This window comes from Phallusia mammillata, chromosome 8 (assembly GCF_965637545.1).
Source record: "Phallusia mammillata chromosome 8, kaPhaMamm4.hap1.1, whole genome shotgun sequence".
In the NCBI taxonomy this organism is placed as follows: domain Eukaryota; kingdom Metazoa; phylum Chordata; class Ascidiacea; order Phlebobranchia; family Ascidiidae; genus Phallusia; species Phallusia mammillata.
The window spans coordinates 9,326,416-9,451,072 of record NC_137259.1 but is presented as its reverse complement, the minus strand read 5'-3'; the positions used below and the strand labels follow the sequence as shown (position 1 = coordinate 9,451,072).

The 124,657-nt window shown below is 37.5% G+C and overlaps 6 protein-coding genes and 5 long non-coding RNA genes across 15 annotated transcripts; 7 read left to right on the top strand and 4 right to left on the bottom strand.

Moving 5' to 3' along the window:
- Positions 1-13,876: 13,876 nt before the first annotated feature.
- Positions 13,877-20,559, top strand: LOC145204761 (sodium/hydrogen exchanger 9B2-like). The gene is made up of 19 exons (XM_080077358.1): positions 13,877-13,932; positions 14,476-14,504; positions 15,508-15,639; positions 15,915-16,031; positions 16,104-16,190; positions 16,313-16,408; positions 16,568-16,710; positions 17,298-17,425; positions 17,491-17,563; positions 17,957-18,059; positions 18,615-18,721; positions 18,781-18,933; positions 19,033-19,141; positions 19,251-19,387; positions 19,605-19,695; positions 19,777-19,916; positions 19,973-20,080; positions 20,157-20,217; positions 20,395-20,559. The coding sequence occupies exons 1-19, from the start codon at positions 13,877-13,879 to the stop codon at positions 20,484-20,486; spliced, it is 1,962 nt and encodes a 653-aa protein (XP_079933484.1). The 3' UTR covers positions 20,487-20,559.
- A 10,152-nt stretch (positions 20,560-30,711) lies between these two features.
- Positions 30,712-31,908, top strand: LOC145205380 (uncharacterized). Its single transcript, XR_013853645.1, has 2 exons — positions 30,712-31,290; positions 31,592-31,908. It is a non-coding gene; the product is annotated as an uncharacterized LOC145205380 (long non-coding RNA).
- A 1,927-nt stretch (positions 31,909-33,835) lies between these two features.
- On the top strand, positions 33,836-41,707 carry LOC145204474 (uncharacterized). Its single transcript, XM_080077042.1, has 5 exons — positions 33,836-34,294; positions 37,631-37,728; positions 37,951-38,022; positions 39,497-39,623; positions 40,689-41,707. The coding sequence occupies exons 1-5, from the start codon at positions 33,898-33,900 to the stop codon at positions 40,739-40,741; spliced, it is 747 nt and encodes a 248-aa protein (XP_079933168.1). The 5' UTR covers positions 33,836-33,897; the 3' UTR covers positions 40,742-41,707.
- LOC145204473 (voltage-gated potassium channel regulatory subunit KCNF1-like) lies at positions 40,754-46,998 on the bottom strand. Its single transcript, XM_080077041.1, has 10 exons — positions 46,831-46,998; positions 44,900-44,988; positions 44,723-44,832; positions 44,375-44,509; positions 43,407-43,598; positions 43,026-43,211; positions 41,959-42,093; positions 41,755-41,887; positions 41,536-41,678; positions 40,754-40,993 (listed from the first exon to the last, which is right to left on the bottom strand). The coding sequence occupies exons 1-10, from the start codon at positions 46,923-46,925 to the stop codon at positions 40,754-40,756; spliced, it is 1,458 nt and encodes a 485-aa protein (XP_079933167.1). The 5' UTR covers positions 46,926-46,998.
- Positions 46,999-55,162: 8,164 nt separating this feature from the next.
- On the bottom strand, positions 55,163-60,360 carry LOC145205665 (large ribosomal subunit protein uL29-like). Its single transcript, XM_080078400.1, has 4 exons — positions 60,279-60,360; positions 59,979-60,115; positions 55,656-55,737; positions 55,163-55,334 (listed from the first exon to the last, which is right to left on the bottom strand). The coding sequence occupies exons 1-4, from the start codon at positions 60,279-60,281 to the stop codon at positions 55,185-55,187; spliced, it is 372 nt and encodes a 123-aa protein (XP_079934526.1). The 5' UTR covers positions 60,282-60,360; the 3' UTR covers positions 55,163-55,184.
- Positions 60,361-65,563: 5,203 nt separating this feature from the next.
- Positions 65,564-66,942, top strand: LOC145205664 (uncharacterized). Its single transcript, XR_013853697.1, has 4 exons — positions 65,564-65,832; positions 66,168-66,337; positions 66,414-66,541; positions 66,781-66,942. It is a non-coding gene; the product is annotated as an uncharacterized LOC145205664 (long non-coding RNA).
- LOC145205663 (uncharacterized) lies at positions 66,344-67,804 on the bottom strand. Of its 3 annotated transcripts, none has more exons than XR_013853696.1 (4): positions 67,278-67,800; positions 67,080-67,192; positions 66,769-66,868; positions 66,344-66,495 (listed from the first exon to the last, which is right to left on the bottom strand). It is a non-coding gene; the product is annotated as an uncharacterized LOC145205663 (long non-coding RNA). The 3 variants fall into 3 exon arrangements; XR_013853695.1 differs by having other exon boundaries at positions 66,769-66,915; positions 67,278-67,795; XR_013853694.1 differs by lacking the exon at positions 67,080-67,192 and having other exon boundaries at positions 67,278-67,804.
- A 325-nt stretch (positions 67,805-68,129) lies between these two features.
- On the bottom strand, positions 68,130-84,656 carry LOC145205662 (testicular spindle-associated protein SHCBP1L-like). Of its 3 annotated transcripts, XM_080078397.1 has the most exons (14): positions 84,546-84,656; positions 84,271-84,414; positions 83,689-83,805; positions 79,332-79,585; positions 74,884-75,021; positions 74,525-74,582; positions 72,929-73,047; positions 71,181-71,318; positions 70,960-71,081; positions 70,774-70,880; positions 70,566-70,709; positions 70,293-70,421; positions 68,750-68,924; positions 68,130-68,507 (listed from the first exon to the last, which is right to left on the bottom strand). In XM_080078397.1, the coding sequence occupies exons 1-14, from the start codon at positions 84,633-84,635 to the stop codon at positions 68,440-68,442; spliced, it is 1,803 nt and encodes a 600-aa protein (XP_079934523.1). In that variant the 5' UTR covers positions 84,636-84,656; the 3' UTR covers positions 68,130-68,439. The 3 variants fall into 3 exon arrangements, with proteins under 3 accessions (XP_079934523.1, XP_079934524.1, XP_079934525.1); XM_080078398.1 differs by lacking the exon at positions 71,181-71,318; XM_080078399.1 differs by lacking the exons at positions 83,689-83,805; positions 84,271-84,414; positions 84,546-84,656 and adding an exon at positions 82,836-82,983.
- A 10,746-nt stretch (positions 84,657-95,402) lies between these two features.
- LOC145205654 (uncharacterized) lies at positions 95,403-95,792 on the top strand. The gene is made up of 3 exons (XR_013853693.1): positions 95,403-95,486; positions 95,569-95,627; positions 95,693-95,792. It is a non-coding gene; the product is annotated as an uncharacterized LOC145205654 (long non-coding RNA).
- Positions 95,793-99,556: 3,764 nt separating this feature from the next.
- LOC145205513 (uncharacterized) lies at positions 99,557-100,181 on the top strand. Its single transcript, XR_013853675.1, has 2 exons — positions 99,557-100,010; positions 100,093-100,181. It is a non-coding gene; the product is annotated as an uncharacterized LOC145205513 (long non-coding RNA).
- Positions 100,182-111,784: 11,603 nt separating this feature from the next.
- Positions 111,785-116,630, top strand: LOC145204985 (E3 ubiquitin-protein ligase PPP1R11-like). The gene is made up of 4 exons (XM_080077608.1): positions 111,785-112,029; positions 112,554-112,674; positions 115,580-115,705; positions 116,318-116,630. The coding sequence occupies exons 1-4, from the start codon at positions 111,994-111,996 to the stop codon at positions 116,359-116,361; spliced, it is 327 nt and encodes a 108-aa protein (XP_079933734.1). The 5' UTR covers positions 111,785-111,993; the 3' UTR covers positions 116,362-116,630.
- Positions 116,631-124,657: the final 8,027 nt, after the last annotated feature.

The following is a 124,657-nucleotide window of genomic DNA, read 5'->3' as shown; positions in this document are numbered from 1 at the left end:
TGTAAAACATATTTGTATGTTACTGGGCACCACAAACGAAAGAATTCTGTGGCGCAATAGTCTTACAAGGGCAACCAGTTGTATGTTACTCATTGGTGGGTTGCTTAGTGGACATTTTTGCGTCATGGGGGTTTGTTAAAGCCCTATGATGTCAGAAGCATTAACGGTTGTTGCTCAAAACACCTCTAATGGTCGATTTTTTAAACGTAGGCAGATTGGGCTGAAATTTTGCAGTACTATTGATCGAGTTATTGAGGTTTCATATTTTTTTAGTTTAGTGTCAAACCCCATTAGTAACCTTACTAGCCCCCTAAAATGGGTAAGTTTGTAAAACAGTGTCGGAATTGGCTAAAATTTGGGTAGCATGTGGACTATGGTTATCTCATGAAATGCACTATTTTTAACTTTACATGTGTGTGGACCCATGAGTTTCTTCCTGCAGAAACAACTAAGGTTATAAAAGATGGTGGCTAATATGGGACCTAATACAAAATAAGCATAGGAAATATATTAATGTTTTAAAATAGGTTAAAGTGTAAATGCAACAACAAAATGTGCTAAGCCACCCTTCTAGTTTGTTCCACGTGTTTGGTCAAGAAAGGTATTTAAATTTTCCCACATGTTAGGTATTTATCCAAATATGCTGTACCCAGTCCTTTAGGTCAAATACATGTCCTAAAGCAGGGCTACTCAAACTTTCTTGCTCTGCGACCCCATTTTAAAACAGAAATTTCTACGCGACCCCTTGATGGATATGTTGTAAAGAAATATAGTTATATTTTATATATGTATGTATATATATACCATCTAATAGTACCTAAAAAGCCGAAATTAATTCCTGACTTGATACACAGAATGACAGTATTAGTTCTTATGACGTAATAATCTATATTGTGACGCTTGTGGTATCTGCTTTTTCGCATTGTTTGCACACAATAGGCATAAAAAAGTCTGGCGCATATATGGCTACTAGGCTGGCAATACTCTTTGAAGTCCTACAAAATATGTTTAAAGCAGTTTGAATAGACGGGAATGATGTTTAAACAATAAATGTACGCACGTATACTATTTACTGTAACTGACATAATAACCCATAATGTTTCGCGACCCCAAAATTATACTACGCGAGCCCAATTGGGGTCGCGACCCACAGTTTGAGAAGCCCTGTCCTAAAGGGCTGAAAACTATTGTTTATAGTGGGTTACTCGTTTAGTATTTAAAATTTTGGCTCAATCGACCTAATGGTTACCTGCACAGCCCATAATATGACACTGGACAGTCCGTCAATCAGATAAAGTCCTAAAGGAGTACTTTACTGACTTACAATTGAGGCGGTTAAATGCAGAGTGGCTTGCCTCTGCTTGACGCATGGACAGACGTTTTACGAGGCAGCGTTTTCGGTGATTAGATATTAGCTTTTGACGCACCAATGCTATGCCGTTGTATTAAGTTATCGTGCGCAATTTCAGTTTTGGTGAAGGTTTCACACCTTATAGACGTGACTTCAACTCGATGAACGTACTTCAGTTTTTTTTTTCAAGGCAAAACGTTGTTGTTCAACATAAAGGTTAAAAAATGAACTTGCATCTCCGAAAACTGCGATAATTGGTCGTTGTCAGTTAGGCCACACACCACGAGAGATTACTAAAGGTCAACTTGTAGGTATTGCAAACACAGTTAAAGAACGATTTTTTGTCACAACGTAGCTTCTTTATTTGAAAATTAAATTCGAGAAATATTACTTAAGTCGTGTATAAATTAGACCCGGGGTGGGGAACCTTTTTGTTTGTGAAGGCCACCTAACGGTTTATCGACACTCGTTTAGGCCGCACAGACTATTTGCCACGCCAAGGACAGTGGTGGTAACTTCAAACTTTTTGACTTACAGAATGGTCGATGTGCTAGATTCTAGCAGCTAGAACTTACGGTCCAAGCTAAATAAAATTCCTCACTACATTTCCACCCTCAGTACAACATTCGGGATTTTATTAAAGCAGAAACGCGCTTGTTTACCAATATTAATCTAAGAGCAGCTTGTGACATCACAGACGAGTTTAAGACATTCGATTATGCGCAAACAATTGTTCTTTTGCAACACAAAAAGATTGTAGAACCTGGGTCTCTTGGCAGACCTACGGAAATCGCTTTGTGTTCCACGCAACCACTTGGCTCTAGTTTGAAAACAGCTGCCCTAGAACCAATCAAATAGTAATGTGGAATAAAGGTAAAAAATACGTTTCAGTCTAGTTTTTAGTGCCTGGTGCAGTATGTATTATCAACATCTTAAATTGTATTCTGACATCGAAGGCCGCACTTAGTGCCCTAAAAGGCCGTATGCGGCCTTTAGGCCGCAGGTTCCCCACCCCTGAATTAGACAAAACGGTATTGTTGAACACCAAGGACTGTGTGCTATTAAAAACCGTATCAAAAGGTAACTAAACGGTCGTTCGGCGTCTACCCGCGAGAGGTTACTACAAGTTAATGGTATTCGTTTTGCGAAACAAAGTTATGTGAAAAACATTTTTTTGTACCTTGTAGCAAATAGCCTCTTCATTTGTAGTGTTGTTAAAACAACTGTTAAGATTTTCTAATAAATTTTGTGTTTAAAACTGGCATAAACACGTGTGTGGAGACCCATTCGTTTTTGCGTGGAAAACAATCATATGTGTGGATCAAACAAATAGGATACAGAATATATGAAATGGAAGTATATAGGAAATCCACATTTCTAGTCTTAATGTGATTTTGTCATCTCGCTTGAAAAGGTCTCAAAGATGGTGTGTTATTTCACAGACAAGACTAAACCAGCCACAAAAATGGTGCGTGAATTGAACCTTCTTTTCTTACTTGCCATCATAATAAAGGACAAGTTTTTTTTCTCACAAGACATTCATTCAAAAGCATTGAGTTCTACAAATTTTGCCGTTGAAAAAGTTGTTGGCAGTTTGGCACCATGTGTTACATCTTGCGGTTGAGCAGATATTTTTGTAAAATTAGGCGGTTAATGAAACTGGTTGGCTCCCAATCACAGTACGCCAGGCCCATTGAAGGCGCTATACCGAATCAGCCGGTTGGCTCCCAAATGTTTTGTTTGAAGGTTTTGTATTTTCTGGAGGTTTGTGCTTTGTGTGTATAAAGTGTTATCTTTTGACTCAACAAAATCAAGATTTGATCCGCTAGCTGCGCAATTACAAGTTTTGGTTTGGAAGTGTTCCATTGATAGGCCGCCGACGTCACAAAGGCTCAGCGAACAATGTAACAATTGAATGATTGGACCTGAACTTGTTTGTGTTGATAGTGGATGTACAGCGAGTGGCTTTGAGGTTGAATAATTTTAAAAGATCAATATAATGTCATTTGAAAAGTGGAAACTAACTTACGACAGGAAGCGAAAGTACAACACAAGTGAACAGCGTCTTATTTGAAAACACTGGTTCGATGCATTTGTTTTGAAATAGTGACACTGAGCCGACATCGCTTTGGTTTCCAAGCAGTTGCTTTTGGCCATTTAATTGTGGAATCAGTTGATCAGTGCTCACTGCCCAGTTTATGGCATCGAATAGATTTAGTTAGGCATGTGTTTTCAGCCTATTACTCCCAACAAACTGGAATGCCGTGAGGTGGCCCAGGAGAGAAAAAAATAGGTGCTGGTGCAAACAATTTTCTGGGCCCCTAGTTGAACCAGATTGACCCAAATCGGTATGCAAAGAGCGCCAACACTCAACCAACAGAGCGTGTCACCGTACCAAAGCGTACCCTACCACCGTACTGATACGTAAAACAAATGTTGAATAAATGGTCTTTTCGGGATCGTTTCCATTTGCCAAAAATAATAAAATTGACCGAAACCTGCGTTTAAAAGCTGTTTATCACATAAATTCATCGCAGTGCCATTTTTCTAAACTAGGGGTCAAAAATATTGATGACGTCCCTGCTTTCAATTTTGTGTTTACGTGGGTGATCGCTCTGTAAGAGCAGGCTTGCACGCACTTGCAGAGCGCGCGTGAGCTAGAGAGACAGAGAGTAAGAGAGAAATTTAGTTGGCTATTGAGTATCAAAGTTATTATCGCATCACCACAAATTAAACAGGTACCACCGTCCTTAACCTCCCAAGCTCCTGAGCTTGTCAGGACAGAGGCCTCCACACAGGTGTCTTGCACTTCAGTTCATTTGTTTATTACATCTTGACAAAAGAGTGCGACACGCTGATGTAAGCGAGCACAAGTCCAATAGAAGGACTGCAACAGAAGCGAAAGAAGGGTTAAATGAACCATTGCGGTTTTATATTTAATATATCCCGGATAAATGGGGGTTTGCATGTGCTCTTGCACAAATTCCCACACACAAAAAAACATTCAATCACAACACAGAACGAACATTCGGGTAAAACTTGTAAACATCTACATCCAAATTAAGTGCTGCAGAAAAAAAATTCGAACATGATTTTTCAATGCAGTTGAACACGCCATGTTTGTACAAAGGCCTTTAAGTGGCTCATAAAATATATATCATGCACAACACAAAACATTACACAATTGCCAAATGATTGATTTCTGGAAGTTTCTGGATCAACTACAGAACGATAAACAAGCAACAGCACAAATATGACAATGTATTCATCAGGCATTTGAAACGTTTCAGCTTATACATTTAGAAGCCAACAACGTTTATACCACACCAATTATCGAATTTTACAATCGTATTTCGAACGTAACGTCATCCAAATTGTTGAAATTTGTAAGTGCCGTACCCCAGTGCGGAATGGTACGTTTCCGGTTTCGTTATTTGGTACGGTATGGTTGTACAGTACGGTTTTCCCAACGAGGCACGTAGTTCGGCCAACGCAATTGCGTTACCATATTGCCTTCCCAAAAGCTTCTAAAGATAACCAAAATGCTATATGACAACAACTAACTGTTGTTAGCTTTACAAAAACTGTAAAAGTTTACACGTAATTGAATGCATTTCAGTTTCGAAATCTCTTAGACCGACGCACCGGCTACAACCCCTCTCGTGGGGCCTGAGGTGGCCACATTAGCCCATACATATACAGCCAATTATGTCTTGTCGCCAGCTGCAATGATACACAGTTATGAATTTAAGTTTCGGTAAGGAACGAAGTTTTCGAGTTAGTTTAAATATTATTTTTCTGATAAAACTTCAACTCAATGCTGATAGCCCAATCCGTAAGCATTTTCACGGAATTGCGCTTTTGACTATATGCCAATACAAGTCACTCTCTACACACCTTTGACTCAGTTTGCTGTAGGTGTGTGTGTGAACAAAGTGTGATTTGCCGAGTCAGCAATTTTAACGACGATTCGGCTTTTAAAATTTGTTATGGTGGGGTAAAAAATGGACATTTGAAAGTTTTGTGGAAAATAAACCAACCTTACATTTCGAGTGGAAGAATTTTGTAACGGAGCTGCTTGTGTAGGCACCTAACTGCTTCGAATGATCTATGTCAGGGGTGTCAAACTCAAACAACTTCGAGGACCAAAAACAAACTTTTTAACTAAGTCGAGGGCCGCGCTATCGAGATATGTGTAACGTGAAAACAACAGTGTAACATGACAAAATAAAAATTGCATGATTAAAAAGTAAAATGTTCATTGATGCCATTAACTACATTAAAAAAACAGATATTAACATCTACACTTTACAGCAGGGCTTCCCAAACTGGGGTCGCTTAACAAACTTGAGGGATGAGAGAGCTGTATTATTTTTGCAGAAAGTACTCCATACACTGGCGTAGAGTACGGGGATGTGGGAGTGCCGCACACCCCCGGCCTTGACCTTTGTATAACGTCACAATGTTATCTTTGTTATAGTTACGTCGGTTTTATAACGTTTTCAGCTGAGAGCAAACGCGCTTGTAGTGACGCCATTGATCGAACAGACATCGGTTGAAACGCAACAATTGCAATTGTTTTGAAATACACAGGCATTTTAATGCAACATAAACATGACATATAGAGTTATAGACTAACGCAGGGTGCACAACCTGCGGCCGTACGGTCGCATGCGTCCGAAGAGATGAGTTTGTGCGGCCGTGAACACGTTTATTAAAATATATGTACTGGCGGCCGTGACGTAAATAAAACTTTTTTGCTAAATATTGTGACTTTAAACTACTCTAAACAGTTTTTGTGGAACTGAAAGATGTATTACCAGTTTAGTAGCCATGAGCATCAGCCTTTTCGTGCGCCTTTTGAATGCAAACAATGCGAGCAAAACAGATACCATAAGCATCACAATACTTATTAGGACATCATAAACACTTCTCAATCTGTGCACCAAGCTAGACACTAATCTGGGCTTTCTAGGCGTGTGTGTGTGTGTGTGTGTGTGTGTGTGTGTGTGTGTGTGTGTGTGTGTGTGTGTGTAAACGGGTAAATGGCGGCCGTTGGTCAAATAAGAATCTGCGATGCGGCCGTCGTAGCAAAAAGGTTGTGCACCCTATACTTATTATGACATCATAAACACTTCTCAATCTGTGCACCAAGCTAGACACTAATCTGGGCTTTCTAGGCGCGCGCGCGCGCGTGTGTGTGTGTGTGTGTAAACGGGTAAATGGCGGCCGTTGGTCAAATAAGAATCTGCGATGCGGCCGTCGTAGCAAAAAGGTTGTGCACCCTGGACTAAGTATTGTTTGGGGCAATAACTTTCTCTAATAAAAATAGGTAATAAATTTACGATTTTCAAGCAGTGTTGAATATCTGTTTGCAAAGCACGGGCCTAAACTTGGTCCAAGGTGACATCAGTTTAGGCGTCAACAAAACATGATTTGAAACATAAATTGCTTTTACTTTTATTTTCCGCCCTAACAAATTAGGCTACTTAAAACTTAAATCGTTGTTAAAATTGCCGATTCGGCAAAACGTTCTTTACGAACGTGCGTATGTTCTCGACGCACAGCAAACGTCCAAACGACACGAAGAAATTGTGACAATTGACTATTTGCGAAACAATGTGACAGAAACTAAAGGCTAAAATTAAGGTATCGGCAGTGGCGGCTCGTGCCTAAAATTTGTGGGGGTGCTGCTCCAAATTTTAGCCTTTATTGAACTGCAGCGAATGCAAAGCTGACTCCGGTTAATATGAGCATAGCACAGACTTAGGTATCTACTTCACGAGTTTTATTACAAGCAACATAACAAACAGGCGAACACAGATAACTTACTTTTACAAATTCAACGGGACATCAAGTTGACGAGCGCTTCATAGGTTGCGAGCGAATAATGGCAGAATATAATATTCGCACTTTGACCAGAATTTTAACGGTTGAAAGATAGAATGAATTTCAATGTTTGTGGCGTGGTATTTATACATGGAAAATTCTTGATTAAAAAACGGAAAAAGTACTGAATCAAGATTAAAATCGATGACGATCTCGAACGAACAACGAATAACGAAACTCGAGGGAAAAGAAATAGGACACACGGGGATTTGAAATCAATGTACCAAAGTCATTACGCTTGATTGATTCAGGGTTAATAGGGTCGTCCAAAAAGGGAAAAATATAAATTACAAAAAAGCAATCTCGAGAAAAGAACAGATGGTTGCTGATTAATCTCGGAAGACCACGTGATTTGAACACGTGATTTGATGCATAAAATTCCCCTTGTCGAACAATGTTTTCCGGAAAATTTGCCGGATGTGATGTGCGCCTGTTCTGTTTCAACTCCCGGTCGAAGCTCCGTTGTTCACCTTGTTTTTCCTGAAAAATCTTACAAACCGCTTCGTTGAAAGTCCCTAACTAGGCCCTAACAAAAACATCTAACATTTAAGGGATATAATGACAATTAATATATGCGGGACATAAAAACATATTGGAGATTTTTTTACGACCTTTAATCCCACATGACACAACATCTAGGATTTATATAACAATGATAATTGATTTGCATTTCGTCACGTGTCTCTAGTTTCGAATTCTGTAAGAGAAAATCAAACGAGTCTTAGTACTTTGCAGATTTAAGGTTTTTTTACGTTTTTTTTAGGCGTGGGCTCTTGTGATTGGCTTGTAAAAATTGGCAAATGGCTTGGACACTGCATTGGACACGCGACGCTGTTATAAGTGGTTGTGTATGCGTTTCACGGTCAAGTCGCTTGTTGTCTGTCGCCAATGCTAAAAGAACTCGGTAGGTAAACTCTTGACAAGTTTGTTTGGGATATTTTGCGCCTACCGTTCAAATGCTAGGTGTTTTATTTACAGCCTGTGATATGGCTGTTTTGCATTGAGGCGTTCGTAGCGCCTAGCGACTTATTGTTTGTTGGAACACGAGATGAAAACTCGTCCGCTCAAGGAGCGTGGTTGCGTTATTAGAACGCGGCCGCAATAAATTGCGGTGCCCAAAAGCGTCTGCTATCACCTGTTTACCGTTTTTTAAACTTCTGCTTTATTTCCGTTCGACACGTTGATTAATTAAACATGAAAAAGTGTATTATCGTTTTGGGACGATGGGCAATAAACAAATCGAAAATCATCTTTATAGTCTGTCCTCAATATTACGACATATAACATCAAAGGTGCATTGCCATGTCCGATAAATTTTCATGTCAAAGTTACTAGCCATATCCGTTATAATTAAAGACATATCTGTCATAATTCATGTCAGTTTAGGATATTCATATCAGTTATAATTCATGTCAGTCAATTTATTCGCGTCCGGCGAGATTTCAAAGTCAATAAATCAAATCTCTTACCTTTTGTTAGTATTTCGCTTTTCGTAGCCGTACTTAGCATAGGCCTGGGTATTTCGTATTACCAAAGTTCAACTCCAATCAGATTCTCATCCTGTAATTTTAAACGTTAAAGCTGCCACGACGTTGCGGCGCTAATGGTTAGTGAAGCAAACTGACCTGTCAATTATTGGAGAACGGGCCAAACTAGAAACTATGCTCGTGCAAGAATGAAAACGAATTATAAAATAATCTACACCCTATGTTGTCAAGGACCTTGTATCGTTCTGCGGGTTTGTAGAAATGATAAGATACGTGGTTGCCTTGTTTAAAATACAGCGCCCGCAAGCCATATACCTCAGTGAGTCGAGGATTTATACGTTAAATCAGACACGTAGATTATTCTACAATCGTATCAAACGTACCCTTTACATATTTCTTAGTAAAAGTTAGAGTTAATGACACGGTACAGTAGTTTTTCACCTTTAGATTAGCAAGTGCAAGGCAAGTGGCGTGAAATATATGCTGTAACATAACCCCATAAGTAAGTGATCAGGCGTTAAACTTAAATGTAAAAACATAACGTATCGTTAGGCGTGACTTAGTAACATAAAATGTACACAACAAAGTAAAACTTAAACTTACCGAATTAGCCGTTGAATTTGGTATTTTTCTTTGGCCTTCAAGCCATAATAGACTGAGATGCAGCCTTGTTGGCTAAAACACCTGGAAAACTTACTTGACATGATTAATAGAGTTAGAATTATGCTTGGTTGATACGCTAATGTTAGAACTGTATCTATTTTTCGCACTTATTTTCTCAGAAGGTTACTTTTGAAAAAGACTATGCGCAGTTATTTTTTCAGAAGGTTTAAAGTTGCGTGTTCGTTAAATCACGTCGGGGTCACCAATTTGCAGCGAATGCAAAGCTGACTCCGGTTAATAACTGAGCATAGCACAGACTTAGGTATCTACTTCACGAGTTTTATTACAAGCAACATAACAAACAGGCGAACACAGATAACTTACTTTTACAAATTCAACGGGACATCAAGTTGACGAGCGCTTCATAGGTTGCGAGCGAATAATGGCAGAATATAATATTCGCACTTTGACCAGAATTTTAACAGTTGAAAGATAGAATGAATTTCAATGTTTGTGGCGTGGTATTTGAAAAGAAATAGGACACACGGGGATTTGAAATCAATGTACCAAAGTCATTACGCTTGATTGATTCAAGGTTAATAGGGTCGTCCAAAAAAGGAAAAATATAAATTACAAAAAAGCAATCTCGAGAAAAGAACAGATGGTTGCTGATTAATCTCGGAAGACCACGTGATATGAACACGTGATTTGATGCAGAACAAATATTAGTTGGCAATATATAGAAAAGCCACATTTCTAATTTTCTAGCCATTGTTTTGTGTACAAAAACAAGTAATACAAATCTTAATCGGCAACTCCGTTGTGACGTAATGTTTGTTACGCAATAATGTACACGAGTGTAAACCGCAGACGGTATCATGGGGAAATTTTGTTTACTTGCACAGCGACGGACCAAACTTAATAACATGCACGAAAAAAGTGGCACAAAAACACACGTGACACAGACTCGAAACGAAGCGGTTATAAATACGGTAAAACACAACAACAGTACATGGAAAAAAATATTAATAAATGAGTCGAAAAAGATCGAAGTATTTCAGTTGGACAACATTAAAGTAAAACTGGTTATAACAATGACTACTAACTAACACACTTGTTATTCAGTCATTAATATGGTCATGTATCATTTAGGTAACTTATAGCCACAGTCAGCATCTTCAACATATTCTATGACACTTCACAGATTATAATTGCCACACAAAAAACTAGCCATAAAGCTTTTAATTTGTATCATAACTGATAAATTTAACGACCACATTACATTTGTGTCAGAACTTGTTTATTTTATTTAACATCTTTACTTAACTTTTGTGTACTACTATTAATTGTTTTTAAGGCTCTTAACTGCTATACTTGCTGCTTTATTTGGTGGCAAGTAGCTTATAATTCCTTTTTTTTGAAGTGCAAAACTCTCCAAGCTTTGAAAATTACAACACTTTTTTGGGTAGATACACTTTTTTTCACCCTTTTTAATTCAATGATCACTGCAAAAACTAAAGCCCACTTACAGTCATCTTAAAAAAACCACGACTAACCTTCAAAGAATAAATTAAAAGATGACAAAATAATTATTTAACTGTACTCACTGTCGAACTTAAGAATATAGCAAACGGGTTTGGTTTTGTAGCACAGTAAACCCGGAACAGACAACACTGAACTACAGGCCGGTTCACACGCTGCGTGATTGGTGGAGCTGCGCGAGCCGCAGCACCCTGTCGCCTATTTCGCCCGGCATGTAGCTTTCCCAAGTGCGCATGCGCACAAGTGCAAAACGTCATGAAACTGGAGCTGCAGTGCCACCATAGATAACATATTAATGCCATAATTTTTTTTTAAATGAAAAAAATGCCGATCAAGGCGGAAATTTTACTTATAAAAATTATACTTTAGAATAAAAAAAAAAGTATCATGAAAGTTATCTGTAATGTTGTGGTGGGAATTTTAAGTAAAAATATCTAGGGGGTGCTGCAGCTCCGCAGCACCCTAGCACGACCCAGGGTATCGGTGTTTGGACGTGTGAAGTAGTAGACTCCGAGTACCAGTAGGTTGTTTTTAGTTTTCGCTCGAATTAGGCGTTTCAATAAATACAACAAACGTATTTTTTGCATTGTCTATCACAGGGGTGGGGAACCTTTTTGTTTGTGAAGGCCGCCAAACGATTTATCGACACTCGTTTAGGCCGCACACATGGGCGTCCGCAGGAAAAAATACAGGGGAGGGCAATACTATCGTCACATCGCCGTTCGATAAACGGTATTTCAGAACAAAAATCATCTGACAGTGATGATTTTTCATTCTTGCCAATCCCAATGTAGCAAAGTAGTGCAAATAACACAATTTTAACTATCACTGAAGACTGAAGTATGTGGTAGGTTGGAAAATACTTTAACGGAAGTAGGATTTACATACACGAACCTTATCAGATGTAACAACAGGGCACGCGCCCCTCTTGCCCCCCGCTGCCGACGCCCATGGCCGCACAGACTCTTTCCCAGGCCAAGGACAGAGGTGTTTAAACTTTTTGACTTACAGACTGGTCGATGTGCTATTGGACTTACGGTCCAAGCTAAATAAAATTCCTCACTACACCATTCAGGATTTTATTAAAATAGAAACTCGCTTGTTTGCCAATATCAATCTAAGAGCAGCTTGTGACATCACAGACGAGTTCTAGACATTTGATTATGCGCAAACAATTGTTCTTTTGCAACACAAGTAAGATCGTAGAACCTTGGTCTCTTGGTAGTCCTACGGAAATCGCTGTGTACCAGTACACAACCATTTGGCTCTAGTTTGAAAACCGCTGCCCTAGAACCAATCAAATAGAAATGTTGAAAAAAGGTAAAAAAGTACATTTCTTAAAAACAATACGTTTTTAGTGCCTGGTGCAATGTGTATTATCAACATCCTAAATTGTATTCTGGCATCGAAGGCCGCAGGTTCCCCACCCCTGATCTATCATATTATCCGTGAAGGGTCGCGGAAAATTTAAAGAGATTAAAAGGGGTCGCGATCAAAAAAGCCCTGCTCTACAGCGTAGCAGAGTGAAGGAAATAACTGTGCTTTATCGCTCTTGTGAAAACAATGGCATACATGCAGTAACGCAACATCGTAATTGCTGATTCTAAACTCATTTCGATTATCTCATTAAAACGTTGCATATGCCACTAATGCAGTGGTTCTCAAACTTTTTTTGTTGCGACGCATCTGGAAAAGTTTTCTGGACTTGCGACGCACCAGCAAATAAAAGGTAATGAGGAAACTTCAATAAATCAATAAACAGTTAATTTAAATCTATTAAACAGCACTTAGAGAACAATTTTAGCCTAACTGTTTTTCGACAAAGTTATAAAACTGCACTCAACACTTTTAGTGCGACCGGCAATTGTCAATTGTTTCAATTATCGCGCACAATTGCATTGTCTTGTCTGCTGCAAGGTCTCAACAGCATCAATAACGAATTACAATGAAACTAATGTTTTAACTTACGAACAATATAAACTGATGCACAAAAATGTACTGCTGCAACTCATGCACAATAATCACTCAAAACTTTAGCTAACAATTATACGTTATAACTACCTCAAGCCTTTGCTAGAAAAGTCGCCTTTGTTACATTGTTATGAAGACTCCGTTCACATAATCAAGTTTAATGCCCGCCAAGCGTCGCCCCAGACACGCGCCTATCACGTACTTGCTGCTTGTACTGTTTGGTCTCGACGTACATTAACGGACAGCCGCGTTTTTTATCAAAAACTTTTGAGGTAAATTTACGCCAATCCGCACTCTACGCAAAAAGTATTTGGACGTAGATACGTTAACCGCACTGAAACCTCATTTTTATGAGATAAACTGAGTTCAGTCACGAAACGGAAATATTCTGCGACGCCCTTGGAAAATTGAAACGACGCACCAGGGCGTCGCGACGCACACTTTGAGAACCACTGCACTAATGGATAGTGATTGTAAACTCACTTTGACAGGGTATTCCGCATGAGTAAAACGCAGAAAGTTACTTCGCGGGCCGCATCCAAAAAGTCTTTCAGGGAAGTGTCGGATCAGGTCACAGTGCTTTTTCGTGGATTAAAAACCGGGTATCGGGCCAACCCTTATAACTTAGAGTAAACAACTACGAAACGTATAATGATACCACCTGTGGTCCAAATGGTACCAGGCATGAAGCATTAGTATTCTACAATACGGGAGTTTTATGGGATCGTTTTATTTGCACGTAATCTTTATTTACATTACATAACACGTAGGTCTACCGCCGTAGCCCGTATCGTAACTGCAACAACAAATATTTTCTAATAATTAAAAGCAGAACTCATCAACGTGACAACAGTTGGGAGCGGTTGCCTGTTTACTAACCAATATAGAGGTAACTTGGAAACATCTTATATCGCAGCAACTTAATGAACCCAAAATATCCTAAAGTCAATAGGACCATATAAAATGCACGGAAAGTCTTACATACAGGTGATAACAAACAACCAAGACAGCAGTTGTCAAACGAACAATCACAATGGCTAATATGGACAAGAGCAATTTTGGCGTAACGAACGAAGGTTTTGTTCACAGGTAACTATTGCTTTTTACTTAAATAGTAAATATAAGCTAGTTCACGGTCAACCTTTGTACGTTTTAATAATTTTAAAATGTATCTGTAAGAGAAATTTTAAAGAAAACAATTTTTAAAGAATACTTTCAAATATGAAAAACTGTTATCTTTGTTCTCGTGGTTTCCAAACTGAAGCCCTTATCGGGCGCTTACTTTAGTTGACAGGAGGAAATACAAAATCATAGAATCAGCATGAATTTTACCATTATGCTTGTGCCAAAGCTTCATTTTGTTTGTGTTGTTCACGTTCATGACGCAACAAAGAGCCCTGGTTTCACGACAAAACTGTTGTACCGCAGTTAATTTTCTGGATAGAAGTGTTGCGCGAACAGATTTTTTAAATACAGCTGGCATACAAACACTGTATCAAACCTTCAAGTGGTACACGAGGGAACAATTTGGGAATCACTGCCTTTTTCCTATCTATTTTTTAGTTCGGTAGTAATACTGACATGTTTGCAATCTAATTTTGTGATTAATTAAAACAAGAATTTTCATTACAGTGACAACTACTCAGATCTCGACAGTCAAAGTAAGTCATTTTATTGTTACTTTTGTAATTGTCAAACTCTAGACCAGTGATTTTCAAACTTTTTCATTTTTTTTCCAAAACGGTCCCTTTGCCTTTATTTCGAGGTCTCGCGTTCTTCAAGCCTGGATGTGTATTTCAGAAAAACGAAACTTGATTGCAGGATTAGTTAGTTATGCAAAATTGCGCATAACAATGATCCGAAGACTGCATCTGACATCACCAGGGTTTTTTTAAGGTTTGGTTTGGGTGACCGCTAAGTAGTTTTAAGAGACCGCAAGTGTTTCATTTAAATACCAAAAAATAGCCATTTCCAAATTTTGGGAAACCGCTGGAGAAACCAAAACACCTTAAAAAACACTGGACATCACAGACAAGACAAAAACATTATGATTGTGCGCGAACAATTGCATTTTTCTTAGTTGTCATGCAATAAAGGCTATTGTTTAGCAATGGAGACAGTAGATTCTTAATTCTACTTCGATTAATTTAAACTGATTCAGTGGCACAAACTGACGCCAAATAAGATTATAGAAGTACTTCAACCTTTTCGCAGTCCCCCCAAAATTGCCTAACGGACCACGGACCCCAGTTTGAGAACCACTGCTCTAGACGCAAACACTGTTTATTGTTTAAACTTTTCAGTTCTTCCACATTTTGTAGTTCGCTTTGGTATTGCAGTGCTGATGTGAAGGCCTAACCGTATTTATCGGTCCAGTTTTTTAATATTTTTAAAAATGTTCCTGGTGTTTTATTGTCCTTTCAGCAAAAAAAGAGCAATGCCGCTATTTAATACAAAGTTCCGACTTATCTCCCACTTCAGTGCAAAATTAGAAAGGCATTTCCGTTCTGATTTAGCTACATCGTAATATGAAAGATCCTCCGAGTTCTAAGTAAACTAAATGAGAAAATAACATTTCCAAATGTGTTTGTTCTAAATTATCTAAATCGGAAACAAGGGTCATACTGCACCTAGTAAAAGTGTCTTTTTACTTTTGTGGATAAGAACAAGAACTACCTGTGTTTTACCCTCCGAAGTCATCGGAAAATTCAGAAGGGGGCGAAGAGCACTTCTATCACATGCACAAAGGAAGTCAACATGAAACTAAAGATCCAATTGAAGGCGACAATGAACCGGGTAACGCAATCGAAATTTGCAGATGACGTTTTATGGGCCAATGTTTAGATTTTTGACATATTATTTAAAAAAAGTCTTTTGTAAAAACATTCCATATTTTTGTAAGTTATTATTATTACAATGTTTAGTCGGGGCTTTAAAATCAAATCACTTTTTAACTCAATGCAGTCAAACAGATGTGTATTTATAAATCCTTTAGAATTTGTTGTACCAACAATAACGGAGCAAAATTTGTTCAATATAATTTCTTCGGCTGACTATATTTTGTTTGTTAGGATGTGGACTGAACGGTGATAAACTACTCGGGAAATGCGCATTGTTTTGGGGAACACAATGTGGCTGTGAGTCCGAAGAGGAATTAATCATAGGTTTGAGGCGTGTAGGCAGCAGAGGTAAGAAAAAATATCTTGTAATATTTATTGAAACACCATTGTTAAATGCTTAAGCATCTTACTTTTTTTTAGTGTTAATGGCCATTTTGTTTTGGGCGTTTTTCTGGTCAATAACTGCCTTAGGAGGACGTTTCGCCCTTCCGGGTGGAAATCTGTTTGGTAAGTTGAAATCTGTTTATATCTGAAAATATAGCTTTATTATAAAAAGAAATAGTTCTATTTCTTGGCAGTTACTTTGTCTGTTTTGAGTAAAATGTAGTACAAGTTGTGTTTCTGTTTAGGAGTTTTAATGGTGTTTATTTTTGGAATTGTTACTGAAACATTGATTGTCCTCATTCCCTTGCCATTTGGATTACCGAATCTACCACCTCTGCTCGGTAATGTAGCCTACTGTGTCCAATCAGTTTTCGGCAGCAATTTTGTGCAATTATATCAGTAGTATACTAAAAAAACAATAAAAATTGCTTGCGTCGCCTTAACAACACAGCTACATTGTCCGCACTGGAGAAAAGCATGAACAACTTGTTTCATTTTAGCATCTCTTTTTATGGGCATAATTCTGAGAAATGTTCCGGGTATAAGTGTGGCAAAAGAAATAGATCCAGACTGGTCCTTTACATTAAGACAAATGGCACTTGGTATTATTTTGGGTGAAGCTGGAGTGGAAGTAGACAAAGAGGTATGTTTGTATTGGTAGTTTTGAATGTTTTTTACCGTGGAGTTCATATCCCCTTGGAACCTTCATGGTAATCAAACTATTTTTAAAATAAGCCAAAAACGTGAACCAAATTATCATCACTAGGCCTATAACCAATAGTTGCTATACCAAAATCACGCATTCGGGCTATAGTTTATCTTGATCACGCACCAAATACCAGCACGACAAAGAGCAAGACTCACGATTGTATAAGCCAGTGCTGTAATGCACTCTGCTTACTCTGGTGGTTGATGTAGTGACCCGTATTTTTAGCCGGTTTACAGCAGTGATATAGAAGCTGAAATGTGACTAAAATATATCAAAATGTGTGATCATGCATACAATGCAAATCTCTGCAACAAACTATTACAAGTTTTTGATTAACCCCTTCGTTCTCAGGTACCCATGTGACTCTTCTGTACCCCGTTTAATTGCTTTTGTTTATAAGTGATGCAATTATTATGCCTCTCTGTATAACTAATTTACGATGTTTAGCGCAATCTTACTTCATGACTAGATAAAGAACCGACCGATCCTGAAAAAGTTTATTCTTAAAAATATACTTATAGATGATGAGGAAACTAAAAACGGTTGTTCCCCGTCTCGCATTTTCTCCATGTTTAACCGAAGCCATCGCTTACGGAATCTTTTCTCATCTTATACTTGATCTACCGTGGTTGTGGTCATTTATGCTGGGGTATGATATTTATTTTGTCATTGCAACGCGTGCTAGGTACCAGCTATATTAATTGTATATTCTAGATTTGTATGCGGTGCAGTTGCCCCGGCTTGTGTCGTTCCATCGATGATAAGGTTTCAAGCCAAAGGTCTGGGTGTAAGTATCCGACAAGTCTACCGAACAAAAAGGGCGAGGGTACACGTAAATAACTCGCGCAAATTCCTAATTTCTAGTTAGTTTGCACTGGGTATCGTTGGTGATAGCTAAATATTTTTAGCACATTTTTACACGCTTGGGATAAATATATGGTACAGTAAAAAAAAACGGAAATATAACTTATAGGCTATTGCGCACAAGTGTTGTTCTGAAACATACCTTCAGTTGATCATATCAGTTCTGTAAGTTGTTTTCTTTTGCGTGAACTAAAACCGTAATTTTATTTATCTATTATGCGTACACTTGTGTTTGCAATAAGTTTAAGTAGTTAGTAGAAATAATTACGAAATGAAGTGTATGTAACAAAAAGTAAAATCCTTGTTTGTCAACAAGGTTGCACACGGAGTTCCTACGTTGTTAATGGCGGCTGCATCAATCGATGACATAATTGCAATCAACGGATTTAACATACTTCTTACCATCACGTTTTCAACAGGTAGTTTTTTGAACTTTTACGTATTTTTCTTGTAGTATTTTTGGACAAACAAACGAGAAACCCTCTGGACCCTAAATATAGGCCTACCACACAATGTACGAAGGCTTAATCATCTGCACTTCACGTAATAACAGAAAATAGTAAACTCGTGATGTACCGAACTTTCGGTTTGCCAAACATATATAGCCGAATCAGACATTTTTAGGATCATTTGGTTTCCGCCGAATTGTTTGATGCGAATCGTCCGAAATCGAATCTTTTACTTAAGCGCCGATACGGTGTTTATGCTTAAAAACGTATCACAGCATATTTCAAACTGAGCAAATCCTAACATTACTTTAAATAGTATCGTTTTGAAAACAATATTGTTTTCGTGATTTCAGAAGATCGGTTGAATCGACCCAACCTAATCGGTGCATCACTTTAGTTATTAGTAGAAACCCGTGTAAGAGGCCAATGCACGAGGAGAGAAAGTTTTGACTTAAGGCCTAACGGTCGAAAAATACATTTATGGATAATATTTCTGAGCAAGCAAACCTTGACTTTGCCACTCAGGTGGAATCGGCTTCGATTTATTGAATGCATTGTTTGAAATTGTGTTTGGATTCGCTTTCGGAATAGTAACCGGCCTGCTTATGTGGATTTTTCCTGATCCAAGACAGGTACACGACGCAGTATCATTTGTTACATGCTAACGGTAAACGAGATTTTCTATTGATAGCATAACATTGTGCGGGATAGAACTATCTTATTGGTTGGGACTTCTTGGTTACTTATTTTTGCCACCAACATTATTGAAGTTCCTGGAGCCGGTACACTGGGTACACTAACATGCTCTTTTGTTGGATCTATAGGATGGCCTGAGCAACAAATGGTGAGAGGACTTAAAACATAAAACTGACTTAAATTTGAATTATTAAAGTTATAGTGTACAGTGTACAAGCTGCATAATTTATGTGAGCTAATTTTGCAGGAAGCTGTCGGCCATAATTATAAGGCTCTTTGGTTCCTGTTCCAACCATTACTTTTTGGCCTTACTGGAGCTAATGTTGATCTTAGCCAGATGAAAGCACATACTGTAGGTGAGCAGCTTTATTTTATTTATATTTTATGTTTTTGAGATTTTTTTAAGTGCATCATTTGTTCTTTAAGTTTAAAGTCAACTGCCATAACGAAACACCATGTTTATAGGCCTTGCAGTTGCATGCATGATTATTTGTCTTGCAATACGACTTACTGTTGCTGGAAACGCGGTATCGTTTCTTGGGTGGACCCACAAAGAAAAGTTTTTGACATCTATAGCCTGGATTCCAAAAGCAACTGTGCAGGTACTGAAAATTGTAAATGTAATGTAAGACAAAAATCACGTAATAATCTTAAGCTTTTTGCCTTCTTTCCGGGATTTTTGTTTTTCCAATGGTATGTTTATTTTTCTGTATGCCTAAATGATACCTTAGTTTTATTAGCTTTCATTTGTCGATGAGTGTCAAGTTTTCTCTCATATCATTTATTTCATTCAGTTTAATTTACCATCACTTTTGACAGGCAGCCATTGGTGGGACAGCACTGGACTATTCGAAATCACTTTGTGATGACTTGACCTGGCCCCCTTTATGCAACGGCACAGACCCAATAGGTAGTTCATATAATTTAAATTTCAACGAAACTACTCTCCCTTTATGGTCAAAATCAATAACATTGTTGCGCATTGTTTCAGAGAATGCGACTACAACAGAATCCATGGAAACCACAACAACCTTTTTATTAAATACCACAACACCAGAACCTAAATGTGTGTATTCATACAAATACCCTTCGCCCACTACTTGTGCAAACTATCTAAACTGGGGAACAATTGTAAGGCATATTGTCTAATGTAAAAATGCCAAATTTAAATTTATTTTATGTCACAGATTTTGCAAGTTTCCGTTTTGGTCATTATCATTACAGCGCCTGTTGGGGTATTTTTAATTGGTTTGGCAGGACCAAGATTGTTGGATGTGTATGATCCGGAGGGTGAAGTAAGTTGAACATTCTTAACTTGACTTGAAAAAAAGGCAGACGTAAGTGTACTGAATTTCTGCGTTACCTTTTTAGGAGGCCAAAGGCATTGAAAATGGTAGTCCGAAGGTTGGGATATCTAAACACGCTAGCGATGGTATGCTTAGTTAAGTTGTAAAAATTTTATTTGATCCGATTTTTTGGTTGATGATGAAATATCCATTTCAACTGAAAGGTTTGGGCAAATTGTGTAAAAGTAGTAAAAACTTCAATCAACATTTTAAAATAATAACTTAAACCGATGCCCAATGAAATAATTTCCAATTAATTTTAGATGGAAGTGTACATATTTACGAGTCATCTCTTTCCTTTGAAGAAGAGGTTCCTGAAAACCTTGCATCAGAGGTGTTGCAAACCAAACTATAACTGGAAATAGTGTTAAACGAAGTTTAAAATTACTGTATTTAGTTTTTGCAATACAAGTTGTAAATAGGCAAAACGTGATTTTATTGTTGCACATGTGAAAAGCCTAATGGGGCCTGGGTAACTTTACGATATTGCCCAATGATAACAATGATTGATGTTGGGTCAAGATTAATCTGGTAAAAGTGTACAAATTTGTGACGTAATAATAAGTTTAAAGTTTGTTCAAAGCAGGGGTCTCCAACACGCGGCCCGCGGGCCACTTGTGGTTCGCGATGCAATTTTCCGTGTCCCGCGGCGTTATTAACAAATAAAAAAAAATGTTTTATTCACCCCAGAGTTGCAAGCGGGCCCGAAATCTGAGCCCGAACCAGGCCCGAACCCGAAAGTAGAAGCCCGAAGCCCGGTCCGAACCCGAAACGTTTTTGAGAAGCCCGTTTAGGCCCGAAATTTTGATTGACAGGCCTATCCACGAAAGCCTTGCAACAAAGGATGAGAAAGAAAAAAGAGAAAGACAACAAACACAATGAACAATAGTAGACAATGGGGTAAACAATACGTTTTAGAGGAGGGTGGGCATTAGGTCAAAGCCAGAGAATTGTTACTTAGCTGAGTGATTTTATTTAAAAAACAATGGCGGACAAGGAACGTAAAGTCAGGCCCGTTTTCTTACAAATGCCTAAGCCCGAACCCGGCCCGAAAAGCCCGGCCCGACTTGCAACTATGATTCACCCTCCAAGTGTTTAACCATAGATTACTTACCTATGGTTTAACAGTCAGTGCTGGATTAACCATTGGGCAAAGTAAGCACGTGCTTACAGGCCAGTCAAAAATCCAGGCCGCTTTAAAATCAGTAGAAATTTAGTCATGTTTTCAAAGAATTATTTTCTAAACTAATAAGTATTTATCTTAATAGCTCATTTTTTTTCCGATGAATTAAACGTTCCATCTTTGTGTCAATGATTTGGCAACACTGATAATTCTATTTTTTTAGTTGGCGACCCTGATTTTTTCGGGCCACTTACAAAATGTGCCTACAGGCTAGCAGACCGTTAATCCGGCACTGTTATACAGTTCAAAATTAATAAAACATTAACCTCCAAACTTACTAAGTTAATAATACCAAATTCAACCCTTGTGATAAACTACGATCAATCAATCAATCAATTTTATTTTGTTTACAGCGCACAGAACGAAGGTAATAATTAGGGCGATTATTTTTTGACCTAAAAAACAAAAAAATTTGACCTACAAATTGAAAATTTTAACAAATTTTGACTTTTAAAAAACTTTTTTTTACAAAAATTTTGACCTATGGCGAATTCAAGTAGGCCTAGATAAATTATGCATTTTGGTACAAAAAGTTAAAATGTGGCTGTAGGCTAATCTAACTAGAGCGAAAGAATGTGCAAAAGTCTAACGGGGTGTGCAACCTGCGGCCCGCGGGCCAAATGCGGCCCTTAAATAGGTTGTGCGGCCCGCAGAGACGCTTGGATTTTAAACGTACTGACAAACGAATCTAACTAATATATGTTTTTGAGCAGATTAATGCGTCCAATGCTATTTTTCTGCAACTAGAATCAAATGCGAATTTTACTTGTAGTTGAGCATATTTGGTTAGCAACAAATTGAAATCACCTTGTGTTATACACAGGTGCCGCCCGTGATCTAATTTTGGCAATTATATTTGGCCTTACAGCAACAAAGGTTGCACACCCCTGGTCTAACATAAGGGCAAAAATCTGAACACAGACCTAGCCTATTCTGAAAAGTGAAATGAGCTAATTAAAATTACTGCCAAAAAACAGCAGCACAGCGAAAATTAAATATGTGAAGCACAGTGGCGGCTCGTGCCTAAAATTTCTCGGGGTGCTGCTCCAATTTTTAGCCTTTATTGGACAAATATAAGTTGGCAATATATAGAAAAGCCACATTTCTAGTTTTCTAGTCATTGTTTTGTGTAGAAAAACAAGTAATACAAATCTTAATTAGCAACTCCATTGTGACGTAATGGTTGTTACGCAATAATGTACACGGGTGTAAACAGCAGACGGTATCATTGGGGAATTTGGTTTACTTGCACAGCGACGGCCAAACTCAATAACATGCAGTAAAAATGTGACACAAAAACACACGTAACACAGACTCGAAACAAAGCGGTTGTAAATGAGAGACTCATGGAAATTGCTGGCTAACTGGCTTTTCCTTTAAAAGTTTCAGTAACTTTTCTAACAACAGGATATGTTTGGTGGTCACTACTATCTCCCCTGTAGAATGTTCATTCTTAAGAAACATTTCCTGTGAAGCAATTTAGCAGCTACTGTTTAAAGAAACATAACATGTCCATTATATCAATACACAAGATTGCACTTGGTTGCAAATACTGTCCACATGGTTTGTTAAGAAACCAAAACTTGAAATTGTCATCACTAAGGTATTTCAAAATTCCTGTTGCTTGTGTTGTCATCACTAAGGTATTTCAAAATTCCTGTTGCTTGTGCAAAATTTTGTTTGTTCTGCATGTAATATTGCCTGAATTTCAGTGAGGCATTTAACTTTACAGTGTGATTAGTTCTTTTGGTTGCTTATTCCTGCTTGGCATATTTGGAATAGAAGATGTTTTATCCCAGTTTTAACTTTTTATTCAGGTTTTTATTATAAAGGTTAATCGTGACTTTTCAAAGTGTTAGATGACTTTTTTCTTTTTCAAGGTGGTAGATACACTTTCTAATTCAATGATAACTGCAAAAACTGAACCCCACTTACAGTCATCTTAAAAATTCACGACTAACCTTTAAACAAATAAATTAAAACATGGCAAAAAAATTGTTTAACTGTACTCACTGTCGAACTTAGAATATAGCAAACGGGTTTGGTTTTGGAGCACAATATAGACCCGGAACAGACAACACCATAGATAACTTAATTCACTAGATGCGGTAAGCACTTTTATGCAGTCTCTCCAGTCTGACTACCGTGAATGAAAAAATATGCATTATGACGTCACACACTGAAGTAAACAAACTGGCGCCAGTTTGTATTCCTGGTGTTAGGAAGGTAAGTAATGGTTTATGCGCTCTTAGAAAGAGTTTGTGGGAGTCCCGGAAAGACTCCTGTCGTGGGTTCGAATCCCACCGCAGGCTAGATTTTTCTAGCCTACGCCTTGCCATATGGTGGTGAATGCTTGGTGACCGGCTGATTCGGTATAGCGCCTTCAATGGGCCTGGCATACTGTGATGAGTTTGTGGGACGTTTGAACTTTAAATGCGTAATGCGCTGTTTGTTTATCTTTTGTGCGTTTCTCATCTTTCATTGCGTGTTCGCAGACAGTTTAGTCAGTTAGGCTTTCAGAGTTTGTGAAGGAACTATTAGCTTTTTTTATAATTTTAATCCCTTTTATTGCTCTCTGTATAGACACTGAAGATGCTTTTTTGGGAAATTTTGTGTAATAATAATAATAAACTTTGTTCTTCATACGACTGTCAACTGAAACTTTGTTCTTCATACGACTTTCAACTGATTTTAACCAGGAAATAAAGATTTCCTAACTTATGATATACATATAATGAGAGTTGATAATTGTTGCAACAATGGCAATAGCACACTGTCAGAATCAATTTACCAGGATTTCAAACACTCCCATGGACAAAATCTTCAATGTTGGAAGTGGATTCGGCAGAAGTTTAAAGTTCTGTCACGAGAAGTTTGTTTCCGTATTTCGAAACCCAAAGAAACAAGAAATTTCACCCTTTTCCTGTTTTTCTGCAATTATTTTTTCCCTCTTTTAGGAAACATAAATTTCCCTTTTTTCTGCTTTTCCTTTCCTTTCTGCTTTTGGAGTTGATTTCCTGCGTTTCCCGCTTTTCTTCTTTAGTGTCCCCCATTTTTAACACAGACATATTGTGACCAAAATGACTCTAAAATATAAATTAATTTTATCTCATGTCACATGGAAAGTTTTTCTGTAAAATCAAGGCCACAAACATGTGTGCGATTTTCTGAAAAAGTTTAAATTGTACAATATTAATTATTGAAGCCATATTTCTGTTTCTAAGCATTGTTTCATGTTCCACATTCTGTGTTGTAACACTTTACTGTTTGTGTCAGTGCATTGCAAAAAGCTGTTTTATTAACAAGTAAAACACTCAAAAATATCTGGGAAACATTGTGTCCTTAGTTATAGAGCATGTCAGTTTGTGACTGTGATTAAAAAGGAAAATTTAGGTTGTCAAAATTGTACTGTAAATGAACCAATAAACCTACAAAAACGTCCATGACCATAGTAATATAGTCATAAAAAAACCAAAAAATACTTCCAAAGCATACAACTATTGAATTACTTATTAGTGAAAATACCAAAACAAACAAATAAGCTAAAAGATGTGGCGGGTTCGTAAATAGAATGAAAAACCTTTCGTTATATGTGCAGCTACTGCTGTTACTTTCACAGCAGCTAATTCTTCCTCCAGCATGTAAAAATAGGCCAATCACTTTAAGAAAAAAAAATCTGCATTAAAAATGTAAAAAATTAGAGCCCATCATCCTATCTTAGAATGGAGTAATTTGACATAAATATTCTACCAAAAAATACTATTTAAGTCAATGGACAACCAATTCTATGTTGGTGTCTACATGATTATAATCTAATTACAAACACCTGGACAACACTTGTTCATCATTCCTTTTCAACATGTTTTACTGACTGTGGAGTGCAAACAGTGGTAAAGAAAAACTATTCCTTTTAAACCGAAATAAAAAAACTACCTTGGCAGAACTTATATATGATAAGTTTCTAAACAACATAGTTTTTATTATTTTTGGTAAGTATTTTGTTTGCTTTTTAAAACAAATGGATTTGGTTAACTTTTTTTTTTAAATGAAATCCCTTCCAAAAAACAGGTAGTTTTAATAAACAATGTCTGTTGTTTGGCCACCTGATATCTATCTCACATACTCATTGCTGAATTCACATTTATCGCCCTATATTCAATTCACAACTTGTTTAAACAGATTTCATTTCAAAATCAGATAAAGCTTTGCATCCTGTCCCTCACTCCAGGTACAATATGGCTGTTGGCGAAGGTCCTGGACAAAAAAAAACGTAACGACCACTACGGATTGCCTCCAGGGAGTGGTTGGAAAATCCAAAGAATAATATGTAACTTTTTCTACACTTCTTTTAACAAAATTAAAACCAAGGCATTGATGGCAACATGAACTTCACCACACTTTCCATAGTAGTGTGCTCGCTAAAGTTTTAAACTAGGTTGCAGACGACGTTCGCGCAGCCGTAATCACAACTTTGAGTTATCAATTGTGTCATTAAATTTTAAAAAAAAATTACTCAGTAATAGTCACATGTTTTCGCTTTATCACAGGCCACGCATCCTGGTTTCACCACGCGCCAAACTGAAATCATCCATCCATGACGGTAACAATCAACTGACAATGGTTACCGTAGTCAGACTGGAAGGACTGCATAAAAGTGCTTACCTGCCATATTTAAAAAAAAAATGAAAAAAATGCCGATCAAGGCGGAAATTATACTTATAAAAATTATACTTAGGAATAAAAAAAATAAGTATCATGAAAGTTATCTGTATTGTTGTGGTAGGAATATGAGGTGAAAATATCTAGGGCAGCGGTTCCCAACCTTTCTGGTGCCGCGACCCCTTAAAACAGTTCCCAAGTTGCGGTGACCCCACGCATAGGCGCCGAGTTTTACAAAAATGCAAGGTGGTGGATTTAAATTATGACGTCAATTTTATGACGTCACTAATGCGTGCAGCCAAACGAGCTCCAACTCAAAGCCCAATATACTTTTAATAAAAAGCAAAGTTCGTCAATTTTAACAAGTGCGCCATCTGGCGGTAGACTGTGTAGACCTCTCTGTTAGCACCTGTTGTGCCTACTAAACTCGCAATATCAACTAAATGCTGGTTAGCCTAAGGCCCTGTGAAGCCCTTACTCTTGCTGTAAGTAACGAACGTTATAGTCACGATTCGATCGTATACATGTGACACTTTTTAGTTTTTCACACTCGACACAGTTGTTTCTAACAGTGGTTGCCTCTTAATCATATTGTGAAATATCTTCACTTGTATGAGTGTGACGTAACAAAGCTATTAAAAAATCCATTGTAACGTCATACGCGTAGTTGGACGCCAAGTGGCCTGGATTGGCATGCATTGTTTATTGAGATGTGTGACGAGCATCAATGCGTTACGCACATGAAACAAAATAGCGCACATTGCTATTCACAGTTTTGTCTGAAATTGCAAGATTTAATACTAAAACAGCCGGTCAAAATTTCTTGAGGGGGGGCATGGCACCTTGCAAGATACCGATACAAACAAACCCAAATATCCACGGTGTTCGCCACCACCCCTCGCGAGAATACAAAACAAGTTGGCAGGTTCTGACTTGATGATTATGATTATGTGAATGCAGTATTATTACGTAGTAATACAAGGCAATAATTTGCATTTTGTGAAAATAATTAAGTCTTCGAAAATTAAAGATCCACCCCAGATGTAGTTACTAGTTTATATACTTTAAAAAACAATGAAGGGAAGGAATGTGGTGCCCAGTTCTTTGTTTTTTATTTGTTAAATTAGTCTATGGCCTAAAATGAGTTGGGAGCCATTCCCTTAGGCGACCCCAGGCAAATTGTCAGGCGACCCCAGTTGGGGTCGCGACCCACAGGTTGGGAACCGCTGATCTAGGGGGTGCTGCAGCTCTGCAGCACCCTAGCACGAGCCGCCCCTGCTTATAAATGCCTGTAATTCAACTTAGGCAGAGTTTGGTTTAACAGGTAATTTAACTATTTTTTATTACAATGTGGATACATTTCTAATGGTTATAGATATTTTGTAGTTTTTACCACAAATTGTTTTCACAACTTTTTATTGTACATTGGGAAGGGTTTATTCTGCTTATCAAATGTACATTTTGTGAAGTATACGTGACTCCTACTTGTTACTTTTTTCTCCAGAAAAAAATGTGAAAGAAATGTGACATTACGAGACACCTATATAAAAAGAAGACAGAAAATCCAATGGTTTAAGATTTTTACACAACACCACAGGCATAGGCGCCGACATTGAATTTTTTTCCGGGTATGCCGCATTATATGACGTCATGTAATGCCAAATATATTTTCTGCGGATGCATATGGTAAGAATGCATTAAAGTTGCAGTATATAAGCTTTACACAACCTATATAATTCCACCGCCAGGCCCTTTTGCTACTGTTGCAATTTAACGACCTATTTGCCAAAATTACGGGTAGGCAAAACAATAAAGATAGAAAAGATTTAGTTCGACTGTCACCTAACATACTTTGCCGTGCGTCGCAAATTACTTTAATGTTTAACATTTATCTTCTCTGTAATAACTATGACAAAAATGCTTAGTTTTCACGCAACAAAGCGCACACACTTCTGGCCTAGCAATCACAATAATCCTTTTTGTTCGTTTTAACGTCGCTTGTTTCGTTTACAATGTGTCGCATATTTAACGCAGTGAGTTGTATGTGACGCATAATTAATTTTAAAGTTCAGTGTCGTTTGTTTCAACGATGTTCTGACATGCCTGAAACTTTCGACAACGTTAATTTTTGTAGGCTAAGTAACCTTACGTTTGTGACGTAACATTGGGTGTTAATTGTTTTGTTTTTTCGGTTGAAACTAGCCAGTCGTTGTTCTTGTGGTGTAGGCAGTTACAACAAAGGTTGGGCTGTATTTTTATCATTTAGTTCACAAACGGTGAACTTTTTTAACACGTGGTTGTTGACAAAATACCCGGGGCAGCGGCAACAACGCATGACTAACGTTGGTCCGATTCTCGGGTATGCGGCATACCCGAGTTTTTCGTCCGGTTATGCCACGCATACCCGGCAGCATATTTCCAAAATGTAATCTATTTCGCATATGGGGCTTTTTTAACCAATCACAGGGACGGATTTTTGCGGACTTTCGTTACGTCACGTAGGCCGTTGCGTAGTGGTTTACTTTGCGTATTTTCGATGTTGTAAGGTCGTCACTGCTTTTTCAAGTCAAAATAATATTTTATTTTGAAAATGTGGCGAAAATAGAAGCATTCAGTACATCAAAAGTGCAGGTAATGACCATTATATAATGAATTGCAATAAACTAGACGGATTATATTTTTCTCCTTGTAAAATTACTGATATTGTGCACACAGGCTACTTTCAGCGAAATATATGCAATTTTGTTTTAGATACCAGCGCATCGTGAAAACAACAGCGCGGATAAAGCAAGCAGCAAGATAGAAGTGTACATGTTTACTAAAATGCAATACTTGCATATAATGGCAACAATCAGGGCTGGTCTTTTATATTTGAAGCTACTTTTAAAAGGCTGTATGGCTAAAGAGACCTATAATCACCAACACTCACCATATTTTAAATGACATAAATATTTGGAATCAACATACTGCTTAAACTTCCAAAATGTTTACAGTAATCAGCAGTATAATCTTACACTGCAAAAAACAATAGCTCGCTATATGAAGCCAAAAAATAAAAAAGGCTAAATTTAAGCCAAAAATGGTTTGGAATGGTACCCAAACTGTGGGCCATGGCCCAGTACTAGGCCACCAAGAAATTTTCAATGGGCCACAGAGCCATTTGAAAATATTCTACTGTTTTGTTCTACTGTAGATATTATGCGCTTTGTTTTGAAAAACATAATGTTTGCAAAGAATTCCGAATCTTGTAGCCAAGTTTCAGGAGCATGTATCTCATTAAAAATAAATTGCTAGAAACCATTTCGCCTGTTTTTGAGTTATTTTTTTTTGTGTGCCCAAATTTACAGTATACGGTGAACCACGAATCACTATTAAATAGACACTTGGGCCACAGACCAAAAAAGTTGGGGAACCCCTGGCTTAGATCAATCAGTATCGGCTTGTAATGAGCCATGTTTCTACCTACTTTGTTTTTGGCAAGTACAGAACAATATCAAATCCTGATGTTCTGTAAACTGTAAAATATACTTGAAATGTGTAATCAGAAGCTTTTGTGGTCAATAGTTAGAAATAACAAAATGAAATACCGTCATTCTATTTTACATTTCGTTATAGTATGCTTGTATAAACATGTTGGAAGACTCACATTAATATCCTTGTCAAAAACTAGTGGTGTTTATATTGGTGTCAAAACTACTGATTGCCTTGACCTTGTTGTCATTAAAAAAAGCCTGAAAAACCTGTTCGTTCACTACCAATTTACCCAGTACACCAAATTTTTCATTTTCTGCAGTGTATCCATTAAATTGCACTGCTTTTGCGAGTCTTGTGGTTGCATATATGTAATTAATAAACTGGAAAATGGCAAGCATAATGATGACTTTAAAATAAGGCATAGTGTTTAACCATAAGCGAGCAGTCAATTTTAATTTGTTGTCTTTTCTTTCCACAAATATCCAAAACCATTTCATGTTTATTAAACAAACATTAATCACATTTTATCACCAACATACCAACAGGCATATAGACTCAGAAAAAAGTAAAACATAAATGCCAATGTTTTATTTTGCAACAATTTTGATTAAAACAGACACAAATAATGACATAAAATAGTAATGCATAACAAGATGGAAAGACAAATAACATTCATTGATTTACATGTAATTTTGTGACATTTAGAAGGCTGACACAGGATCTATTGGACTTCATGTAACTACTGTGTTTGAGTTTATGAAGCTTTAAAAAAACATGTCATACTGTGCAGTGTGTCTCTTAAGTTTTGACTTTTTTGATTTTATGGAATCACCAATTTTGAAAAATGCTAATAATTCTTGCATGTTATTTTATGCCCTTAATAAAATCATTTGGATTTTTTGTGATATCCTCACATAACATGTATTGTGGGAAGTATCAGCTGAAACTGAAATAAATGAAAAAAGTGCCACTTTGGATGCAAAATTTCCCACGAGACTTTTTGTGCTGTACAGGTGAATAGATTCAAGAAGATTTACCAATTTTGTTGATATTGGTTGTTTTATGCATCAATGTTAGTTGTATTTGTTTATATTGCATTTTTTCTTGTGGTTGTGTTGCATATGACAGTACACATATTCAACATGGTATATAGACCTTAATTAATGCAATAAATATTTTTATCACTAAAAAGTGTGAAATATCTTTCAAAAAAATTAAAAAAAGAGGGAAAGATTGTGCAACACCTTCAAAGGTAGTACCAAAAGCTTTCAAAATTCAGTATGTGCTAAAAGCGTCAAAATGCAGTAAATAAACGATGACGTCACTATTACGTCATGACTTTTCTGACCTTGGAGGACCATGGTCAAACTATTTATTCCAATTTTAGATGAATATACATCACAACCTTTTTATCTTTCGGGACTTAAGTAGGCTACATGTATATCTACTGGAAAATTTACCCGCTAAAACCTAATTTAAACTCTATTTCATGTTCATCAGTTCCATTTAAACATTATAAGTTAAGCGTAGTTATATTTTTATTCAAAATTTTGCAGAAATTGCAAAATCAAACACCGCAAAAGTATCCAAATTAATCATTTTATAAATCGGCCCCATAAGGCGCAATGCAAAATTCGCGCTAATTTCGCCCCATTTTCATCCCCACAACTTGTGTTTTCTGTGGCGTGCGACAACTTGTGTTTTCTATGGATTTTGGTTTGGACTGACGAAGCGGCGGTGAAAAGGATACCTGTGATTGGTTGAAAAAGTCCCATATGCGAAATAGATTACATTTTGGAAATATGCTACCCGGCATACCCGTGTTCGGCGCCTATGACCACAGGTATGTAAATTAAATGATTTATGCTCTATATTTGTAATAAACCTACTATATGTGTTATGTTTGTAAGGCATGGACTCCAACAATATGTTATTTGAGTACTGCAGGAAAAGAATTCTGATCAAAAATAGTATTATTTTTCACATCTTCATTATAATTTTTAACCAAGGTTTGTGTTTAATATGAGAGATGGAAACAAACCAGAAAAGTCAAGTTAAATGAAAGATTGCACTTGTGGATTAAACAAAAGTACTTATAAACTGATTTGTACATACTTTTGCATTTACGCTTTTATTATTTGTAGGAGACCTGCAGGCAACAACCAGCACATTGCGAAATTATAAGAAGCCACCTACTGATGCTAGGATTGCCTTTTATCTTTCCAAAATGAGAAAATGCTTGAGGCAATCGAAAGAGGTTACACAAGGGTTTTTTAAAGCAAATGAAATTCTTTAAAAGTATGAAGCATTCTGTTTAAATACACAAAAAAATCCGTTCAGTGTTTGTTCATCCCTGGTTTTACCATTTAAACATATTGCTCATGTGCACTGTGTGTTTGTACTTTTTTATTTTGTCTGCTTCAAAAGTGGCTTTAAGAAAGAAAATACAAATATTTTGTGACATTTGTTTTCCACTAGCAATGTTATTGTACTGCTACCTTATTTGAGCAAGGTTTGCCACCAGCAAATGCGAAGGGTAGGTTGGATAATGTCAATTGTAAACGAACGTAAATTGCATTTTTTGGTCGGTGTGTTCGAGTTCAGCAACATTAAAATCCCACCACCACCGTGATAACCCAAATGCAAGAAATTCGCTGTATTCCTTCTTCGAACAGCTAAACAACTGATTTGGAGTAGGACGCATTCAAGCGAAACATCGCATCGTTCGGATCCTGTGTATACCACCAAACGCAGCCACATTCGGAACGTAAATTCGGTCCGTTTACGCACGTCAGATTACGGACCGTTTTTCGCATGCGTTTACGCACGTTGACGGAATACGCAGTCTGTGTCCAGCCACCTTAACACAGCCGATTTTAATCGGGGACTTCCAGACGGATCGGGTGAGTTCGCATACAACCTCAAACAAAAACAGTAAATAATGTTCTTGTAGATAATGGAATTCCTTAGAATAATCACAAATTTAGCAAAATGATAGCAAAATACTTTGAATTTTGACTTTTACGCATATGACGTAAACGATCAAATTCGGGCCATGTTCAAGGGTCGATTTGGTCAACCTCCGCAGATGATATTGTTTAAAGATTAACAGATTCTGGTAGAGAATAAAATTCCCTATCCAGTGATATCAATCTCCGTTGGGAGAAATTTGGCAAAATGATGGCAAAATACTTTGAATTTTAAACGGTCAAAGTGGTTGTTAAAGGTTGATGTTTTTTTGGTTTTGTTTTTCACTGATTGTTGTTTTTTTGTGTATTTTTTTTGGTTTTTCTAATGTTAATTATTGTTATACTATGATTAATTTTTCAATTGATTTGTTTCTTTTCTATGTAAGTGTACACATTTTTGTAAAATTTGGCGCACTTTAAAAAAAATATGTTTAATCTATTTGGGTATTGTACCTACCACTTTTAAAACTATGTTGGTATGGTCTAGCTAAAATTCTGCCAGGATTCTGCCAGAATGACGGTGGTTTTAAGTTTTATTTTTGCGCCACCGTGGGTACTGGAAGCTTCCCGTTCACATTAATTTGTATGGTGATGTTTTTATGTATTATTTAATCAAATAGACTTTGGAAATTAATATGCCCAAAGATGGAAATGAGATAAGCTTAACGGAATATGTACAGTACCAAACCTAATTTAACAACAACATTCGAATTACTGTACAAACACGTCAAGCATTTATTACAATTACCAAATTGGCCTATTTCTCTGTGTAATTCACCTGCTAACATCAGCATAAAACAATTAACAGGCATTAATTCACATTTGCTTTTGCAAAACTTGATAGTGGAAGTTTTGTAACCTAAGTTAGAAGTGCAATCATAAGTTTTGACCCTGAACACTTAATCATCTGGCAATCGTATTGTGACATAATAATATTGCTTACATCAATTTAGTAAACTAAACGACTAACTGAAACATGCTCGTCAATAGAATAGTTGTGCGTCAATAAAATCAAATACGGTATTTGGAAGGTTCCCAAAATCTGGGACATTGGGGACTGTCCTGGCAAAACCAGGACGTATTTTTGAAATTTCCTTTATAAATGTGCTGGGCTGTTCTTGGACAGCCAGAAACTTTTGTGCAGGTTTTTACCCCAAGCTTGGTGTCAACTGTCAATAATCTTTGTCCTGTGTTATGTCATATCAATAGGCCTCTTGATTAAAAACACACTTTACTAGCTTTTATGTTTTTTTAGGTCCTGTTGTTTGTTTTTACCTAAATCGGTTCAATTTTATAAGGTAACAAAATAACATCTTTGTTTAAAGGCTTTTGTGTGTGTGGTTAACCAATAATAGAATAACAGATATATATAGATTAAAAAACATCTGGATAATATTTAATCCAGTAGGAATGTCATCCAGTAAGAAATTCTACAGAAAAATGTTTTTCAGATATACTTTTTTGAATGAATTTTGAGATTTATGTACTGTAGTATGAAACTGTTAATTCGGTTGAGAACGGGGTTTTGTTCCCAACATTGGGGTAGTTTGCTGCAGGAAAACAGATCAGCTTCAAGGAACACCTGTTATTTGAAATCTGATTGTCATTTCAAGTTTAAAACCTATTCCACCAGGCCTGCTTTTTGGGACAACTTTAAGAGAGAAACAAATACTTTCGAAATTTCAACACTTAAGCCGTATCCAGAATGGCGAAATGTCGCAGCTGGTCCTATATGGGAAGAAGGATATTATGAAAGGGTTTGGCAGCCCTACATAAAATCTAAGAAACTTGCAGTTCACATTGAACAACAAGATAAGGATTGGAAGAAATATGAAGAAAATTATGGGATGTCTCCATCAGATTACCTTGATAGTGCAGGTTAGCCCTTTCCAATGTTTAGTAGACCAACTTTAGACATCACAACATTTTCAAGTTGAAAACTTATGTTGGTTGTAATTAAAGTTTTTTCAGAGAAAGGCTCATCATATACACCAGGGGCGGGCAACTTCTCCAGTCGGCGGGCCTGATATTGGGAAAATGAAGTACTTGGCGGGCCGGATTCCTGAATCGATACATTAATCGCGAGTCGTGACCAAACAATCTAACTGATATAACATAAAATTATTCACCACAGCAAATTTAATGCATACACCACAGACTTGGATACTGCTGAAACACTAACTAGGGTACACATGTGGAAACAAACGAAACCGTGAAAGCAGGCCACACACAAGGTTGGCAGTTATGTCATAACAATAGACGTATGGTGCAATGGTAACAATGGCGGGAAAGTTTTTTTTCTATTGGGGAGCGTTACTGTCCATTCCAACTATGATTTGACATAGTAAGCAAGTAGTGGGAGATTGTGGCAGACTGTGGCCGCGGGCCACATTATCATGTAAGACCGGAAACTGTCTGCGGGCCGCTCAAAACCCCGTTGGGTCCGTATGTTGCCCGCCCTTGATATACACTGTCTTTGTATATTTCCCTGTATATTAAGTGGGTTTGTTTCACCTGTTTGGTCAACAGACAGTGGTTCAACTATATTTACGGGTCCCCTTTCCTGAAGGGGACACATATTGTTTTTGTCTATATTTTTCCGTCTAACGTGGATTTGTTCCCACATTTTGGTCAAGAAAGAATGTTTCAAACTTTTTCAAATTTACACACATTATAGATATTGGTCTAAAGATGGTCCATGTGAATTTTGACCCGTTTGATCCTTCGGTTCACCCACAGCCCCCCAAAACAGAATTTTTTTAAAATGGCTATACTTGCTAAAGCAGATGATTCTGGAGTTTAATACTTTTTTTATTGGTACATTGCAGCATATTTTAAAGTATTTTGTAACTTGAAGTTGTATGTATCCATTTTCAACCCTTTACCCCAAAATATTTGTTTGTTTGTTCATATGTTAATGAGGTCAGAAATACAAGACTTAACCTGCTGAAATTTTAAACGGCTGTGGATAGGGTGCTCCTTGTTGGCTGTTAAAAATTTCAGTGCAATCGACTCAGGAATTACTCTTACAGCCCCAAATATGTTTTTTACATGCTGTCTTTTGTCAAATTTGTGCTTGCTCAGTGCACAGCTGACGCAATGGGAGTGATTGACGATTGTGGCGCATGGAAAAAAATGTCTCTGCTTCACGCATGAACATAGTCCTCTCTTGACCATTTTCTCATTGGTTGGAATTAAGATGTTACGATGTTAGTTATGTTCCGCTGTAAACCTTAATGTAGGTCAACTTATTCGTGTTTCGAAACGCAGAGCGACAACGCAGCACAATTTGTTACACCTGTGTATCATGACTTCTCAAACTGAAAGCATTAATAAAACTGTTTCAGAACAGGTTTTGGAAATAAAAAGCCCAGCTAAGCAATCGTATTGTTGGTATGTAGAAACTTAACGGCGCCAGGGAACGTTATGTGCGGATTAAAAATCCTAATTCAACAAACAAAGGGCTATTAAGGAAAAAAATGTTGAAACTTTGTTTTAAAAGTTTAAATAGTTGGACTCATCCATTTTCCACCTCGTGAAAACAACGCGCAACTCCATGTGGAAAAAAGCCCAATTGGGCGTGAAAAGTGCAAACCTGCCCACTGAAAAGCGAATATCTCGGCCTCACGCACAACTGGACGTGCTATCAGGCAGTCTTTTTGCACTGTGCAATTAAGATATGTTTGTAGATCATTTAAAAACGTTAGTTATGCAATTGTTGTATCCCGCAGTTTTGCGTCTTATGGCGGTTAACGACAGGCCCCTCCTGTCTATTTATTAGAATATATGTACTGGTGGCCGTGACGTAAACAAAAACTCTTTTGCCAAGTATTTTTGATTTTCAAAGGTCTGGCTTATGGTTGAGGAACGTTTATGTTTATGAAGGCCAACCAACATTTTATGGACACTTGAGTGGCCGCATAGATTGTTTCAGATTCTTAGGAGATTGATTTGGAAACCATTTCATTATCATAAGGAACAAATTGAACTCCCAGTCCAAGATAAATTCAATGCTAAGGGCAATTAAACAAAATCTTAAGCTGCTGAAAGTAATTTTCAGTTTTACTACTAGAGGTTTTAGGATTCATTTCACATAAATATATTTTGCTTTGTGACATCACAGGCAAAACTTAGATATAAATTATGCACAAACAATTGCTTTCATTCTTACTTGCGATGAAATGAAAAAGCCTTGAACACGCAAGTAAGATTGTAAAGACGTAACCTCTAGCCTAGAAGGTCAACTAATATAGTGCCTTCAACCACTAAAAAGACTTTGGTTTGGAAAGAGCTGGCCTAGAGTGTTTTAGGGCGCATTTGGCATGTGGCCCGCGGCTTCAAGGCTGTTCAAAAAGTGGCCCTGGACAAAGTTTGAGTTGGAGACCCCTGGCCTATTGTGTGCAAACATTGCGAAAAGCAGAGACCACAAGCGTCACAATATAGATTATGACGTCATCAAAGCTAAGACTGTCAAGTTGTGTATCAAGTTAGAAATTAATTTAGGCTTTTTAAGCACCAGTAGATAGTATATATTTATATATATATCTAACTTATATGTATAATATACGTTATATATATAATATAGTATTTCTTTACTTCAGTAATTTTAAAACGCAAGCAAGTAGGCAATAAGCGTCCGCTGATGAAATAAAAATCTGTAATGCGGCAGTCATAGCGAAAAGGTTTTGCACCCCTGGGCTATATCCATCAAGGGTTGCGTAGAAATTTCTGTTTTAAAATGGGGTCGCAAAGCAAGAAAGTTTGAGTAGCCCTGATATAAAGGAATGCCAAGTGGCATAAAGGTGCACATAAAGTTTCACCAAGTGATATTAATGTGTACCATACAATGTAAAGGTGCACCAAGCGATATAAAGGTGCACCAAGCGATATAAATGTGCACCAAGCAATGTTAAGGTGCACCAAGCGATATAAGGATCCACCAAGTGATATAAATGTGCACCAAGCGATGTTAATATGCACCAAGCGATCCTATATATTTTGGATGCACACCTCATGATGATAGCTTTTCGAAATCGATCCTTCCAAATTTTGACTTGGGACACAGAGTTAAAAAGTTTAAGGCTCAACTTTTAGTAGTACTCAACGCTGCGTCTGTCTTTTAAGATTAGTGACCACTCCATCAGACTATTTGAGGTCCCCAGCCCTGGTTTTAACCAATGGTGCATACAACCAACTGAACATTACTTTTTGTAGATTACAAGGAGTTGTATCAAAATAACCTGGTTTGGGCAAATTACTTTAGAAATAAAAGAGGTGGAATACAAAAGCAGAAAACAAGAAAAAATTGTATGGTGAGTACCAAATCAGTTCATTTTGTTTCAGGCATGTAAATGACTATTTTAAACATTTTCTTGGATCACTAAAATATAGTTACTGTAAGTTCTTGGTTTCTAGTGCCCTTGACAATTGTCACTAACCTGTATTAAAAATAACCATAAGAAACTAGCAGAGTTGAGAAAAAGACATGTATATTCTAGTTTGGAGATAATTTTAACAAAAAAAATATTGTTTAGAGAAGTGGTGTAGTTTCCACTGGATCGCCATGTCCAATCTGTCGAGATGAAAAGTTGTTGCTGTCATATCATGTAAGTATCATAGGAGCTGAACAGTATTGTCTCACAACAAATCAGTCATTTACATTTATTGGAATTGTGAAATACCTAGGTCCATAAGGGTTGTTTTTCTGGGTGAGTATGTGTTGCAAATTTTTTTTTAATTATTTGGCTTATGACATATGGTTTTATCAAAAGGAAATTTCCCCAGATTGATGATAGTTTTTTGGTTTGTTTTGTTCCACTTGTAACTGGTAGGGTTGGTTGATAATACTGTATTGCTGCTGATACCAAGTGCCGTAATTGTACTTTCTAACATTTTGGGCGTATTGGACCAAATACCAATACCCTTTTGTATACAGGCAATGCATGATTTAGTCTGTCTTTCTGCCACGTTGTTTTGCAAAAAGTCACTTAACACACTTTTTTTCTAGTTAGTATGTTTGTTGTTTGTCTTTGAGAAAATATGAAATAACCGAAAGAATGATTTGCGAATTAGCAGTTTTAATGATGATTTAGTTTTGCCTCATACCCGAGAATCGGACCAATGCTAGTTATGCGTTTTGGAAATTATTCTGACCAATATGAACCAAAAAAAATCAGTTTGGCCGCACATGACAAGAGGTCACTTGAAGGTCAACTTGTAGGTATTACAAACACAGTTCAGAACAATGTTTGGTCACAATGTAGCTTCTTTATTTTTGACAAATAAATCCGAGAATCAATACTTGGGTCATGCATAAATTGGGCTAAATGCTATTGTTGAACAATAAGGACTGTGTGCTATCGAAAACCGTGTTAAAAGGTCATTAAGCGGTCATTTAAATCCTGCACCATAAGAAGTTACTACAGGTCAATGGTATTAATTTTGCCAAACAAAGTTAAGTAAAAAACAGTTGGTTAATATTCCTTCGGAGTAAATGGCTTCCTAGTTTATAGTGTCTGTAATACAACTGTTAAAGGTTTGTAGGAAAACTTGTGTTTAAAAACTGACTTTGGACAGCAATATCGATGTCAAAGCAAGAGATTAAATTGAAAGTATTTTTCCGTACTGCTTTTGTAACATGGCAATAATGATGCAAAAAGAATACCAACAAGCCCTTGTTTAGTTTAGGTTAATGCTTTCTAATAATTTGTCCACTGAAAAATTACTGAAGACAGGGGTGTGAAACGGGCCACATGCACCCCTTAAGAGTTTTTGTGCAGCCCGTGAAGTAACTTTTAGAATTTATGTGTTTTACTCAGGCCGAATACCCCGTCAGACCAGTGAGTTTTGATATAATTATTCTCTGTTAGTGGTATATATGCAACGTTTTAATGGGACGATCGAAATAGCCCATCTTTAGAATCAGCAATTGTGATTGTTGCATCATTGTATGGCATTGTGCTGGGTTTGAACTGCTGGGTCAAAATATACATTGCACCGCTTAAGTTATCTATCTGTATTATATTTAAACATAGCTCTGTAACAATAATATTACAATTCTCACACCTTCCTTTTTTTTAGAACATAGCCTTACTGAAACAGTTTATTGATGAACAAACAGGAAATGTTCACAGTGAATTAAGAACTGGAATTTGTCAAATCAAAAATAAGCGGCTACATGAGTGCTTTGAAATAGCCATGCAGTATGGTAAGTTAAGTTGTTTAGCTTCTGTGTATCATTGAGTACAATACGCCTTTTCATATTTGTCACAAATCAGAGTTGGCTAATACATCGATCACTGAGCCCAATATGTGGTATGATACCCAAATACAGATGAATCCAGTTAAATGCATAACCAATTTGCCAAGCTTTTTATGCAAGAAGCCAGAGTCGGTATATTTCGAGCATGTGCAAAGCAAAATTTCTTTTGTTTTTAAACAATGCATGGGGAAAACCCATTTTGCGCTACTCGCTTCAGTGATATTCGTTAAGTCTGCTCCTCCAGAGCAAGTCTGGACAAGACTTATGGCGCAGCAATAGTAATTTTCACGTTTTTATGTGTTCTGGATGTTAATTGGCAGTTGGGGATAATATTGTTACATGGAGTGTTTCATTTTCATGCGCGGGAAATATACTTGCCACGGCCACCCATGTGCGCTAATTTTGTGTCGAAACTGCAATGCCGGTTAGATACTTTGCAAAAATGACTCCGACGTGACTTTCATAGGTGTTACGTCAAAGTTAAGCAAGATTGCATAACCGCGAAATGCAATCTACGCTTAAACGCGTATCGTAGTGTGGCTTGATCACGTGAGGAACCACTTGAGCAAATTTTGCCACCCCACAAAAGAAAATTTATGCTAAAAAATCGACGCCTATGTCTATCAACTCAGCATTTTTTCAAACAAATGGTAATGGTTGTGTTTACAATCTCTATGCAATTAAACGCATCATGCGATTAAATTGATTTATCTGTACTAATTGAATCAATTTGATTAAAAAGTTACTACTTACAGAAGAAAACTACTTACAGAAGAAAACTGATGTAAGACATAAACTAATCATACTGCAGCTATTGGATTATTTGAGACAATTCACAAAGTTGCTCATTGCAAAAACAAGCTACTTCTAAAAAGTGTTGTATGTTGTACATCCATACTTAATCCTTTTCTGTGCTTTGTCAAAATTCACACAAACCTGCCACATGTTCAAGAATGGCAATGATTCGCTTTTGAAAATTTGCAGACATTAATTTAGGTTTTTTGTTGTTAGGTTATCTACCAAGAAATGTTCATTTTGTCCAATTTACGTCTTCGTGTGTTTGATGCTGATCCTCTCTACTCAGTGCAAAATACGCAGTGACATTGGTCGTGATGTCCAGCATCTCTGTCAGGGAAAAGTTCTGATACAGACACAATTGAACTTGCAAGTCGTGTTACAGAGCTGGTGCTTATTCTGATGGGGTTTGTTTTTGGATGACGAACCGATTGTTTACATTTGATCTTCAGATTTATTGAATTTTGGCCTGTTATGCCAGCTCCTGTATTGTCCATATTGTTGGGAAACCCTTCCAATTTCTGCAAATCAAAACGTATGGAAAGCTGGTTGTGTTTTTGTACAAATGATTTATTATTTAATCTTTCTCGTCAAAAACCATACAACCAAAAAAACGCTCGCGTCCACGCATCACGCAAGCGATGGTAGCTCTCATTTGGTGTACATTGGGTTCATGTACTTGCGCAAACCGGTAAACATTACAAAACAATTCATCGTTACATCTATCCTACACATTTAATTTTTTTTTCGACTCAAAATTTACTTACAACTGACTGTTCGTGGCCCTAATGGATAACGTCCGGTGTGAAACAAACGACTTCCCATAATCCGGATAAATTTGTGGCTCCAATGGAGTCGAAGTTTACCGAAGCGCTTTATTTTTATAGAAAGCACTCCATAGAATTATTTTAACAAGTGACATGATTCTATGTTAGGAATAAGCAAACAGCATGATTTTTACCAAAAAAAGGTTTATTCGAATCAAATTTTCAAACTCATAAACCTATACGTGCGCATTGCGGGCTGAGTCCACGCATTTTTAACTACGAATAAAGCTGCTTACCATAATTTTTAGAGATCGCTTGAAAGCCATTTCGATATCTTTCTTTGTTCGATAGCAGTTCGAAAAGTTTGTAATTATGGGATGAATAGGTATTGCGATTGCCAGAAGCCCGAGTAAAAAGGACATTGATGCCACTATTTTACCTGAAATAAATGTTTTTTTTAAACCTGTATGTCCTGTAGTTTATATTCTAAAAAACGGTTTGTTTTGTATTTTTACCTGTGACTGTTTTCGGTGCAATATCACCATAACCCACCGTAGTAATTGTAACAGCGGAAAACCACAGAGCTTCGTACAAATTTGAAAAAAGCTCTTCTCCCTCTAATATGTAAAGTGACGTTGCCAATATTATCTATACACCAGTTCAAACGTATAGTCGGGTTAGACCTACTTGCATGTATAATTTATGCAGTTAGTACTCACAATGCCTATAAAAAGGTAAATGGAGAGCATCACCAGTTCGTTTGAACTTTGGTACAGTGTAACGCAGAGTAACTTCAGACCCTCTGAATGCCTTCCCAATCGGAAGATGCGGACTATCCGGAGGATTCTCAACAACTAAAAATAAACGTTCCAGATTGTTTATCACTTGAAATTTAGTTCTTAGTATAAAACGTCTTTACTAAATTATTTTAAAGATGTAAAAAGAAAATCGTACCCAAACACGACACAAACGTAAAACTGGCGTTGGAAAATGCAAGTTTTCACATCCAGAAAAACCCCTTTCTCCACCAAATAGAATGGGAAACATCTTATTTATAGTAATGCAAAATCTTAGTTAAACAGTTTTTTAACATAATTATTTATGGCAAATGTGCAATTTTATAGAGCAGTGGTTCTCTCAAAAAATTTCCTTCGACGGCACACTTCGCAGGTAAACATAACAAAACTTATTCAAAGAATTTTTAGTTTTAACTTTATTGTGGTAGGGTAAGAATGCTTTGCATTACCAATAACAAAAACATGAGCTTGAAAACGTTGTCATGCACGTCCTAAACACCAAGGAATGTTTGTGCTTTAAAATAAAGAATATTTCGCCGCACACTTGGAAATCTCTCAAGGCACGCCAAGGTGCCGCGGCACACAGTTTGAGAATCACTGTTATAGACCCATACAGCGCCCTCTAACCTAGCTGCTATGCTTCTCAGGTACGAGCGGCTGTGTTCTACTTGAAACTTGAAACGGAAGCGATAGTATGAACAGGAGAAAGTGTGTGCAATGATAGACAAATACTTTATGTTTGTGCAGAACATTCTATAATATCAAAATGACTAAACTTATTGTGATTAGTTAAAATCCATTTCCCGTCGTTCTATGAAATGCTTTTGCACAAGAAAATGCAAACGTCAATGTAAAAATTGCTCACAATAATATGATTGCCGCTACACCTGTATAAATGTGAATCCTGTATTTCTTAATTTTTTGCAGTAGTAGACCGATGATCGATCGACTTAATTCAATATTGTGTTTTATTTTTGTAATCTAAATACCTGTGTCATATGAATCCACGTTTCAATTGTACTTCCCGTTTCGGCGGAATGACTGAATGTTTCAACAAAGAAGGGTATTATAGTGAGTACGTCGATTATGTTCAAGAATTGCCTTAAAAACTTAAATTTTTCCAGTGAAACGGTGAATCGCACTATATATTCAAATGTGAACCATGCCATGCAGACCTGTCGGAAAAATAAAGCGGGTAGATATATAAGCTATAGTCATCGAAACAACAAGACCAGTAAACCGGTGAAGGGTTTTAGCTTCACTACAATTAACATTGTAATTTTTAATTGTTAATATATAGCAGCAAAATGTTTTTCATGTTCGGTTTATTTTAGATATTTTTTTGCATTTGAACTGTTCATTTAGCCTACCATTTCAACATCTGAAAGTATCTGAATTTCGTGCTCTTCCCCGTTTTCGTTAACAGTGTAGTATCCATCGACTGTCCCAAGAACAAATACCGCTAATGAAATCAATATGAATGTAATCGACGTCAACATCCAAATTTTTGCGAAGGTGGACGAAGATGGGTCTTCGGCCACACTCCAAAGTCTAAGTCGCATCTGCGTAGCCAAAGTAATGTAATTTAACATTTGCACGCAAAAAAACGTTCTTTGCCAATTACAAAAAAAAACTGCAAAATTTTGTCGACGTTGCTGTAAGTTATCCCAAAATGCGATGAATTTGTATACCGCGTTACTCGATGCTGATTTTTGAGGTAGCCTATTATAAAAATACTGTAAGCCGCCCTTTAGTATTTCGCATGCTGATATGATGTTTTAAAATAAATGTAATGTATCTATCATTTGATCAAGTTATGGTCAACATCAATAGTTAATTTCCAAGATGGTATTAAGCATAAGCAAATTGGATCAAATGACCTAACGCTATCAAATACAGGCAGACTTCAAAAGACTTCACTTTTTCAATTAATTGTTTGCATGTTAAACATACAACGAAACAAATGCTTGCTATGCTTATTAAGTTATCTTGACAATGATTTCAATATATCGTTTGTCTACTTGAACCACAAACAGCGGCAGCTAGGCGAGCAAATTAAAAAAAAACGTTTGAAACTTTTATTTCTACAGCTGATGTGTATGACAAGGCAATGTAAATTAAAAAGTCTTGTTTTTTGACATAGAGAAATTTAAAAAAAAAAAACGTAATTAAATGGGCTATTTTCCAACAAGGGCAAAAAACATGTGCCTATGTTGTACAGCTTACAGGCACATTGCTCACTTCATGTATTCACAAATTCTTACTTGTATAGAAAATTTATTGTCACTCCAAGTTTTTTAAAGAAATAAATAACTTTGGTCAGCAATGCTATTCTTACCGTGTACATGTTTTTGGTGAAATCTTCCCAAGACTGAATTTTGGTTAAAAGTCTGATCTTTTGCTGCTTCAGCGCATAATGGGTCATTTTTTCCGTCATGTTTTTTTCATTCTTTTTTATTATCGCCAAAGCCATCTGCAGTAAAAGTTACTAAGTAACAACAAAATGTTGGCGAGGTTGCAATCAATAAGAATAAAAGATACAGTAGTTCCAATCGCTACAGGCCTACAGCAGTCGGAAGTGCAACTACAAAAGAACATTTAAACTAACTATAAAACGTCATTTCGAACAGAAATATATTACCCTCAATGTTAGTCAAAACAAATTCGTATTATAAATTTTAATCACTTCAAGTCTTTCGCAGCAACATGCGTCCAGTAACGATTCATCAATGAACCAAAACATCATTTCTTCCTGGAGTTGTATGGGGCAGATTGATTTGGGTGCGTGAACTTGACCTGAAAACATTTTCCTGTGTTTTGTCTTGATTGGTTGTTAAAGCAGTACAACACCTAAATACATTACCTCCACGATAAGCAGCTAATATACATTCAAACGTCTCCGGGTTCCGATCGAAATACACATTAGACTGCTGGTTGGAAATCACTTTTGACCTGCGCTCATTTCACACACAAAAAGTGAACAGATGCAGATATAAATTGTGGTGAACATAATCCATAGAAGTCAAGTGTTTTTATGGTATGTCGAACAACATTGCCTTGGCGATTGTATGACGCTAAAATCGTAGGCGTTTTTCTTATTTTATTGAGACTGTTACATCTTATTTGCCAGTAATTGCCGATTTCTATAGATTCCCGCATTTCCTTAGTACAACCTGTGTTGTAACCTAGTGCGTTGTGTGACGTAACAATCGACTGCCAGTTTTGTGTGATAACGCAACGTGGTTTGGTTCTTTTCGTTGCTGACTTCCGTGGAGCACGGTGCTGCGTCGGTTGTTGTAGAAAAGCTGTATTTTGTCGTGTTGACGATTATTGGTGAGTCACTTTGTATATATGTGTTTAATGACTCAATATTGTGAATTACCATAATGAATGCTAACCGCTGTGAACTTGACCTAAACTGCAATGACCTAAAATGTCATTTCCCTTTTTTAATAGTCGTACTGTACGTGTAGTTGGGTTTATTTAAGTTGTATTTGTTTACGCAGCGTTCTTGTACGATATTCACGTGAAGCGTGACCTTTCCACACTGTCGCTCTACATCAGTGGTTCTTAACCTTTTTTCCTTGCTGCACCCCTTTCAAATCACCAACCAATTTTCGCACCCCCTTTCGAATCACCAACCAATTTTCGCTCCCCCTTCTGTAATTGCTTAAATAGAATAGACCTAACCAACCTTAATGTTTCAGCACCCCCGCACCCCCTAGGAACAGTTCTCGCACCCCTTGGGGGTGCGTGCACCCCTGGTTAAGAACCCCTGCTCTACATAGCTTGGTAAGCATTGTGTATGACGTCATAATGTCATATTGTGGTCTCATGCTTTATTGTGTATTTAGGTGTGTGACAGTGATTTCTGGGATTGCCCATGTTATATATTTTCTTCCGGTTACCATAACAGTTGGTAAGCTTTGAGTTATATTTCTACATTTAAAGCGCAATGTTAATGTCATGCTTTATGTAGAAACCGTTTCCTATTCGTTTCCGATCGTTTCCATCGTCTGCTACCGCCCTCTTTGTTCTTCATTGAAAGTGTTTGAATATAAGATCTACAAAACACCCTATCTGTGTGGACTGCGTGTTGGAGACCTTTAGGAATCGCGTTTCAATCCCCCCTCGTGTGACGTTCCGCGCTGTAACCGGGGCGCGTTCACGGGACGTTACAGAGACCTTGTTTAGACTTATGCTAATCAGTATTTACCAAATAACATTAGAATTTTGCAATGTTGTAATGTAAAACCACCAGCGCCATGTTTGAAAACTATTGAAACCCATAGAGTATGAACGTTCATTGTAACACGTTGCGAATAAAATATCAAACGTCGACCTAATTTCAGAAATGCTTCACCAACCGCACACAAAAACCTTGTGGGCGCAATACGCCTGGTGTTTGGTTTATCCCAACTAACATATCAGCAGCTGGGATGGAACTTGGCCGAATGACCTAGCGCGCCTGACCCACATACAGACAAAAAATAGACTGTTCGGGATTCTTTCCCGGGAGTGTCCTGGGTTCAAACCCCGCGAAAAAAACACATATAGGCAGCTAGGTCGTTAATTTAAATGATACCCTTGATTTTCAAAAATGTATTTTTTTGCTAAAATCTGAAGAAATTAACAACATGCGATTAGTCAGGTTTGTAGAGCTCTTCTGGCCTTTAGTCGCCTGGTAAATACGGCTTTAAATGTCCCCAGAATGCTGGAAGGTGTAGTGCTTTAATTGGGCAATGTACATGCAACAAAGCAAACATGCATGTTGAACAAAATATAGTAGCTTACCGTTTCCTGTACATTATTGCCAGTCTGCTCGTCGGTAGGCGACTGAGATGATCATCACTTAGTCGAAAAACTTTACCTCCAATGTTGATTTCCATTGCTGCATTCGCTTGTTCTGGTAGAAGTCAAAGGGAAAGCTTGTGCTGTGTCTGCCACTAACAATATTTTTGGAAATGATCCACATACTATTCGTGTTTAGCGCCACCCTTAAGATTATATTGGTAGTTCTTTGTTTACCCAATTAAAACAAAAATCAATTTTGGCCACTTAATTGGATTGCTTTAATTAGCTGAAGGCAATTTGTGTCTTAAAGGACATCTCCCGTACTTAGTTGTAGTGTAGTATAAGTAATAAAAGTTAAACGAGATAAAATAAATGGTCAAACAAAACATTGCAATCAACGGTTCCCAAACTTGCTCCGCGGTCCGTTAGCGCATTTTAAAAATAACTATCACGTTTTTCACTTTATTTTGTAGCCGATTTATTTTCCCTATAAACTGTCTCGTAACAAATGATTTGCTGAACCAAGTTTGGCATATTTTTATAAAATCTGAACTTTCGATAAGCTAACTATAACCCTTCCACAGGTAGAATTTGAACTAGAACGGTTATTGGACATCTATGGCTCGGTGTCATTTACGCTTTGTTAATGAAACTCGACCTATAAGCTACTTGGTGTTGGATACCTACGTACATCACAATTAACACAAACCGTCATTTTAACTCCTTTAATATCATTTTTTGGGGTATACTGTTTGGTGTTGTCACTAATGCCTCATATGAGGCATATGTAGCCTGGATAAAATAAGGTCCTACCGTATTGTCCCAACGTTCAGCCAATTAGGAAATATACACACTGCGATACCAAACAACGCTTTAGGTGTTATATGGGAGGCTGTAGAAAAATTGGGTTAAGGCAGTGGTTCCCAACCAGGGCCCATGGCCCCCCAGGGGGGCCACGAGCTGTGTTCCGGGGGGCCACGGGCGTAGATTCACAAGAAACACCCACTAAAAGTCATTTTCACTTTAATTTTATTCCCGAAATTAATCGAATATTTCACATACTATTTGTTTATAGTGAGGTTTATCCCGCTCATTTACTCTATTAGACCTGTTTAAAGCCAAAATTAATACTGCATTCCAACGCGAGATTGCTATCTACATTTTAAGGGGGCCACAGGTCCTTCATGGTAACTTAAAGGGGGCCACGAGGCCAAAAAGTTACTTTAAGGGGGCCATGGTCCACGAAAGGTTGGGAACCACTGGGTTAAGGTATTCATGAAAGCCTGAATTTGCATGTACTAATTATGTAGCTTATCTTCACAAAACAAACCGAAACCGTATCTGTTCAAACAAACTACCAACTTTTTTATTTCCTTTTCAACATTTTACTTTTACAAGATCGAAAAAATTCTAAAAATATTATCTACAATGTGGTTGTAACGACACTGAGTCTTGCAATTTCTATCAGAAATCAAAGGTAAACTAAAATGTTGCGTTAGCGGGCGCGATCGACTTATAATTTTCAACTATTGTCGTCTATTATTTAGCCTAAATATGTACAAAAAAGCGCAAAGCAAGAACAAAGAAAGACAAAATGTAACAATTATTGCTGGAGACGACAAAAAAGAAATGAAAAGGGAAAGAGGAAATGAGCAACAAAAAAGTTTTGGTAACGTTAAAAAATATGTTTTGGAATTTAAAACATTTTTTATAGGTTGTTATAGTGTTTGTTATACTTTTGAAGTCCATGTGACTATAACCGAAGTTTTGTTTGAGTTATTTTTGTATAACTTTACTGAGACTGTTTTGACAACAAGCGCAAGAATATATGGCAAACTGAAACTACACCTCAAACTTTTAATTTCGATAGTTTGCTCAGAAGGTCGATACTACAGTTAATGCAATCCCGAGACGAGTAATTTTTTACAGGGGTGTGTTTATTTCTATCAGGGTAGAAAAAGTGATCTAGTGTGTTAATTTAAACAGTGGTTTTTAACCGTTTTTCCGGCAGTCCTTTTTAGCAACCCAATGTAACTGACGCCAGCTCAAATGAAATAGTTTGATTTTCACGTGGTCCTTTTACGCCAGGATCGAAATACCGAGTTATATTATTCGCCTGAAAAATTAAAATCGCCAGCTATAATTTGAAGTGTATTTCGAATGTTTGTGGAGTTTCTCTTATTTTGGGAATTTGATTTTACATTATTTCTGCCGCATTGCCTGAGTGAAAATATGGAATAATTATAAAGATTGGATTGGCTTGATGCCTTTATATGGAATTTAATTAAACAAAAAACTAAGCTTTTAAAAACGAAAATGTGTTGTTATTCCATCTTCAAATTGGCCATAAACTTTCTTTTTTGTCGTATGTTTCTTCTTGGTCTTCCTTCATTTAGCTGGGATCTTTCTCCAATGGAGGGAAGAGAAGACAATTCCTTCGGACTTTAAAGGATTAGGAACGTGAACTTTGAAAACACGTACACAGAAAATATTTAACACGGATAGGTTAAAAGTGTTGAGACGAAATAGTTGGCGATGAATTCCAAACTTTTTTTTGTTGCCAACGTTTTAGTGAGAGCAATTTCAAAATGGTATTGGGGTAAAATGAGGTGGTGTGTACTTCAGTACTATTGCAACAAAACTGACATAGATTTATGATTTATGCTTTTACAATTGCAAGGGAACCGGCATTTTTATTGGTATACTTTATAAAGTTGCTGCTATGCAGTTACGAAACAAAAGTTGATTAAGGGATTCGAAAATAGTTGCGTTTTGAAGACGCCATTTTGATTTTGCTGATGTCATTTATATTTTGAGAAAAGTGTTTGTTGATCCCATTTGCTGTCTTTTAAAAAAAATCGGTGTTTTTTTTATAAATGCTAGAAACAAATTAGTTGGTTTTGTGGTGTAGGCTATGCTTCGTTTATTTTGTGGGATTTTAATCCAGTAATAAAGGGACCCCATTTTACCGCACCCATAAGGCCAAAACGGTACAAAAAGGAACCTAGGGAACATGAAAATAACTTTTGGTTTGTACTATAATGTTGTTTCAGGTGATTTGTGTAGTAGATAGCTAGCTACATCAAACTACCTGTCGTGGAAGTTAGGGTCGATTATTACCAGTGATGACGAAGCTAAACGGTTGCTGCAAAAGTGTCCTATTACCCCGCTTTCCCCTATACACAGGGTTGCCATACTGTCCTTATTTCTAAGATTTGTCCTTATTTTTGACTGGAGTCCTTATTTTGTCTTATTTTCCACAATTGTACTATAGTCAAATCCCTGCTACAAGTAAAAGTGAAGCTAGACCCGGCCTGTTGTGAGATGCACTTCGTATTTTCTACGAACAACGAGTTGCTGGAACAGATTGTTTCTGGCCAAAATATTGCAAATGATATGTCATGGCTCGTATAAATGCAAAGATTTGTTCAAAAACGTTTGTTTCGTTTCGCATAAAAATTGAATTTTTCGGTTGTCCTTAATTTTGGTTACAGGTCGATGGCAACCCTGCCTATACATGTGCCCGTTATTAGCTTGATTATCTGGGAAAGTTTTGTGTATCCTATTCGAAACTGTATGACATAAGAATGCACAATCAAGGACAGGGTAGCCATCGATATGGATCCCCAAAACAAGGAAAACCGAAAGTGGTCCATGATGACTCTTTGGGTGGTCCAGCGCAGTGGTCGGCAACCGCCGGTCCGCGACGAGCTGGTTACCGGGCCGTATAATTTTTCAGGTTAAATGCTAAGAAACATTTTGCCCATGTATCCCGGGATGATAAACTAATTTAAGCGTTTTTATTGCTAAATATTTGTAGTTTTTTGAAGACCGGTCCGCGATAAAATTTCACTTTCTAAAGCGGTCCGCAGAGCAAAAAAGGTTGCCGACCCTTGCGTTAGCGTACTGCCAGTTTTACAATTAAATACACGTGAAAACACTTGGTGGCAAAGTCGTGTAATTGGGACATCTTAAGTTTAACCTGCAAAAATTTATGCGGTTTTAAGTTATTACGAGCATTATTTTGCAAAAAGGTCCATTTTACACGCACAGTGTGTAATTCGAACCAAAGGCATGTGTAAAATGGACCATGCACTTACAATGCAATTTCTCTTCCATTATGCTCCTTAAAAGTAATGCTACTGAGTTCAGATACCAACCCTATAGGAATTTAATACGTTAATTACCACTCAAACATAAATGGCACAGTGAAAACTAGAATATAGTGGTTCTCCTATATATTGCCAGTTTATACTAGCCTACATCATATTTAACGATATATCACATATACCATTTACTATATTTATAATGGATATATATTTATTGGCAACTACATTTCATTGGGTCCCTATCTTTTTCCTGGCACTTTATAACATAATTGTTTCTGCAAGCATAATCTAATGGGCCCCTACACATATGCATGTGCAATTTGGTAACAGTAAAAATAGGGTACAATCATTGTTAAACTGGAATAGAATTATGATTTTTAATCCGCACATACCGTTCCCTGGCGCCGTTAAGTTTCTACATTCCAACAATACGATTGCTTAGCTGGGCTTTTTATGTCCAAAACCTGTTCTGATACCGTTTTAAGAAGTCACGTTACACAGGTGTAACAAATCGTGCTGCGTTGTCGCTCTGCGTTTCGAAACACGAATAAGTTGACCTACATTAACGTTTACAGCGCAATATAACTAACATCGTAACATCTTAATTCCAACCAGTGAGAAAATGGTCAAGTGACGACTGCGTTCATGCGTGAAGCAGAGGCATTTTTTTCCATGCGCCACTATCGTCAATCACTCCCATTGCGTCAGCTGTGCACTGAGCGAGCACAAATTTGGCTAAAGATAGCACGTAAAAACATATTTGGGGCTGTAAGAGTAATTACTGAGCCGATTGCACTAAAATTTTTAACAGCCAACAAGGAGCACCCTATCCACAGCTGTTAAAATTTCAGCAGGTTAAGTCTTGTATTTCTGACCTCATTAACATGTGAACAAACAAACAAACATTTGAGGGTAAATGGGTGAAAATGGATATATACAACTTCAAGTTACAAAATACTTTAAAATACGCTGCAATGTACCAATAAAAAAAGTATTAAACTCCAGAATCATCTGCTTTAGCAAGTATAGCCGTTTTAAAAAAATTCACGTTTTGGGGGCTGTGGGTGAACCGAGGGATCAAACGGGTCAAAATTCACATGGAGCGTCTTTAGACCAATATCTATAACAGTGGTTCTCAAACTTTTTTGACCGCGACCCAAATCTGAGCTTTATGAACATCTTGCGACCCAAGCCTCAAACAACAATAATGGATTTTTTATTTTTGTATGAATAGTTGTTACTTTCCAAGTTCAGTTTCGTATGATTAACCTCCTATCATTCCCCGTGCTAACGTGTTACAATCGCCGTGTGCCTAATAGAAAATTGGAAGGCTATTGTCTGTATGTTATAATGATTGGTTCATTTTGCTGTATAGCGTTGTCGAGTGAGGCTGTATTTGGCTACGGTGCTATCAAAACTCTCAGAAAACCACTTACTTATGCTGCAATACTCCAAGGTTACTAAGATAAAGCAACATAAAATGCCTATGATACAATAATTCAGTCATGATTGAGAATTGAAAATTGAAAAAGTTCGTTTGGGCAGAATTGAATCACCACAGCGCGACCCATTTTGTGACCCTGCGCGCCCCATGTTTGGGTCGCGACCCATACTTTGAGAACCACTGATCTATAATGTGCGTAATTCTGAAAAAGTTTGAACCATTCTTTCTTGACCAAAACGTGGGAACAAATCCGCGTTAGGCGGAAGTTATTTCAAAACTGTCAAAACCTTCCCGAAAGTTTTGTGAATGGTTGCTTGATTTCCAACTAGCTGGTCACAACTTCACACAAAACAAAATATTTTAAGTTATAGCAGACCATTCTTTTTGTGCTAAAATCATTAACAATTGTACCAGACAAAAATCATACCGTGATTTAAATCATACAATTGTAAACAAATACATGCAAAGTTGGATTCCTAAAAAATATCAACTTTTTTTTTCCTTCTATGTCAAATGAAAGTACAGCGTGCTTTTCGTATGACTCTGAAGGCTATAGTTAAAGCAGCTTCCTATATATATAAATGGGTAAAAACCCCTCATGCGACATTACTTTTATATGCTGATGGTCAATCCGTGACAAACAGAAGTATGTCTTTCTAATTGAGAATTGCAACAAAAAAATCGTGTAACAAGGGTTTTCTGAAATAGCTGGAGCTTGCCCAATCTCCAAAATCCCGAACTTCCTTAGAATAGGGTTGCCATTCGTCAGGATTTTCCCTGACATGTCAGGGAATTTAGTGTTTAAATCTGCGTCAGGGAGAAATGTTAAAATGTACCTAAAAGTCCGGAATTCAAGAAAAAATATTTGTATATTTTATGAAATTAATGTACCAAAGGAGAAAGTTTCTAGTAGATAGCTACAACCGCGTCTATACCATGAAACGTAATGAGGTAAACTGGCGGCGCGCAGGTTAGTTATACAGTTTGATGTGTGTGCGCGCGTAACAATTCCGGTTTGTTACTAGATGTTTAACAATATGCGTTAAATACACAAATAAAAATCCGCGTCTCAAAAAAACACAGCATTCGATGCTACATGAGAACGTGGGAAATTTCATTTCCTTAACTGTGTACCTATTATGCAGGGAACTAACTAACAACTAAAAGTCGAATGCGTGAGACATAACAACATTTTTACAGTGGCATTTTTATTCATATTTAAAAAGGTCCTTGTGACTCCCATCGTTTAATTTTTTTGGTTAAAAAAAAACTTAACTAAACAGAAGCCTGCGCAGAAAGTTAATTGACAAGGATCAGAGTATCGTATGTAACGTTTTCTCGTGTCGCCATCCGTGTGACTTCCCAATATTCTAATTTATTCCGGAATAGAAGTGTTTGGATCGCAAAAATGGTCAACGCAGCGGTTCTCAGACTGGGGTCCGCGGTCTTTTGGGGCATTTTGCGGGGACCTCGAAAAGGTGGAAGTAATTCTATATCCTTATTTGGCGTCAGTTTGTGCAACTGGATAAGTTGAAATCAAAGTGAAAGTGAGAATCGACCGTCTCCATTGTTAAACAATAGGCTTTATTGCATGACAACTAACAAAAATGCAATTGTTCGCGCACAATTGTAATGTTTTTGTTCTGTCAGTGATGTCAGATTTGGATCATTTTTATGCGCAATTTTGCATAACTAGCTAAAATCCTGCAATCAACTTTCGTTTTTCTGAAATACACATTCAGACTTACGTCAACACATTTAGACTTTTAGAGAAAAACTGGGTTCACGCAACCAAGATAAATTTTGTCAGGGATTGTGTTTCATAAAATATGGCAACCCTACCTTAGAAGTCGTAAAGTACGTTTGCTGCCAATATTTTCCGTTTGACAACTGCAGTGACAATAAGCAATTTTGCCGATATTTTTTTTTCATGTACTGCACTGTCACGTTAGTCCACCATACAAAAATTCACTTTTAATCCGTAAAACACATAAATATCCATTTAGCCAAATTCCAATCCCAATTCAAACATAATACTTTTTAACCATTCTGGGAGCTGGGACCATAGGCGCAGAGTTTTACAAAAATGCAAGGTGGCGGACGTAAATTATGACGTCACTTCAACTAGAAAATAAAATGCAACGTTCGTCAAATTCTGAACAAAAATAATATTCATTTGAAACACTTTGCTTTAACGTTATTATTGGTTTTGCAACGTTTAGAAAATGTTTCGTCAAGTTGTCGCTCTCGTATCACCTGAAATAACCATTTAGAACAGTACAATTGCATTGTACACAATAATGGTCATACATTCGATGCCAACCATTGTGTGTTTGACGTCATAAACAAAGCACTAACCACAACAGGTTGCAGTTTTGGCACCTTTCGTTTCTTTTTTGCCAGTACGCTTGTTTAAGCAAAATTGTTCAAAATTTAACCATGTTTCGTACGATACCGCTACAAACAAATCAAAATATCCACGGTGGCCGCCACCGTGCTTTACAAACCCAAGGTGGCGGCGCCACCCCGCCCACTCGGCGCCTATGGCTGGGACTATTGGAAGCTTATACTACTGCATCTCATTTTCGCCTATTCAAGTCGTTGGTTAGGTCGTTCTTGACAAACACCACCAATGCGTTTCAGATGTACGTTTTCCACAACAAAACAAAATTTTTAGTCGCATGTCGCAACTAACTACCACTAAAAGGCGTCCAATACCAGCACCACTATTACTGGACATCAAAACCACTGTCAAAGTATGTGTATGTGCACACAATCGTAAATGCACGTTTTTTTATTGTTCAGGCCCGAATCGAATAAACCCTTGCAGGATAAACACGCTGTTTACGAAGGAACTTTGCAGACCTGATACCAGCCTCATGTTTGCTCAGTTGTCTTCGGATAGCACGGGTCTTTTTAGGTCGAAGATCCTTTGGCTTGCGTTTTTTACCCTGTTTAAAAAGGAATTAAAAAACAGTAATTAATCGACCTGGAGATGCGACAAAAATTTATGGTTGCTAGCTGTTTTATACAATTCACATCTTTGGCCTATACAGTGCCACATTTTTTAAAGATAAACAGTTTTTTTACCTTGATAGTGCCACCTTGCACCAGTTTGCAAACCTAGGTAGTTCTAAAGTTAAATCTATGTACATACATAATACATCACAAAGTATCAGGCAAACCAGTAAATTTGAGCAGTGATGGCAGATGAGTGTCAGATGTTGACAAAATACAATAAATAAGTAGGTGTACAAGTTTCTATAGTTTACCTTGAACAGCTTTCTTAAATTGTCCTTCTGGGTTTGGTTGATGACGGTCAACACCCTTGCAATGCTTTTGCGAACAAGGCATCTGTATTGTTTAACAATGGATTATCTGTTTTTGTCTATCTTATTACAGACATGTTTATAACCAGTAGTTAACATTAAGTTATAAACAATAGTAAAAAGCTCTTACTGGCTTTTGGTAATGCAATTTTTATCACACACATGAAAGTTAGATATGTACTCCAGTATTTTGCAAACAACACAGCTACAACTGCAGAAAAAATCAAACCGAAATAGTGCACATCAGATCAGTGGTTCCCTGGTTCCCAAACTTAACCTTTTTTAAATATTTTTAAAACTTAATCTTGTGGTTTGTAATGATCCATAAATATTCGAGTTGCAATTTTAACAACTGATAAGCATTTTAAACTAGTAGGGTGGCTTAGCACATTTTGCTATTGCATATGCACTATCACCATATTTAAAACATTTGTTGCTATATTCCCTACACCTAATTTTAAGAGGGGCTAGTGGGGTAACTGATGGGATTCTACACCCTAGTTAAATATAAAACCACAATGACCTGAACAACATGTGTACAATTTTGACCACTAGAGGGGTTGTAAGCAACAACAGTTGCTTCTGACATCAAACAGCTGTTGACAAGCCCCTTACTGTCATGGCGCAAAAACATCCACAAAGCAAGGCATAAACACAAGCATGGTATGTCTGGTTGCCCTCTTAACACTATTACACCACAGAAACTTGCAGCTTCTGGTGCCCAGCAACATAGGGGGATAGTGGGGTAAATGTTGGTGCTACAGGGTTTAACACAGGGGTGTGCAACAGGCAGCCCATGGGCCATGATCCGTCCCGTCAAGCTATTTAGTGTGGTCCTCAGCAATACCCTGATTCAGAGAAAAAATGCAAATCTTCTGGGAATTCAGCAAAAATTTCCACTAGTTTTTGGTAAATCTCCCTAAGTTGCTATACTATACCAAACAAGTACAAGCTAAACCAGCGTTTTCTAACCAGTGGGCCTACAGCAGTTTGCAAGGCTTAGTTTTTCTTCAATATCCGGGTGCATCTAAAATATACAGGATCACTTGGTTTCTTATTAACACAGCTTGGCGCACCTTTATAACACCTGGTGCACCTTTATATCGCTTGGCTCATATTTATATTGCTTGGTGCACATTTATATCGCTTGGTTCAATCTTTTATCGCTTGGTGCACATTTATATAGCTTGGTTCAATCTTTTATCGCTTGGTGAACATTTATATCGCTTGGTGCACATATATATCACTTGGTTCATCCTTATATCGCTTGGTGCACCTTTATGCCACTTGGCGTACCTTTATATCGCTAGGTCAGTTGTTCTTAACCGGGGTTCGACCACGCCGAATCAGGGGTTCGACGAAGGTATTTTTGAAGTACAATACAAATACTCAATTTTGTCAAACTTTAGGGTCTGTAGTCGCTCAAAAGCGGCAATTTGTATTTGCTCAATATCAAAACACTGGAAGGTTAAACTTAGGCAGGGGTGTTTTAGACTGCTCTAAACAGTTTGTATGATACTAAAAAGAGTATTGCAAGCCTAACAACCATAAGTGTCAGACTTTTTGTACGTATATTGTGTGCCAACAATGCGAACAAAACATCACAGTATAGATTATGACATCATAAACACGACTGATCTCCTCGCTGTGCAGCTCAATCTATGCACTGAGCTAGAAATTGATCTGGGCATTTTGGGCGCTATCAGATGGTAAATACATGATATAAACCAAGTATTTCAAAACAAAAACTAGAATGGTGGCTTTCTGATATACTACCATTTTATATATTCTATACAATATTTACCAATTTACTATACACATCATTTGATCTACACATATGATTGTTTTTGTGAACAAAAACGAATGGGTCCCCACACGCGTGTTTGTGCGGATTTACGGTAAACAAATGTTGCGGTGATTTTTAGATTTTTAAGGACAAATTTTTAGAATGCATTAACCCAACAATAAAAAAATTTTGTTCGTATTCTTTTTGCACTATTATTGTCATATAATTACAAAAACTTTAAAAAAGAACAAAAAAAACAATTTAAAAAAAAATCATTTTTTTTTACTAGAAAGCTGTAACAGTTGTGTTACAGACACTTTAAATTAAAAAGCAATTTGCTACAAGTGTATACATAGCAAATTGTTTTTCATTTAACTTTGTTTCGCAAAACGAGTACCATTGACCTGTAGTAACCTCTCAGGGTGCACACGCCAAACGACTGTCTGACCTTTTGACACCGTTTTCAATAGCACGCAGTCCTTGGTGTTCAACAACACAGTTTAACCTAATTTATACATGCCTTGAGTATTGATTCCTAAATCGATTGCAAAAAAACGCTACGTTATGACGAAAGAAAGTTCTGAACTGTGTTAGTGATACCTACTAGTTGACCTTAAGTAACCCGTGGTCATGCGGCGGCCAACCTGACAACGAGCATTTAAAAAAACATTTATCTTGCAAAAATGTCAAGTTTATTTTTTCATCTTTATTTTTATTAACAAAGTTTTGCTTGACATATACAAAACCGAAGCACGCTTATTAGGTTTAAATCACGTCATAGGTGTGAAACCTTTGCCAAAACTGAAAATGTGAGTGATAACTTAATAAAACGAAATAGCATTGCTGTGCAAAACAGCTGATTTCTAATCACCGAAACGATGTGTCGTGAAACGTCTGTCCGACGTCAAGTTGAGCCCTCCTGCTATCGTAAACCAATGAGTTACTCTCTTGGGACTTCTGCCTACAGTGTCTTTCTTGACCAAACGAGCGTTAGACACATTTACGTTTCGGGGGCCTGTGGGTGAACCGCTGGGTCAATCGGGGTCAAACTTCTGGAGGATCAAGTTCAGATTAATAACTAACATGTGTCCAAATTTAAATAAATTAAAAGCACTCTTTCTTTACCACATGAGCGATAAAAACCAGCGTTAAAAATTTACGTTTCGGGGGCCTGTGGGTGAACCGCTAGGTAATTTGGGGTCAAACTTCAGGTGGACCAAGTTTGGATTAATATCTAACATATGTCCAAATTTCAATAAATTTAAAGCACTCTTTCTTTACCAAACCAGCATTACAAACCAGCGTTAAAAATTTTACGTTACGGGGGCCAGTGGGTGAACCGCTGGGTAATTTGGGGTCAAACTTCAGGTGGACCAAGTTTGGATTAATATCTAACATACGTCCAAATTTCAATAAATTTGAAGCACTCTTTCTTGACCAAACGAGCGTTACAAACCCTTCAGGGAAGGGGACCCATAATAAGCAGGTAAATGGCAGCCGTTGGTGAAATAAGAATCTGCGATGCGGCAATCCTAGCAAAATGGTTGTGCAACCCTGCACTAAGGTTTTATTTTCTTTTTTTGACGTCACAAAGAGCATTGTTCGCGTTGTTCATAACAGAAAAACAACAAAATTTTATTGGCAGCAAAAACTTATTACTTCATGTTTTCATGTTTGTGTACAGATGCTAAAAATACAACGCTTCATCTTGGTAAAAACTAAAAATTTCCGGAATTAAAGCAATCATGAAACAAGTTGCTTGTATTAGGTTATGATGTCAGAATTTAACAAAATGACAGACAGTAACCGTTGCCACTACGTTTGAACAAAAACTAATTATGACCCGCCAAACAAAATGGGTTAAAAACCTAGGATGTAACTTTGGGGTTCGACCAAAGGCTGAAGAATATCGTAGGGGTTCGGCCGTTATAAAAAGGTTAAGAACCACTGCGCTAGGTAAAGGTGCGCGTAGCATTGTACAGGTGCACCAAGCAAAACAAAGTTGCACCGGCCAAAAATAAAGGTGCACCAAGTGGAATATACGTGCACCAAGCGACATAAAGGTGCACCAAGCGACATAAAGGTGCACCAGGCGACATAAAGGTGCATCAAGCGATATAAGGGTGCATCATGCGATATAAGGGTGAACCAAGCGATATAAGGGTGAACCAAGCGATATAAATGTGAACCATGCTATATTAAGATGCACCAAGTAATATTAAGGTGCACCAAAGGATACAAAGGTGTACCAAGTCATAAAAAGGTGGACCAAGCGATCCTGTATATTTTAGATACACCTTCAATTTCCATCACAAAAAAATCCAAAAAAACAACATATGACATCACCAAACTTATTCTGTTAAACCAACTCTTCACACCACACACAAAAAAACTGGCACCAAAAACTTCCTGAAAGTGAAAGCTAATTTTCAATTACTAAGCATACACTTTAATAGTGTCACAGTGTCACTTTTACTCACATTTTTGAGAGTTTTGAAGCTGCTCCTCCAGTAACTTTAGCAACACGAAGTGTGGACAGTTCTTGCTTAAAATCATTGAGTTGCTTCAACAAATCCTCTTTGGATTTGCCTCTCAGTTCTCTGGCCTTTATTTTAGCCTACACAACAACGCATAGGTTAAAGTTTACCGTGCAATGCCTCGACTATAACCTTACCAATCGCATCGCCAAATAAATCTAGTATATCTCAAGAGTATATTTTAGAAACGCACAAACCAGTGCCTTATGAATAACAGGCGATTTACTCTGATTTATAACTTACCATGTTGATCACCAACTCAAAAAGGCTGAAAGATTGGAGCTTAGCGATTCTAAAGACTGTCCTTGCCGTTAGGTGTCGTTACTGGGCGGAATTTATATTTTCCATGTTCTTACGGCTATTCAAGCAAAATAGTGATTTACCGTAGTTGCTTACGCTACTGTTCATCATGTGCATTAGATTTTTTTAACAAAGGATTGTAGAAATCGGTGCAGAACTGGTAAAATCTTTTTCTTTTTTGTTCACTTATACACGATCGCAAAAGTTCAATTCATTTGGTTCGATTTTCTTTAAATTGTGGCTGCCTCTTCAAAAAAACGGCATCTCTGACGACTTTTCTTTTTATTTGGCACCATCATGCAGATGTTGACATATATATATATTTTTTTTCTATGTGAAATTGGTCCGAACGGTTTTTAGAGTGGTAAAGCTTGGCGACCCCTGATACATGTGCTTATTGTTTTAACGATAGTAAGAGTAGTGAGCTTAGTCTAATAAACTTAACTAAACAGAAGCCTACGCAGAAGTTAATTGGCAAGGATCAGAGTATACCTTTTTTCGTGTCGCCGTCCATGTGACTTTCGAATATTCAAAATTTATTCCGCAATAGAAGTGTTCGGATCGGAAAATGATCAACGCAGCGGTTCTTAAACTATAGGGTCCGGGGTCCATGAGGCAGTTTTGCGGGGACCGCGAAAAGGTGGAAGTAATTCTATATTCTTATTTGGCGGCAGTTTGTGCAACTGAATAAGTTTAAATCAAAATGAAAGTGAGAATCGACCGTCTCCATTGCCAAACAATAGGCTATATTGCATGACAACTAACAAAATGCAATTGTTCGCGCAGAACTGTTTTTGTCTTGTCTGTGATGTCAGATTAGGATCATTGTTATGAGCAATTTTGCATAAATAGCTAATCATGCAATCAACCTTCGTTTTTCTGAAATACACATTCGATCAGGCTTAAGTACCGCGAGCCCTCGAAATAATGGCAAAGAGACCGTTTAGAAAAAGTAATGAAAGAGTTTGAGAACCACTGGGTTAACGCAATTGAGATAAATTTTGTCAGGGATTGTGTATCATAAAATATGGCAACCCTAGTATAGCTTCACATATTTTTAGAGTAATTAAGTAATTAAGAAATACTCCATAACTCAAACAAAAACGCCTAACTTTGCTGCCTTTTTGCGTCATGTTTAATTTACGTTTGCCACATACGCGAATATGTTTCCAAACAGCATGCTATTAACTATAAGCATTGCCTCAGTGTCTTGACTTCTTTAGGTTTTAACAAACCATAGATACTACCAGGGGCGGCTCGTGCGAGGGGGCTGCGGAGCTGCAGCACCCCCAGTATTTTTACTTGACATTCCTATTCCAAGTTGTTATACAAAACAATCTTTACATATAGTTTTTATGTTTGATCAGTGTATACTAAGAATAACTTTTATGGCATTAATCGGCATTTTATTAAAATAAAATTAATAAAAATTTTGTATTATTTAAAAAAAAATTTTTAACAAATAATAATAATAATAATAAGTTATCTATGGCGGAGCTGCAGCTCCAGTTTCGTGACGTTTCATGACGTTTTCAGTTGTGCGCATGCGCACTTGGAAAAGCTACATGCCGGGCGAAATAGGCGAGAGGGGGCTGTGGCTCGCGCAGCCCCTCCCGTGACGTAGCGCTATAGTTGTGTTGTCTGCTTCGCGTCAGTGAACTCCAAAGCCAAACCCGTGTACTGTGTTTTTAAGTTCGACAGTGAGTGCAGTTAAATAATTATTTTGCTATCATTAAATTTATTGTTTGACTGTTAGTCGTGACTTTTTAAGATGACTGTAAGTGGGTTTCAGTTTTTACAGTTATCATTAAATTAAATAAGTGTATCTAACCCAGATTGGAAAGAATGGCCTGCGCGGAGGATTTATCCTCCGCGCAATATTTTGGATTTCCCCTTGTAATCCGCGCAAATTGTGGCTTTTTACGTGTAATCCGCGCAAATAAATGTTGTCCGCGCAACTTAGCACAGCTCTCGTAGGTAACTATAATAATCTTTCTTTAAAATTTTATATTTTCGTCGCACAATGAAGTTCTATGTCGTCACAAGCCTTATTTCGCGAACAATCCACGTAAATCAGTCAAGCACATCGAAACTTACCGATCGTCACGCTTGAAATAACATTTCTATTTCGCTAGCGTAGTCGTTTAAAGTACATTTATCTGTATTTTTAGGATGTAGTTTGACTATTAAAGTGACTGTCGGCAGGGCAAGTTACACAAAATAATGTTTTCTGTATGACAAATAATTAAAAACAGTTAAGAGCAGTTTGGCAATCAAAAACTATCCCCACAAAACAAATCAGCAAAATGTTTGAATCGTTATGAAAATGAAAAATTGTGGAATCTAGCAGAACAGCTGCGTGCGCAACAGAGCAAAACTGAAGATTCGTCGTGTTTATTGCTTTATTTAGTTGTTCTTTTTGTCGGCTGGATAGTCTTGCAGGCGTTATATACAAATTGCGTTAATCGGTTAATCCACCTGTGAATCAAAAGTCTATCGATCCGCGCAGAAAATTGTAATTCCGCGCAAAAATCCGCGCTATTATTTTGACGAAAAAAATATCCTCCGCGCAAAAATAAAACTTTCCAATCTGGTATCTAACACTTTGAAAAAGAAAAAAAGGTCATCTAACACCTTTAAAAGTCACAACTAACCTTTATAATAAATAACTGAATTAAAAGGTTTTATGAAAGTATGGGACAAAACATCTGCTACTCCAATGTCATGCAGGAATAAGCAACAACAAGAAATACTCAGTTTTAGTTCTTAATGCTACCAAAAAAAATTAAATTTGTGACTGTGAAGTTAAATGCCTCACTGAAATTCAGGCAATATCAAATGCAGAACAAACAACTGCAGAAGCAACAGGAATTTTGAAATGAAGACAAAAAAAAGAGTGAAGACAATTTAAAGTGTGGATTTCTTAACACACCATGTGGACAGTATTTGCAACCAAGTGCAATCATGTGTATTGATATAATGGACATGTACTGTTTGTCTAAACCAGCGGTTTTCAACCAGTGGGTCATGGAAGCATTTTAATTGGGCCACAGACCAATCAAATAGAAAGCTGTTTTTAAGAATTTACTTTCATTTATGTCGCTACACTCAGTTTTACAAAAATGGCTTGGGGAGAAATTGAGAAGGGATGTAAATTAATTTGAATTTAACTATTTACGGTATAAAGTTCTTTTTCTGCAACACTTTATGTTTATGATGTAATAAACTACTTTGGGATTACATGAAAGCCAGATAGCAGCATATCCATTGTCCAACTCGGTCATAACTGAAAGTGCTTGATTAAAGAAGGGAAAGTGCTGTTTTATGAATTTTTTTGCATTAAGTTATTATGAACTTATAATCTGTTTGAAATATGTTCTGCTTTTTTCTGAACCTATTTTATAGTTGTTTTTTTCTTTCATAAAAATTTACTGGGCCACAGAATTTTTGAGCAATGAAAATGGGCCACGAAAGAAAAAAGGTTGAGAACCGCTGGTCTAAACAGTAGCTGCTAAATTGCTTCACAGGAAGTGTTTCTTAAGAATGAACATTTTACAGACAAGATAGTAGTGGCCACCAAGCATATCCTATTGTTGACAAAGAAAAGCTAGTTACTGAAATGAAAATGTTTCTGCTGATGTTCATGATTACCTTGAAAATAATTAATCTAGAGATGATGTTTTGACAAGTTAAATTATTAGGATGAAAAATCCTTTTTGCTGTTTCCATGATTCCTTCAAAGGCAAAACAGTTCTTTTTAACACTGAAAAAGATGCCAATTTTTCTGAGGAACACCAATATTTCCAAAAGACTTGCACTTGCAGTGCTAGTACTAAATAGAAAAACAGTTTCTTAGTTATCATTTGGGATTAAGGAAGAAGCTATCAATTATCATGCCCAAACTATAACTTCATGATTCATTTTTGTTGGAAAAAGGAAGCACAAGATTTAATAATATGGTTTAAATTTAAGTGAGAGTGTTGTAAATTTTAAAGCTTGAAGGCGTTTTGCACTTAAAAAAGGAATTATAAGCTATTTGCCAGCAAGCAGCAATTATAGCAGTTAAGAAACTAAAATACAATTAATAGTCTGTAAACAAAAATTCAAGAAAGATGTTTAAATGAACAAGTTCTGAAACCAATGTAATGTGGTTGTTAAATTTGTTAGTTATGATACCAATAAAAAAGCTGTATGGCTAGTTTTTTTGTGTGACAATAATCTGTGAAGTGTCATAGAATATGTTAAAAACGCTGACTGTGACTAAATTTACTTAAATGAAACATGACAATTTTTGTTGTTGAACTGAAAAACTCATTTATATCTATTGTTTCTATTACTTTTTTTCCATATTCCTGTTGTGTTTTACCGTATTTACAACCGCTTCGTTTCGAGTCTGTGCCACGTGTGTTTTTGTTTTTCACATTATCACTGAACGTTATTGTGTTTGGCCCGTCGCTGTGCAAGTAAACAAAATACACAAATGATGCCTTCTGCTGTTTACACTCGTGTACATTAATGCGTAACAAAAATTACGTCACAACGGAGTTGCTAATCAAGATTTGTATTACTAAAACTTATATATGTTCAGTAAAGGCTAAAATTTGTGGGGGCAGCACCCCCACAAATTTTAGGCACGAGCCGCCACTGGATACTACATACCCAAGATATAAAGCAAATTTCTATGTTTTCTCTGTGAACCAAAAATTAGATATTGAGTTGTCACTAAGCGCCGCTAGTGGTAGCGGTACACTTGTCGAGATTTTGCAGACAGCTTAGTGTAGCTTTAGTTAAATAAAGTTTGTTTCAGTCAAATTTTATGCTTATTGTATCGTGTAATGTAGTATAATACAGTGACAACAACTATAGCGCGGTAATAACCAACTAAAACTGTTTCAAATTCTTCATTGCAGTGAATAAAAAGTCTACATTCCTAAAACAGATTTCCATTTGCGAGAGGATTAGAGATTTTTTTCACGACGTTTTGCGTAAATTATCAGTTTTTAACTTATTAAATTGTGTGCATTTAGTTGTGAAATAACTGACAAATATATTTTCTACATGTTGTTTTGCAGCATTCTTTATTTTGTCAAGAATTGCTTTTTTTCTGATAAGAAGATGTAAATTTTTATGTTTAGCATAATCTTGTGCTGATTAAAATTGTTGTCGTTTTTGCAATTAAAATGCATCAACTAAAAAGTCCCAATGTAAAATTATTGTATATTACCTATCTGTTTAAATTACTATTTTTAGAAAAACATCTGTTTAAAAATTGCTGTGTTTCTTGTAAAAGTTTGACAAGGCTGCAACAAGCTGACCATAAACCACCATGATTTCTCTCATGATATTTTGCAGGAAGCTTGCCACTGCTCAGTGTCTTAATGAATTGCCTTCAACGTGTACTAATGGAAAAATATTGTTATATAAATTGGATTTAAAACAAATCTTTCAGTTGAATATTGGTTTGGTGATAAAGTTTTCTCAAAATTCTTCCACCAATGTAAGAAATTATGTCAATTTGTTGTTTGCCGACAGATTTAGAGATTTTGTCATATTGTTAAACTTGTAGGTTGCACATTGTTTAACGGTAACCTATGTTGCCTATTGTTAAACCTATGCTGCACTTTAATAAAGTAATGTTACACATAATGTGCCATACACAGATTTGCTTAAGAAAAACATGGGTTGCACATAGATTGGGTTTTTATGGGACAAGATTATTTAATGTATATATTGCTAATTAGACTATATGTTTTTCAATTGACTATGTAAACAATTTTGACAATTTTTGACCTTTTCTACAAAATTTGACAAATTTTGAATTTTTTTGTAAAGAAATCAAAAAATAATCACCCTAATGATAATCTGCAAAAAAGTTATTAACAATCTATAAGAAGTGTGTCATTTGTCAACCCTGGAAATTTCCAACAAAATAAAGAGCTAAATTTCCATGACTTGATGAACCATTTGATGAAGTCTTCCCCTTGATATTGTGGAATTAAGAGGTAAGATATTTACACAAAACAAAGTGTATTGCAGGTGCCCCGAAGTTCAATGCTGTCATTAATTATGTTGTTTCAGATTGCTGAATGTTTGAATTAAAGCCACAAAGTTGGATTCTAGCAAGCCAATGGAAATGTACTTTCCAAGCATTTCGTGGAGCCTGCAAATAGCAAGAAGATGCTTTTACAAAACATTCTAAATAATCTGTAAGATAAACTTGAGCGTATTTTTACACATATATATGTAAGGTTAAAAAACTACATTACTGCCATCATCACCACTACTTGGAGGTGTTATAAGTACAATGTAATGATCATCAATATATTGAAAACTGTCAGTAACCAGACATTATTATTATTAGTTTCTTGGGGTCAGGTACTGGATATACATGTAACCAATGTGCTTATTTTAAAAAATTATAGTAAGTGTGTACCACTTTTTGCAGTGTGGATGTGACAGATGCTGTAGATGGTATCATACAAGTTGCACTGGGATCCCAGAAAGTTTTGCTGCTTCTGTATGCTGGCCAAATCCTGTTTGATTTAAAGAGCTTTTTTATTGTTTACTTCCATTTCTCATTCTGTGTAATAAACAAAATAGCATATTACTGTTTTTGTCACACATAGGTTAACATGCAGAAGCGAGAAGCAAAAATGACTAAAAATCTAATTTTACTAAATTTGTTTAGCAATAGTAAGGATAATTTTGTGTGTTTAAAGGGAATGCCAAAAAAACTATGCATACTTTGTAAGCTGTAATTTTCACAAAAATTGCACTGTCGGTGTGTTCCCATTTTTTGTCAATTTCCACCTTGTTTTAAAACTGATCCTTACTCTGAGTTGCTGTGTCTTCAAACTCTGAAATGAATTTACTTAGTATTCCAATACAAAGATTACTTTCCTTAGATCTTATGGTAAAAAATAAATATAAAACAAAAATTACCAGCAGGTCCAGTAATATGATAATATCCAGTTTTGTTGTGTCTTGCATGTATTGCTGATCTGTCATGAAATGTAAAACGTTTTTTCCTTGCTGTTCAAACACTAACTAAAACTTGACTAAGTATTACAGGAAACAGCAGCAAAAGTATTTTTTTCCAAGTGTGGAGCTGTAATTCTTGACTAAGATTAAAATCAGTTCATTCTGGGTGATTACTTTCTCTAAGTATTACTTATATAAGATATAAAACACGTCTTTGATGCTTCATAAAGGTTAGTTTCAAACAAATTAAGATTCACAAAAGCGGCAGATGAAGTGGTTGACATTTTATAGCCGAATTAAAACAGTTGCGACCGATCTAAATCAATCTACTCAGTAGCCAGGAGGAACAGACAACGCTAAACTGTACCGCTACCACTAGCGGCGCTACGTGCCAACTCAGCATCAATGCGCTTGCCATCTTGTGTATGTAGTATCTATGAACAAACAGAACAACGCAACGTTGTTACGTCATATAGCACGCAATCAATCTCTTTAGTCAGTTATTTATTTTCAATTTCTCGCTTTATAAACAGAACTTACTCATTTTCATTACATTTTGATTAAGTTATATTTTTTTGTTAGATTTAATAATTTACCTAGAAACCATTCTGTGGTGCCCTCCTTTACTTGATGCCCTAAGCACGTGCTTATATTGCTTATAGGTTAATCCAGCACTGCCGGCCTCCTTTACACTTAACGCATAGCCTACGTGATACCTTTTCAAGGATTTACATTGGTTTCAATCCAGTGCAAGATTGGACGAAAATTACTGCGAAAAACTTTGTAGAAGAATTCATAAATAGTCATCACTGGTTGTGAGTACAAAGCTTAAATTTTATTGAACTATTAAAATGAAACAACTACATAACTAAACACAGTAACAACAAGAGGTAAAATTACTTTGGATTACTGTCCGTTAGCACGCGGGGCGCATTTACAGTGGAACAACACAGTGGTAACCAAATCAATGTACAAACTTTTTACCGTCGATAAAAATATATTTTGTTCAAAACATTTACAGAAATAAAAATAGTGTTTAAGGCACTGAAGATCAACAAATGTACAAACTAACAGTCAAACCTCAAGTAATATGTTTTAAATGGCATGCACCCGGACCTAACAGTCAATCCATTTCTTCAATGATATTGTTACTAGAATCAACGTCCACGAAATGCTTTAAGGAGTCGCCAACTATTAAGTAAAACACAATAGTCTCCGTTATAACTAAATGAAACAAGTTTTTTTTACAAATGTGCAATCGTGTGCTTATCAGGTTTCGGCCATATAGGTATTTTACACAAAACATTTAAACAGCAAGTTCGTTGAAAAACGGAAAACCTGGAAATGGCGCTAAGTTTTGAATGCAAACGTTTACAGTAATATATTTCCATTTCGGCAAAAACAATCTTTCTCGTATACATAACGTAACTTACTTTTCCCACTTAAACTTTGCACGCTCGATGCATCTCCACCATCCCCTTCAGTTGTGCTTTTCTGAAATGACTGGAGTAGAAACTGAGAAGTTTTTTTCCGGCCAACGGTGACACCACAACCACCGATGGTTTGAATGTGATTTCCATGAAGGTGGACCTCTGGTGGCTCATAAACCTAAGGAACAAAATAGAATGAACAAAAACATTTTGTTACATAACAATTGTGAAGTAAAATCCCCCCAAAAAAAACATCTTTAAATGTTTTTGTCCGTATTCTTTTTGCGTCATTATTGTCATATAATTAAAAAAAAATCAATGAAAAAAGAACGGGGAAAATACTTTCAATTTAATCTTGCTTTGACCTTGATATTGTCGTTCAAGTTCAGTTTTTAAACACAAGTTTTACTAGAAAGCCCTAACTGTTACATTAGACACTATATAAAAAAGTCGTTTGCTGCAAAGGTATACATAACAACTTGTTTTTCACTAAACTTTGTTCAGCAAAAACGACCATTTAATGACCTTTTGACACTTTTTTTAACAGCATGCAGTCCGGACGTCAAGCCGGGAACTCCCGCTCTGCCGCCTTAATCGTAAACCAGTGAATTCCTCCCTTGGGACTTATATCTGACTGATAGCGTAAACATATTATGGGTTATAAAAGTAACTGGCAAAATTTTAAATACTAAACGAATACCCTGCTTAAACAATTTTTCTGAACCATAGGGCTTGTATTTCTTGCCTAAAACTAAAACTGAATATTTGGGGGCTTAAATGGTGAAAAATTGGTGAATCCGAAAAAAAGATACAAAATTCTTTAAAAAACCTTACATTGCACCAAACAACAAAGCATGAAACTCCAAGATGCTGTACTTTAGTTAGTACAGCTGTTTTAAAAAATTTACGTTTTGGGGGCCTGTGGGTGAACCGCTGGGTCAATCAGGGTCAAACTTCAGGAGGATCAAATTTGGATTATTAACGAACATCTCTGTAAATTTGAATAAATTTAAAGCACTCTTTCTTGACTAAACGCGTCTCACAAACCAATGTTTAAAATTTTTACGTTTTGGGGGCCTGTGGGTGAACCGCTGGGTCAATAGGGGTCAAACTTCAGGAGGATCAAATTTGGATTATTAACTAACATCTCTGTAAATTTGAATAAATTTGAAGCACTCTTTCTTGACCAAACGCGTCTCACAAACCAGCGTTAGACAGAAAAAAGAAAAAAAAATACGGACAAAAACAATATGTGTCCCCTTCAGGGAAGGGGACCCATAATTAACATTGTGCTCATCTATTTCTGTTGAACAACTGATTCAGTGTATTACAAGGGTGTATACATTTTTGAGTAAACGTGAAAAGGGTGTACCATTTCATAAAAGGTTGACAAGCACTGGTGTAAAGTACTGCCTTTTGTTTGTTTAGTTGAAACGTTACGCTTGGCTTTTTGAATTTTAAAAATCAGGATTGTAAAGCAAAACATCTTTGAGGTTAAACTTATTTTTGGTACAAGTGCTACTGTATGCTTAACTACACTACAAACATGGAGATGTAATCCTCCTTTGCCGGTCCTTTTTCCGTCAACAAACTGATCCTGTGCGTCACAGACCGAAGAAATGTTGTTGTTCTCTAACAATGCGACGCTTCCAGCCATAAATTCCACCCCAGCACCCTGCAAACAAATGTAAATATTTTTTTCGGGAAGGGTACGTAATTACAGCATTACACAACATAAGTATAAAGGTCAATACTAGACAGTTATAACAAAACTTATGAAAACATTGTCTTAATGAATTTTTAGATTTCAAACAATAACCTTAGCCCCAGTGATTGTGCAGTTTTTCATAGTCAGTCGAGCTCCTTCACGAACAGTTATTCCATTACCATCACATTTGAAATTGCAAGATGTAATGTTAGCATGCCCACTTTCAACACGAAGTATCCCTTCTGTGTTGTCGGTCTAAGAAAAATAACCATTAATTCCAACCATTTTAAACAAAAAAGTGCTGCAGAACAACATAAACCTGAACAAATGTTAGGTTTTCCAGCACCACCTCAGATCCACAAACATTGACAAACAGGTCATCATACGGAATTGCTTCAATGATAATTTCTTCCTTATTTCCTTCACCTATTGTATACACAACTTGGCATTTTAAACAACTTTCCCATTTGTATGATACAGCAAGTAAATAAGCCTGAGCTTCTACCTTTGATGGTAACTGATTCAGTAAGTTCATGAAAACCCTCCCCACTGTAATTTCCTGGAAAAATTAGTATTAAATCATCTTCAAAGGCCTGCTGCAAAGCAAGCTGGGGAGTTTTGTGTTGTCTGTAAAATAAGAAGCGAAAATTATTAGTTCACATCAGAAGAACAACTTTAAAAAAATGTGTTTAATGCAATGTTTTTCAAAAATCATTAAAATCTTACTGAATCACTGTGTCATCAGGAAAACTGCGCAGCATTGACAAACTTAGTGTTTCAGCAACTACATGTGTAACAGTGGATTTGTCTTCCCTTGCTCCTTTAGTTCTACGAAGCACACGAGGAAAACATGGGCCTTCAGCTCTAAAATGTTTTACATTTTTTGTGTAAAGCCAAACAGGAACTAGAAGGGTGGCTTAGCACATATTGCCCTTGCATATACACTATAACACATATTTTCTACACTAATTTTATATTAGGTCCCATATCATCCATTGTCTTTTATAACCTTGGCTGTTTCTGCAAGCAAAAACTCATGGGTCCCCCACACATGCAAAGTTGTAAATAATACATTTCAAGAGATAACCATGAGAAAGTCGGGTGTTGTAAGGTAAAACACAGTGATTGGTACTGTGCCTGAATAAATATGCTATATGGAGAACAAACTATTCAAATTCAGTCCATTTATACATTTTTGAAGGTTTTTCTATTTTATGGTCTATCTGAGAAAAAAAGTGTTAAACAGTGAGAAAATAGGCTAAAACACAACAATCAGCTCCTATAACACAAATCAGCGCGAATTGCACGTGACTGTTGGGGGCTAGTGGAGTAAATGATAGAGCTACAGGGTTGAACCTAACAATTAACACCTATAAATATTGCACTGTACAAGCTCTCCAAATTTCATTTAATTCAGACATAGTTTGAAAAATTGACCCATTTTGGGGGGCTAGTGGGGTAAATGCTGGGGCAACAGGGTAAAACACAACATTATACACCTATAAATGCACACTCTACAAGCTGTCCAAATTTCATTTAATTCTGACATTGTTAAAAAATTGACCCATTTTGGGGGGCTAGTGGGGTAAATGTTGGGGCGACAAAGTTGAACATAACAAACAACAACTATAAGTAGCACACTCTATAAGCTGTCCAAATTTCATCCAATTCGGACAATGTTTAACAAATTCACCCTTTTAGGGGGCTAGAGGGGTAAATATTGGGGCTACAGGGTTAAACACAACAATTGAAACCTAAAAATGACAAATTATACAAGCTGTCAAAATTTCATCTAATTCCGACAGCGCTTAAAACACTCACCCATTTTAGGGGTTAGTGGGGTAACTGATGGGGTTTAAAACCCAAAAGTATAAAATATGAAACCACAATGACCCAATCAACAGTCATGTAAAATTTTATCCAATTCTGACAATGTTTAACATTTTGACCACTAAAGGTGTTATTAGCAACATTCGTCAATGCTTCTGACGTCATAAGGCTGTTAAGTGTCAACTGCAAAACATCCTCGAACAAACCCACAAACACTGGTAACAAATGTCTGGTTGCCTTTATAACACCTCAGAAAACTAACATTTGTGGTGCGCACCAACAACATTTTACACTTTGATGGCTAGCAGAAAACTAACGTTTGTGGTGCGCACCAACAACATTTTACATTTTGGGGGCTAGCGGGGTAAATACTGGGGTTGTCATGACAAACGAAGCAGATGGCACATCTGCACAACCATATCTACCATCTGTGAAAGTTTCATCTAAATTCACCAAAGATTTCATGGCAAAATGGGGTGGACAAACTTCAGGGAAGAAAAAAAAAAAAGAAAAAAAAAAAAAGAAATCGAGTAAAATCAAAATGTGTCCCCTTCAGTGAAGGGGACCCATAATAATTATAATTCCATAAATAAGTATTTTTTAAAAATACACATCCTGAAGGTACACAGAAATTAAAAACCAACCTCAACTGCAATGTTTCCCAAATTTGAAGAAGTCCACTTAACATCAAAACCTCATAATATTTCCTCCAGCATTCAACAGCCTCAGTGTTGGTTGGTTCACCTTCACTCTGTATTCTAGCCTAAACAGTAATTGCATAAATATATATATGGTATGAATTTCAATTCTGCGCAAAAAAATGATACATAACACAGGACAACACAATTTTTGGTGTCTTTAATGTTAAAACTGATATTGACTAATTTTGGGGTGCTGATTTCAAAAATCATTACGGTTTTCTTCAATCAGATCAACTTTTTAAGTTATTTACAAAATCAAAATTTATGACCATATTGATTCAATGACTTTAAAATCATGCTTTTATGTGTTTGTTAAAGTTTTGTTACATTATACACATCAATTTCCTACAGTGCAGTCAGTTTTATAGCATGAATATGCGTTCTATGCCTATGCTCTGTCTAAAAATGGTTGGTGCAGGCTAGCGGTAACTTTAAACTATACGTGTTTTATGGAGTGATTTTCAGACTAGTAAAGCCAGGTGGTAAAACTAAAATTAATAGTGGCTAGGTCATCTATAAGGTGTTGCATGAATTACCAAGATGTTTTATGCTACATTACTGGTGAATACCCATACAACACAACTAAAAAGAAATATCTGTATCAAATGTGCATATCTTGCACACTTCGATGTGGCTTTAAGGGTTTAGGACAAGCCATGGGCTCCACTTACCTTATGTTGACTGGAATATTGCAGTGATGGACAAAAACAGTAGAAAGGGACTGAAATTATTAGAAAGAGTACATAACTAAGTTATTAAGCGGTCTGAAAAATTTGGCACAAAAATGAGTATAAAGCTACACTTTCCTTAAAACATAGGGGATATAAATGATGAGAATTAAGCTGAAAGGTTCCAACAGGATATCAGTAAAACGAAACGTGTCAGGGAAGAGGGAATAATGTGGTCCTGGCTAACTATTGTTGGTCAATTAAACAGGACGATATTGCTGCCACTCAGTTCCGAACGTTACCAATGTACATGTGTAGGCCTATACCTGATAACTTACAAATTTGAAACATTTTTTTGTTTTTTTTGTGTTGAATTTTGTTTGTTAGAAGTGTCCACCTGTTACATTTAAAATTAAATTCGAAATTTTGTTCTTGCAATAGCGTTAATTCCAAATAAAATGCTTAAAACCAGTTTCACTATAGTGTATACATATAGATTATGATTCAAAGGTGGATGTACCATAACAGGAAAACTAGACGTGATACAGATAAACCGATTGCATTTTTGAAATCAGGGCACTAGAATTAGTCAAAATCAGGTAAAACATTACAGACACCAGTAAAAAAATATTTTTTTGTTGCCCAGTGTAATCATACAAAAACACACCTGAGACACAAGATCAGAAACCGGCTGTAAAAACCTTAAGGTTTAAAATATGACAATGTAAAAAATTAGTTGTATTATACATCAAAAGCATATCAGAATAAAAGAAAATCTTTTTCATAGAATGCCACATATGAGTACAGCCAAACTAAAACATTTATTTAACTTGAACAAAAGAGACAAATCTGTTTATTTGCATATGATTACCTGATAATCTAATAGCTCTCTTCGCCTGACGAAGTATTTAGCCATAGTTCTGTTATACCTGGAAAAAATGACATTGCATGAAAATGGTTGTGATGTAAATATTTAACACTACAAAAGTTTGGATATCCCAAAGTAGTTAGAATCCTAGTAAAATCAATTCTGGCAATTATTCCCTATTCTGTTGCCATTCTTGTAACAAATTCCACCTTTTATACCATATATCATAAGTTTGATAATGTTTATTTCCAGGTTAAAATCAGTTAGCTATCTTAATCCCTTTTGTGTTCCCTGTTTACACACTGAAAATGCTTTTGGATGTGAAATATGTTTGTTCTTTTGAAGATAGCTAAGGACAGTACCTTGTGATTAATGGAGCAGGGACAAAACCACTGACAACATCATAGTAAAGCTGCAGGCGTGCACGCAGGTAAGCATCAAATGCATGTTCACCCTCATCTTCGTCATCCCAATCTCTCCGAATGTGCTCATAGAAAAATCTTAATCATGTAACTAAAGTTACCACACAAGATTGATGGAAAGTAATTATCTCACCAAATTTATTTATAAAGGTTGCAACCGCATACCATTATATCAGGGGTGCAAAAATGCGGCTGAGCTGCGCGACTGTAATTTGTAACCACAATTATAGGTGGTGTATATTTTTCTACTAATTTTCTCAGAATAATAATGAAGTATTGATGCAGTGGCACAAGTGGAGGAAAAATAGAGATTAGGCAACGATGTACAATATTGAATCTACTGTTGCTGCCAGGCACAATGTATCAACAAAATTTCAGCTCTTCCGGCAGTAAATCCATAAAACAGATGTGCCCCTTAGGCCCATTGTGTCTTTTGTTGGAAGCCAAACCTACAACCTCGCGAAATACCTGGCTCGACTTTTGGCGCCCTTGGTGGGTAACACAGTATACACGGTAAGGAATTCTGAGGAGTTTGTGAAAGCAGTCACAACGCAAGGGCCACTTGATAAAGATGAAACGTTGGTTTCGTTTAACGCTGTCTCGTTGTTCACCAACATACCAATTGACCTGGCACTGAAAATCGCTAAGTCAAGATTGTTGGATGACTACAGCCTTAAGGATAGAAGTGGTCATATGAGGACATCCATCTTGGAATGGAGATTTGTTTACAGCAGACTTACTGTACATTTAGGGGCCAGTTTTACAAACAAGTGTATGGCACGGCCATGGGCTCTCCAGTGTCGGTGGTAGTTGCCAATGAGGTCATGGAGTCGGTGGAAGAACGCGCTCTCCAAACGTTTACCACACCACCACGATTCTGGCAAAGATATGTGGATGACACATTCTGCATCATTAATAATAGCCAGGTTACAGCGTTTCTGGATCACTTAAACAGCGTGCAACAAGGAATCGCATTCACCATGGAATTGCAAACTAACAACCGGCTTCCCTTTCTGGATGTGGAGGTATTACTGGCAACGGACGGAAAACTTTCCACGCGAGTGTACCACAAACCAACGAGCACCAGGCGCTACTTACATTTTACGTTTCACCATCCTCTACACCAGTGGTTCTTAACCTTTTTGGTGTGGTTTCCCACCAAAGTCAACCACCAACTTCAAATTTCCCCCTCTGTTATTTTTATAATGATGTTTTGTGCCCTACGTTAACAAAAAAAATATTCTTTAAATGAAATAATTTTGTGAAGCGATTTGGTCTGGAACCCCAAAGGTATCTTATTTAGTTTAAATAGTGCTTTGTGAGAGATTAAAGTTTTTGAAATATTGAAGAGTCTCCTCTGCTTGCAATAGTCATTTATTGCACCACAATCAACAAAGGAAAGGCTTTTATTTGCGCACAATAGCAAAGTCATTGATACTTTTTAGTTATGTCTGTAAAGTAACAAACGGCCTTTGGATTTGTATGTGTCTTGTAATCCTTGCTGAAATTAATCTTACATGTTGTTGCGGAAAAATGTTAGGAAAGTTACTTTCAACGATTAATTTAAAGCCGGGTTCGACCCTCGGGCCCGAGTTTGGTTACCTGCTGTCGCACCCAAAAGACCCCATTGATACAAACGCTGCAAGGGGTGTGGTGTACGCAATCCCATGTGAACAGTGCAACGAGATTTACATTGGCGAAACGGGAAGGTCTTTGAATACACGCCGTAAAGAACATGAAAGGGATGTAGCCAAGAAAGATGCCAAAAAGTCGGCATTAGCACAACATGCTACTGTCCTCATTCACACCATAAACATTTCTGCCGCCCAGGTGTTAGCGAGAGAAACCGACTTTCACAAGCGAGGTTTCCTGGAGTCGTGGAACATACATTCCCACACCAACACGATGAACGTTAAAACGGACGTTCTAATGCCGATAACTTATCGGTCGCTTTTGCACCATTGAGCTAGGTGTTATCAATCGACCATTGGTGTGCACTGCGTTTTTTACCACCGCCCCTTTTTTTGTGTGTGTTTCGCCGCCCTTTACGCTTAATAAATACTTGTGTTTGCAATTTATGTCGTTACCCTGATGAAGGCATGTCGCATGGGACATCGAAACGTTGGCATATTAAAACTAGAAGGGTGGCTTTTTGATATACTTCCATTTTATATATTCTATACGATATTTACCAATTTACTATACACATCATTTTTTAAGATATGTTACATTGCATCGTAACCAAGGGGCCCAACTTTAAATTTGGAAACTTCCCTATGACGACGGTCTTGTTTTGGGTAGTTTCCCTTATAAATGTGCTAGGCCTCTCGCCTAATATACGCGTAAAACGGCATGTTGTTTCTGGCCTATTTCGTTTTCTAGTTCAAACCCACGCGTTAAGCGGCAAAGTGCTAGGTGCATATTTGTAAGCAAGCCCAAACCTGAAAGTACACCACCAAAACCTGGTCAAACTTACAACTTCGGCACATTCTACATCGCCCAAGGGCACTAAGGCGAGCTGCATCAGTTTCTATTATAACCCGTTATCCAATTGACAAAAAGAATAATTGATTTTAGCAAACCTTTAAAGACTCAGATTGTGGTGCTACTTTCTAGCTATTTTTTTACAAATTTAGGTATTTTTTAAGATCAACATCTTTTGGTAAAAATAAACTTTATTCCTGGTTAAAAATAGACTAATGCAAAGCACTAATATCAATGACACAAATGTTTTTTACTGTGCGGATTTACAGTAAACAAATGTTGCGGTGATTTTTAGATTCTTAAGGAGACATTTTTAGAAAGCATCAACCCAACAATAAAAAAATTTGTTCGTATTCTTTTTGCACTATTATTGTCATGTAATTACAAAAACATTAAAAAAACGTAAAAAATACTTTAATTTAATCTCTTGCTTTGACCCAGATATTGTCATGACAAATTGTTTTTCATTTAACTTTGTTTCGCAAAACGAGTACCATTGACCTGTAGTAACCTCTCAGGGTGCACACGCCAAACGACTGTTTGACCTTTTGACACCGTTTTCAAGAGCACGCCGTCCTTAGTGTTCAACAATACCGTTAAGCCTAATTTATACATGCCTTGAGTATTGATTCCTAAATTGATTGTAAAAAAAATGCTACGTTATGACGAAAGAAAGTACTGAACTGTGTTTGTAATACCTACTAGTTAACCTTAAGTAACCTGTGATCATGCGGCGGCCACCCTGACAACGAGCATTTAAAAAAACATTTATTTTGCAAAAAAGTCAAGTTTATTTTTTCATCTTTACTTTGATTAACAAAGGTTTGCTTGACATGTACAAAAAACGAAGCACGCTTATTAGGTTCAAATCACGTCATAGGTGTAAAACCTTCGCCAAAACTAAAAATGTGAGTGATAACTTAATAAAACGACATAGCATTGCTGTGCAAAACAGCTGATTTCTAATCACCGAAACGACATCTCGTAAAACGTCTGTCCGACGTCAAGCTCAGCCCTCCCGCTATCGCAAACCAGTGAGTTACTCTCTTGGTACTTCTGCCTACAGTGTCTTTCTTGACCAAACGAGCGTTACACACATTTACGTTTCGGGGGCTTGTGGGTGAACCGCTGGGTAATTCGGGGTCAAACTTCCGGAGGATCAAGGTTGGATTAATAACTAACATATGTCCAAGTTTGAATAAATTTGAAGCACTCTTTCTTTACCAAACCAGCGTTAAAAATTTTACATTTCGGGGGCCTGTGGGTGAACCGCTGGGTAATTCGGGGTCAAACTTCTGGAGGATCAAGGTTGGATTAATAACTAACATATGTCCAAGTTTGAATAAATTTGAAGCACTCTTTCTTTACCAAACGAGCATTACAAACCAGTGTTAAAAATTTTACGTTTCGGGGGGCTGTGGGTGAGCCGCTGGGTAATTCGGGGTCAAACTTCTGGAGGATCAAGGTTGGATTAATAACTAACATATGTCCAAATTTGAATAAATTTGAAGCACTCTTTCTTTACCAAACGAGCGTTACAAACCAGCGTTAGACAGAAAAAAGAAAAAAAAATACGGACAAAAACAATATGTGTCCCCTTCAGGGAAGGGGACCCATAATAAACTAATGCAAAGCACTAATATCAATGACACAAATGTTTTTTACTTGTCAACATTCTATCAAACATACCCAAGGTACAAACCATTTAAAACCATTTGTCGGAGTTTTAATAACTTAGCGTGACAATGTCTGATCAAACAGAAATCTGCATTGAGAATGTCCAGAAATACAGAGATTAAGTGTGTGTGATAAACAATAAAATACAAATCCATGTCTCTTGTTGTTGCAATATTTTTTGGGGGAAAATTAGATAGAAACTAAAAGTAACATAAATATTTACTTACCTGACATTATCAATCACTTGTGCAATATAGCTTAATTCTTCCAGGTTCTCAAGACAGCTATATTCAAATTCTGCCTTAGTTCCATCATCAAATATTTCATCAGGCGGATAAACAGGATAAAGTTCAATGATATCGAGTGTGTAATCCAACTCTTCAAGTTGAGTTTCTACAACTTCCCTAGGAACAGTGGGTTCACTACAAATCAATGGCTCCACAAGATTCACATGTGCTTGGTCAATACACACATCATCCACCTGACAAAAAATATTACTTAGTTTTCTTTTTATAACTTTTAGCACTTTTTACACCCTTTGCTTTTTGTAAGTTGTAGTCCAAGTTTACATTTAAAGCAGAGATTTTCATCCAATGAGTTTTCATGCAACCAGTGTTGCTGGCACTTTTAATCAAGCATGATTCTCTATGACTATATCTACCAGCAGTGAAGATTTCATCAAATTCCATCAAACATATCAATGCAAACTCCAAGTAAAAAAGAACACAAAAGAAACAACAAATTGAATACTAGAATAGTGGTTTTCCTATATATTGCCAGTTTATATGTACTACATCATATTTAACGATGTATCACATATACCAGGGGTCACCAAACTACGGCCCGCGGGAGGTCATTTCATCCGGCCCGCGACCACATTTTATAGGTTGCCAAATTGCATTAATAACTTTGTAACATTAAACGTTAATCTACTCCTTACAAATTTTTTTCTGTGGGGATATTCAAAATTGATATTACCGAGTTTCATAGGATTATAACACCCAGGATTGATTCAAAGCCAGTTTGTTACGTCACAGACAAGACTACAAGTGTTAATTGTGCCCAAACAAGTGCCTTCTTTTGTCACTTGTGGCGTAATATACATGCATTGCTCGTAAGATGAGACTAATTACACAGTTCAACAGTCGCATGACTACTTTTTGAATGGGATTGTAGAACGACCATATCTTGGCGCACCTAAAAACGCCTTGCGGGCTAAGTTTGGAAAGACGGCGCTAGTGCATGTAAACCATGCGGCCCGCGTGAAACACTATTAGCACACATCCGGCCCGCAGTGAAAAAAGTTTGGTGACCCCTGACATATACCATTTACTATATTTATAATGGATATATATTTAGCACCTACATCTCATTGAGTCCTATCTTTTTCCTGGCACTTTATAAAATAATTGTTTCTGCAAGCATAATCTAATGGGTCCCCACACATATGCATGTGCGATTTGGTACCAGTAAACATAGGGCACAATCATTGTTAGATATTTACCAATTTACTATATGCGTCATTTGATGTACACATATGATTGTTTTTGCAAGCAAAAACGAATGGGTCACCACACGTTTGTGCGGATTTATGGTAAACAAACATCCTGGTTATTTTTAGATTCTTAAGAAAAAACTTAACCAACTTTAGCCTTAACCCAACTTTAAAAGTTTTGTCCGTATTCTTTTTCTATCATTATTGTCATATAATTACAAAAAAACAGCAAATAAGAACAGGAAAAATAGTTTCAATTTAATTTTGACCTTGATATTGTCGTTCAAGGTCAGTTTTTGAACACAATTTCCAAAACTAAAAATGTGCGTGATAACTTCATAAAACGACATAGATAGCTGCGCAAAAACAGCCGATTTCTAATCACCGAAACGACTGTCTCGTAAAACGCCTGTCCGGACGTCAAGCTGAGCTCTCCCGCTCTGCATTCACCTGCCTTAATCATAAACCAGTAAATTACTTAATTGAGATTTAAGACTTCTATCTGACTGACAGTGTGCACATATTATGGACTGTAAAAGTAACTATTTGGCCGATTAAGGCAAAATTTTAAATACTAAACCAGTGGTTCTCAACTCGTTTCAGGCCATGGACCACTGGCCCAGTAAAAATAATATCATGGACCATTTCATTTATTGGCAAAGATTGAAGCAAGCATAGAAAACAACCATTTGGGCTTAAAACATCATTCTTTAAAACCTATTTTAAAGAAGTGAGATAAAACTAGAAGGGTGGCTTAGCACATATTGCCCTTGCATATACACTATAATCTATTTTAAAACATAAATATATTTCCCATGCTTATTTTGTATTGGGTCCCATATTAGCCATCGTCTTTTATAACTTTAGTCGTTTCTGCAGGCAAAAACTCATGGGTCCCCACACATGTAAAGTTGAAAATAATGCAATTCAAGAGATAACCATGAGAAAGTCGGGTGATGTAAGGTAAAACACAGTGATCGGCACTGGGCTTAAATAATAATACTATGTAGAATACAAGCTATAAAATTAGATTCAACCCAGATATTCTTTGAAGTATGTCCTATTTAATGTTTTAAAAAACTGACCCATTTTAGGGGGCTAGTAGAGCAACTAAATGGGTTCGACACACAAACTAAAAAATATGTAAAAACCACAATGACTCAATGAATAGTACTGCAAAATTTCAGCCCAATCCGCCAATGTTTAAAATTTCGACCACTAGAGGTGTTTTGAGCAACAACCGTTAATGTTTCTGACGTCATAGGGCTGTTAACAAGCCCCTAACTGCCATGGCGCAAAAACGACCACCAAGCAACCCACCAATGAGCAACATACAACTGGTTGCCCTTGTAACACTATTGCTCCAAAGAAATCTTTCGTTTGTGGTGACCAGTAACATACAAATACGTTTTACACTTGAGGGGCTTGTGGGGTAAATGTTAGGACTACAGGGTTGAACACAACAATCGACACATATAAATGGCATACTATACAAGAAATCCAAATTTCAGCCAATTCTGACACTGTTTAAAAACTCACCCATTTTAGGGGGCTAACGGGGTAAATAACGGGGTTATCAACAAAACAAAGTGGGATGCACATCTACATAACTATATCTACCATCTGTGTAAATTTCAGCCAAATCCATCAAACATTTGATGGAAAAACGAGTCGGACAAACTTCCGGGTAAAAACAACCATTTTAGGGGGCTAGCGGGGGTAAATACTGGGGTTATCAACAAAAACAAAGTGGGATGCACCTCTACATAACTACATCTACCATCTGTGTAAATTTCATCCAAATCCATCAAGGATTTGATGGAAAAACGAGTCGGACAAACTTTGGGTAGAAGAAAAAAAAAGAAAAAAACAGAAAAAAAACAAAAACATTTTGAGTAAAATCAATATGTGTCCCCTTCAGGGAAGGGGACTATAATTATTAACAGCTATACATTTTGGTAATCTTTCGACATGTAATTTGCAATCATCTCTACTTTATCACCAAATTTAGTGGATGTCTTGTGGACCACCCAAAAAGTCATCATGGACCACTAGTGGTGCATGGACCACCAGTTGAGAACCACTGTACTAAACGAATAACCTACTGCAAACAATTGTTTAACATTTTAGAACATTGGGGCTTGTATTTCTGGCCTAAAACTAAAACTTATTATTTCGGGGTTTAGGGGTGAAAATTTGTGAATCCAATAAAAAGTTACAAAATTCTTTAGAATACCTTACATTGCACCAACCAACAAAGCATGAAACTTTCAGATTATGTACTTCAGTCAGTACAGCCGTTTTATTTATTTTTTCGTTTTGTCAGCTTGTTGGTGAACCGCTGGGTCAATCGGGGTCAAACTTCAGGAGGATCAAATTTGGATTATTAACTAACATATCTGTAAATTTAAATAAATTTAAAGCACTCTTTCCTGACCAAACACATCTCACAAACCAGCGTTAGACACAAAAAAAGAAAAAAAAATATGGACAAAAACAATATGTGCTCCCTTCGTGGAAGGGGACCCATAATAATCCACAATGTAACATCAGAAACTGTAGTAAATTTAGGGCCAGCGTTCATGTGAACAGGCTTCTGAGTAAGATTAAACTTTGTTAGAACTAGTGATGGGACGATACCAGGTTTTGAAGCGAGTACCGATACCGAGTACGAGTACCACATGTATATACCTTCGATACCGAGTACTGAAGTGTAGTGTTGTACTTAGTTGTATATCACTGGCTAATTTATGTGTCATGGTCGGGGTATGTGCGTACACACACACACACGCCGAAAAATGTTAATTCCACGTGATAGCGAAAAAGATATACTTGAACTGGCAGAACTTTTTCCCGATTTTGTGCTGTCCGAAGCAAATATTGGAACAAAGTTGCCCGTATTGTTATGGTGTAAATCGGCCTTCAGTACTCGAACATTAGTATTGAAAACTGAGACAAAATATTTCGATACTGAGTACGAGTATCGATTCCACTGAAATCGTTCGATATCATTGATACCGAGTGCCGGGTACTCGTCCCATCACTAATTAGCACTAGGATTTCTAAAAACATGACAAACAAATGCTCACCTCCACTAAAATGTCAACAGTATGACAAGTAGTGCCATCGTAAGGACCCTTCCATAAAGCAAACCATTTCTTATTCATTAAATTTTCTTCAATATATGAATGGATGCGATTCATGACCTACAGTCACATATTTAACAAAAATTGTAATTGAGTTATCACAACAATGAATTTGCCACCAAAGTGGCGCTTGTACTTCATATATTAGGCAAAGAGCAAAGTTATATTAAATCACTTACCCACATAATTAGAAAGGTGGCTTTTCTTCAAATACTAATTTATATTATCTACATCCTATTTAATGATTTACTATTTACACCACTAAGCTACTAACATGTTTTTTTGCAAGCAGAAATTTTCGATTTGTTAAGTGTTGGACACCGTACTCATTTGTTATCTAAATCAACTTCTGGTATTCTTGAAAAACAGTTATTGTGTACTCAGTGCCTTTGGTTTGCAGAATATACATGTATGTTAAGAAATAGGACACTTCTAATAAAACGTTTTTACATCATTCTTATAAAAATGCTTGTTTGTAAATCACAACGAGTTGAAATTTTGAGTAATGATCAATGGTTATGTTACCTGGGCAGGGCGGCAATTTGCCACTTTGACTTGCTTGCAATAAATATCATACCGTTCCTGACAGCTAAGTGGTGGCAGAACCACCATTTTCGGCATTTGCAATATAACTGAAAGGTCCGAGATTTGCTTCGAGCTGCAAGGAACCTAGTAAGTAAAAGATGACTGCATTGTTACAAGTTTTGATGTTGAGCAATATACTGAACTTATCATAGGCCATTTTGTTACATCAACAGATGGTGCAAAATAATATGCAATTCTCATTTAAATACACATACCTCATTTAACATCATGTTAGTCATTTCATGTTCAAGAAGTTCAGGATTGGGAGCATTTTCTTCTTTAATATTATCAACAATTTCAGACATGTTTTTGAAAACTAACAAATTCCTAAAAATGTTAAACAGTAATCACACAATTACTAGAAAGATGGCTTTCTATATACTGCTTCTAAATTATATGTATATTGTATAATCAATTTAACAATTTACTATATACACCGGCATATGCCAACATAATTGTCTTTGCAAGTAAAAATGAATGGGTCTCTTTGCAAGCAAACATATGTGTATATTCAGATGGTGATGGTAATAATACAGACGAATCCGGTTAATCGCATCATCGATTTGCCAAGGGTATTTCGGATTATGCGACAGTACACGCCGTTAACAAAAGTGCTCATTTTCACTTCCCCAGCTAAAACAAAGTTGCAGTGACGCTCAACTATGGCAACGGAGCAGTATTTTCTCTCTTTTGTTGCCGAGAATTGAAAAAGTACTCTCAAGTCAAAACTAGATTTATTACTCTCAGCGCAATGCATGACGTCATGCTTCCTAACTGTCGTGGCTATGGTGCAATCGCCTTAAGTGTGTTAAAGAAACAGTAGAAACGCACACACACACACTCTTAATTGGCGCACACGCCACAGTTCGCTTGATTTGTGCTTTCTCTTGCAGTCAGGTTTATTTGAAAAGATATATTACATCGCATCATAGCTAAGGGGTCCAACATTTAAATTTGGGAACTTCCCTATGAAGACGGTTTATGACGTTTTAGTCTTGTTTTGGGTAGTTTCCCTTATAAATGTGCCAGGCCTCTCGCCTAATATACACGTAAAATGGCCTGTTGTTTCCAACCTATTTCGTTTTCTAGTTCAAACCAACGCGTTAAGCGGCAAAGTGCTAGGTGCATATTTGAAAGCAAGTCCAAACTCGAAAGTACACGACCGAAACCTAGTCAAACTTACAACTTTGGCACATTCTACACCGCAAGGGCACTAAGGCGAGCTGCATCAGTTTCTATTATAACCCGTTATCCAATTGACAAAAAGAATAATTGATTTTGGCAAAACTTTAACGACTCAGATTGTGGCGCTACTTTCTAGCTTACTCAGCAAAACTGCAGCTGCAAGACTAGCGTGACTGTCACGTGATCAACAGGTGATCGTTGCTTCAAAAATTTAAACAAGCAACAAATACTACAGGAATAAATGCCTTTCTTAATCGGTGTTCTACCTGGTAAGTTGCACAAGGTCACGAATAGAAGACATAAAATATGGCAATCATTAGCACGTTATCAATTACGTGAATCTTAACCACATAGTGTGATTACATTTTTTACAACCATTAGGTGTTTGGCGGGTCATGAACAATATAACAGAAAATATTTTTAAACATTTGTTTTACATTTAACATTGTTTAAATTTCAATACAATTTAACACTTCGAATTTGGTGCAGTTCGCACTTAGTAAGAAATTACAATCAGCGTCTTTGCCGGAACACTAGTTTCGTAATTTTAACACGTTGAACTCTTTATTTAAACGCTTGATATATCACTATTGGCGATTAGATAAGCCAATAAAAAAGGATCAATGTGCACGGATTTGAGATAGCTAGTGATGGGACGAATCCAGGTTTTGAAGCGAGTACCGATACCGAGTACCACATGTATATACCTTCGATACCGAGTACCGAGTACGATTACCGAGTACTTAGGTGTAGTGTTGTACTTAGTTGTATATCACTGGCTAATTTATCTGCCATGGTCGGGGTACAGGCGTGCACACACACATGCCGAAAAATGTAATCTCCACATGATAGCGAAAAAGATATACGTAAACTGGCGGAACTTTTTTCCAATTTTGTGCTGTCCGAAGCAAATATTGGCATAAAGTTGCCCGTATTCTTATGGTGTAAACCGGCCTTTGGTACTCGCACGTTGGTATCAAAAACTGAGGCAAAATATTTCGATACCGAGTACGAGTATCGATACCACTAAAATCGTTCGATACCATCGATACCGACCGGGTACCCGTCCCATCACTAGAGATAACGACTTGTTATCGCACCGCTGTAAACTGAACGCCGATTTAATCTCCTAATAACTTTTCCAAAATATTTTATGGTCGAGACGTGTCATTTTCAAAATTAGATGCGTTATTTGGTGTGGAATGCAAAAATGCATCTACGTCTTTTTCGCGGACATTACCTTCGGAGGATTTTACTATCATATCGTCATTTTTTATTCCAAAAACTCGGTCTGTTCGACTTTCACATAGAGATCATCAATCCGGTTAATCGCATATTTCGTTGAAAATCGATGCGAATATCAGGTTTATGCGATAAACCGGTATGCGATTAACCGGACGATTTTCTTAACAAAAGATGGGCGACGGTTTGGGATTTTTAATTGTGATGCAATTAAACGGATTATGCGATTAACGGGTATGCGATTAACCGGATTCGTCTGTAATGTGAATATTTTTATGTTCCAAAATAAAAATTAAAAAAAAAACATTTGTTAATTCAATCATAAAATCCTACAAATGGGCACAGCTGCAGCAACAACCAATCGCTCTCAACTGGTTTCACAATACTTTTATGTTAACCTGCATTAACCTCTTGCCTTGCTATATTCAAATATGCAATAAATGAATAAATGACACTTTTAGAGGCTTACTGAAACACAGTTAAACAACAACATTTTGTTCTGTGTTTTGCATTATGTGTTTGTTGTTGCAAAAACATCTTGCTGTAGTTTTGTTGTTTATTGCAATAATGATTCTACTTTTTTAAAGGCTGTATGGTAGAATGATGTGTATGCATGAAATTGCAACTATGCATCACACAGAGCAGGCTCGTTAACCTGTCAAACATCTCCTCCCTTTCCTTCTTGCCACACCTTCTCCTGGCGCGGCTGTCTTGCTCTACCCTCATAGCACTAGCAAGACCAACAATATATGTAACATCGAGGTCCAACCATCCAAAATAACTTTCGCCAATGTGATACAAATACCCAAAATGTTACAGCTTCATTCATCTTGTCCATATTCTTGTTACATTAGTATAATGTAACATAATAGTAAAAAAAACAGAAAATTTGCTCTCTATCCTATGAGAATTTTTTAGTTTAATTATCACTATCAATAGCCAAAGCATTGTAATAACACTAAATGAAAAAGATCTGTTTGACATGTAGAACATTCAAAAGGCAAAGATCATGTTTCACAGCTGCATAAACTGTAAAACAGGGAATTAGTACCACAAGATCTGAAGTATGCAGGACCAAAGTTTCATATGCACACAGGCACCAACCCTATAAGTCTGCACACACGACAAAGTGATAAACGGGCAAGGCAGGAACATTACATTTAGTAACAACTTGCATGTGTAGCTGCCATACTCCGCAGACTGGTGCGGCATACAAACCGTCTCAAACTGATACAAGAGCTGTATAGACTATCACTGGACACATCAAGCTATAATTAAAAAACAAACTTTGTGGGTTAGTGAATGTTAATGTATTGGGTTTAGGGTGTGTGTTGGGACTATCGTAATACTTTCCAGCACTATTTGCGTGTTTTAACGTTAACTGCAGTATTTACGATTCGTCGCATAAAAATACGACAGCTGCAGTATTTTCGAGTTACGTCGCACCTATAATGAGTTTTATCGCACCAAAGGGAGTTACCTGCAATACTTTTACGTTATGTTGCACGAAAAAAAGGTTACCAAGCGAGTTTCAAAGCGCACCTGTAGTATTCGAAATCGAAGACACCCATCAAAGTCAACTCGCGTTGGACTGAAGAAAAAAAAAAAAAGTCGAAAACAATATGTGGCTTTTTTGAGAAAAGGAGACACATAACGAAGCTAACTCAAAATTGAGTAAAACAAAAAGACTTTGCAAACCCAAGATCTGAGAGGCTTTAGTCTAATAAAGAAGAAATAAAATAACTGATCGACCAATACATAGCCCAGCCCCATACCCCATAGCCAGATCAAATTATTCAAAATCAACGCAATTGAAAAAAAGATATACGTAAACTGGCGGAACTTTTTTCCAATTTTGTGCTGTCCGAAGCAAATATTGGCATAAAGTTGCCCGTATTCTTATGGTGTAAACCGGCCTTTGGTACTCGCACGTTGGTATCAAAAACTGAGGCAAAATATTTCGATACCGAGTACGAGTATCGATACCACTAAAATCGTTCGATACCATCGATACCGACCGGGTACCCGTCCCATCACTAGAGATAACGACTTGTTATCGCACCGCTGTAAACTGAACGCCGATTTAATCTCCTAATAACTTTTCCAAAATATTTTATGGTCGAGACGTGTCATTTTCAAAATTAGATGCGTTATTTGGTGTGGAATGCAAAAATGCATCTACGTCTTTTTCGCGGACATTACCTTCGGAGGATTTTACTATCATATCGTCATTTTTTATTCCAAAAACTCGGTCTGTTCGACTTTCACATAGAGATCATCAATCCGGTTAATCGCATATTTCGTTGAAAATCGATGCGAATATCAGGTTTATGCGATAAACCGGTATGCGATTAACCGGACGATTTTCTTAACAAAAGATGGGCGACGGTTTGGGATTTTTAATTGTGATGCAATTAAACGGATTATGCGATTAACGGGTATGCGATTAACCGGATTCGTCTGTAATGTGAATATTTTTATGTTCCAAAATAAAAATTAAAAAAAAAACATTTGTTAATTCAATCATAAAATCCTACAAATGGGCACAGCTGCAGCAACAACCAATCGCTCTCAACTGGTTTCACAATACTTTTATGTTAACCTGCATTAACCTCTTGCCTTGCTATATTCAAATATGCAATAAATGAATAAATGACACTTTTAGAGGCTTACTGAAACACAGTTAAACAACAACATTTTGTTCTGTGTTTTGCATTATGTGTTTGTTGTTGCAAAAACATCTTGCTGTAGTTTTGTTGTTTATTGCAATAATGATTCTACTTTTTTAAAGGCTGTATGGTAGAATGATGTGTATGCATGAAATTGCAACTATGCATCACACAGAGCAGGCTCGTTAACCTGTCAAACATCTCCTCCCTTTCCTTCTTGCCACACCTTCTCCTGGCGCGGCTGTCTTGCTCTACCCTCATAGCACTAGCAAGACCAACAATATATGTAACATCGAGGTCCAACCATCCAAAATAACTTTCGCCAATGTGATACAAATACCCAAAATGTTACAGCTTCATTCATCTTGTCCATATTCTTGTTACATTAGTATAATGTAACATAATAGTAAAAAAAACAGAAAATTTGCTCTCTATCCTATGAGAATTTTTTAGTTTAATTATCACTATCAATAGCCAAAGCATTGTAATAACACTAAATGAAAAAGATCTGTTTGACATGTAGAACATTCAAAAGGCAAAGATCATGTTTCACAGCTGCATAAACTGTAAAACAGGGAATTAGTACCACAAGATCTGAAGTATGCAGGACCAAAGTTTCATATGCACACAGGCACCAACCCTATAAGTCTGCACACACGACAAAGTGATAAACGGGCAAGGCAGGAACATTACATTTAGTAACAACTTGCATGTGTAGCTGCCATACTCCGCAGACTGGTGCGGCATACAAACCGTCTCAAACTGATACAAGAGCTGTATAGACTATCACTGGACACATCAAGCTATAATTAAAAAACAAACTTTGTGGGTTAGTGAATGTTAATGTATTGGGTTTAGGGTGTGTGTTGGGACTATCGTAATACTTTCCAGCACTATTTGCGTGTTTTAACGTTAACTGCAGTATTTACGATTCGTCGCATAAAAATACGACAGCTGCAGTATTTTCGAGTTACGTCGCACCTATAATGAGTTTTATCGCACCAAAGGGAGTTACCTGCAATACTTTTACGTTACGTTGCACGAAAAAAAGGTTACCAAGCGAGTTTCAAAGCGCACCTGTAGTATTCGAAATCGAAGACACCCATCAAAGTCAACTCGCGTTGGACTGAAGAAAAAAAAAAAAAGTCGAAAACAATATGTGGCTTTTTTGAGAAAAGGAGACACATAACGAAGCTAACTCAAAATTGAGTAAAACAAAAAGACTTTGCAAACCCAAGATCTGAGAGGCTTTAGTCTAATAAAGAAGAAATAAAATAACTGATCGACCAATACATAGCCCAGCCCCATACCCCATAGCCAGATCAAATTATTCAAAATCAACGCAATTGAAAATTCGGCGAAATGACAGAAATCATAATTCTTTCACAACGATTCATATTAAAATGATTTTTAACGGAAGGAAATGTTGTTGTTTTTCAAAAACACAAAGATTTTAATTTCGCAATAACAAAAATATCTCACGGACTTGTATTCTATGTGTAATTAGCATTTAAGCATACCTTATTTAAGCGAAGCCCCTCGCAATATTGAAGCTGTACACAGAATGCGTAAATCGGTTGGGTGTCTCACGTTGGCCAACGGTGCAACTTTATACGAACGAGGGTAAGTGGCGTTATCAAGTCGCCTCTCGGCATTTGCTCGTGTCAAACCATAGAGTACTAACGTTATGTTCAAACCTTGGTGAAATAAAGTAACTGTAGGGCAGGCATTAAATATCGTTGAAATAGAAAATAAATGCCATAAAAAGAGTGTATTTTTTGAAAAAGTGTCTGTATAAGGGGGTAAACAAATAGAAAAGTGGCTGAGTGACTGCACATGCAACACTGCCTTTTTTGAGACTGGTTGCATTTAAATGTGCCTAATTACTTTTGAAATGCACCAGAGAGGAAAAGGCACACTGCGATTTTCGGTGCGTACCAAAAGTTCACTGAATAAAATGCTCGATGTCTTTTTTAGGCTCATAGCTCTCAGCAACTCTCGATGACTATAATCACCACATAAATTATTGTTACGAATTTTAGATGCGAAAAAGCTTTGTATGATTCTAAATTAAATAATATTTTGTTAGCAAATGATTTTGGATCTTGGTGATCAGACAGGATTATTTGGGATGCTGTGGTTTAGGCTAAATTGGTGATCTGCCTATAGGCTATGATTTTCATGTTCTTATAGCATATAGTCCCCTGTGGGCCTGTGCTGGGTAGAATGTACTAACACTGGTTATTTAAATGCCATGCGACATAACAATTAAGTGATGAGGAATTAAATTTGAGGTAAGTAGGCTATATAGCCTATCATCATTTATTTTTGCCAAACTTTTGCTACCGACTTTTGATAACACAAACCGTCTGTACAGGTTCATGGGCGCCCAAAATCAGTCAAACGCAAAATGTCTCATAGAAACGAGCGAGCGGGGTAGAGCTACTAACACCATAACTCACTTGACACCCAAAGTCGATTAGGGGGCGTAAAGAGCTGAATTTTTTATTTAGCGGCTATAAATGGGTTGGGTTGGGAAATAAGTTTTTAATTTTTTTACATTAGTAACTAATTTTTTGGGTTAGTTTTATTGAATTTTAAGTGCTAATACCTTACCCCGACCCTAATAGCCCTAACCGTAAGCATTTTTGGAGATATAACCAAATCGACTTTGGATGTCGTGTGCGTTATGGTGTTAGTAGCTCTACCAGCGAGCGGTCGCCTGCCGTCTGCCGATCATTTTTCTGCGTATCAGCTTGAACCTGCCCAAACGGTTTGTGTTATCGCTGTGTGCAGGTTTCTGATTTGAAAAAATAACTGATGGTACGCTATTTGCCTCAAATGTAATTTTTCATAACATGTTTATGATTGCATGTTGTGTTTTTGTGTTTAATTATTGTAATTTAGTGCAATGCTCTTCAACCGGTGTGCACGGTGCAGTGTTTCCCAACCTATGGGCCGCGACCCAAAGTTGGGTCGCCTGAAAATTCTGTTGGGTCGCCTGTTTTTTTAACAAAAACATCTACTATTTGACTTTGTTTCGTAGTGTTATTATTTTATTTCCCAAGACTTTAAATTGTTGCCAAATAATAATTTTGTGACAACATGATGTGATAATGGGTAATTCTGTTTGTGGCGTCATAAAATATGTGTTAGATCAGGGCTTCCCAAACTGGAGGTCGCGACCCCGGAAGGGGTCGCTTAACAAACTGGAGGGGTCGCAGAGAACTGTACCAATTTTGAAGAAAGTACTCCATACACTGGCGTAGAGTACGGGGATACCGCATACCCCCGGCCTTGAACTTTGTATAACGTCACAATGTCATTTTTGTTTAAGTTATGTCGGTTTTAAAACCTTTCCAGCTAAGCGCAAACGCGCTTTTAGTGACACCACTGAACAAACGTCGCTTGAAACGCAACAATTGCAATTGTTTTGAAATACACAGGCATTTTAATGCAACACAAAGATGGCGTATAGAGTCATAGACTAACGTTTAATTAAGTATTGTGTGGCGCAATAACTTTCTCCAATAAAAATATAGGCAATACCTTTACGATTTCTAAGCAATGTTTCATGTCAGTTTGCAAAGCACTGCAACGGCCAAAACTTGGTCCAAGGTGATAAGCGCCTATTTGCAAAACAATGTAAAGACTATGCTCGGACTGATATCAAGTCGACCGCGAGGGATTCAGAAAGTTATTTAAAATACTTGTTTTGTAATGCGTTTTTGAGGAATGTTGCCCTACATAGATGGTAGATACTTTAACACCAAAAACTAGCGGCACTGGAGTCTGGTTCACTTTAGGTCAAATGACAAATAGTTTATGAAAGTTTATTAGTGTTGTTTAATCCATTAGAATGTAACTGTTGCTGTAGTGTAGTGGAAAAAACAATGCCTCATGCGCTTGATTTTTGGGTTCAAATCCCGTTTAATTTTTGTTTTTTTGCAGACTTGTAGAAATGCCTGCGGTTAGGGCTATTCGGGTCAGGTGAAGGTTTAAAATCATAAATAACTTCAAAAACAAGCTTTTTCAAACATTTGACCTGACGTTACCTTCTTGACCTAAAGCAGTGGTTCTCAAAGTATGGGTCGCGCTATCGTGATTTAATTCTGAACGAACTATTACTGTATTAAGTAAACACAAACGAATTTACCTAATGTAGAAATAAAGTCACCTCACTCGACCACGTTGTACAGTAAAATGAACCAATCGTTACCACATACAGAAGACAATAGGCTTTCAACTTTACTGTTAAGCAAATGGCGATTGTAACGTCGTAGCACGGGAAATAATAGGACAAGTTAATCATGCGAAACTGAACTTGGAGATGTGACAGTTAGCGTGGATGAGTGAGCATTCGTACAAGGAAACATTTTTAGATTTGGCATTCACTTCTATCAACGATCATGGTGCTGCAAAGCCACAATAATGTGTGTTGTGTTATGCGGTGTTGTCGAAGGAATCGACCTCGTTGAGCCTATAGCCATTTTGACATGGGCAGCCTCCTATGTGGCGACGACGTGGCCTCAAAATTGCAGTCCGCCTCGAAAAATAGAGCCGTGCATTGAAAATTTATGAAGAAAAAGTTTCAATTTCATCAAACACGCTAAAATCAATCAACCATTTGTTTATGATAAATAATTACTGTGTACTACAACTGGCTGTCTGCGTCTTTTTTCATGCATATCAGAAAAAATACATTTTTTGATGTTTGAGGCTTGGGTCGTGAGATGTTCATAAAACTCAGATTTGGGTCGCGGTCAAAAAAGTTTGAGAACCACTGACCTAAAGTGAACCGGACTCCAGTGCCGCTAGTTTTTGGTGTTAAAGTATCTACCTACATAGATGACTTTATTGTGAAAGTTTTTCATTAGGATTTGTTGACAAGTTCACATCACAAATACTCAGTCGGCGTTTTACGTCGCAAACGTCACAACAATAATAGTTACATGGGTAATGGTTACTTTGTGCTGGTACTTTTTCTATTTCCCAAGATTAGCATTGGATAAATAAAAAATTAAGATCAATGCAGTGTAAAAAGTCACACCCAAAACACGATAAAAACGTAAAACAGGCTCTTTTCCTTTGGTAATACACACATAGTCTTGCAATATATTGTTAATTTGTATTGGAATCCCGAGAGTTGGACTACCTCAAAATTCGATCTCGAGTCAAAAAAGATTGGGCACCCCTGGCCAAGACAGTAAGGCAATCCTTAGTTAATAGCATGCTGTTCGAAAATATATTCGCGTATGTGGCAAACGTAAATTACACACGACGCTAATTTAGTTTTCTAGTATGTTTTACAGTTGGGCAACAGTGCTGCGACTGGGAAAGGCAGCAAAATTAGGCGTTTTTGTTTAAGTTTTGGAGTATTTCTGACATTCTGAAACAAACCTGCAAGTTTAATATCAGCTACGCTAATAGTCTATTAGCCTTGCAGTATATTTTGTCAAAATCGAAATCTCGATGAATAATAATTTTGTTTCATGCTTTTTTCGTTTATATTTCGAATTAAAAATGATGCAAGGGGCACCAAATTGTTTTAGTGCTTAGGGCCTCTAATGGTGTTAATCCGGCCCTGCGTGTGGAAACAAAGGAGTTCCGTGAAAGCAGGCCACACACAAGGTTGGCAGTTATGTTGTAACAATGGACGTATGGTGCAATGGTAACAACGACGGGAAAGTTTTTTGCTATTGGGGATCGTTACTGTCCGTTACAATTATAATTTGACATAGTAAGCAAGTAGTGGCGGATTGCGGCAGACTGTGGCCACGAGCCACATTATCATGTAAGACTGGAAACTGTCTGCGGGCCGCGGGCCGCTCAAAACCCCGTCGCGGGCCGGATCCGGGCCGTATGTTGCCCGCCCTTGTTATAGAGGCAGCATGCTTTATTTAATTGACTGGTTATGTTTGTTTCTTTGGTAACGAATAGGAAATTTGTGCTAACTGAACTGTTGCCGGTCGTCCAATGTGTAATTGTACATTTCTGGCCCACGGATCCCACTCCGTCGTCAGCCAACTTGCTGTTGCTGTGAATAACTGTATTATTCCGGTAAGCTTTGTTGCCTAAAGTCTCGCAGTTCGTTACTAATGTGTTTTGGTGATGTTTATTGAATTTGATGCTGTATTTGCAGAGCCTAAAATCTCCTGATCGCTTTGAATGTTACTGTGACTCTGGTCCTATAATAGTTCGGTAAGAGTCAACTGTACTGATAATTTCTCGTCTGTTTCCTTAACTAAATTAGTGCATATTTGCAGAAACCGTATTTGCCTTTGTGCTTGTCTTGCTGCTGAACCCTTGAGCGCCATCTCTGTCCTGAATTGCCTTAATAAAATGATTCGTTATTTTGGCTCTTAATTGGTGCCTTGGAGTTGTTGAGCGCGAGGAAAGGCGCGTTGAGAACCGTTCTAGGAATTTAAGCGATCTCCCCTGCTGTGCTGTCTGGGCGCATAGAGTCACGCCCTCTACCAATTAAAAGACAGCGCAACATCGTTTCGAACTAAAGGACGTTTCGAACTTTCGGACACTTGTTGATTGCAGTTAAGCATAGAAAACTTCGCAATGGAAACTGGCAAAGGTGCTACTGCTGTACCTGAATCGCATGACTCACTTTCCACTGTTGAAATCGAAGACAAAATTTCCTGCTACACACACGCTTGGCAACAAGCTTGTTTGCGAGTTGAACAGTTAATGCTGAAGACCGAAAATGTTATCCTTGTAAAGGAGTTTATTCAATTTGTCGATAGTGCCTTCAGCGACCTCGATGCCGCGTACGCCCCTTTTGTGGATAGCGACGAAGTCGTGTTTCAAGCGCGAAAGGATCGCCAACAGGCTAAACGTGAGCTCGATTCCCGTATACAGGAATGGCTTGTAAACGAGAAGTCTACTGGCCGCCACGAAACTCGATCAAGTTATTCGTCCAATTCCAATCTCTGTTCCGCCAGTACTCGATCATCTGGTTCGACGGATAGTTGTCGAAAGGCTGCTCGGGTGCGCTTGCGCGTAGTTCGCTTGTCGCGGAAGCAAGCCTACGAAAATGAAGCACTAGAGAAGCAACAAGCTGCTATTGAGAGGCAACAAGCTGCTATTGAGAAGCAGCAGGCCGACCTCGAAGCCCAACGACGAATAAAAAAATTTGACAATGAAGTCGAGTTAACCAAAGCCGAGGTACTTGCTTGGGATGAGGAGTTTGGAAACGAGGATAGGCCTCTTGTGCACAAGCAGCAGGTCAACGTTTTGGCCGCACCCGTCGGTTCTCGCGCGAATTGTTCTATAGAACCAGTATTCGCTCCAATAAGATCACCCGCTGTGATCCAGACGCCCACGGAACCGGTACAGTTGCCACGACCTCATGTTTCTACGATGGATGTGAAGCCTGTGCTTGCTCCTGCTGTCGTTCCACCTATCGAAAGGTTACGTACCTACTCCGACGCATAACCTTCATACAAGCACAATCCGCGTGCTTCTTCCCCGCCTCGATGTGCACCTGACACCGATTTCGTACAACAGCAAATAGTCCTGTCTCAGCCGGGCATTAAGAAGTTCGACGGCGATCCGTTGAACTACTGGTCGTTTGTTCGAGCTATTGAGTCCCATGTTCACCGCAGAACAAAATCGGAAGAATCGCGACTAGTTTGCTTGCTCCAATACTGTGAAGATGCTGTTGCTGCCAAGCTTGAAATCTACAGCAAGGATACAGTCTCCGGGTATTCAAAGGCGCGTTCCCGACTGTATTATGATTATGGTCAGCCACACATTGTTGCCAATGCCTGCGAACGTCGCTTAAAGCTTTTCCCGCCCGTTAGGCCCGATCGACCAAAGGAACTTATGGATTTTTCTGATCTGCTTGAAAAATGCCGTAGCTCTCTAGAAGACATCCAAGAGTTCGCAAGTATGAATTCACTGGATACCTTAAAGCAGCTAATCTGGAAACTTCCGTTTGATATTCAAAAGGCGTGGGTAGAACACTCTTTCCAAGTGCTTGAGGAGACCGGGAAACAAGCTGGATACCTTGCGTTTACAAGTTTCGTTATGCGGTGCGCTCGTGTGGCCAATTCGTTGTTTGGAAGTGGTTTAGTGGTCTACGAGGCCGTGCACGATAAACCGCGAATTGAACAAAGGAAATGTTCAAGGGCCGCGGCGTACAGCATCTCATTGTCGAAGTTCGACAGGCCACGTTCTAAGAATTCGTCAATTCCCGTTTCGTGTGTCTGTTGCAAGCAGTCACATGAATTGTCCGCGTGCCCGGAATTCGACAAAATGACATTGCTCAAGTGTCGTAAGTTTGTGCGCTCAAATGGCCTTTGTTTTAAATGTCTTTGTTCAGGACATCGTTGTCGAAAATGTCCTATTCCGAAATCGTGCTCCGTTGAGGGTTGCACTGGTAACTTTCATCACACGAAGTTGCATGAAACCTTCAAGAGAAGGCCAGCTTTTAAAAATTCGAAAAACTCTGCCATGAAAAGGACGAATGCGTCCGACAATAACTGCGGGGTCTACCTCAATATCGTGCCGGTAAAGGTCAGACATAACGGAGTTGAGGTACACACATATGCATTCCTAGACCAAGGCTCTACTTCTACATTTTGCGAACAGCGACTAATTGACAAACTCGGCTTGCAGCGTAAAGTTTGAAAAATCTGCTTGAGTACACTCACTGACAAATCCCGAGTGTATCAAGGTTCCACGGTGTCCTTAACTGTCATGCCATTTGATGGAGGAGAACCTCTAAAGCTGAGTGAGGTTAGGTCCATTATCGAAATTCCTGTGTCGCCCAATTGTAATCCAGCGCCAAGTGTTCTTCATGAGTTTTCACATCTTCAAGATGTCAGCCTATCCCGTTTGAAAGGAGGAACGGTCACCATCCTCATTGGCGCTGATGTCCCGGCTGCCTTCAACGTCCTCTGTACGTGCTCAAGGTCCGTGTGCTGTAAAGACACCCCTTGGGTGGTCACTTTTGGGTCCCGAAGTTAGTTCGTCCGCTACGAACAAGACCGACGTCCAATGCATGAGAGTGGCCAAGGTTATGCACCAACAGGAAAGGAAAGGCAGATATAGCGACAGGAAACCAGTTCTCGGTGCGTCCACACTTGGCAAGGACCGAATCACTCTGGATTCAACAAAAAGGTCTGTCAAGCACCGCGACAAACGTTCAAAACTTCCGTTGTCACGGAAGGTTCGTGCAGAAAAGCTGCCAACTGGCCGCTCGATGGCTGGCAAGCGTCTCGTCGGTTTACACAGCGAAGACTGTGAAAATGATATTGATACGATGCAGACTTACAATTCCAAGGGTCGTGCTGAAGAGGTTTCTACTCCCGGGCAATTTTTATGCAACTGTTGTGCTAGGAGCCCAAAGGTCTGTCCTGAGAAAGGTGAAGCACTGGGCTCTGACTTGGTTTGTGCTGTGGAGCCTCTGGATGGTGATAGAATTTGGTTTCATTTATGGCCTGGTGGAAATTCACACGGCTCTCAGACGCTTCATCGGATGAAAGTGCCTCTATTTGGATCCTGGTTGTGTGATCGGCGATCGTCCTGTGATGTCGACCTTGTTCCACTGATCAATGATTCCCGTTGCCACTTCCGTAAGAAGAAGCGCGTCTTCCGTGCCTATCCTGGTGGATTTCGAGGAGAAAATATCGTGCTGGCGATCGGCGATCGGCGATCGGCGTTCGGTTGAAGGACTCGGCCAAATCGTTGATTCTGATGAGAGTTCGACATCAGCCCCTCCGAGTGATTGCAGCCCGGACTTCTGGGATGAACACCGAGTTGACGGTGCGGTGCGCTGGTGTTGAGGACTGTCCGACGTTGTTTTTGCCGCGTTGCGATGAGCGCGCGATTGGCGATGTTGTGTTTGAAAATGTGTCCCACATTTTGTGGGGGAGTGTTACATCGCCATCGTACATATTATTATGTTTTCTATGTTTCCAGCCAGTAACCTTAACTCTCTTGTATGGCGCAATGTTGTGCAGCCTGGTGACATTATCTATCACACAATCGGTGCTTATGATGTCACAACCTTAATTGGCATTGTTTTACTGAAGTCACGACTTGTAAGCGTGACTGCCTCGTGTTTATTAGCGACTGGATGTGGGTTTGACTAAAAACCTGACTGCCTGACTGGGCTGACTGGCCTGACTTAGGCGGCAGTGTTTCACGATACATTTTCGGACTGACTCTAACCCTGACCCTAGCCAGACCCTAACCTAACCTTAACCCCGAACCTAACCGTAAACCAATTCTCAATTACCCAAGTCAGGCTTTCTGTGTTGCAGTCATGCCTTTCCTAACTGCATAAAATCGGAAAAATATTTTGTGAAACACTGCCGCCAAAGTCAGGCCAGTCAGGCCAGTCAGCCCAGTCAGGCAGTCAGGCTTTTAGTCAACCCCCTGGATGTTATAGAGGCAGCATGCTTTATTTAATTGACTGGTTATGTTTGTTTCTTTGGTAACGAATAGGAAATTTGTGCTAACTGAACTGTTGCCGGTCGTCCAATGTGTAATTGTACATTTCTGGCCCACGGATCCCACTCCGTCGTCAGCCAACTTGCTGTTGCTGTGAATAACTGTATTATTCCGGTAAGCTTTGTTGCCTAAAGTCTCGCAGTTCGTTACTAATGTGTTTTGGTGATGTTTATTGAATTTGATGCTGTATTTGCAGAGCCTAAAATCTCCTGATCGCTTTGAATGTTACTGTGACTCTGGTCCTATAATAGTTCGGTAAGAGTCAACTGTACTGATAATTTCTCGTCTGTTTCCTTAACTAAATTAGTGCATATTTGCAGAAACCGTATTTGCCTTTGTGCTCGTCTTGCTGCTGAACCCTTGAGCGCCATCTCTGTCCTGAATTGCCTTAATAAAATGATTCGTTATTTTGGCTCTTAATTGGTGCCTTGGAGTTGTTGAGCGCGAGGAAAGGCGCGTTGAGAACCGTTCTAGGAATTTAAGCGATCGCCCCTGCTGTGCTGTCTGGGCGCATAGAGTCACGCCCTCTACCAATTAAAAGACAGGGCAACAGGTAGGTTATCAAAAAAGTTTGGGAAGCCCTGTGTTAGATCACTGTTGAGCGTTGTCTGGCTGATAATGCTTTGAACCAGTTCTCAAGTTCAGGCTAAATGGAAATGTTTGGTCAATAAAACGATTTGTATTTGTTTGATAATTTATTTTTCAAAACTGGCGTAGTAATTTTTAAAAAACTTTCGTGATTTAGAGACGAAAATACAACCAAAATAGTAAGAAGGTATGTCCATGGGTCGCGAGAGTCCACAAAACAAAATTTTGGGAAGTAGCCTATTTGGGTCGCGTCAAAAAAAGGTTGGGAACCACTGCCCTAGGGTGCACCAGTACGAAAAGTAGTGATGGGACGGATACCCGGTACTCGGTATCGATGGTATCGAACGATTTCAGTGGTATCGATACTCGTACTCGGTATCGAAATATTTTGCCTCAGTTTTCGATACCAACGTGCGAGTACCAAAGGCCGATTTACACCATAAGAATACGGGCAACTTTATGCCAATATTTGCTTCGGACAGCACAAAATTGGAAAAAAGTTCCGCCAGTTTACGTATATCTTTTTCGCTGTCACGTGGAGATTACATTTTTCGGAATGTGTGTGTGCACGACTGTACCCCGACCATGGCAGATAAATTAACCAGTGATGTACAACTAAGTACCACACTACACCTAAGTACTCGGTACTCGGTATCGAAGGTATATACATGTGGTACTCGTACTCGGTATCGGTACTCGCTTCAAAACCTGGTATCGCCCCATCACTAACGAAAAGGTATATACAAGGGTGCATCACTTGACTTTCAGGATATTAGAAAAAAGATGTAGGTTTGAACTAATGTATAAATGAAATGAACCTCTGTATTTTTAAAAATGTTGATGTTTAGACATGATAATGATATGCATAATGATTTTTCTTATCGCTTATATTACCTCAGTTTACCTTTTAAGTAAACAGGGTGCATGAGTTTGTCACAACAACTTTAAGGGTTCACCAAACCAAAAAAGGTTGAAGAGCACTGATTTAACAAAGCACAATAAGTTTTATTGTTAATATGTGTTGTGATGTCACAATGGAGGAACAATCAAAAGTTTTCTTGGTCCAAGGGTTTGATAAACAGTTTGCACTGATATGGACGATTACAAAAGCGGTTTGGCAACTTAAAAATATTGTACTGTTGTTGATGCTACTAAAAATGTTTGCCTCCACGGACCCCTATGGTGGCCTATGAGTGCCACCTAAAAACATGACATTAAAATAGAAAATTAACTTAAAATAGCGAAGTAATTTGAAAACTCAAATGAAAATTCAAATAAAATTGATTTGTGAATTAAAAGTGATTTTAAAACGAAAAGTGATTTGAAAATAAAAAATGATTTTCAAACGAAAAGTGAAATGAAAACGAAAAGTGATTTGCAAACGAAAAGTGATTTGAAAATAAAAAGTGATTTGCAAACGAAAAGTGATTTGAAAACGAAAAGTGATTTGAAAATAAAAAGTGATTTGCAAACGAAAAGTGTTTTGAAAACGAAAAGTGATTTGAAAACGAAAAGTGATTTGCAAACGAAAAGTGTTTTGAAAACGAAAAGTGATTTGAAAACGAAAAGTGATTTGAAAATAAGAAGTGAAATGAAAACGAAAAGTGATTTGAAAATGTTTTTTTGCTGTCTCGACGTGGCCGAGGCGTGCCAGTGCCAAGTGTTTCCAAGTAAAGAGGTTAGGAATCACCATCTCCAAACCTGACATAAGCATCTCGCACCGACTAAGGAGATCTACTAAAGATCATCCCCGTCCAGCAATCATAGCTAAGTTTATGAGCCGGAAAGTGAGGGATGCAATATACTCTAACCGGTACAAATTAAAACATTCCAACAAAGGTGTAGCCCCGGTCAATCAAATCTTTATTAATGAGAGCCTGACAAAGAAGAACAGGGAGAGATTTAATAACTGTCTCCGGTTCAAGAGGGAGCAACACTTCAACCACATTTGGACAAGAAACGGAGTGACATTCTTGAAGAAGGATGACGACAGTAACATCATAGCCATCCGGAGTGACAAAGACTTGGTAAGGCATAAGATTTATTTACAATAGTTGCAGTTTAATCTACAAAATTCCTTAATCCTTTTCTCACATGAAATGTAACAAATGCACAAGTGATCTCAACAGCAACAACCCATACTTTTGTACCCGATGCCTATTGTCCAATTTACCCTTCAGCAATATCAGTAACTTAGAGCTAGTAAATGTAATTTCACCCAATAAAACTACACATCCACCCTGTTTACTAGCAAACATTAGTCACAGCCATTCAGACTACTATGATTGTGCATCCTTGAACTGTACTCTGAAGCAACATAGCAACAAAGATATGTATATATTGCACACAAATATTCGAAGCCTAAGAAAAAATAAACCTGCCTTAGAACTATTCCTGTCTGATATGGTCAGATCCCCTGACATTGTTATGATAACTGAGACTAGAATAACCCTTAATGGCATAAGCACTGATGCTGATATTATGGGATATAACTTTCATCACACTGATACTCCCCATAGTGCCGGAGGAGTTGGAGTATACATAAAATCACATGTTGCATATAGTATAAGACCAGACTTGGAAATTACTGTCCCAGATACTGAAAGTCTTTGGGTCCAACTTAAATTGAAAAACAAAAATGTTATTTTGGGAGTAATATACAGACATCCAAAGCATTCATTTGAAGTGTTCCAGGATGCACTATCATCTACATTGCATAAACTAAATGATGCCAACCAAACTGTTTATTTATGTGGTGATTTCAACATAGACCTCATGCAGCACAAGGAAGCAAAAGGCATTCAAAACTTTTTAGATTCTATGGAAATTTATGGTCTATCATCATTAATATGTCAACCCACACGTATAACAAACCATAGCCAAACACTCCTTGACCATTTTTATACCAACAATCAAAATATTACATGCAAATCAGGAATACTGACTGTAGACATTTCAGACCATCTTCCTGTCTTTGTGTTATTGCATTCAACTTGTGGTGATAGAACAGAAAAACTCTTAAGCAGAAATGAGACCTCATTTTGCAGTGAAGATTTTATTTCAGACATTAAAGATGCTGTTAGCAACATACCACTACCAAGTGAAACCATATTGCATAAATTCACTTCATTTAATCATTTATTCCACGAAATACTGGAACGACATGCACCATTAACCACAATGACTAGAAGAAGAAGGAAATTGGCCAAAAAACCTTGGATAAGCAAGGGAATTTATAAGTCAATCAAAATAAAAAATAAAATGTACCATGCATTATGTAAGTCAGGCTTCTCAAGTACAAGTAAATACAACCAATATAAACAGTACCGTAACAAGCTTAATCACATTTTACGAGATGCTAAGCACAGGTATATTGAAAAAGAACTAACAGATCATAGAAATGATATTGGTGAAATGTGGAAAATCATCAATAGTTTGTTGTCCCGAAAACAAACTTTACACAAAGCTCCAACTGAACTAAAACTAGATGGTACTGAACATTGCACTACTGACCCAATCACTGTGGCCAGCAAATTCAACCAGTTCTTTGCCAACATAGGAGCAAATATGGCATCATCCATTCCACAGCCAGTAATGCCACCACCCGATATTTCCCTCACAACAAAGCCATCATCCTTCTTCTTCTATGACACTACCCCAGATGAGGTGGAAATGTATATATCCACTCTTGACAGTTGCAAGTCTGTGCCCAGTCATGAAATTCCTATCAAATACATCAAAATGGTCAAAAGCATTATTTCACCTTTGCTTTCAGAGACTTTTAACTGGTGTATACAGCATGGGGAATACCCCACTGAACTTAAAATTGCGGAAGTAATACCAATTCATAAAACAGGTTCACAAGTTGAATGCACTAACTACAGACCAATTTCATTACTGTCCCCTTTCGCTAAGATTTTTGAAAAAATTATATATCAACGTCTGTACAACTACGTTGAAAAAAATGGAATGTTAACAACTCACCAGTATGGTTTTCGATGCAATCGGTCCACATCCCTGGCAATTTATGACATACATGAAAGAGTGTTAGCCGCCCTTGACCAGAAGAAATATACATGTGCTATTTTCCTAGACTTATCAAAAGCGTTTGACACAGTCGATCACAGGGTTTTGTTGTGGAAGTTGGAGCATCAGTATGGAATACGGGGAAGCCCCTTAGAACTGTTCCGTAGCTATTTAAGTCACCGCAAACAATGCACACGCATAGAAAACGTAACATCAAAACTGCTAAACGTTACCTGTGGCTGCCCTCAAGGTTCGTCACTGGCTCCTTTATTCTTTTCGCTTTACATAAACGATTTACCAACGGCATCTAAATTCACAACGAAACTCTTTGCGGATGACACGTGTTTAAGCATGTCATCAGAGTCTCTGACTGATCTACAGGCCAACGTAAACAAGGAACTCGTTTATGTTGACAACTGGATGCGCCACAACAAACTATCTCTTAATACGAGTAAAACAACGTATTTACTGTTTTGTCCTTCCAAGCGCTTAAACACGCAGCAGTTTTCGATTTCCATAGGATCTCAGCAAATACAGCGATCAACAGAAACAAAATACCTGGGAGTTTATATCGACGATCAGTTAAAATGGGAGAAACACATAGCTCATGTGGAACGAAAACTAGCACAAGCCTGCGGTATCATGTACAAGCTGCGTGACTACTTTGGACAACAGTTTCTCCGCATTATTTATTACTTATTTGCGTACCCCTATCTGCAATATGCGATCGCGGCGTGGGGTAGCGGATACGCTGCATCAATTAAAACCCTTAACATCAAACATAACAAAATTTTGCGAGCTATTACTCGCAGCCCTTACCGATGTCGCGCTACTCCACTATATCATGATTTGCGTCTTCTAAAATTTAAAGACATTTACAAACTTGAGGTAGCCAAACTGCTGCATTCGTTTCATACTGGTGCACTACCTTCCACATACAACTCCCTTTTCACACCTATTACGTCAGTACACCATTACAACACCCGAAGGGCTGAAAACCAGAACTACTTTCATCCACGCGTAAACACCGCGTTCGGCACAAGATCAATTTGTCATCGAGGTCCAAAAGTATGGGAAGACTTACCACGCGATATTAAGTCTCTGTCACGCTTGTCCTCTTTTAAGAAACAGCTTCGCTTGTATTTATTAAGGCAATATCACCCCTCAACAATTATTTCACTTTCCTGTCCTCGCCTATACCAGAATTCATATAATACAGCTTGTTCTCCTACGTCATAACTACCACAGTTTTCACTTTTTTTCTTTCGTGTTTTTTTTTTTGTGTGTGTTTCAGTTTTATCTTAGTGTGATTTTACTTTTTGACTTTTATTCCATACTATTACATCATTAAACTGGATAACTTGGTCACATAAAAAGAACAAAATACTGCCGTAGGATTCGGTTTTTTCAGATCAGCCATCCGGGTCGAAGACAGTGCAGCACCTTCCCCAGCGAACAACATCAGAGATCTCGAGATCGATCTTACAAAAGCAGAGGAGGAGATGCTCGACGACAACAGTTTCATCGTCGCAACGAACTGTCCTCGGGACACCCGGGTCTGCCTACGGGATCACAGGAAACGTTCCGAGGAACCGAGCTGGTGTTTCCGTTTAGGCGGGTTTCATTTGGCCAGCAGAACCTGCGGGTTCAAACACCGTCTTATGCAACCGGACGTACCCCGCCAGGTTCGTGCGGTCGGTTGCGATCCTACGGCAGGACATACCCAAAACGGAATTCAACCACAATTCAAATAAAAGGACACTTGACTCGATAACCTACGGTTTTTTCGGTGTCCTTGCTGTTTACGTATCCGTTCAACAATGGAACTGTAATGATGAAGTGACTATGCAAATAAAATTTGACTTGACTTGACTTGACTTGACTTGTTCGAATTAGCAGTGGTTTATCTTAGATTAACTCAGATAAGTGTTCTTACACATTTTTCTTATTTGAGGTTGTGGAGACGATGTTTTAACAAGTAAACAATATTTTAATTCATGTTATTGCAAACTATGTTAATCTTGTGGAAAACTGTTTCTATGATTATCTGCGATAACCCATGGGTAAATCGTGGAAGTACCGATGGTATTTTCGGAATCCTGTGTTATTGCCAAATCAATGACTTTACATCAAATTTACTGTTTAAATAAGTTTAAATTTGTATCTAGCCTACACAACTAATGCCCTATAGGCCGACATAAAACGCGTGGGCAAAAAATTATCAATAGAGCTTTTTTTTACACTCGCTGTACACATTTTTTTCGTTGTTGAAACATACAATACACAAACTATGCGAAATATTTTAAAATTATTGGCTGGTTTCGTCACTGTGAGTCCAGTTATTCCCGCGTTTTATCTTTTTGAAAGAGTTTGGCAAGCGACCAGACTTGATTTCGCTAAAACGTTCTAGGTTTTGGCGAGTTTGTGGAATACATTGCTTCATGAAACAAGCCATAAGGCAGCAGGTTTGTGGAATGTATAATGACATATGTAAAAGTCTTTTAGATGTAGGCCACGTTAACTGCTAGCAACACTATGTTTACATTTTCCAACTTACTCTGTATATGTTAAATCTTATTTGCCAGTAATTGCCGATTTCTATTGATTCCCGCATTTCCTCAGTACAACTTGTGTTGTAATCTATTGCGTTGTGTGACGTAATAATCGACTACCAGTTTTGTGTGATAACGCAGCGTGATTTAGTCCTTTTCGTTGCTGACTTCCGTGGAGCACGGTGCTGCGTCGGTTTTATTAGAAAAGCCGTTTATTGTCGTGTTGACGATTATTGGTGAGTCACTTTGTATATATATGTGTTTAATGACTCCAAAACGTGAATTACTACAATAAATGCGAACTTAACTGCAATGACTTAAAATGTCATTTTGCTTTGTAATATTTGTACTGTACGTGTAGTTGGGTTCATTTATCCAACCATATTTTTTTTCTTAGGAGTATTGCAATTCACATCTTACAAGGATGCAACAATTGACAAAATCGAAAATGAAGTTACCGTTTCTCTGGCTGGGGATTGGAATGGGAGGCGCGAGGAGAGAAGAAAAAAATTGAAAATTTAACAAATGAGAGTGACAGCAACACCAGTACGGACACCACACCATGTGAAGACTGCGATGACATGGAATGAAATCCAGGTTTGGGGCAAAAGTTGCATCTGGCAAAATGGCAAAATACTGCCTAAACGACTTTTGCCCCAACCTGCTGTTTAAACTGTTCGTTTGTTTATTATATCCGTGTGCGCGTAAGTACAATGAGAATAAATAATTGTAGCGGGTATTTTGCATTTGGTGTAAAGCAGGGATACGTTTGGCCAGGCTACTTCCACGTTAGGCCCATACATAAGGCCCTACCAAGGGAAATCAGCGATAATCTAACATGGGCCCGATGTTACCTTTCCTGTCTCCCGCCAGTGATAAATCTATGGGGTATCTCCAATCATCAAATTATGGGCCATACTAAACTCGAAGATATTTCGACTAAGGCCCGCACAAAAATTTCCGACTGGGAGTATTTTAAGCAGTATTTGGATCGCGTCAAAAAAGTGCCGGAACAACTGAATTACCTTATCGGACTGTAAAGGAACGTTCGACGAGCACCTATTGTTTAAATCTACAGTGTGTCGTGTTTAATTTAAGTGTGGTGATAAAATGCCTCTAATTGCACTACCTGCCCGGCACTAAATGTTTTAATAGTACTGTATACTATAGTGTATAGCAGTGGTGGCCAAACTACGGCCCGCGGGCCGCATGCGGCCCCCAGTCCTGTTTCATCCAGCCCGCCAAACACCTTGCCTGGTTTTTATTCCAAGCACCATATTTACCACTGTGAACAAGCAGTGCAACAGCGCTGGCTGCTACTAGCAGTAGCATGTGGCAAGCGTTGTTATTTTTAGAATAAATGCCCTTGCAGCGTTATTTTTAGAACAGTCTGCCAACCATGACGTAAGTAGCTAACATAGCCTGTATGTGCTCTTTTTTTTTTAATTTTATTAGCATAAAAAATACATACACAAAAGATACACAAAAGAAAGAAAGGTGAAAGATAGAAGAAATCGCACTTAGGTAGGTAGCGAACGAATCATTACAGACCTGCCCATTTTGCTTTATACATCGGGAGTTTATTTCTATTTAAAGCCACAATGTATTCAGAATTCTTTACTGATTTCACTGTGTGATGAAATAATGAAAGTCTAGGAAGTATTTTCGCGTACTTACAACGGTAAATTACGAATCGAGCGCATAAAAGTAAACAGTTCAATAATTTCGATTCGTTGCATACTCCAAATAAAGCGTACACAGGATTAACATCAAGGGAGATTAAAAATTTCGCCGAGATCCATGCAAAGACTTCTTCCCAATAGCTCTGCACACGAATACACTTAAAAAACATATGGCTTATCGTTTCAGTTTCCGTTTCACAGAAAACACATTGGTCTGTATCAGTAATACCAAATGAATACAAAACATCGTTGGTCACAACGGCACGTAAATTTAGTTTTATCTGAAGGGAGCGCAACTTTGTTTCCATTGTCGAATTGTAGTTGGTTTCGTACAGTTTTTCCCAATGGGTAGTATTTGAAGCAAGACCCAAATCCCGTTCCCAGCTTTGTTTTTGTTTTTCCGGGAGAACCGTCGTGTATTGTTTAAGTTTGGTATAAACCGCTTTGGAAGAGTCAAATGTTTCAAAGAACTCGTTGCACAAATTTACCAAACTTGGTTTTTCGCCGGAGTCGTCATTTGTTCGATCCCAATTTGGTGGCAGCGCAGCTATCATTTTAATAAAATTTTTGAATTCGTGATTATTTGGCGTAAAATTGAATTTTGTCGCCAATTTATCGTATGATAGATATTCTCCTGCATTATCTAACAAATTGGAATGGTCCAGAATCCCAGCGTTGACGAGCGATTTTAAATAAAAGGTTCGAGATTTAAGCGCAACGGTTTTGCTGACCCACAGCGATCTAGAAAAGGGTTTGGTCGATTCCATTATTTGCATTAACTGTGTATGTGCTCTTTTTCACATCCCTTTGGCCTACTAGCCCAGTGCTCCGCAACCGGTGTGCCGCGGCACACTGGTGTGCCGCAAGACGATGCTGGGTGTGCCGCCGCAAAACCGTAACTTTTTGTTTTAAAATTGTTTTTGTGTATTTTAACATTCTAGTAAACGGTACAGTTCACAACACCAAACTAAAGCTACACTACCCATTGGTGTTTTATTACGTCATAATATACTTTACATTCGTGTTTTATTACGTCATAATGGCTTAATCGGCCCGGTGTGAACCCAAGAGGGTTTTTGTGTGGCCCGCGAACTAACTTTCAAATTTTAGGTGTTTACCTCAGGTGGAATACCCAGTCTGACCACTGATTTTAAGAAACGATCATTCTTTATTAGTAATAGCTAGAAATAAATGCGACGTTATAATCGTATGATGGAAATAGTTCCTCCTGGTGAAATCAGCAATTCCAATTGTTGCGTCAAATTTTTCAATTGTTTCGGCATTGTATGCCATTGTTTTCGACATAGAAGTTTACTGCACTTGGTATTTTTACTTTGCTACACCGTCTATCTGTTTCTTGTTTATTGCATTGCAAATGTTTTATGCACATTATATGGCATAAACGCACAACATTTTCAAGGACATAATATTTTTGTTCATATTACTTTTACAAAAAAAGTTCCAATAGTACGGCCCTTTACCAACGTAAAAAAATGTTTTTGGCCCTCAAAGAAGTTTAAGACCCCTAGATTAATGCGTTTTTAGGCTTTCAAAAATTCAAATCGCATTTTTTGGTTCGGTGTGCCGCCGAACATTTAACTCATGTATGGTGTGACGTGTGCGAAAAAAGGTTGCGGAGCACTGCTTTAGACTATACGTTGCAGACGTGCGGCGCGAAGATGCAACGAAACGAGCTGCGCGAAGACCGTACGCGACTGGGTGTCACCATGGGTTAAAAAATATATATCAGACGGTTAAAAAACGGAGGTAGGTATAATCAACGACTACTAAAAAAGAAATCCCTACACAACATCGTGAGAGGTTAAATGATCAACAAATCGAACATATGAAGAAAATATATCACGTCGTACCAGCCTGAATTAAGGCCAAACAATATGGGATTCGATACCAAAATACCTTTAAACGTGTAAAGGTTTTGATATTGCATGCTACACAGTCAAAGAGACCTGTGTGAAAATCATTTTTTCACGTTTATTTCTTACATTAAATAGTTCAAGCCCAGTGGTTTCCGAATTAGGATCAACAGTCCCCTATTGATTCACGAAGCGTTTTCCGTGGAACTACCAAAGGTTTCTAACGCTACAATCTTATTTGTGTTGCAAACAAAGCAATTGTTTGCGTATAATTTAATATTTTGGACTTGTCTGTGGTGTACCAATTTGCAAATAAGTGAATCCACATTAGAAATAAAACCGGGATGTTGGGTTGAACCACTGGACTATATCTAGGGTTGCCATTCGTCAGGATTTTCCCTGACATGTCAGGGAATTTAGTGTTTAAATCTGCGTTTAGTGTTTATTTTAGTGTTTTAAATCTGTCGCCGTCCGTGTGACTTCCCAATATTCTAATTTATTCCGGAATAGAAGTGTTTGGATCGCAAAAATGGTCAACGCAGCGGTTCTCTGGGGTCCGCGGTCTTTTAGGGCATTTTGCGGGGACCTCGAAAAGGTGGAAGTAATTCTATATCCTTATTTGGCGTCAGTTTGTACAACTGGATAAATCAAAGTGAAAGTGAGAATCGACCGTCTCCATTGTTAAACAATAGGCTTTATTGCATGACAACTAACAAAAATGCAATTGTTCGCGCACAATTGTAATGTTTTTGTTCTGTCTGTGATGTCAGATTTGGATCATTGTTATGCGCAATTTTGCATAACTAGCTAAAATCCTGCAATCAACTTTCGTTTTTCTGAAATACACATTCAGACTTACGTCAACACATTTAGACTTTTTGAGAAAAACTGGGTTCACGCAACCGAGATAAATTTTGTCAGGGATTGTGTTTCATAAAATATGGCAACCCTACTATATCGTAAATCGTAACAGGATAGAGAATATATAAAATGTCAGCATTTCTACTTTTTACATGCATATCGACGTGCATCTGTCTTTGCAAACAATTAAACGACCTTAAAATTGGCCTCATGTTGGGCTTGTTTTTGATTTCCTCGGCAGTTGCGGATTTTTTTGATTTTTTTTTCAAGCAGAGTTTCGCTTTTGGGGAATTTAAACTGGCAACAACGGGTCTGCAGTCTCTGCACGACTGGTCAGGTGTTGAGGTCATGTAGGTGGAGCAGAGGCTTTAGTCTCTGGGTTGAGCAAGTCGAGCAACACAAGATTTATGGCTGAGTGATTTTCGGTATTAGTCGATCTAAGACATTGTATTTTAAAACAATTACCAAAGGTGTGACAAACAATATATTTCTGCTAATTCCAAGATCCAACATCATGACCACCACCGAATGCTCATCTGAAACCCGAACAGTAAGCAAGATGGGTAGCCACTAGCCATAAAATGTTCCAATTGACAAAACGTTGTTTACATTTTTTCAGGGCCTGGTTGAATAATGAAAATTTTATTGACAGACAAATTGTTGTTCGTTTCATCAGCAAAAATGTAGATAAATTTGCACACTCTCTTAAATGTGTGGTTTTTGGTGTAGATATTACTGCAACATTTTAAGGTTTGACAAATTTGTGCATATAAGAGGTATAGTCCAGTTTTAAATAAGTCGTAAGTTCAATAAAAACGGTCACTACTCCTTTTGCTTATTATTATAAATACAAATAGATTCAGAAACAGTTAAAAAAGTTATCACTATGAAATAACCTAGATTAGTTGCGTTGTTTATGTTAAGTAAACACATAATGGCGTGATAGAAAGAATGTTATGTAATGTACAAACAATGATGGTATACTTTTGAACCACTGTTTCTTGTCTGTCGAACAAAATCATAAATTTTACTATGCCTTTTTTGTTATTTGCATGATGTTGTTTTTTGTTTCAGGAGACCCAAACACTACCACAGACAAATCAAGTATGCTTAGTACACCAGCAGACTAATCGAGGAGTAACCTGGTCAGCTGGGACTGTTGACAATGAAAACATGGGTAAAAAATCATCTAAATGTAAGTTTTTTAATGAAATAATTGTTCCCATAAAGTAGCGTTGTCCAAACTGTGGGTCGCCTTATAATTTGCCTGGGGTCACCTGACGCAGTGGATCCCAACTCGTTTTAGGCCACTAACCCCCCAAAATGTACTCATGGACATTTTAAGAGTAAGCAAACACAAGCATTTTGGTCTGAAATTTATTTAACAAATATATATATAATACAAAAGAACAGTGCTCAACATTCCTTACCCCATTGTTTGCTAATTAGTAAACTGGTAACAACAGCAATCTTTAATTTTTAAAGACTAAATTGTTCACACAAACATGCTGATTATTGCCTTGTATTACGTAAAATGCATTTACATTAATACCAAGTCAGCACCTGTCAACTTGTGTAGTATTCTTGCAGAAATATCACTGTTCTCTAATTATAATAGTCACCTAAATTTAGACTGCCCATGCTGCGAGTATTAGGAAAAAAAGTGGAAGCAATAAATTTTCGGATATTTAGAAGTCAATTTTAATATATGGCCTACTAATATTATCTGTGGGATCACCACAACATGGCAAATGTTATCAAGGGGTGACAACACCAGAAAAGTGGGAACCGCTACAATAGAGCATTGGTTTATAACCTGGGCTTCGAAAATTTCAGGAAGGTTGTAATTATGGGTCCCCTTCCCTGAAGGGGACACATATTGATTTTACTCGATTTGTTTGTTTGTTTTTTCTTTTTTTTTCTTCTGCCCAAAGTTTGTCCACCTCGTTTTGCCTTGAAATGTTTGATGGATTTGGATGAAATTTTCACAGATGGTAGATATAGTCATGTAGATGTGCCATTTGTTTTGTTTGACTCGATAGCCCCAGTGTTTACCCCACTAGCCCCCTAAAATGGCTAAATTGTGAACAATGTCCGAATTGGATGAAATTTGAAAAGTTTGTTCATTGTGCCATTTTAGGGCATCGTTTGTTGTGTTTTACCCTGTAGCCCCAATATTTACCCCACTAGACCCCTAAAATGGGTGATTTTTTAAACAATGTCCGATTTAGATGAAATTTTGACAGTTTGTTCATTGTGCTTTTTTAGGGCATCGTTTGTTGTGTTTTACACTGTAGCCCCAATATTTACCCCACTAGACCCCTAAAATGGGTGATTTTTTAAACAATGTCCGATTTAGATGAAATTTGGACAGTTTGTTCATTGTGCTTTTTTAGGGCATCGTTTGTTGTGTTTTACACTGTAGCCCCAATATTTACCCCAGTAGACCCCTAAAATGGGTGATTTTTTTAAACAATGTCCGATTCGGATGAAATTTGGACAGTTTGTTCATTGTGCTTTTTTAGGGCATCGTTTGTTGTGTTTTACACTGTAGCCCCAATATTTACCCCAGTAGACCCCTAAAATGGGTGATTTTTTTAAACAATGGCCGATTCGGATGAAATTTGGACAGTTTCTTCATTATGCCATTTTAGGGCATCGATTATTGTGTTTCACCATGTAGCCCAATATTTACTGCTTAAGCCACCTATTTTTTAAAAAACGTCCGATTTGGATGAATTTTTGATAGTTTTATGAATTTGGCATTTGTAGCTGTCGAATATTGTGTTTCACCCTGCAGCCCTATTATTTACCCTACCAACCCCCCAAAATGTGTGAATTAATCAACAATACATTTTGACAGTTTGTATAATATGCCATTTTGAGATGTCAGTGTTTTATGCTATTTAGGCACACAAACTTATAACAATGTCTCAATTGCATGAGATTTAGACAGTTTGTACTTTACATAACTTTTTTTTTTAGGAACACTACCAATCACTGTGTTTGACTTTATAGCACCGTTTCTTATGGTTGTCTGTTTACAACTTTGCGGTTTTGGGGACCCATGAGTTTCTGCCTGCAGAAACAAATCAAGATTTATTTGTTTGGAAGTTGAACCCCATCAGTAACCTAAAGCCTCCCTATAACGTTTTAATTAATGTATGAATTGGATAAATTCAGGCACTAACCCCTAAATTGGGTGATTGATTTTTTTAAACAATGACTGAATTGAATGAGTGTTGAAAAGTTTGTACCTCATACAGCATGAATAATATATAGCAAAATCTTGATCGCCATGTTTCAATTCATTGCACTAAACTTTATGATAGTTATCTCATAAACTTTGCATTTGATACCCAGAAGTTTATGCTTCCAAAAACTGGCTGATTTGGGATCCATTATGTAGGGCAGTGGTTCTCAAACTGTGCATCGCGACGCCCTGGTGCGTCGCTTCAATTTTCCAAGGGCGTCGCCGAAAAGTTCTGTTTCGTGGCTTTTTGTTGTTGTGTCAATAAACCCAACTTTAAAAATGAGTTTCCTCATTAACATTTATTTACTGGTGCGTCGCAAGTCCAGAAAAACTTGTCCAGGGGCGTCGCAACAAAAAAAGTTTGAGAACCACTGATGTAGGGAGTTAATTTATTTATGTTTAAAAACAGTTTGAAAAACTTTTTGTTGCAATTGTTGCCATTTTATGTCTGATTATTGTGTAACTTAATCAGACATAAAATGGCAACAATTGCAAACAGGAGTGTAAACCTGGCGACCCACAGAATTAATTGTTCCAATTTGTAGTTTTTCTTGGTTCAAGACCTGATAGTTTATTCCTTGCATGAAGATGAAAAATTACTAGATTTAAAGCAATTTTGAAAGTTGCGCTTATTTCATCATAGATAACAATGTGACCAGAAATAAATTCTGAACTAACATTTAGTTATGTAACTTTTATTTTAAGTTTGCAGCTTTTGTTGTAGGTTTAGTAATTGTCAAGTAAATGAAATCTTAAAGTTATCCGTTGTGTGTAAAAGCTCCAACCCTAAACATGACCTGCAATGAGTCTCAAAATAACAGTTACTGCACAAAATTATATTTTGTAGGTTGTTGCATTTATCACAAACCACGTGTTATGGGAGAGTCTTCTTCTGAAACTGACTCAGACAGTGATGATTTAAATCCATATGAAAAAACATCAAAAAAGAAAAAATGTAGTAAACACAAACATGGTATGTATTTGTGATAGAAAACTGAAAACTTTGAACAGCTTTGTTAACCACTCATCATGTTGCAAAAGACATAGGATCTTGTTTTTTTTTAATGATTAGTTTTGTAAGTACTTTAAAAATACAGCAAAGCTGAAACATTAGTAACTTTTTTCGTTTCATGTGCTGTAGAACAGGAAAACATGAGAAACTAAGTCGAATTGCTTTTATTGTGTCAATTATTACAATCTAGAAAAAAATCACTAGTTATCAGATAATTATGGGTCCCCTTCCCTGAAGGGGAAGCATCTTGATTTCACTCTGTTTTTTTATTTTATTTTTTCTTCTTTTTTCTCCGGTGAAGTTTGTCCATGCATTTTGGCATGAAATGTTTGATGGATTTCATTGAAACTTTCACAGATGGTAGATATGGTCATGTAGATGTGCCATTTGTTTTGTTTGACTCGTTAACCCCAGTATTTACAAGTGTAATGACATATATATATGTTAAGAAATAGGTCACAGTGTATGTGCAATGGCAGTATGTGCTAAGCCACCCTACTAGTTTTAGTTGGTTTGCCTAAATAAACAAATAAAAGCAACAACAACAACAAAATATAGTTAAATTTAATGTAGATTTGGAACCAAGCAAGAAAATAGAAATCACAAAGTCGCCATGATTACTGTCTCTTTTAAACATGAAGGTTTTTTTGTTTATTTTTATTGCTGTATTGAACAAAAAAGTTGTAATAAAACGAAAACATTGTGTGTAGCGTTTTACAGTTTTGTTCACATAAATTTGCTGTTTTGACGTTTCTGTGTATTATGTTTTTTTGTTTTGTTTTTAAACTTACTCTATGTCTTGGTTCATGCCCATGCATGCTTTTGCAGTTGTAGACCCAATAGTATGACGCTTTTACTTGACGAAAAAACAATCAGGTTCAGGCTGGGTTGGGACTGTTGAATTTGAACCGCTTACAACTGTGATGCAGATACGTGTTTTATAGACAAATAGGGCATAACTCATGTACCCAAGAGTCGCATTACCTAAAACCTGAAAGATTCTACGATGGAAAAAGCCCCACGCAATTATCACGCGTACCATTTTATTTGCTCAATAAGCAACAAAACTGCGGTGGTTAACGGAAACAACACCAGATATTGTGTTAAAGAACATGGGAATTCCAAGACGGGGTGGTGTCCCCGGATTAATGCAGGGAAGTTGTTTCCTAAACTTCAGTGTACGGACAGAAGCTTTACCGAATAGTTGAGCGCGCCTGGGCTTAAAAAACCTTGATCAGGATTTGTCACCTGGAGAGTCCTGGGTTTGAAGCCAGTTGAAAAAACTTTGGTCTATGTTCCATTTCGAAAAGTGTTGGGTTTCATGCGTTTGCCTTTATTGACAATATCTTTGTTAATAACTATTACATGTGATTTAAGTGCTGCGATCGTTGAAGTATGCACTTGAAAGCTGTACATTAAATGCAACTATATATCTCCCACATAGGGTTTTGGTTTAGTATATGGGAAAAATTTCTACTATTCGGATGACGGGTATATACGGATAATTTGATTTTAGCTATCCCTAATCGGATAGTAATTAGAGATGTACCAAATATTCGGTTTGCCGAATTTATTCGGCCGAGTCGGCCACTTTTGCAAAGATTCGGTTTCGGCTAAATAATTATGGGTCCCCTTCCCTGAAGGGGACACATATTGATTTTACTCAAATTGTTTTGTTTTTTTCTTCCCAAAGTTTGTCTGACTCGTTTTTCCATCAAATGTTTGATGGATTTGGCTGAAATTCACACAGATGGTAGATGTGCATCCCACTTTGTTTTTGTTGATAACCCCAGTATTTACCCCGCTAGCCCCCTAAAATGGGTATTTTCCCCCCAAAGTTTGTCCGACTCGTTTTGCCATCAAATGTTTGATGGATGTGGCTGAAAAGTGAAACTTATACAGATGGTAGATATAGGTATGTAGATGTGCATCCCACTTTGTTTTTCTTGATAACCCCAGTATTTACCCCACTAGCCCCCTAAAATGGGTGACTTTTTAAACAGTGTCAGAATTGGCTGAAATTTGGATAGCTTATAGCCGGAGTTCTCAAACTGTGCGTCGCGACGCCCCGGTGCGTCGTTTCAATTTTCCAGGGGCATCGCACAATGGTTCCGTTTCGTAGCTTTATGTTGCTGTATCAATAAACACAACTTTAATAATAAGTTTCCTATCATCTTCCTGGCCTTATCAAACCTCACAAGATTTTTGACCGTGCACTGTTATTTTTGACACGCCACATAAGTGTTATCTCGCGTATTCTTAAGTGCGCTGTTTCGAAGAAAAATCACAAAATATAAAACAGACTGCATTTGTTACTGGTTCAGTTCCGGTTCGGGTCCAACGCCAAACAAAATATAGGGTTCAACTCCGGTTCGGGTTTTTAGAAAATCGTAATTAGCGGTTCAGGTTCGGTTCGGGTTTAATTGATGTGTTTTACCTTGTAGCCCCAACATTTACTCAACTAGCCCCCTAAAATAAATGAACTTTTAAAAAACGTCCTAATTGTATAAAATTTCCAAAGTTTCTTGAACATACTAAGTCCTCAAATGTTATGTTTTGCCTTGTAGCACCACAACTTAACCAACTAATCCCTAAAATGGGTGACCCTTTTAACAATGTTCGAATTGAATGAAAATTGGACAGCTTGAATTTGCTATTCATAGGTGTCCATCTTTGAAAAAGAATGCTAAATAGGACATACTTAACACAATATCTGGGGTGAATCTAAATTTATAGTTTGCACTCTACATAGTATTATTATTTAGGACCAGTGCCGATCACTGTGTTTTACCTTGCAACACCAAACTTTCACATGGTTATCTGTTGAAATGCATTATTTTCAATTTTTGCATGTGTGGGGACCTATGAGTTTCTGCCTGCAGAAACGACTAAGGTTATAAAAGACGGTGGCTAATATGGGACCCAATACAAAATAAGCATAGGAAATATATTAATGTTTTAAAATAGGTTATAGTGTAAATGCAACAACAAAATGTGCTAAGCCACCCTTCTAGTTTGTTGCGATTCGGCTGAAACCGAATCGTTTGCGAACACCCTTTTAAAGCGTTAAACGTGTCCTTTCTGCCTAGTACCAACGAAAATCGCGTCAATTATTATATTTTTTGACATATTAACGCTTTTCCCACTGCAGACAAAAAATCAGTAATTCATTGTCGGGTTGGTAATCATGCTTGAGGCAATGTTAAACCCCACAGAACTGAAATAAGGACGAAACACAACCATTCTGCACTAATTGCCTGGTAGATAAACTTCTGCTTTCATGTCAAACCATCGAGCACTAATACTAGAGAGGTAACTGATTGTTCACTCAAGCGTGAAATCAATCATATCTTGTCTTGTTTAGCAAATGTATCTATTTTTTGAAGCAATAAGATATTTAACAACTACATTCTGTGGAACACAGTTTTAGTTTTGCATAAAAAATAGACAAACAAGGAATTGCACCAGCGTCATTCTGCCAGAATAATTCATTCAGAACACGGAACCGTACACAAGAAATGTAAGGTACCATAACAAATTAAAAAATTCAACTAAAAAATTCAAAAACAGTCGCATTTATTAAAATGTTCTTCGAGTTAATTTTTAATCAGAAGGCTACCATGTTGTAGAGCAAAGCTTACTCTTTCTTTTCCAATTGACATTACGAGGTAGCATAGGCGCGTTTTTTCAGCAGAACGATTTCCCCGAGACACCTTTTCGCGTTTGGGATCGCAAACCAAATTTCAAAGTGATAAAATGCGCTAAAATCGGACATAAACAACCGAAAAAAGTTAAGTGTTCCGAGGGTAAGCTTTTAATCAGAAGGCTACCATGTTGTAGAGCTAAGCTTACTCTTTCATTTCCAATTGACATTACGAGGTAGCATTGGCGCGTTTTTTCAGCAGAACGTTTTCCCCGAGACACCTTTTCGCGTTTGGGATCGCAAACCAAATTTCGAAGTGATAAAATGCGCTAAAATCGGACATAAACAACCGAAAAAAGTTAAGTGTTCCGAGGGTAAGCTTTTAATCAGAAGGCTACCATGTTGTAGAGCAAAGCTTACTCTTTCATTTCCAATTGACATTACGAGGTAGCATTGGCGCGTTTTTTCAGCAGAACGTTTTCCCCGAGACACCTTTTCGCGTTTGGGATCGCAAACCAAATTTCGAAGTGATTAAATGCGCTAAAATCGGACATAAACAACCGAAAAAAATTAAGTGTTCCGAGGGTAAGCTTTTAATCAGAAGGCTACCATGTTGTAGAGCAGAGCTTACTCTTTCATTTCCAATTGACATTACGAGGTAGCATTGGCGCGTTTTTTCAGCAGAACGTTTTCCCCGAGACACCTTTTCGCATTTCGGATCCGCGATCCAAATTTCGAAGTGATTAAATGCGCTAAAATCAGACATAAACAACCGAAAAAAGTTAAGTGTTCCGAGGGTAAGCTTTTAATCAGAAGGCTACCATGTTGTAGAGCAGAGCTTACTCTTTCATTTCCAATTGACATTACGAGGTAGCATTGGCGCGTTTTTTCAGCAGAACGTTTTCCCCGAGACACCTTTTCGCATTTCGGATCCGCGATCCAAATTTCGAAGTGATTAAATGCGCTAAAATCAGACATAAACAACCGAAAAAAATTAAGTGTTGCGAGGGTAAGCTTTTAATCAGAAGGCTACCATGTTGTAGAGCAAAGCTTACTCTTTCATGTCCAATTGACATTATGAGGTAGCATTGGCGCGTTTTTTCAGCAGAACGTTTTCCCCGAGACACCTTTTCGCATTTCGGATCGCGATCCAAATTTCGAAGTGATTAAATGCGCTAAAATCGGACATAAAGTACCGAAAAAAAATAAGTGTTCCGAGGGTAAGCTCTTAATCAGAAGGCTACCATGTTGTAGAGCAAAGCTTACTCTTTCATGTCCAATTGACATTATGAGGTAGCATTGGCGCGTTTTTTCAGCAGAACGTTTTCCCCGAGAAACCCCTTTTGCATTTGCGATCGCGATCCAAATTTTTAAGTGATAAAATACGCTAAAATCAGGCCTAAACAAGACATCGGAAGACATCTGTTTGGATGGTTGAAATTAAACGCTTTTGTATTCACTAAAATGCATCCTTTTGGCGTATTACAAGAGGAAAGTTATTTTTGCTACCTTTATGTTTCAAACATTACAACCTGTCTGTATACCAGGTATACCCAAATGGCGGACCGTGGTCCATATCCGGACCGTTAGGGGCGTTTAATGTGGACCTCGACGGTCTTTTGATTACGGCAACATTTAGATGCATATTTTATTTGTGTAAAAAGAGTCTAAAAATTTGTGTAAAAAGGAGTCATTGTTATGTTCAAGGAGTCTAAAGTGTTTCCTACATCTCATATGAGCTGAGCTTGTCCAACTGTGACGAAAAGTGGTGGATTATTCCACTATGCAATTAACAAGGTGACGATTGTGTTTGCGCACAATTGTATTTGTAATGTAATAAACTGATTTTAAATCATTACCTTCTGGAACAATTCTGCAAAACCAGATAAAATGTGTTCTGTATGACGTTGTGCCAAAATACTTTCGCAAGGAAGAAATTCACGTTTAGTGCCTCATTCAAGCTTTCATCTTCGACCGCGAATCTCCCCATTAGCTATAACCCAAACCGGTTAAGATCTCTTGTAGTTGCATTTTTTACAAAAGTGTCCGGACCATTAGTATTTCTTACCCTTTCCATCTGGCCCTTTGGCAAAACTATTTGACTTTTAATCAAATCTCGTAACGAAAACGAACATCAGTTTATTGATGTGAGTTTTGGCGGGGTGGCAGTGTACGTTATCGTGCACATCCACACCTATCACAACTTATTTGTACAACACGCAAATTTAAAATGTCACATACATTTGCGAAAATACAACAAGAATATAAGTTTTATGACAAATAACCATGTTTACTAAAACAACAAAATACTGAAAAAAAAACGAAATAATTTTGGTTTCAACACTATTAAGTACATTTAAATATTATGAGAAAGAGCAATAGCTTTTATTTTTCAAAAAAAAATATTCGTATGATTTTATTGATGTTCCCAAGGCTTTGCATGCTGTGACATAATTAACTTTGGTGGTAACCATCTCGTAGTAAATAATTTCCTCTACGTAAAAAACGTACGTCATGTAGGAATAAATGTCAAATGTTTTTGTTAGTTAAGGTGTTCAATTCGCATTGTTTTCACAACAGCTTCGTGCTGAACATTCTGCCAAATGTGCCTTTATTCAAAACCGCACCGTCAGCGGAATGCTTTTGTGTCAGGTGCCTTGTAAGAAAGATGTGATTTATGTAACTCAATAAATTTTTGCATTTCGTTTCACCAACATGTGTTTTTGATACATCCAAGTTGGAGTGTTGTCGTAATGTGGCAATATCGTTTTTAACAAAATAACTTATGAAAAATAATTACTTTAAACTTATGCCAACAATTAAACAGTATAACCACAGGCGCCCAGTTTTGCAAAAGTGCAAGGTGCGGACTAAAAGAAGGTCATTTTATATAACACCACTCATGCGAGCAACCACATGAGCTCAAACTCAAAGCGAAACAAACTTCCCATAGAATGCAACGTTTGCCAAAATCATAAAAAAAAAAAAAAAATGAAATGGCATTTATTTGGAACACTTTGCTTTGTAAAGTTTCTCATTGGTTTAGCGGCGTATAACAAAATATTTTGTTACGTTGTTGTTGCTTTGTATCACCAAAACTAACCATTTATTACAGCACAATTCAATTGTACACAATAATGGCCAAACATTCTCTGCCAACAATTGTGTGTTTGGCGTCATAAAAAAGGCACTATTCCAGACAGATTGCAGTTTTTTGTCGCTTTTTGCCAGAACGCTTGTTTAAAGCAAAAAATCGTGATTTTAAACCGTTTTGCGATGTTTCGTACGATACCGCTACATACAAACCAAAATGACCACGGCGGCAGGTTATCACTTCGAAGTGTGAATCGCGATCGAAATGCAAAAAGGTATCTCAGGGAAAACGTTCTGCTGAAAAAACGCGCCAATGCTACCTCGTAATGTCAATTGGAAATGAAAGAACAAGCTTTGCTCTACAACATGGTAGCCTTCTGATTAAAAGCTTACCCTCGGAACACTTAATTTTTTTCGGTTGTTTATGCATGATTTTAGCGCATTTTATTACTTCGAAGTGTGGATCGCGATCGCAAATGCGAAAAGCCGTCTCAGGGAAAACGTTCTGCTGAAGAAACGCGCCAATGCTACCTCGTAATGTCAATTGGAAATGAAAGAGTAAGCTTTGCTCTACGACATGGTAGCCTTCTGATTAAAAGCTTACCCTCGGAACACTTAAGTTTTTTCGGTTGTTTATGTCCGATTTTAGCGCATTTTATTACTTCAAAGTGTGGATCGCGATCGCAAATGCGAAAAGGCGTCTCAGCGAAAACGTTCTGCTGAAGAAACGCGCCAATGCTACCTCGTAATGTCAATTGGAAATGAAAGAGCAAGCTTTGCTCCACAACATGGTAGCCTTCTGATTAAAAGCTTACCCTCGGAACACTTAATTAATTGCGGTTGTTTATGCATGATTTTAGCGCATTTTATTACTTCGAAGTGTGGATCGCGATCGCAAATGCGAAAAGGCGTCTCAGGGAAAACGTTCTGCTGAAGAAACGCGCCAATGCTACCTCGTAATGTCCATTGGAAATGAAAGAGCAAGCTTTGCTCTACAACATGGTAGCCTTCTGATTAAAAGCTTACCCTCGGAACCATTTCATATTGGGTCTTTTTATGAATTTTTTATATATTCGTATATTTTGTTATGGTACCTTAAATTTTGTGTGTACGGTGCCGTATTCTGAATGAATTATTCTGGCAGAATGACACTGGTGGAATTGCGGCACTTTTTTTCTGATCAACCTCTGCAGATTGGTCACGCTTGGATGCTCCGTTGCCACGTGACCATTTTCATTAGTTTTTTCTTGTAATAGCATAGGACGTTTTTACGGTGGCCCACAAGTGCAATTCAACAACTTTTTGGCTGACATTAATTTTTTTCAGTGCAAACATTTTTTTTTTTTTTTTTATGCAAACATTTTATTTTCAGTGCAAACATTTTATTTTCAGTGCAAACATTTATTTTTCGATGCAAACATTTTATTTGCAATACAAACATTTATTTTTCAGTGCAAACATTTATTTTTCGGTGCAAACATTTTATTTTCGATGCAAACATTTTTTTTGGTGCAAACATTTTTTTTTCAGTGCAAACTTTTTTTTTTCAGTGCCAAAAATTTTTTAGGTTCCATTACAGGGTGTGTCAAAAATTTTGAAAATTGTGGAAACGTGATAAACCTGTACATTACACAGGCAATTGGTTGTAATCCCTGGCCACTAAACAATTCAGTACTTGCTATAGTTAATAAAAATTATAATAACAAGTATGTTGTGGATTTAAAGTTAAGATGGATTGTTTTTTTGCACTTATCCACATTTACATTCTGTCTGTAGCCTACTCTCTGCACACCATGCCAAAGACCAAAACGCTGGAGTTGTTTGTCTTAGCTGCACTGTAGGACATGTAAAATGTTGTGTTGTTTTACATTGAAGCTTGCTAATAGGCTTCATTGTCAAGCAATATACATCACACTTCCTATTATTGTTTAGTTTAAAATAAAGGTCCAATACTTCTACCCTTGTGTTAACTTCTTAAAAATAAAATCAAATTGTCCGTCACATCGAACTATGTTGCTTTATAATGCCAAAGTGAAGTATTTTGCTATTTTGCTTCATATTGTCAAAGTGAAGTAGGTAAACCGACACATATATTTAATTCAAGTCCCGAAAATTCAGATAAATTAAAATCGATTTTATTTGTGCCCTATTAGAAAGTAGTCCTTTAGAAACCATTG

Bases quoted from the DNA above. Each gene is read 5' to 3' on its own strand.
- LOC145204761 (XM_080077358.1), top strand. From the start codon at position 13,877: ATGGCTAATATGGACAAGAGCAATTTTGGCGTAACGAACGAAGGTTTT. The intron at 17,564-17,956 runs GTAAGTATCCGA...TTTGTCAACAAG, and splicing joins TTCAAGCCAAAGGTCTGGGT to GTTGCACACGGAGTTCCTAC. The intron at 18,722-18,780 runs GTACACGACGCA...TTCTATTGATAG, and splicing joins TTTTTCCTGATCCAAGACAG to CATAACATTGTGCGGGATAG.
- LOC145204474 (XM_080077042.1), top strand. From the start codon at position 33,898: ATGTACTGTAGTATGAAACTGTTAATTCGGTTGAGAACGGGGTTTTGT. The intron at 34,295-37,630 runs GTTAGCCCTTTC...TACTTTTTGTAG, and splicing joins AGATTACCTTGATAGTGCAG to ATTACAAGGAGTTGTATCAA. The intron at 38,023-39,496 runs GTAAGTATCATA...CCTTTTTTTTAG, and splicing joins AGTTGTTGCTGTCATATCAT to AACATAGCCTTACTGAAACA.
- LOC145204473 (XM_080077041.1), bottom strand. From the start codon at position 46,925: ATGGAAATCAACATTGGAGGTAAAGTTTTTCGACTAAGTGATGATCAT. The intron at 41,888-41,958 runs GTGAGTACTAAC...ACTGGTGTATAG, and splicing joins TTTACCTTTTTATAGGCATT to ATAATATTGGCAACGTCACT. The intron at 40,994-41,535 runs GTAAGCAGCTTT...TTTGATTTGCAG, and splicing joins AGCGATCTCTAAAAATTATG to AAATTGGAAGGGTTTCCCAA.
- LOC145205665 (XM_080078400.1), bottom strand. The intron at 55,738-59,978 runs GTGAGTAAAAGT...TAAACAATACAG, and splicing joins GCTTCAAAACTCTCAAAAAT to ATGCCTTGTTCGCAAAAGCA. The intron at 55,335-55,655 runs GTAAACTATAGA...CTTTTTAAACAG, and splicing joins ATTTAAGAAAGCTGTTCAAG to GGTAAAAAACGCAAGCCAAA.
- LOC145205662 (XM_080078397.1), bottom strand. From the start codon at position 84,635: ATGTCTGAAATTGTTGATAATATTAAAGAAGAAAATGCTCCCAATCCT. The intron at 74,583-74,883 runs GTACTGTCCTTA...CATTTTTTCCAG, and splicing joins CCTGCTCCATTAATCACAAG to GTATAACAGAACTATGGCTA. The intron at 70,881-70,959 runs GTAGAAGCTCAG...TGTATACAATAG, and splicing joins TGAATCAGTTACCATCAAAG to GTGAAGGAAATAAGGAAGAA.
- LOC145204985 (XM_080077608.1), top strand. From the start codon at position 111,994: ATGACCACCACCGAATGCTCATCTGAAACCCGAACA. The intron at 112,030-112,553 runs GTAAGCAAGATG...TTTTTGTTTCAG, and splicing joins GCTCATCTGAAACCCGAACA to GAGACCCAAACACTACCACA. The intron at 112,675-115,579 runs GTAAGTTTTTTA...TATATTTTGTAG, and splicing joins GGGTAAAAAATCATCTAAAT to GTTGTTGCATTTATCACAAA.